This window comes from Bos indicus x Bos taurus, chromosome 2, assembly GCF_003369695.1.
Source record: "Bos indicus x Bos taurus breed Angus x Brahman F1 hybrid chromosome 2, Bos_hybrid_MaternalHap_v2.0, whole genome shotgun sequence".
NCBI classification, from domain to species: domain Eukaryota; kingdom Metazoa; phylum Chordata; class Mammalia; order Artiodactyla; family Bovidae; genus Bos; species Bos indicus x Bos taurus.
The window spans coordinates 88,391,686-88,535,864 of NC_040077.1; the positions used below are offsets into that span (position 1 = coordinate 88,391,686).

General features: G+C 40.1%; 3 protein-coding genes and 1 long non-coding RNA gene across 8 annotated transcripts; 2 read left to right on the forward strand and 2 right to left on the reverse strand.

Moving 5' to 3' along the window:
- The first annotated feature begins 4,879 nt into the window (after positions 1-4,879).
- On the forward strand, positions 4,880-18,809 carry C2H2orf69 (chromosome 2 C2orf69 homolog). Its single transcript, XM_027563904.1, has 2 exons — positions 4,880-5,360; positions 15,818-18,809. The coding sequence occupies exons 1-2, from the start codon at positions 5,016-5,018 to the stop codon at positions 16,643-16,645; spliced, it is 1,173 nt and encodes a 390-aa protein (XP_027419705.1). The 5' UTR covers positions 4,880-5,015; the 3' UTR covers positions 16,646-18,809.
- A 1,162-nt stretch (positions 18,810-19,971) lies between these two features.
- TYW5 (tRNA-yW synthesizing protein 5) lies at positions 19,972-43,605 on the reverse strand. 4 transcript variants are annotated; one of them, XR_003514760.1, is made up of 8 exons: positions 43,409-43,527; positions 37,858-37,950; positions 33,308-33,377; positions 30,540-30,584; positions 29,808-29,945; positions 26,487-26,574; positions 25,974-26,090; positions 19,972-23,978 (listed from the first exon to the last, which is right to left on the reverse strand). XR_003514760.1 is itself a non-coding variant. In XM_027563914.1 (8 exons), the coding sequence occupies exons 1-8, from the start codon at positions 43,484-43,486 to the stop codon at positions 23,722-23,724; spliced, it is 948 nt and encodes a 315-aa protein (XP_027419715.1). In that variant the 5' UTR covers positions 43,487-43,605; the 3' UTR covers positions 22,088-23,721. The 4 variants fall into 4 exon arrangements, 3 of the variants coding, with proteins under 3 accessions (XP_027419715.1, XP_027419725.1, XP_027419735.1); XM_027563914.1 differs by having other exon boundaries at positions 22,088-23,978; positions 37,796-37,950; positions 43,409-43,605; XM_027563924.1 differs by lacking the exon at positions 33,308-33,377 and having other exon boundaries at positions 23,568-23,978; positions 43,409-43,605.
- A 3-nt stretch (positions 43,606-43,608) lies between these two features.
- MAIP1 (matrix AAA peptidase interacting protein 1) lies at positions 43,609-57,196 on the forward strand. Of its 2 annotated transcripts, XM_027563960.1 has the most exons (6): positions 43,609-44,249; positions 50,986-51,057; positions 51,474-51,600; positions 53,116-53,263; positions 54,061-54,113; positions 55,003-57,196. In XM_027563960.1, the coding sequence occupies exons 1-5, from the start codon at positions 43,800-43,802 to the stop codon at positions 54,107-54,109; spliced, it is 846 nt and encodes a 281-aa protein (XP_027419761.1). In that variant the 5' UTR covers positions 43,609-43,799; the 3' UTR covers positions 54,110-54,113; positions 55,003-57,196. The 2 variants fall into 2 exon arrangements, with proteins under 2 accessions (XP_027419761.1, XP_027419751.1); XM_027563950.1 differs by lacking the exon at positions 54,061-54,113.
- Positions 57,197-113,865: 56,669 nt separating this feature from the next.
- Positions 113,866-120,717, reverse strand: LOC113905949. The gene is made up of 2 exons (XR_003514761.1): positions 120,307-120,717; positions 113,866-116,767 (listed from the first exon to the last, which is right to left on the reverse strand). It is a non-coding gene; the product is annotated as an uncharacterized LOC113905949 (long non-coding RNA).
- Between the last annotated feature and the right edge of the window lie 23,462 nt (positions 120,718-144,179).

Consider the following 144,179-nt stretch of genomic DNA (forward strand, 5'->3'; position numbering starts at 1 on the left):
CCCATCCCTATCAAGAGTGACAAGACAATTAAAAGGTCAATCTAAAAATAAGAGCAAAAAAGTCAAAATTTGCATTTGGAGAACATGAACATGTTTGGGCTTTTGGATTATATTTCAGTACCTTCTACCTAACAAGAGATAGTAACGTGATTCACAGAATAGGATAGATGCTGATGGCCAAAATATGGTTCAGTTCAGTTCAGTTCAGTCGCTCAGTCGTGTCCGACTCTTTGCGACCCCATGAATCACAGCACGCCAGACCTCCCTGTCCATCACCAACTCCCCAAGTTGACTCAGACTCATGTCCAATGAGTCAGTGATGCCATCCAGCCATCTCATCTTCTGTCGTCCCCTTCTCCTGCTCCAAATCCCTCCCAGCATCAGAGTCTTTTCCAATGAGTCAACTCTTCGCATGAGGTGGCCAAAGTATTGCAGTTTCAGCTTTAGCCTCAGTCTGTTCAAGAACACCCAGGACTGATCTCCTTTAGAATGGACTAGTTGGATCTCCTTGCAGTCCAAGGGACTCTCAAGAGTCTTCTCCAACACCACAGTTCAAAAGCATCAATTCTTCAATGCTCAACTTTCTTCACAGTCCAACTCTCACATCCATACATGACCACTGGAAAAACCATAGCCTTGACTAGATGGACCTTTGTTGGCAAAGTAATGTCTCTGCTTTTGAATATGCTATCTAGGTTGGTCATAATTTCCCTTCCAAGGAGTAAGCGTCTTTTAATTTCATGGCTGCAGTCACCATCTGCAGTGATTTTGGAGCCCCCCAAAATAAAGTCTGACACTGTTTCCACTGTTTCCCTATCTAATTCCCATGAAGTGATAGGACCAGATGCCATGATCTTCGTTTTCTGAATGTTGAGTTTTAAGCCAACTTTTTCATTCTGCTCTTTCACCTTCATCAAGAGGCTTTTTAGTTCCTCTTCACTTTCTGCCATAAGGGTGGTGTCATCTGCATATCTGAGGTTATTGATATTTCTCCCGGCATTCTTGATTCCAGCTTGTGCTTCTTCCAGTCCAGCGTTTCTCATGATGTACTCTGCATAGAAGTTAAATAAGCAGGGTGACAATATACAGCCTTGACGTACTCCTTTTCCTATTTGGAACCAGTCTGTTGTTCCATGTCCAGTTCTAACTGTTGCTTCCTGACCTGCATATAGGTTTCTCAAGAAGCAGGTCAGGTGCTCTGGTATTCCCATCTTTTGAAGAATTTTCCACAGTTTATTGTGATCCACACAGTCAAAGGCTTTGACATAGTCAATAAAGCAGAAATGGATGTTTTTCTGGAACTCTCTTGCTTTTTCCATGATCCAGTGGATGTTGGCAATTTGATCTCTGGTTCCTCTGCCTTTTCTAAAACCAGCTTGAAATATGGTTGTATACTCATTATTATATAATTAGCCTCTGCTTCATTTTAGCAAGCAATAGATAGATTTATTTAGTAATAATAAATACTTTTGATTGGTCACACTATTATGATGTCTTGTGGAACTCAATAATTTAGAGTAGGCTAGCATATTACACTGCTATGAAGTTACTTACATGTGGAAGTATATATGAAAATTACATTTTATCATTTGCTCATTTGTGCTATTTCAAGGCTTTTAATACTTGATATATAGAGTAAAGAAAACAGTATGTGTGCTCAAGCATACACATATATAGACTCAGAACAGTTAATATATGAAATGACTAGTTCAATCCCTGGTCTATAGTATGCCTCAATAAGTGTTGGCTGTAATATTTTAAATTCTCACTAATATTCTCTCCCACAAGATTTTTTAGAGTTCCTTGCCTCACAAGCACTTGAGTTTAGAATACTGGACTCTCCCTTCCCTTCTCTGTCTTTAGCATACATTTGGCCAAACCTTATTCATACATAGAGCTTTCCTGGTGGCTCAGTAGTAAAGAATCCACCTGCCAACGCAAGAGACTCCGGTTCGATCCCTGAGTCAGGAAGATCACCTGAAGAAGAAAATGGCAAACAACCCCAGGATTCTTGTCTGGAAAATCCCATGGGCAGAGGAGGCTGGTAGGTTACAGTCAGTGGTGTCCCAAAGAGTTGGACACAACTTAGTGACTAAACAACAATAGCAATTTATTTATACACAACTGGCCACAGATTAATATATCCCCATGGAAAAGAAATGCAAAAAAGCAAAATGGCTGTCTGAGGAGGCCTTACAAATAGCTGTAAAAAGAAGAGAAGTGAAAAGCAAAGGAGAAAAGAAAAGATAGAAGCATCTGAATGCAGAGTTAAAAAGAATAGCAAGAAGAGATAACAAAGCCTTCCTCAGCGATCAATGCAAAGAAATAGAGGAAAACAACAGAATGGGAAAGACTAGAGATCTCTTCAAGAAAATTAGAGATACCAAGGGAACATTTCATGCAAAAATGGGCTCAATAAAGGACAGAAATGGTATGGACCTAACAGAAGCAGAAGATATTAAGAAGAGGTGGCAAGAATACACAGAAGAACTGTACAAAAAAGATCTTCACGACCCAGATAATCAGGATGGTGTGATCACTCATCTAGACCCAGACATCCTGGAATGTGAAGTCAAGTGGGCCTTAGAAAGCATCACTACGAACAAAGCTAGTGGAGGTGATGGAATTCCAGTTGAGCTATTTCAACTCCTGAAAGATGATGCTGTGAAAGTGCTGCACTCAATATGCCAGCAAATTTGGAAAACTCAGAGTGGCCACAGGACTGGAAAAGGTCAGTTTTCATTCCAATCCCAAAGAAAGGCAATGCCAAAGAATGCTCAAACTACTGCACAATTGCACTCATCTCACACACTACTAAGTAATGCTCAAAATTCTCCAAGCCAGGCTTCAGCAATATGTGAACCGTGAACTTCCAGATGTTCAAGCTGATTTTAGAAAAGGCAGAGGAACCAGAGACCAAATTGCCAACATCCACTGGATCATGGAAAAAGCAAGAGAGTTCCAGAAAAACATCCATTTCTGCTTTATTGACTATGTCAAAGCCTTTGACTGTGTGGATCACAATAAACTGTGGAAAATTCTTCAAAAGATGGGAATACCAGAGCACCTGACCTGCTTCTTGAGAAACCTATATGCAGGTCAGGAAGCAACAGTTAGAACTGGACATGGAACAACAGACTGGTTCCAAATAGGAAAAGGAGTACGTCAAGGCTGTATATTGTCACCCTGCTTATTTAACTTCTATGCAGAGTACATCATGAGAAATGCTGGGCTGGATGAAGCACAAGCTGGAATCAAGAATGCCGGGAGAAATATCAATAACCTCAGATATGCAGATGACACCACCCTTATGGCAGAAAGTGAAAAGGAACTAAAAAGCCTCTTGATGAAGGTGAAAGAGCAGAATGAAAAAGTTGGCTTAAAACTCAACATTCAGAAAACGAAGATCATGGCATCTGGTCCTATCACTTCATGGGAATTAGATAGGGAAACAGTGGAAACAGTGTCAGACTTTATTTTGGGGGGCTCCAAAATCACTGCAGATGGTGACTGCAGCCATGAAATTAAAAGACGCTTACTCCTTGGAAGGAAAGTTATGACCAACCTAGATAGCATATTCAAAAGCAGAGACATTACTTTGCCAACAAAGGTCCATCTAATCAAGGCTATGGTTTTTTCAGTAGTCATGTATGGATGTGAGAGTTGGACTGTGAAGAAAGTTGAGCATTGAAGAATTGATGCTTTTGAACTGTGGTGTTGGAGAAGACTCTTGAGAATCCCTTGGACTGCAAGGAGATCCAACTAGTCCATCCTAAAGATCAGTCCTGGGTGTTCTTTGGAAGGAATGATGCTAAAGCTGAAACTCAAGTACTTTGGCCACCTCATGCGAAGAGTTGACTCATTGGAAAAGACTCTGATGCTGGGAGGGATTGGGGGCAGGAGAAGGGGATGACAGAGGATGAGATGCCTGGATGGCATCATTGACTCGATGGATATTGAGTCTGAGTCAACTTGGGGAGTTGGTGATGGACAGGGAGGCCTGGCGTGCTGCGATTCATAGGGTCACAAAGAGTCGGACACGACTGAGTGACTGAACTGAACTGAACTGGCCACAGATTGTTGTTGGACATCTACCGCATTCCTATTGTTCAAGCTGGTTTTTGAAAATCCTAAAAAGCAAATCTCGTTGGTGGCAAACACCATTGACAGGAAATATGTAACAACTAACGCTTTTTCTGTGTCCTGCTGCCTGATGCCAATCAGAGATGCATTAGACTTCATATCTAAATTCCCAAGAACCTAGAAATCTTTGTGTACCTACAAAAAAACTCAAGGGTGTGAGAAAAGGGCATGTAGAAGGGGATGACAGAAGATGAGCTGATTGGATGGCATCACCAACTCAATCAACATGAGTTTGAGCAAACTCCAGCCGATGGTGAAGGATGGGAAAACCTGGAGTGCTGCAGTCCATGGGGTCACAAAGAGTGGACACGACTGAGCGACTGAACAACAACAACAAGACTTCCCACAGATTTCTCTAAGAGGACAGAATTACTCTAATATCTTTGGGGTTGTGTCTCTTTTAAGGCTTCAAGGACTAGAAAAACCTCACCTGAAAGTTGAGCCTAGAGAAAGGGAAGCATGGTTAACTCCAAACTCTACCCCATTACTGGACGCGACCCTCTGCTGCAGCGCTGGTATCACAACTGTTACCCTTTTTGCCGGGGATTCTGGGCTCATTCCCTCTCCTTTCCTCTTCTCAGGGCTCTCCCCAGACTTCCGTTCAAACGTCCCGGCCAGAACAGAATCCACCAATCACAAACGTCCTTCCTCGGACCACGCCCCCTCATGGCCCCCTCAGGGAACCCGAGTCATATTTCGCGCACACCCCTCCTTCCCTTACGCACGCAGCGCGCGGACGTCGGCTTCTGACGCAGTCGTTGCCCCTGGGCCGGCTGCCGCCCAGGCCGCTCCCGCCGACCGTTGGCGCCAGGCTGAAGTTCCTCCCTCAGGCCCACCCTCCACCCTCCGAACCGCTACGGCGGCGGCGACCCATGTTGGGGTTCAGGCTCCTGCGGTCGCCGCCGCTGCTTCTTCTGCTGCCGCAGCTCGGAATCGGAATCGCCACGTCCAGCTCTCACGCCGGAACCATGAACCTGGGCAGCAACAGCAGCGGCGGCGCGCCCTGCTCCCCCTCGGCCGAGCGGCGCCGGCAGCAGTGCGTGCAGCTGTCCACGGTGCCGGGAGCCGACCCTCAGCGAAGCAACGAATTGCTTCTGCTGGCGGCGGCGACGGCCCGGGAGGGACCAGGACGGCGGGACCTCTCTGAGGACCCGGCGAAGGAGGAGGTGCAACCGCCGCCCCAGCATCACGTTCTCTACTTCCCCGGGGATGTGCAGGTAACCCGCGGCCTGCCTGGGCACCTGTTCCTTCCTCTTGTGCATATGCGAATTCTCTAGATTCTTCTCTCCTACCTGGTGCCCGGTTCCTTGCCTCGCCTGAACACACCCACACATATGCTTCGCGATCTGGCTCCGCGCAATCCAAAACCGCCTCTTCCACGCCCCGACCCCCTCCTCAAAGAGCCCTAGAGGGTAGGTGTCCTTGGAGGGCCGCGACCTCGGAAGAGCCAGCTGTCAGTCCAGGTTTCGAGGGAGTGGTATTCAAGACATAGATATGAGACAGTGTATTTATTCTAAAACCTCGTTTCTCAGAGGGGTGTTGGGGGAGCAGGAGACAGAGAAATGGCTTTTAAATTAGTATGTAGTGTTCAAAAAACGCTGGCAGTTCTTAAAAAGCAAACAGAAAAACTAGTACTATGGTGTGACACTCTTGGTAACACTAAGAAAGGGAGAGTGGGTGGCAGAAAAGGGACAGTAATTGCTAAGCATGGCAATACTTTGATGCTCACCTAAATTCTGTGCTTTTGTTTTTGTGTGAGATTCTGTTTTTATTATTAATTTTGCAGCTGCAGGTAAATATTCATGGATAGGTTGTGTCTTAATCTAGATCTTTATCTAGAACTGCTTTGTCTTGAGTGGGTAGCCATTATATGTAACTGACTATATGCACTTCAAGATTTCTAATTTGAACAACTCAGCAGGAAGAGCTTCCATTAGTTGAGAGACAAGATGATGAAGACTACAGGAAGAGCAAGTTTAGTGGCAAAGATCCAGAGATTTTAGATTTGCGGTATCTATTAAATGTTCAAAAGGAAATGCATATGTGTAACTAGCAAGTATAAAGTTGCAGGAATAAGTCTAGGCTAGAACCCAAATGTTGAAGGTTGTCAGAATATAGGTAGTATGTGAAGCCAAGAGACCAAGAAAGAGATCACAAAGGGAGTAAAGGTAGTCAGGAAAGGTCTAAGAACTGAGTGCTACAGTATTCCCCAGTCATTAAATTTATCAGAAAGATAAGAAAGGAGTGTAACTCATTGGGTATTCACATATTTAATCCTCATTGATATTATACAGCATTATTCCCATTTTGTAGTTGAGCTGGCTGCAATACAGATTTAACAACTGGCCAGATATTTCATAGCTAAAATGTGCAGAATCAGGGATTAAACCTAGGCGATCTGGCCTCAGAGCTTTTGATGCATTATTCTCTATTTCTTCCTTAAGATACCTGCGTTTTTGGAGGACTTCATACTCTGCATAAATCAACAGTATATCACTGTCCAAAAAGCTAATGGCATCTCAGGCTATGTAAAGAAATGGATGAGGTCAAAATGAAAGGAGGTATTAGACTAACTATATTTAGCACTTTATAGACTTCATCTGAAGATATGTGCTATATTCTGATTGGCACTCTTTAAAAACGTTTAGTGGGCATGCAGTGAAGGTTAGTTACCATTATTATCATCGTCATTATTATAGATGCACGCTGCAGCTGGCCCACAAAACTCTGGAAGTCCGCAGTGCCATGCTGATTTGCCAAACTGAGCAAAAGGGCATCAACTGAGTAAATTAAGTTCCTTCTCTTAAACTGAAATACTCGATTTTTTTCATAGTTTTGATTAGCAGCCAACTAGACCAGTCAGTTATTTGGAGGGCAAGAGAAAAAACTACATACACCTTCATCATTATCTGACTCCGGGAATAGTTTGTTAGCATATGTTTTAAAGCATTAATTTCAAAAACAATAAACTAATTGTTGCACGGTTTAAGAAACACATCCAACTTTATTTTAGCTTTACCTGTGTATACTAGCACTACCCAAGAGAACTTTCTGTGATGGTGGGAATGTTCCATGGAAATGCTCTGTATTTGCACCATGACAGCATGCAAAAACCTTAGGGGCTACTGAGGACTTGAAGTGCAGCTACTGCAATTCAAAAACTGGACTTTTTAATTCTAAATTTAATAATAGCCACATATAGTTATCCTTTTGTCCACTCGATACATCAGCATATAAAGTGTCTTTACCTTCTAAATGTATCTAGAAGTGACAATAATTATTTAGAAATCTTAAGTCAAATCATACCACACCTCTACTGAAAACTCTCCACAGCTTCCCATGGCACTTAGAGTAAAAACCAGAGTCCTCTTGATGGCCTGCAAGGTACTTCACTATATTTACCTTTCCCACCCTGTAGCTTCTGTTTTTTTAGGCGCCTCACTTAGGCATGCAAGATCTAAGTTCCTTGACCAGAGCTCCAACCTGTGGGTCCCCTGCAGTGGAAACGTGAAGTCCTAACCACTGAACTGCCAGGGGATTCCCATCCCTTGGCTTTTTTGACTGTCTCCCCAGAAGGCTCAGCCACCCTGACCTTATTGCTCATGTTAGGCACACTTGACCCCAAATGCTTTGCCCATACTGCCTGGAACACTCTTTCTGCAGATGTCTGGAAGGATTCATTACTTCCCCTTTCAGTTGCTCAAAAGCTGCCTTCACAGTGAGGCCTTTTCTGACCATCCTATTTAATAATCATACATGTGCACAGGATCTCTGTGAACTTTCTCTTTTTTGTTTTTATCCATTTCATTTACTATATTAGTTATTCATCTTGTTTTTCGTCTGTCTTCCACTAGTATGATGAAAGCTTCATGTATGTTTTCTTTACTGTTACATCTGTGATGCTTAGAGAGTGTTATGAAGTAGGTGTTCAGTAGATAGCTTCCTGAATGAATAAATGTATATAAGTTCCTTTGAGCAATGCCTTAAATGCTACTTGGTTGTTATTATATGAAGTGCTTTTAGGTTCAGATTTCCTTATCTGTGCACTTGATTCTTTTAAGTCTAATGTTTATCCTTATGAAATTTACCCTGTTCATACAGCTCATCTTTTTAGTGTATGGATCCTTTCAGAACTCTTATTTCCATTTATATCATATATAAAGTAAGCATTCTTTCTATGTCTTTATTTTTAATTTGGATAAATATTGAACGGATTAGGGCCAACAGAACTTTGTAGGATACCTTTAGAAGTTTTGCCTTATCTTAACACAAGATTCATAATTTGGTGTTAATTGGATCTGGTTGACAGTGTAATTTTAAATCCTAATTACCATTACCTTTTTGATGTTCTTGTAGTCATCTTTTATTGTATATCCTTTTTTATGCCACACTTGTCCTTTTATCATTTGAATTACAGGAAAGTTGAGGCCACAGTAATTAACTTTTCTTTAGGTACTTCTTGATGTGTTTCTTATGATTTTGGAGGGGGATCAGAATTTTTTAAGTAGGTATTTTCCAATTTTCTTGTGTTTCTTGCTTTTTAAATCCTCAGGATATAGAATTGTACTACCTCTTTTTTTAAGTTTACAATTTGATGAATTTTGACAAGTACAATTATGTAACCATCAAAACAAACATATAACCCAACATCTCCATTACCCCTAAAGAGAGAGACCCCTGTACCCTACTCCAGTCAGTTTTCTCAGCCACAGGCAATCACTGATCTGCTTTCTTTCACTATAGTTTTGCCTTTCTAGATCTTCATTAGTTAGGAATCATGTAGTATGTAGTCTTGTCTTTCTGGCTTCTTTCACTTAGTAGTCTGGCCTCTTTCACTTAGTCTAATGCTTCTGAAGTTCATTCTCTGTGGTCTCTATCAGGAGATTATTTCTTTTTAATGCCAAGTAGTTTTCTGTGTGTGGGTATATGATATAGTTACCCATTCGGTAGTTCATAAACATTTGGGTCATTTCCAATGTTAGCTTTTAAAAACTTGTGCTTTCCTAAACAGTAGGATATATAGATGAGCATGTCCTAAGTGTATGTCTTGGTGAGTGGGAAAAGACTCACTTCTCCTGTGTGACTCTCCTTTACTTCTTACACTGTTACCACACTCAGGACATTTCTAACAATAGACCCCCCACACCAAACAATTCTCTACACCACCAGTTAGGTATCCTATAATTCAGTTCAATTCTAGAGTTATCCAGTCTCCACTGTCTACCTGCAGTTAATGTCAGATTCCACATCTTAAGGCTTCAGTCCCACAGGTCTGTTCCCCTCCCTACTTCATATGCCAGTCACAAGTCTCAGGTTGTCACCTGAACTCATGACTGACCAGCTATAGATTGGGGTTTAAACAGTCCCCTCCTTGGGTTCAATTAGTTGCTAGAATGGCTCACAGAACTTTGGAAAACAATTTACACTGTTTACCTATTTATTCTAGAAGGATATGATAAAGGATACAGGTGAACATTCAGGTGCAAGAGATGCATAGGGAAAGGTACGTGAGAAGAGGTGCAGAGCTTCCGTGCTCTCTCTGAGTGCACCGCTCTCCCAGCACCTTCACGTGTCACCAGCCTGGAAGCTTCCCGAACCTGTACTTTGGAGATTTTTATGGAGGCTTCACTGCATATGTATGACCAGTCATTAACTTTTATTTCCAGCCCCTCTTGGGAGAATGGAAAGTGGAGCTGAAAGTTTCAAACTTCTAATCATGTCTTGGTCTTTCTGGTGACCATCCTCTGTCACGCATGAAGTTTCAAGGGTTTTAGGAGCTCTGTGCCAGGAACCATGGGCAGACACACATACGCATGCATTCTACTATTTCTCATCTGATTGATGAGAAACCCTGGGGTTTCATGTGCTTGTCAAGCAGCCTTCTCAGGCTGGTTCCTGTTAACGGTCCTTCTAGCTTGCTTGAACACGGGATGTCCGCTTTATGCTCAGTGAAGATAACCCCTTGACCCATCTTTTTATGTAAGTACAGCTTGTAGCTTATATAGCTTTCCTCACGCTGGTATAAGAGTGGTCCACCTAATTAAGTCTTTATCATGGAGATACATGTCAAGTTTTCCTGAAAATCCTTGGAACCAGTACTTCAGTACCAGTATGGGGTGGGCCTTTACATTTTTGCAGGTCAGCCAGCATCATTCTTTGGAGTAAGCACCAGGTAGTCTCTCCTCCAGGAGATTCTCTGGCCACCCGCCTCACTGGGGATGAAGAGAATCAAGCCGCCTACCCTTTAACCCCTACAAGGAGAGTAAGTGCATTCTATTCCCAACTGGGATGAAAGCTCTCTCAGAAGAATCTTCCTGCATTCTTCCACCTCTTCTGTAGACTGGCCTTGAGTAGTAGCCTGGGTTGCAGAACTGGTTTTGACAACCTGTTAGCAAGTCCTTAGGGGCTGTCTGGTCTCTCTTTTTAGAAGTGCTTATCCATTGTTCTTCTGGGCTTATTAGATACAAGAGTAACGATTTTATTTTTACATTTTAATACACACAGTTACGAAGTATGAGCATTTTCCTCCTCTGATCATGTAATGTGGGGTGATCAAAGAAAACACGAAGTTTTTAGGTTTACCATCTCCTGTGTGGTAGAGACTAAACAAAGTCATAGAATCTTGTTCATTTTAGCTCATTTACTAAACAACTATATGTAATAAAAACAGCTGTGTGGTTGGTAGGGCCTCATTTTCCTTAGCTGTAAAAAGAGTTTAGGTATTTGTGCTTTCTTTTGTATTTGACATTTATATCTAATTATGAATCCATAGAATAATTCAGTGTTGGCTCTGTTCTTCCCAACTAATATTTGGGTATCTTTATGAAGACTTGACTAATATTCCTCCTACTTCAGACATAATAGGAATTCCACTTCATAATTCTGGAATTTCTAACTAATACTGCAAAACTAAACTCAGATATTTATGGAGCTTTCCCTAATTTCCCAGAACATGGGTTAGAGTCTCCCTTCCTCTGTGTCCTCCCACAGATATCCCTGTTTTACAGCAATAACCATATTACCTTGTAATTGTTTATCTGTCTCTCCCACTGGACTTTGTTCTTGAGGGACTATGCCTTTCTTATCTTTGCATTCCCAGAACTGTGCTTAGTGCCCCCCAAATGTCAGTTGATGAATATATGAAGAAATGGAAATCAAAGTTTAATAGGCAAAGTTTTTAGTTTGTATTGGAAACATGTTGCTTCCCTTTCTGATGATACCCATGTGTGTACATGCATGCCCACCTACACTCCTCCCCGAGGGATATTTCCTTTCATGTCCATCCCTCTCTTCTTTACATTGGTGCCTGAATTGCAGATTGTTTAATTATTTGCAAGATAGGGTTCTGTATAGAAAAAGAGGGTAGATTTCTTATAGGTAGGGACAAGGAAAGGGCCCAAATTTGCTTTCTCACTGAAATAAGTATTTATCCAAAAAACAGGATTTAGATGAGCCCTTTCAGATCTAAGCTCCTATGATAATTTTATATCTCACAAATCTGGATGTGCAGAAGGCAGTAGCAGAATCCATAAAAAAATGATAGCCTTCTGGGAATAGATATTTTTTTAACATATATGACAAGCTTAATATTAATGAGATACAAACTGTTAAGAAGAACTTGAGCATCCTGTTGGGAAAGTTACTAAAGAATATGAACAGAGAATTAACAAAAAAATGAAAATTGCCAGCAAGCATAGAAAAATATTCAACCTAATTAGGAATGAAAATATGCAAATTAAATCAAAAGACAGACATCATTTTATCTTAGTAGCAGAGATTTTTTTAAAAAAATTAATGCTAATAGCCAGTGTAGGTAAGGATATGAGAAAATAAGCTCTTGTATACTTCTAGGGGAGTAGAAATTGGTATTAATCTTCCTGACAGGAAGTCTAGAAATTATACAAATGTATACTTATTGATGAGGAATTGTGCCTATAACATTTTAAAGTGAAAACTCTATAATTTTGTTGAGGGAAGAAATAAACATAAACATTCTTGTATATGTGTATGTATACTAAAGAACACTGGAATTCTAGACACCAAAATTGTAATAGTGATTGTTTCTAATGAAGGTTTTATGGATCGGTGGTTTTTCTATTTTCCTTATACTTTTATATATAGACTTTATAAATTTTTGTAGTATTACTTTTATTAGACTTAATTTTTTAAGAGAAAAATGTGCGTATTGCTAAAAATTCAGTTTATTCAAGATCATACATTGAAAAGTCAGTCTCCTTTTCATCCCTTTGAATGACTGAAGGCAGTTTCTGATTTTCCATTCCTGTGGCTAACCATTGTTGGGGAATTCCCTGGTGGTCCATTGGTTAGGACTGTATGCTTTCACAGCCAGGGGCCTTTGTTCTATATCTGGTCATGGAACTAAGATCCCACAAGACTTCCCAGGTGGCGCTAGTGGTAAAGAACCTGCCTGCCAATGCAGGAGATATAAGAGACTTGGATTTGATCCCTCGGTTGGAAAGATCCCCTGGAGAAGGAAATGGCAGTCTACTCCAGTAATTCTTGCCTGGAGAATCCCATGGACAGAGGAACCTGGCAGACTACAGTCCATGGGGTCACAAAGAGCCAGCCATACATGACTGAAGTGACTTAGCACACATGGAGGGCTGACTATTGTTACTGATTTATATGTCCTTCCAGAGACAGTCTATGCTGATGCAAACTTTTTTTCTTTAAACACAAATGATAGCTTATCAGTACAGGGGGTTTTTAGCCTTTATATTACAAAACATATGAGTACTTATAGAGCTGCCTCATTCTTCTAGAGCAGGAATAAATGTCCTTATACATATTTATTTATGCATATGTGCAAGTATAGCCCTGAGATAAATTCCTAGAATGAGAATAACTAGGTCAAAAGAGAAGTGCATTTAAAAATGTTTGGTGTATGATTGATTATTATAAATAAGGAAAAGTTACAGTTCTTTTTCTCTTTTTTATACCCCCATATCCAGTCCATTAGCAAATGCTGTTGCTGACTTGAAAAAAGGCACATGAGTTGCAAGTTAAGTTTTATTAGGGGCAAAATGAGGACTACAGCCCAGGAAACAGCATTTCAGATAGCTCTGAGGCACTGCTCCAAAGAGGTAGAGGGAAGGTCAGTATAAATGTGGTTTTAGTGAAAGGGAAGTACATGCAATCAATCACATATTTTCTGCAGAAGGTTTCTGCTAGTCACTAGGATCAGTCATCACCATGAAGGGTTTTAGTGCTTTTGTAGATATGAGGAGATGCAAGAATTGGGCTCATAAAATCAGCTCCTAAAAATACCTAACTATCTGAAGATCCATTCTGCCAGTTTTTCCCAAAGCACAGAGTGTCTCATTTCCGCTTTCCATCCTGAACTCTTTCCAGGGAATGTTAAAGTCAGCAGCTGCAGTGGCACCTGAGTTAATCCTTATAGAGGCAGATGACAAGTGCCAATTTGTAGTTGACACTGTGATTCTGCCTTCAATATATATTCAGAATCTGACTGGTTCTTGCCACCTTTTACTTCTAATACCACTCTGGTTCAAGCCACATTCTCTAATTGGGCTTATACTTCAGTAGCCACCCACTGCTCTCCTGATTCAGACTGTTGCCCCTTCGCACATAGGAGTCAGATTATTCCTTGCAAGGCAGATTATATCAGCCATTTACCTCACACCCTATCAGACTAAAGACCTCAGGGTATCTTACAAGGCATGATTAGCACCTCCCCTCTTCCCCACCAGGGGCTTTCCTGATAGCTTAGTTGGTAAAGAATCCACCTGCAATGCAGGAGACTGCAGTTCAATTCATGGGTCAGGAAGATCTGCTGGAGAAGGGATAGGCTACCCACCCCAGTATTTGGGGGCTGCCCTTGTGCCTCATCTGGTAAAGAATCTGCCTGCAATGCAGGAGACCTGGGTTCGATCCCTGGGTTGGGAAGATCCCTTGGAGAAGGGAAAGGTTACCCACTCCAGTATTCTGGCCTGGAGAATCCCATGGTCCATATAGTCCATTGGGTCACAAAGAGTCAGACACGACTGAGCGACTTTCTCTTCTTCCCCAACAATCTCTGTGACCCTCGTGATCACTTTTGCACCTTCACTTCACTGGTGGAACACTGGTCTCATTGCTGTATCTTAGTTATGTCAACCATGGTTCCACTTCAGGTCATTAGGTCCTTTTGCAGTTCCTTATGCCTGAAATAATCATGACTCACTCCCTCAGCTCCTTCAGGTCCTTCTCAACTGTTGCCTTAGTGGAGACTACCCTGTGTTTTAAATAATAATCTTTCACCCTCTCCAAAACTCTGCAGTCCTTTTCCTCTACTTTTGTTACATTCCATTGCACTTAACCACCTTAAAATATCTTGTGCTGTCTAGCTAGTAACTACTTGTAGCTGTTGTCCATTTGAAATTTACTCTAATCAAAGAAATATATTTTACATTGCATTTAACTTTAAATCTAAAAACTGTTACTCAGTTCAGTTCCTAGAAAACTTTTTTAAGTGTATTTGAGCAACTTGGGTATGTGAATCTACTTTTGCAGCTGTAAATCTTATGAAATCTAAATTCAGATCAAGTATTTCCGATGAAAATTTAGCACCCAAATTGAGATGTGTTATAAGTGTAAAATATACACTAGATTTCAGAAACTTAGAAAAAGAAATGTAGTAATTTCAGTACTTTTTATGTTGGTTACATGTGGAAATAATATGTTACACGTGGATGTATGGGGCTCGATAAAATATATTATTTAAAAATAATTTGGGATTTTCCTAGCAGTCCAGAGGTTAAGACTCCATGCTTCCACTGCAGGGAGTATGGATTTGATCCCTGGCTAGAAACTAAGATCCCGCATGCCGGAGGGCACAGCCCCCCCAAAAAGAAAAAAATTCATCTGTTAATGTCTTACTTTTTAATGTAGCTACTAGAAAATTTTACGTGTGGCTCACTGTATTTCCGTTGGAGGGTGCTGTTCTGTTGACTTACAGAGTTGTTTATTACGTAGCTCTATATTAGAATGTGCACTCTCTGTGGGCAGGGGTTTTATCTGTTCTGATCCATGACTGTCCAGGAGGTATCCAGTACATTTTATAGAATAAATGAATTTGAATGAATTTCCCTTTTTTAAGGATATTATGAATAAAAGTTAAAAGGAAAACCAAATTTACATACATGTCCTAGAATGTATAGGACATTATTAATATATCAAGTACTTATAAATAAATAGGATGCAAATTTAAAAAGGCAAAACAGGCACAGTAGAAATCTAGATAACTAATAAATATATGAACAAAATTCATTTAAATTTTTAATAAATTCAAATTAGAATAAGTTATCCTGTGCCAATGAAATTTAACAAAGATAAAAGAAAAACTATACATACTTCTTTGGAAGACAGTATTGTAGTCTATATAACCATCTTAAACTACGAATATTCTTGAACCTAGTTTTTCCACATCTAGGAATTTATTTTTAAGGATGTAATCACAGTAATGTTCACTGTAGCTCTGTAATACTAAAATCTTACAACCAGGAAGTAATAAATAGATTTATAGTTTTCATTTTGAGTACATTAACCATAGGTCATTATAATGTACCAACTTCCTCCACAATAAAAATGGGAAACTAATTTTGTGGAAATAATTTTATATAAATGTGTAATGTTTATCATTTTTACTTTTCAGAATTACCATGAAATTATGACTCGTCATCCTGAGAATTATCAGTGGGAAAACTGGAGTCTAGAAAATGTTGCCACCATCTTAGCCCATCGGTTCCCCAATAGTTATATTTGGGTGATAAAGTGTTCCCGAATGCATTTGCACAAATTCAGCTGCTATGACAATTTTGTGAAAAGCAATATGTTTGGTGCTCCAGAACACAGTACTGACTTTGGAGCTTTTAAGCACCTTTACATGTTATTAGTTAATGCTTTTAACTTAAGTCAGAAGAGTTTGCTATCAAAGAAGAATGTGAAAGATTCGAATAAGGACTCCAAAGCATCTAATTGTCGATCCACTTCTTCTCATACTACCAATGGTTGCCAGGGAGAAAAAGAGAGGACCTGTGAAAAATCTGATGAGTCTGCTGTGAGTTTTTTTCCACCATCATTAAATGGTGCTTCTTTTACTTTGATTGGATTCAGTAAAGGTTGTGTTGTTTTGAATCAGTTGCTTTTTGAATTGAAAGAAGCCAAGAAAGACAAGAACGTCGATGCTTTTATCAAAAACATAAAAACAATGTACTGGTTGGATGGTGGTCATTCTGGAGGAAGCAACACTTGGATTACTTATCCAGAAGTCTTGAAAGAATTTGCACAAACAGGGATAATTGTTCACACCCATGTAACACCTTACCAAGTACATGATCCAATGAGATCTTGGATTGGAAAGGAGCACAAGAAATTTGTTCAGATACTTGGAGATTTTGGTATGCAGGTGACTAGCCAAATTCATTTTGCAAACGATGCTCCTTCCATAGAGAATCACTTCAGGGTTCATGAAGTATTTTAGACTATAATATTATTAATGTAGAAGAGCAGAAGCACTTTCAGAAAGTGTTATGAATTCAGATAATGAGGATGTAAATTCATAGATGCAGTGTCAATTTTTTTTCCTGGGCATGGGGGAAGGAAGCACACATTCCTAAAATATGGGTGTAATGTGCAATAATGTTCCTTGTTTGTAAATGTATTTAATTGGGACTGGGTTGGAATTACTTCATTTGAAATTTAAAAGGTGATTTGTGATAATCCTACAAGGAGATATAAGACGCTTAAAAATGAAAAGTTACAATACAGTCCTTATAAAAGGCAGTGAAGATTGTTATTGTTGGAAATAGTTTATTTTCTGAGTAATGTTTGAAACTAATTTTGGTGATACTTTAACAGTAAATAGCTCTTTCGGACTCAAAACTTTTGAGTGGAAATACTCTCTCTTCAAACAAAATGAAGGCACACTGATGTTTTCCATCATTTTGCAATAACTATACCCTCTTATGTTTATAAACTCATGAAGTTATTCTTCAATGTGCCATCAATTGTTTTTTCTTAAGAGTCAAAATGTATTTGTTTCCACATATCCAAGAATGTGCAGTAGTAAAGAGTTGGTTTTAAAAATATTACACTTAAGCACTGTGGCTTACTTTTTAATTGACAGCTTTTGGATAAGACATTTTGGAGTTTCTTAAAATTTGGCAACAGTTCTTTTAGAAAATTGTTTCAGATTGAACATAATTGTGTATATTGGGTAAAAATACAGATTTAAAATCATTTCATCCTATCAGTCTTTTGAAAGAGATCAGCTTAGGTAAAATGTAATCCTCTACTTTGGTACAGCTCTATTAAAAAGGAGACAGATTCTATAGATTGAAGTCACTGTTTCTCCTGCAGCATGATTTTGTCTGCCAAAAGAAAGCAGTTCTCCTTGGCCAAAATGCAAAATTATATTGCTAAAAGAAAAGTTAAAAGGGAAAGTTTGAAGATACAAATGATTTTATTTTGGCTGAAAAACTAAATTTGCTTAACACTGCTACATAAATTGGGTGAGGTTTCCTTCTGCCCATTTTTCTTTACCTAGATAAATATATTTTGAGAAACCAGGATCTAACAAATGTCAACCAACATTGAAACATAGCTGTGTGATTACAATAAAAAGTTAATGGTCTTTTAAAAATTGTTTATTAATAATTAGCTTTTATGGGTCGTGAAATAATTAAGCAGGGAAGTAACATGCTGTTTTCAGATTGAAAAAACAGACTGAAGCTTAATATCTTAATAAGCCAGAGGGTCTCAATATATAAAACAATAATTAAAATGTTAATTTCTTGGTTTCTTCCCAGAATTATATTTTAATAACTTGGTAAGTACATTCCAAATATTCAGACTTATAAGAAAGGATTTTTACTTAACAGATACTTAAAATTAATATCCCCTAATTCTATGAATTGCAGAATAGTATCTTTCAATGGTTTTCTAAACGGATAAAGTACAATAGTTTTATGTTGCTTTGGTTTCTTTTAAATACCTGCTGTTTCTTTTGAGACCAAAAATTCCCAGCAAGGAAACAAGTCAGTCTGATTCTAGCATTTTATTTATTACCTTGTCTTAAAACACCATTATTGATTGGATAGCTCCTTTCAATATGTTTTAATAATCCTTGGTTAAATTTATGTATATCTAATGTAAATAGCTAAGTTACTAAGTATTTTAATGCAGGAGGAAGGAAAGGCATTTCTTTTTACGAATTAACTAAAATGGAAAAGTATGACTTTCAGCAGAAGGAAGGATTCATTTAAAAATCTGAGGTATTTAAAGATCTGGTCCTTGTAGCTATCTCATCTTAACTATAATTGTTATATGTTGAATGGATATTAAGAATTACTCTCTGGGACACCTGGAATTGCCATTGCATCAAAATGAGACAGTGTTGAAAGGTAGAATTATTTTCTTGAATGAAAATATATTCAAGTTGATCTATACTCAAATATTTTAATACTTAAAAATTTGTTCTTTTTCCACATTTGTTTAAAACTGTTACAAATGTTAGTGTTTCCTTTTGGATTGTGCTTTTGTGTTTGTGTCATGAGTCAATTGAGAAAAGTAGTCAAATAATGTTAAAGTTGTTACCACCACAGCATGAATGTACAATTGTATTAAATTTAATCCACAGAAGTGTATTTGGATGTGTGCTGTATGTTAACTAGATTTGTTTATAACTTTAGATTGTTACTTAGAAAGCAGCTATTTCTCTCCACTTTGCCAGTTTGGATTTGTTAATGTTTTCATTAATGTCCCTAAGTTTTCGTACAAGCAACTTTGAAACCTTTCCTATATAAATACATCTTTCCTTTAAATTGCTCTACAAAAATTAGCATTATTTCCTTCTGTTGGATTTCCTAGAGAACAAAATCTCTCAAAAATAAGTACTTCCTTTTTTGAGCTAATCACCCAAGGTCTGTATTTCTTTAGCTGTCATCAAGGGACCTGGTTAAAATAAGGTGTGATCTGTTTTTCATTTCATTCGTGCAATATCTAAGCCCCATCGAGGGTAAAGAAGGTTTAGGCACAGGATACAGTGTAGACAAAACAGTCCCAGCATGTGAGTATGGAAATGTATAACATATTAAGATTGAAGAGTAATGTATGAAACAAAAGATACTATTCTTAAAAGAGCTATTATTCTGTTACACATCATTTAAGGGCTTTTAAGAGAAACCTGCTTTAGAGGATAAGACCTCTGTGAATCCAGGTTGCTCTTTATAAAAGCATAGAGGCCAAGGATCTCTTAGTGGTAGAGACAGCCAGAGTCACTTAGGATGCCATTTTAGTATTCCATTTAATGGAACTTGAAAAAATAGAATATAACTTCGGTGTATTTAAGACACCCAAGTAACCGTGGCCTGTATGTGTCAAGAAAGACTTAGGTAACCCCGGCAGAGACATGTATGAGTGCCAATCTGTGTTACTTCCTCCTGACTATCTGTTTTTCAGCACGGGGCAGGAGTCAGAACAGCACAGTTCCAACTCCATCTAGACGTGAATCCCTGCTTTCTGCATTTTGGGGGGTGGTCAGCTTATAAAAGATTCAACCTTGATGTCTCTTGGTAAATTTAGATCGGTGAGGAAAGCCTCATTACTAAGGTTCTTTTCAAATGTTCACATAGCTGCGGTTCAGAAGGAAGGAAAGATAGGGAAAAAGCCGTGTTGACCTATAGTTTCCCTTGTTCTGATATTTCATCAGTGACAAGTTTGAAGTTACTGAATAATTAGAATTCAGATGTAATTATGTGCCAAGACAAATACTATTGTTTGTGAAAAGATGATAATTACAATCTTCACCGGGGGCATTTTTAAATTTTATTTTGAAATAGTAATATACACCAGGGCAACAACAAAAAAATCAGATAATAGGTAACTGCAAATTTCAGTCTGCCCATCTGCTTGTATAACCTCAGAGGTGAGCACTAGTTTCCTATGTATCCTTGCACACTTGGGGCCTCCCAGGTGGCTCAGCGGTAAAGAACCTGTCTGCTAGTGCAAGAGACACAGGTTCCACCCCCGCCCCCCCGCCCCCAGAGAAGGAAATAGCAACCCAACTCCAGTATTCTTGCCTGGGAAATCCCATGAACAGAGGAGCCTGGCTGTTACAGTCCATGGGGTTGAAAAAGAGTTGGACTTGATTTAGCAACTAAATATACACAGTGTTTACTTACAGCACGTTTCTTTTATACAAATGCTAGCATACTGTACCCATCACTTCAAACTTTTTTTCTCATTTAATTACCTTGGGAAAATACCTTGCCAGTACATACATACAGTGTCATTCTTTGACTGCACAGTATTTCTTTGACTGCATACTTAGTCTTTCTTTGTATTCCTTGCCTAGGTAGCAAGCAATGCAGTGAGAAGTTTTGCTAGCAGAGGAAAAAATTCCTATGTGCCCCATGAACTGTAACCAAAGAATAACTATATAATGTATTCCTAAGTATTTGAGATGAGCTGCACCTAAGGGAGAAAGAATGGAGAATTACTAATCTGGTCACAACTATAATTTCAGTTTCTATCACCCAGCTGTGTGAGCCAGAAAATGATTTAAGCAATCTGCATCGACTAGATGATTTCTAAGATCCCTTTCAGCAACAAAATTCTGAGATTTGGAATTCTTGAGAAGTTGTAATATACCGTGTAATAGTTTACATATTAAAAACATCTCATTTGGTCCCAACCAGGTAGGCAAGAAAGATTAAAATACTTTGCATTTAAAATAAAAGACATTAAAAATTATGACCAGGAAAATAATTTTAAAGCATCCTAAAGGATTCATCTCTAGATATTACAATTTAATGCTACAATAGGAACCACCTCAATTCTCTAAGCAAAGGAATATAATTAAATGGGAGCCAGCACCAGCCATCAACTATGTGCCTGCCCTTGAGCTATCCCCTTTATTTTTGTAGCAACCCTATAAAGTTCAAGTTTTACTTTAAAGATGAGGAAAGCTTCTTAAAGGATTATATAATTTGCCTAAGGTCATCCAGTTTACTTTCCAAGTAAAGTGAATTAAAATGATTATTCATTAGGCAAATTGTAATCTCACATTTACTTCCTAGTGTTCTACATGATTCTGGACATAGGTATTTTGTTGATTCTCTTATTGGCTAACAAAAACGGGGGGGGGAGGTGGTTATTAAAGAGTGGACATAAATACTGTTCAAACTAAATCGTTTTTTTTTTTTTTTTTCCCTCCTCAGGGAAAAGAGTTCTTTGCTTATCCTAAGAAATAACCAAAGATCAAAATCTAGTAATTAGCTATAAAACAATTTCTTTTCTGACACACTAACTCTGTTGACCTGAGTAACTTCCATCTTTCTTCCCAAAGATGCCTAGGAAGTTTAGAATAATTTTCTTTGTATTTTTCCTATTTGTCATGCTGCTGCTGCTGCTGCTAAGTCGCTTCAGTCGTGTCCGACTATGTGCGACCCCATAGATGGCAGCCCACTAGGTTCCTCTGTCCCTGGGATTCTCCAGGCAAGAACACTGGAGTCGGTTGCCATTTCCTTCTCCAATGCATGAAAGTGAAAAGTGAAAGTAAAGTGGCTCAGTCGTGTCCGACTCTTAGCGACCCCATGGACTGCAGCCCACCAGGCTGCTCTGTCCGTGGGATTTTCCAGGCAAGAGTACTGGAGTGGGCTGCCATATAATTTACTGTTTATAGGCTTCCCTGGTGGCTCAGACAGTAAAGAATTGGCCTCCAATGCAGGAGACCTGGGTTCAATCCCTGGGTCTGGAAGATTCCCTGAAAAAGGGAATGGCTACTCCAGTAGTCTTGCCGGGAGAACTCCACGGACAGAGGAACCTGACAGACTATATAGCCCATGGGATCACAGAGTCGGACACAACTGAGTGACTAACTTTCACTTTTTAAAGCTGAAATTAATCCATTCCAAATACAGGGTATGAGTGAATGTATAATTTTTATTAGAGAAAATTTTCTCCATATTTGAAATGCACTAAATCGATGTAATCAGATTGCTTTGTATCAGCACATTTGTGTTCAGTAAATACATGTGGTCTCTCTTCAATGAGATTGCAATATAATTACTAGGTGCAAAACAAAGAATGGCATAGATCCACATACAAACGCTCATTGTCTTCAGTGATGACAACATTATTGAGATCTCTCATATATTCGTTCTTTTTAGTTTTGTTTTTCTTTTTTTTAAAGAAACTTTCTTTAAAAAGGGGATACGCAGAAAACATCTCATGGGGAAAACTTAAAGTTTAGCCATAAGTATAAATTAAAACAGATTTGAGTATTCAAAAACTGAAAAAAAAGGGCAGGCATGACTTTTACTGGGTACCAAGAAAACCACGATCAGGACCACAATCAGATTAAACAGTTGCTTTAGACAAATCACAAAACTAAGTCCAAATTACTATTATGTAATCCAGGTGTTCTCGATCCTAATGACGCATCAAAAAAGAAACCCACAAATCTTTTAGATACCTATGCCAAACTCCCAAAGTACTGCTCTACAAAGATGAGGCCTATGTATCTGTATGTTATAAAAAGCTGAAAAGATTAATGTAGTACACATATTGTTGGTTGCCCACGTTTTTTTCCTTATCTAAACATATTCTAAAAATGACCCATTCTGCCCTCATAAATACCTCCTGTGTCTCAGAGGAAACAAATTCCACTTCCAGCTACAGTAGACCCAACTGACCTAAGAGTTATTCCATATCCTTTACCAGTGACTGGCCTGCGGGTGGACAGGTCTAAGCCACTTCAGATCAGTGAGACCCAAGCATCTGGTGGCAAATTCTGGGAAAGCTTTTGCATGTAAGAGAGGGCCCCTGAAATCCTCCCCGATTCCTGCACTGCATGTAGATGAAGATGCACACAGTCCCAACTGCTACTGGCAAACATCCCGTGACCACAAGGGTAGCCAGCACTAGATGATGCCAATGCTGCAGTTGAAAACAGCGGGGAGAAAAAAAGCCCAGAGGTGACCCTCCTAGGAATCACTGGAATAGAAATACTGAAGCCCTTTTCATCAGCTAACTTCATGTATAATGATTCAATAGATTTTCTAATTGTTTAGGTCATTTTAAGTTGGATTTTTTAGTTATTTGCATCTGAAAACTAAAGGGTTATCCCACTGCAGCACCTTTTCAACCATGTGTGCTGTGCTTAGTCACTCAGCCGTGTCTAACTCTTTGTGACCCCATGGACTGTAGCCCGCCAGGCTCTTCTATCAATGGAGGTTCTCCAGGCAAGAATACTGGAGTGGGTTGCCATGCCCTCCTCCAGGGGATCTTTCCAACCCAAGAATCAAACCCAGGTATTCTGGATTGCAGGCAGATTCTTTACCATGTGAGCCAGCAGGGAAGCCATAACAATCTGTATTAAGCAGAAACCACACAAACATGCCTTCATACTAAATCTGTAAATCCGAGATTGATTTATCTTTCCTATTGTAACAAAGATTAAATCTTTAAAAAACTAATTTACATCTTGTTACACTTTTCCAATATTTGGGCTGAACTGTATTTAAAAGTTTATGCTCACTGCATTCATTTCATTATTCATTCAAAGTTTTTGCTATAGGCTTTGTCTTGAATGTGCAAGACCATTCGCCGTGCATAGAAGTCCCTGTATTCCTCTGGTAATTCACCTAGTGTTTTTAAGGCTCTGTCCAAAATTTGTACAGCTCTTGATGCTGCTGTCAGATCTTTGTTTCCATAGGTATCCGTTTTATCATAGCATTCAGATGGAAGGTGCTTCCAAAAGACATTCACTCCCACTCCAAACTCTTCAGAAATTACATTATGGAACCATAAAGCTGAAGAAGTATTTAAAAAAAAAAGAGTTAAAAATAAAAGCTACAGTTAAAAAAAAAAAACAAAATGTCAGTGAAATATCACAAATTGCATATAGCCAATTCAAGAAATAAATCTTATAACTAGATCCCTTCGTTAGCACACTCCTAGCTTTTAACAGAATCATTTTAACTTTTATGAATTGCCAACCAATTTAAAGTGTCAATAGCACAACCCTACTTTAAAACTTCTGAAAGTAGCAATTTTCCCTTTTAACTTGAAAGACACAATAAAGTTCTATTTGTTTTTTAGTTCTGTAATTTGGGGCTGTGTTTTGTATTACTTGTTTACACTTCCTGAGTCACACACCACATCAAAAGTGTTCATTTTTTATACACAGAACATTTCAATTATTTGAGGGGTATCTGACCTTTTCTGACTTAGTACAGTACTTTTGTTCTCAAAGACTTCCTGGTTAAGCTGCCTTTGGTTCTCTAACTTGCTTAAAATCTGCATTTATTGTAGCCTCCCCAGTTTTTATATTTCTAATGCACTTACAATCATCCTATGTTAACGCTCCTTTATAATATATATATATATAAAAGTAAAGCAAATATTTTGGTTGTGGAAAAGATAAGTAAACTTCGTATAGCTAATTAATATTTTACTTCCACTAAAAATTTACTTCTTTGTTTTCAATTGAGAATAAATATTTTCAAAGCATAGGTGCTAAAGAAACACTAAACCAATACTAAACAAAGATGAGATCCTAGTCACATCCAAAAAGTGTTTAATCTTGTGACAGAAAGGAAGATTTATAAGATGCTAAATTTTAGAAATAAACTCCTTCTAAGAGTGCTCTAGGAAAAAAAAAAGCTTAAAATATTTTGATTTACAAAACCAGGTTCCAAACATGGTTTTAATCTTAACTACTCCTTCTTTCAGAACCTTTTTTTCCTTATTCAGTGTTAACGGAAAAAAAGCTAACCATCCTGTTAAATTTAAATCCAGAGATGGGACTTCTGCTCCTATTTCAAAATATCTGCAAACGTTCAGTATTTTTTCTCTTTTAAAGTTGTATACAGAATAAGGCAGAACTGCATCACCCTTAACCATGCTCTCAAGATATAAAACCCCCAAATTTAAGTAACGGCAATGGATTTAAAACACTGTGCTGTGACTGTTTTCAGTGAGGATTGAGAAGTCAAGGTATTGAACTTTTATACACAATTATGTAAAGTTAACTAAACAGGACAACACAAAGATTAACAAACTATGGTTCTCTGTCCTCAAGGAATTTATAATCTAGTCCCAAATAAGATATTATTATTAATACTTTTAACTAAATTTTATCACTCAAGAGGTATTATTATAAACATATTAACATATATGAAAAGTAAAACTATAAGCCAAATTTGTTAATGCACCCCTTAATATTTTGATTTTTATAATTTTCTGGTATTCAGTTTTGTATAATTACAGATGTTAACTGTATCACTGGTTACTAACAACTAATGCCTATATACTGTTCAAAGAAATTAAGTGACACTAATTCAGACTGTAGAAAAATAGTGCCCAATAGTGTACATCATAGGTATTGCATTATAACATTTGATATTTAATAAAATATTCTGTTTGGCTTTGAAATGTATTTATAATTTCTTCATAATTACTTAAGTGACAGTTCTAAAACATGTAAATATTTTAGAAACAAAATGATTTTAAAAGTACCATGAAGTATAATTTTTTTGCAGATATAAAGTATCTTGCTTAGTATCCTTTAATAAGAGAACTTAAGAGTATAATAATATATTTATAGGTTGTCTTTGAAAAATAAGACAATACTGTAAGAACCTGTCTTAGCATACTTTAAACACACACACATTTGTATATAAAAATTCATCTTGTATAGGATAGGATACAGTTAACAAACTTTTGTATTAAAAAAAAAAATCACATAATGGTCAAGTGAGTATAAATAGTATAAAAAGCAAGTTACTGAAGTCTAGAAATCTTACCAGGAATGAATAACACATCTCCAGCTTTAAGGGAACATTCATACCTTCTAGCCTTGGAAAACAGTGGATATTTAGCTAAGTCTGGGTTATCTATGTTCAGTACTTCTGATTTAGAACCTGAAAAGTTACAAAACAGGATGATATAGATTGAACAGTTAGCATTTTTTTTAAATAACCACAAATATAAATTTGAAATTTTGTTTTTTCTTAACAACTACTTTACTGTATCACACTGTGAGAACAATTACTGTTCTCCTGAAGACAATTTTCAGTGACCTACCCTTTATTTATAACCACTGACATTCATGTAACATAATCAAGATAATCTAAAAATTTCATTCTTCATATAACCTATCATCTCATGTATACACGTACACAATGAAGAACACAATACAAGACACAAATACAACACAAGAATCATAATTAGGAAGAAGCCCTACAAAGTTTTTCTATGAGAATGAAGACATTAAAAAAAAAAACTTGAGAAATTTATTCTTTAAAAAAAAATAGTACCTGATAAATATAAATATTGGGCATCTCGAGGACTGAACAGAACAACACGCTTTTTTCCTGTCACTTGTATTAAGAAGTTATCCATTACCTGAAGGCAAATAAGAACTTATGAAAAAGCATAAAATTCTAATATACAGAATCAATGGTATTCCAGTTAACCATAAATCCTGTCTTTTAATAAAGCTTGACTCAGATTACCTAAAACTCTTATAGTAATATTCTAATTTAACAGTGAAAACAGATGTGTTACACAACTGTGTCACTATTTCTCCAACACTGCCTTAAAATGGGAAGGACTGGCAGGCCATTAGAAAATCTGCTCAGAACACTGTTTGCCTTTGCTTCATCATTATGACACCAAGTGCAGTTACATCTATTTGAGGCTCCCTTTGGTAAGTATGACCAACTCCCCTGGGGGCTCAGATGGTAAAGTGTCTGCCTACAATGTGGGAGATCTGGGTTCAATCCCTGTATCAGGAAGATCCCCTGGAGAAGGGAATGGCAAGCCACTCCAGTACCCTTGCCTGGAAAATCCCAGGGACAGAGGAGCCTGGTAGGCTACACAGTCCATGGGGTCACAAACAGTCAGACACAACTGAGCGACTTCACTTTCACTTTTCACTTTCCTTTGCTAAGTATGGGTTTCCCAGATGGTACCAGTGGTAAAGAACCTGCCTGCCAGAACAGGACATGTAAGAAATGCTGGTTCTATCCATGGGTCGGGAAGATCCCCTGGAGGAGGGCATGAAGCCCACTTTAGTATTCTTGCCTGGAGAATCCCATAGCCAGAGGAGCCTGGAGGGCTACAGTCCATAGGGTCGCAAAGAGCTGGACCCAACTGAAGCGACTTAGCACACACACGTGCACGTTGGTAAGTATCTATTTTACTTATCTATCCAGGAATACTGTAAGGCCAACATTAGATGATAGGATGAGAGCACTTAGAAAACCAGGTGCTGAGGAAACACAAGGGAGTGCTGCAACCACGGACAGGCTCTTACGAGATGGCCAACCAGAATTTGGTTACAGGAAAATATACTGATTTCCAAAGTATTTCGATAGGACCGTACTTGGCAAATAATTTTGACGAACTTAGTAATAATGGAGCAGTGTTGACTTTTATCGTGTTTGTAAGGGTACACTGCATTAGTACAAATTTTGAAAAATCCTAAAAGCAGAGCTACAAGGACTTCCCTGGCAATCCAGTTATCAAGACTACGTGTTTCCAATGCAGGGGGTGTGGGTTCAATCCCTGGTTGGGGAACTAAGATCCCAAATGCCTCACAGTGCAGCCAAAAATAGAAAAAGGAAAAAAAAAAAAGGCAGAGCTACATTAATTCCCAGCTAAGGAATTAAAATATATACTAAGCAAGACATGTTCATGATTATTTACATATCACTTCAACCTAAGCATTTCTCCCTTAACAATGACTTATGTAAGCTGTAACTACATAACTAGCATTCCTTTGACTTATTTTTAAGAAAAACTTCATATTTAAGATAAAATGGATACTACACAAAATTTGTGAATACAGTTAAAAGTATGAGTTATCATTTTCTCATCATACTATTCATGTAACTAAAACCTTAAACTGTGGTGTTGGAGAAGACTCTTGAGAGTCCCTTGGACTGCAAGGAGATCCAACCAGTCCATTCTAAAGGAGATCAGTTCTGGGTGTTCATTGGAAGGACTGATGCTAAAGCTGAAACTCCAGTACTTTGGCCACCTCATTCGAAGAGTTGACTCATTGGAAAAGACCCTGATGCTGGGAGGGATTGGGGACAGGAGGAGAACGGGACAACAGAGGATGAGATGGCTGGATGGCATCACCAAGTCAATGGACATGAGTTTGAGTAAACTCCGGGAGTTGGTGATGGACAGGGAGGCCTTGGCATACTGCGATTCATGGGGTCGCAAAGAGTCAGACATGACTGAGCAACTGAACTGAACTGAAAACCTTAAAACATGTTAAGATCTTATATCTATCTCATTATACTATATCAAAATCCTCCCAAGAGGTCCTCCGCTATAAAACACTATAAAGTATACTTCTAAAACTTTATTATAAAGTTTTATATATTTAGAACTTTTCAAAATATTCTATCTTTGGAAACCTATCAAGAGGTCACAGAGTCAGACACAACTGTGCAACTAATGTACACACAAGATATTGCTTTAAATTTTCTAAATTTCTCTATCCAACATCAAACTAAATACAAACCTAGACTTTTAATGTTTTTTAGCTATTTATTTGCATGTGTTTGCATGTGCGTGTGCATGCTCAGTTGTGTCCGACTCTGTGACCCCACGGACTGTAGCCCACCAGGCTCCACTGCATATGGAATATTCCAGGCAAGAATCCTGGAGTGGGTTGCCATCTCCTACTCCAGGAGATCCTCCCAGGGATTGAGTCCACATCATTTGTGTCTCCTGCATTAGCAGGTGGATTATTTACCGCTGCGACACCTGGGAAGCCCATGCATATGTTTAAGCAAGTAAAATTGTAACACCATAGAATAAATGGTCAAGATCAATATCTGCGCATCTTACTGCTCAATAAATACAGGAGACACTTGACATTCTCAAGGGGTATATACCCTAAGACCTCCAGGTATCTCCAAATTTTTACAGTTGGAAATGACTCTCCACAAACTTCTGCCTTTCTCCCAAACAACGGTTCCATCTAGTCACATATATAACTTCAACATTTTTTCCACTTTCAGTTTCCCCCACCTCATCTGGTGTCCATTTTCCACATGTTAAAAAAACAAAAAACACTTGAAAAAACTCAGTATATATATTTATAATGATGAAAAGAGAAATGCAAATGTAAGAAACTGCCTAGGCTCTGCTGCTGCTGCTAAGTCGCTTCAGTCATGTCCGATTCTATGTGACCCCATAGATGGCAGCCCACCAGGCTCCCCTGTCCCTGGGATTCTCCAGGCAAGAACACTGGAGTATGGTGCCATTTCCTTCTCCAATGCATGAAAGTGAAAAGTGAAAGTGAAGTCGCTCAGTCGTGTCCGACTCTTAGCGACCCCATGGACTGCAGCCACCAGGCTCCTCCGTCCATGGGATTTTCCAGGCAAGAGTACTGGAGTGGGGTGCCATTGCCTTCTCCAAACTAGGCTCTCGCATTAACTAAATAATTTACTCCATTACCATTGCCTGGCAGAGCACCTGTTTTTAAACCTCATGTTTCAGCAAATTACATGTCAGAGAACTTCAGGGTAGCCTCCCAAAAGTTAATACTGTGAATGTTCAGTCTATAAATTCTAAAGGCTACTGTAGTTTTAGATTTCGCATTTTATGTAGCATACATCATAGTGTGTCCAAAGTTGTAACCCTGGTGAGCTGATTCGAAAAACACTGGAAAAGAACTGCTCTTCTTTGAAGAATTTTGGAAACTTAATATCTCCTTCCAATAAAGGAAACTGCTTTCTGATATCTGCAACATCCTGCATTGAGAGAAATACAATAAGAATTTTATTTCACAGTATTGGAGTAATGCTTATTTTATCTAAGGCTGCCATCAAAGCCCATGATATCATGGAGGAATGGTGCAAAATTCTGCTCACTGTTTTAAAATACTAGGATGTGACCATAGCCAACACATGACCTTTTAAGTGAAAGAACGACAGACTGTAATAATACATTCAATGATACTACTGTTAACCTTTATATACTTCATTAATAGGAAAGTTCATCTTACTCTAAGCAAGAATCATACAACCTACTTAAATGTAAGAGTCATTAACTTGAATGTTATCAACTATGTAAAACCTGGGGCTTCTCCTAAGAGAGAAAACTAAAAGAAGGTGAAGAAATAACGTGCCATAAAGAGAAAAGACAGAATCTGACTTGATCATTTTAGGGACTGCTCCTTAACTGTGTGCATATTAATTTGATCCTAAATACATATATATGAATTATCCAGGTTTTTTATATCATTTTAGATTATATTTTATTAACTGAATGGCCGTCTGCAAAATAAGTAGAATAGATTCCTTAATTGTGGAAAGATTAGATAACTTCACATTCAGAATTCTTACCTTTCTAGGGTCTTCTCCAAGTGATCGGAGGTAGTACTTCTCATCCTTAAACAAGCCAAAGAAAAACAACATCAGTATTCACTTAAAAATATCAGAAAGTAAAGACAAAAGGGAATAAATGTGAAAATCTAACCCCATTAAGTCATTTTTAAAAAAAGTTCCATTTTCTTCCCTTTCTACTAATGCTCTCTGGTGGCCATATGAAGAAATGTCTCTCTACGTGCTTGTAACAATGACAGGATCCACAAAACATCAGGTAAAATAAACTCTTTATAAAGGCAACACATGCATATCACATCTAAAGCTTAATTTAGACTTTATATTCTAAATTATTTACAATCTTAATTAGCATCTTCAGACTTTACAGAAATCCCATTTTTATAACACATGATCTCAGAGTATCATTGAAGGCCAACAACAAACTTTATTAATATAATGCAAATATAGAAGATAATATAGAATACTTTATACTTTTAAAACTAATTTTTTTAAAAATCTGAAACATTGTATTTTACAAAGCTAAGCTTATCCTTAATCATAATTCTCAACCCAAATCATCAAGAGTCAGCTCAGGTATGAATTAGAACTATGTCAGCTTATAGTAATAAACTTAAGTTGATGCTTTAAAAAACTGTCAACTATAACTTTATTAAGTAGCTCTGCTGCTGCTGCTGCTAAGTCGCTTCAGTCGTGTCTGACTCTGTGTGACCCCATAGATGGCAGCCCACCAGGCTCCCCTGTCCCTAGGATTCTCTAGGCAAGAATACTGGAGTGGGTTGCCATTTCCTTCTCCATTAAGTAGCTCTAATAGGGAATTATTTGAATTATGAAGTATACATCGCCTGTATTTTCTGTAATAACTAGTAAACTGAGCCACATCAGGTCAAACACAGGGGCAACACAACACAAGAATTCTGCCTTTTATACTTAAATTGACCATTATAGCACAAACTTCAAAATATATCTCATTTATCATAACAATATATTATACATCTGTGTTCACAAATTTTACTTAAATCCAAGATTTACTGATTTTAAAATTTTAACTAGTACGATATCAGATAAGTTTCATAAATTTATTACTAGCTAAACAGGTTCAGGGCTTGCCTGCTGGCTCAGACAGCAAAGAATCTGCCTGCAATTTGGATATCCACGTTCGATCCCTGGGTTGGGAAGATCCTCTGAAGAAGGGAATGGCAACCCACTTCAGTATTCTTGCTTGGAGAATTCCATGGACAGAGGCTAAGTCCATGGGGTTGCAAAGAGTGGGACAAGACTAAGTTACTAACACTTTCACTTTCACAGGTTTCAAAGTCTGTTCTTCAAAATTCTAAGAGTTTTCTACCAGTTCTAATGTTTCAGGATTTAAAATATATATTTATGTGGCAGATACAGAGATACACCATACAACCCTCTTCAAGAAAATATTCATTAATTGCAAGGAGTGTGATAAACATACAGCTGCCAGCTGTTAACTCCTTCAGGTCCGCCTCACCCTTTGAACTGTCGTGCTCTTTCTAGGGTAGCCTCAACCAATGACTAAGCAAGATGGTAAAAGGCCTAGACACTGCCACCCTGGACAGGATTCCTCTAGGAAGTAGTCTTTGCTCAGGAGTTCCACATGGAGCTGGCAGAGAGTTTGTCAGCTCTGGATCATTGCCTGATGGCACCCTCTACCCAAATCTTCTCCTTTTCTTTCACAGGTATTTTCCCCAATAAGTCTTTTGTAGTCCTAATTTCATCGCAGAATGTGTCTCCCAGAGAACTGAACTGACAGTCCAATTCATCTTACACATCGCCCTAACTTAGGCTTTACCATTACCTTGTCCCTATTTCCTTTATTTCACTTGACATTTCATGGCTATTTAAATCTGTGCCACTCATTACCCTTGGACAGGAAAGTACCAAAGTGCAGCTGAACATACATGTTAAAGCATGACTGTAAAGCTAAAACACATTTTTCAGATATAGCTAATGAAATCAGTTTTGCAGATATTCTAGTCATACAATTAGAATCAGACATCTGGGATTTCTGTAGGGATAAAACATCATGTGATGAAAGAACAGAGAAAATGTAATACCTTTTACCACCAAACTGACCATCACCCAGCTGGCTCAGATGCAGACAACAGCTTTCTTCAAAGCTTAAAAAGCAGTTTATTTTTCAAATGTGCTTTTGAGATAACACAATAAACTTTTTTTTAATGTATTTATAAATGCCTCAATGTCTCATCTCAAGATATTTAAATTCTATTTTGCATTATTTTAAGCTGGATTATTATGTAAATAAGTAGAATTCTTCTGCATATAATCCTGAACAAATGTTATAGCAAATACACACAACAGAAATCACATTAATAACAATAAAAAATATAGAAATAGTCTTTTGTCTTTGTTAACAGAGTTAACAAAGTTCTCCTTTTTATCATCTGAACTTGGCATATCAGACCAAAGCATTTTCAGAGGAGATAGTATTAATAACTAACATTTAGTAATTCCTACCTATCAGGCACTGTGCTGAGTACAGATTTTATAGAGCTAACTGTCACAAAAAACTTATGAAATAAGTACTATTACTGTTCCTATTTTACAGATGAGAATACCAAAGCACAGAAAGGTAATGAGGACAAGGTTTGAGATCTAATAAATAGCACAGCTAGGATATATGGAAAGCTATAGTTCTCATATATCTAACATTCTTTTATAAGAAAATAATTTAGTGATTACATATTAATGTTTTCTTAAGAAATTGTGTTAAAAACAATTACCTCTGAAATAAAGAATTCTGTATGCTTTTCTTCAGCTGCCCTTAGTACCAACTTGTCAAAAGGTAAAGTTCTGAAATAAACACAAAAGAATCCTTGGACTTAGTAAAAATAAACTAGTAATACTCTAGCCACTATACACACACATACTGTTTGCTGGAGTTTGATATAATCTTCTGTTTTACAACACAGTATCCATAATTTTTATTATAACCTATTATGTGGAATTCTAAGCTTTCAAACTTCATTTAGAGTTGAGCTTATTTGACTTAGGTTGTCTGAAATTTTGCTTTCAAAAATTAAAGATTTTTAGATCTACAGTACAGATGGATCCTTCTCATATGTCAATATACTCCTATTCCAAGTTTTTGTTAGAAAAATGTTTCTGGTTTTATGGTATATATGGAAATATACAAACTTGCAAGCTTTTAGTGCTACTAATTTTCAAGTTCCGTGGCAAAACAAGTCTCGGGATGAACAAGGCAAACTACCAGTGCTACTGCAGAAGAGAAAACAAGCAAACAGCCCATGAAGACAAAGCCCCTCCCCTTCTCACCAACCTACCTGCCTGCCTTCTGGCACAACCAAACAAAACTGCTCTCCCCTTCTACACCACATTCTATCACTTCAGGCTTCTGAGTAATAGCTCAAGGATTCCAGTGAAATGATCAAATTTTATTCTTAAATATTTCTTCCCAAAGGCCCATCTCCTTCCATCCTGGTAAACAGAATTGAACACTGTAGAAGCAAGGTTTGTTTCCTTTACCTCACTCTTTTGAGTCTGAGGATTACCTTTTCTGAGTCATATCCTATCTGTTCAATCTTCTAGAATCAAAAGTACTACCCACTACCTGAAGATGATACCTTATCAGAAACATCAAACAGAAAATGACATCATCAAAGGCATCTGGGTCACTACACTCTAGCCTCCACACCTCTCATTAGGAGTTGTAATCTTTCGCTCTTACTAACAAATATTTCTCCACTTGAACTCTGTAACAGGGAGGTAAGATTTCCTTGTAAGAAGATGACCATGCAATGTTTTCCAAGAAACATAGTGGGTTAACATAAATGTGGAATGTCAGCTATTAGAACAGATAACACCGTTTACTGAAAAGAAAAAGACCCTCTGGGAATTCCCTGGAGGTCTAGTGGTTCAGACTGTGCTCCCAATGCAGGGGGCATAGGTTTGATCCTTGGTTAGGGAACTAAGATTCCACATGCCACGCATCTCGGCAAAGTGAAAGTGAGTCGCTCAGTCGTGTCCAACTCTTTGTGACTCCATGGACTATATATAGCCCATGGAATTCTCCAGGCCAGAATACTAGAGTGGGTAGGCTTTCCCTTCTCCAGGGGATCTTCCCAACCGGGTTCAGGGACTGAACCCATGTCTCCCACATTGCAGGCAGATTCTTTACCAGCTGAGCCACAAGGGAAGCAAATCTCAGCAAAAAAACAATTATTTATTATGTCTCGACTAGAAGGATGGTGACTGAACTCTTAAATTGTTGGGAAGCAGAGGATGTGGCTTCCCTGTGTGCAGTATAACTCAGTAACTGAGCATGTCCCTTGGAGGAACTGAGAAACTAAGATCATAGTCATCTTATGCTACAGGTTTCTGTGGACTATGTAGCTTAACTAAACTAGGGTATCTCTGTATCTACCTCTAGTCTTGTTCCCTTACAAGGAAGTTATCACTTAGTGAGCCAAAAATGGCTTTTGGATTGGTATAAGGACTCTACTGATACTATCCTGCTAGGATGCTGTTTCCTGCCTTGTACCCCTTTGCAAAGCGAAGCGAATCTGATGCCAGATTCTGGACTAGCAGGTGTCAATCTGAATTTGAGGACACTACTGATAATTATGTACAGTGGACACTGCAGGAGAGAAGAAAGAGGGCTGTCATCTACTCAGACCAATCTACTACTATAGTTTCTGGCTAATAATATCAACAAATTTATTTGTTCAATGTTTTCCATCTCTGATCTCACTGGACACCCTTCATTTCTACCAAAGCACCTTTTGAAGAGTTTGGAAATAATACAGAAGCCTCTGCAGGCCAGAGCTACCTCTGTAATTGGTGCAGTTGCTAAGGTCTTAAAGAGAACCTAAGACTTTTACAAGAACAGGCCAGGTAGAGTAGTTCAGTCCAAAGCAGAACTTGGGTGGCCTCAGCAACCTTCTCCTTTAGTAGTACCATCCAAGCTTCTACAGAAGCAAAGCTGAGAGAGGGGGGAAACAGGCATATCAACTGGGAAGTTCCTTGGCCTTCAGGTCTATCCTACACACGTTTCAGTAAGAAGAGCACCTGCTATACGATGCTCCACTTGTCTGGACTGACGTAGACCAGCAAGTGAGGTAGTATCCAAGAGGAATTAGAACTGTTAGGACTCTGTGGAGTCAGGCAAATTTGGGAATAAGTCTTGGTTCCATCATTTCAAGCTATATTTACAATCTTGAGTAAATTTTTTAACATTTTTAAGCTTCCATTTTCTCATCTGTATAATTATCGGTTAAAAAATCTACCTCATAGACATTTAAATGAGTAATATAATCTAGGATGCACAGTACCTGATATATAAGAAATGTTCGATAAAAGATAGATGGTGGGGTTAACAATAATGGCAACATAGCAGCAAGCAGTTAACAACATTCAGAAAAAGAAAAAAAAAATCCTTACTGTTCTGTTCCCCATTTTGGAAAGGTTTCTTTCCAAGATCAGGAATGAGGAAAGTGTAACAAACAATAAGAGCAGGATGGCAGGAGTTAGACGATGTGGATGTGATGGGCAGAAGCAGCAAAGCAAAGCTCATGTAAGACTCAGACTTGGAAAAAAAAAACCTATGGAGAGAATACCAACAGTATCCTTTCAAGACTCTTCATTTTTATGTATATGGATTCTGGAAGAACAGTAAGAGCTACCATGAGGAAAGAAGTAAAAGCCAAGACTTGGGAATATATTTATCTTCAAGTGTTTAAAAAGCAGAAATGAAACCTTAATCTAAAGTGTTAATAATGAGATACGTGTGTAGGTTCTCTTACTTTCCAGCCTCTCTCTGTGGCCTAGATGCCTCCCTTCTTTCCTGTTCCCCAATAACTGCAAAAATGACTATATCTGTTTTCCTTCTGTCTCTAAGCAAATAACCTTGCAACTCTTTAGCAGCTCTAGTGAAAGGCTTAGAAGAGCTGGAATAGGAACTATTACATAATATACGTGCTTCAAAAACATGTTTTGAAAAGTTTATAGGACATGACATAACATTAAGGCAATTCAAGATGAAGTTTCAATACCCATTTGTTACAGCACTGGGCTTCCCTGGAAAATAAACATCATTAACTGCAGGCTGAGAAACACTCATCATTCCAGCACTTTCTTCCACTTTCTTGTTTAATAAAAAATGAAAAGTTCTTACACTTGGAAAAATTTATGGCAATTAAATTCAATTCATGGCCTATTAAAAACCAAAACTGTAACAGCAAATATTCAAAGAATCAAATACCAAGAAACGGTTTGGCAAGCTACTATACGAACTTGGAAAACTCTAATGAGAAAAGTATGACCCTGGACACTGGAAGCTCTGTTTAGCTCATCTCTAAACTCTGGAAGGAACAGTGAGAGCCACCTTTCTTTAAAAAATCAGTCTTTTGTGAACATGGTTTTTCAATAGACTGGATTTACTGGAAACTACACGTGCTCAGAATTTGAAAATCGTTTTTAAATTTAACATTTTTAGTAAAACTCAAGGGAATAAACTCATGGGAATAAAACAGCATAGTAAAACTATAAGATTACAGCATTTAAAGCTTTCAAGTTCAGACATACCACAGCTTTCAACTATCTTTTAAGACATCCCAAAACATAAAACGACAACCATGAGGGAAATTTAAAATATTTAAGATTATTTTGTCAAAAAAGAAAATTAAGTCATATTTATCCAAGTTGACAAAAGATTATACCAAACATAGCAACCACCTGTCTTATATTTCTGGAGAGGGCAGAAAGAAAAAAAAAAAACAGGAGCTTATACTTAACTAAAAACAATCTGGAAGTAGAAAATCTTCCAAAAATAGGGCATTTAAAATTAAAACAGGTTATGAAGGAAAAGTTTAGAATTTACAACTCTAGATAACAATTACTGATGTGGGAAGATCAACTAATCAATGAAGCACTAAATGAATATTGCACATCCAGCTTTAGATGTAATCTAACTCTAGTTACAGAAATTCTCTGCTCTTTCCATAACTCCAGAGGGTATTGGGTATACACTCTATTTTTAAAATAGTCTTTGGAAATGTCTTTGTATAATTATGTAAGCTGAGAATTCTTGTCTTTTAAAAGCCATTCTTTAAAAATTAGTAAGCTAGTCTATAATTATATCAAACAAGCCAAGAGAGAAAATGCCATATGGTCTTTGTATAACAATGCAAAATTACTTTACAGGTTTAAAAAAAGTTACGTGTATCCCCAGAGTAAACCTCAGAAGAAAATACCTATATACAAAGTTTTTACTAATGAAGTCCATCTGGGCAACTGCAGCAACATGAATTTTCACCTCTTTCCTCCCTCCGACTTGGCTGAGGTAATCCACTGTCCATTTGCTTGTACATGCTCCCAAATCAATTCCTTCTAGCACTAGAGGTTTTCTCTGTGTGGGAAAAATCAACAAAAATTATGGAAAACCAACAATATATCAGGAGTTATATTGGGTAATAAAGGGCTAAAAACAAATAAAAAATGACTATTGATCCCAAGATGCTCAAAATCAGATCTTCTGACAATTCATGCTGTAACTAAAGCAGGAAGAGGAAACTATGTAATATACTTAGAACACAATTTTAGCATTAGGAAAACAAAACCAAACCAAACAGCAATACTATCATAAGCTTAGAAACAAGAGAAGTCCGAATATTATTTAAAACATTTTTATGAGTGTTATATATAACAAAAAATACACCTGATTAAAATTTGTACTTTATAGTCAAATATTGTTTGCAACTTTTTACTTTGATAACCATTCTAAACTTATGGAAAAGTTACAACAACATTACAAAGAACTCCCATATACCATTTACTCTGAGTCACGAGTTGCTAATTTAACACTTTGCCCCACTTACTTTACCATCTGCTCTCACTCTTGCAATGTGTGTATGGAGACATATTAAAAATAATTTAATTTTTTCTAAACTATTTCAGAGTAGTTTTCCAAACTGTCTCTATCATGCTCCTTTATCTCTAAAACTTGAGCATATTTTCTGAGAACAAAGACATTCTTTTGTATAACCACAGAATAATTATCAAAATTATATTTAATAGCTACAATACTTTTATCTAATCCAGCTTGTATCCAAATTTTGCTAATTGTCTCTGTATTTTTTCCCAACTTCTGAGATTCCACACTGCATTTAATTCCTGCTGCTAAGTCGCTTCAGTCGTGTCCAACTCTGTGCGACCCCATAGACGACAGCCCACCAGGCTCCCCGGTCCCTGGGATTCTCCAAGCAAGAACACTAGAGTGGGTTGCCATTTCCTTCTCCAATGCATGAAAGTGAAAAGTGAAAGTGAAGTCGCTCAGTCGTGTCCGACTCTGTGCGACCCCATGGACTGCAGCCTACCAGGCTCCTCCACCCATGGGATTTTCCAGGCAAGAGTACTGGAGTGGGCTGCCATTGCCTCCTCCGACACCTCTTTTAATCTGGAACAGTTTCTCAGACTTGTTCTTCTATGACCTGGACATTTTTTGAAGAGCACAGGCTAGTTATCTTACAGAATGTCCTTCAATAGGAATTTACATGATGCTTCTCCATGATTAGATTCAGCTTATGCGTTTCTGCAAAGAATGTACCACTCAGTATTGCTGAGTGCAGAAACCGTGATTAAAAAAAAAATCACCTTCTACACGTACTAGTTATTATTCTAATGTAAGAATTAGCTCTAACTTCTCCATTCATTCTTTTTTTTTCCATTGAGTTATAATCCACTGATATAATTTTGAAGCTCAAGTTATCCCAGAGTTGGCCAGTAAGAATACCTTCAAGCTGACTCTTATGACTTTCTGCCTGAGCATGTCTTACTTTATAATCTAGTATTCTTTTGCTCTCTGTCCCAGCCCTACAGTTATTTCTTCAAGTAGCTCTGGTTTCTTCTAGTGGGGAATGCTGTTTAGAAACAATGATCTGGGTGCTAAATGTGTTCATGACTATTGATGTGTCATTACATATAGGCCTTCTCAGGGACCAGAGCTAGGAAACACATGAAGGTGTGTATATACTCACTCCCTCCACCCCCTCCCCCCAATATACACCTCCTCCCACACACTACATATGCATATGGTTATATTTCTCTCTCTCAATATGTACTATACACACACACACACACACACACACACACACACAGTCTTAATGGATATATGATGAATCATACTTCCAATATGGTTACCTAATTCCAAACTTATACCACAACATTTATTTCAAAATTTCTTGTTCATATATTTGTAAACTACCTGCTGTCTTCCTGAGAAACCTGGTTCCAATCATCTTCAATGTTTAATCAGTTGCACAATCCCAGAATTCACACTAAGTACCTCTACAACTGCTAAGTTATACCACTGTAAAAAAGTATACAAACTAGAATTCAGCATTGTTTATAGTTCTTTTTGTTTTTAGACTGCCATACAATCAAAGTATGGGCTTCCCTGGTGGCTCAGATGGTAAAGTGTCTACCTGCAATGCAAGAGACCCATGTTTGATCCCTGGGTCAGGAAGATCCCCTGGAGAAGGAAATGGCAATGCACTCCAGTATTCTTGCCTGGGAAATTCCAAAGAGGAGCCTGGCAGGCTCCAGTCCCTGGGGTTGCAGAGTTGGACATGACTGAGCAACTAACACATTCCAAATTCATAATCAAAGTACTGTGTTCAAAAGTGACTTAGGTTACTTCTCCTCTCTCCCTTAATTAGGTTCACTTGTTATTTTTAATATTCTATACTAGAGTTTGGCTTTTTTAAAAATTATTCCTTATCCATGTTAATTTTATTATTACTATTATTTCAGAATATAAAACATTAACGTGATCTCCAAAGTCAAAATTATATAAAAAAGGTCACTGCATCTATACTCACCCATGTTGTAATCACTCAACCCCTATAGATAACCAGTCTCATTAACATCTGGCTTATCATCCCCATGTTTCTTTTTTGCAAAGTGATCAAAAACCATATAAATTTCCTTACTTTTTTATACAAAATTATTTATAAATTGTCTTTTGTAATTTTTTCTTTTTAATTTAAAATTATATCCTGAAAATCACTGCTATCAGTTTAGATTTTCTCTCATTGTTCTTTTACAACTTAGCACACTATAGTGTAAATGGAAAATTTAATCTGTCTCCTATAGTAGGTTTTTTAGGTTATTTGTAATCATTCTCAAACATAATAAATACTAGATATTTTCATTCTGTTGAAGTACATCCCCAAAGTAAACTCCTGAAGAGGAACTCAGTTCAGTTCAGTTCAGTCGCTCAGTCATGTCCGACTCTTCTCGACCCCATGAATCGCAGCACGCCAGGCCTCCCTGTCCATCACCAACTCCCGGAGTTCACTCAGACTCACGTCCATCAAGTCAGTGATGCCATCCAGCCATCTCATCCTCTGTCGTCCCCTTCTCCTCCTGCCCTCAATCCTTCCCAGCATCAGTCTTTTCGAATGAGTCAACTCTTCGCATGAGGTGGCCAAAATACCAGAGTTTCAGCTTTAGCATCATTCCCTCCAAAGAAATCCCAGGGCTGATCTCCTTCAGAATGGACTGGCTGGATATCCTTGCAGTCCAAGGGACTCTCAAGAGTCTTCTCCAACACCACAGTTCAAAAAGTAAACATATCAACAACTTTGTTAGATATGCCAAATTCCCCTCCATTAGGCTTGTACTGCTGCTACTGCTGCTAAGTCCCTTTAGTCGTGTCCGACTCTGTGCGACCCCATAGACGGCAGCCCATCAGGCTCCACCACCCCTGGGATTCTCCAGGCAAGAACACTGGAGTGGGTTGCCATTTCCTTCTCCAATGCATGAAAGGACTTGGCATAAAATGTGAGTGCCAGTTTCCTCACAGACTCACAAAGAGTGTATTATTAAAGCCTTTTGATTTTTGCCAATATGATACATAAATGGTATCTATTTTTTAAATTCTCTTATGAGTAAAGCTGAATGTCTTTTCATGTGTTTAGAGGCCATTTTTATCTTTCTGTCAACTGTTCACTTTTTAATCAGATTTTTGCCTGCTTCCTCATTAATTTTTAAAAGTTCTTTACATACATGTGCTTTCGCTGACATTTAATAAAATATATATTGTAATATTTCCCTCCCAGTTTGAATTTGATGTACTCAAATTTTAATGTTCTTTTACTACACTTGAGTCATAAGGAAACCCTTCCATAGACCTAGATTACAAAGAAATTTATCCATGCTTTCCTCTAGTATTTATGTAATTTCTTTTTTTATTTAGATCTCTGATCCTTTTGGAGATTACTTTTGTGTATGGTGTCAGATATAAATCTAATTTTATCATCTTATAAATGACTGTGACTATCCAGTTGTCCAAGCACCATTTATTTAAAAGTTCATCTTTGCCCTAGTGATTTAATGTCATGTTCATCACACGCTGAATTTCTATATGAATGAAAATTTATCCAGACTCTGGAGATACATATATAAAGTCACTCAGACTTTCTTCTCTATTCATCTGGTCTGTCTATCCATGCAACTGTACCACACTGTTGGTTATTAAAACATTTTTAAAAATTTGATAGGACTATATCCCTTAACAGCTTTTCTTAGGAGTTTCTTAATTAGAAAAGTCTTGTTTTGCAAATTAGTTATTGATTTCTAGTTTTATTACACCGTGATCAGTGTTATTTGCAATTTTCCACTTTACAATGTTTAGTGATGCTTTCTTTGTAACAGTATGTCTTGTCTAGGAAGGCTAAATTACAAAACACTTTTTGCTAGCTAGCCATCTTACAAAGCATTTCCACATTCATATATTATTTGATGGTCACAATTCTGTCCTGAAGGCATCTATACACTAATGTGTTCCGTGGTGGGGAAAGACAACCACCCATCGAGCCTACTGCTGCTGCAGACTTGAATCCTCCCCATAGGTTTCTAATTCCTAAATGACAACTTCATCCCTGACTTTTTTAACACTCAGAACTGTAACTCTATAACCATCCTCAGAGATATAAATATCAAGTAAAATTACTGGGGGAGGGGGTTCTTTATCATGAGCAGGCTAATTGTAATCTTATGGGTTTTTTTTTTTTTTTTTAAATATCTGTTCCTCTCTTTATTCTCAGTTTTTCTGATGCCTAGATTCCCTTGCAAAAGCACTGCAAGTAAAAACAGTTTCTCCCCCATTAACATTTTTCTGAGTTTTGTTTTAAAGAACTAAGGTTCGAATTACAGATACAAAACAATCGAACGTCTGATCTACAACCCATGTTAGTTAGAATCCAGTGGAAGTTTCTCGTGGGATTCCCATTGCTTCCCTTTTTGGATCAGTGCAGTGAAAAACTGCTCCTTCAAATCCAGTAATTCGTGAAGAATAACTGGCGCCATTCAAGCTACTGGGGGGTGGGGGTCGGAGATGGGGCGCGAAACTGCCCCTAGACTATAAGAAATTCGACGAAAGACTTGAAGACCTGGGGGAGGCGGGGGAGGGGAGTGGGAGGCGGGGGAGGGGAGTGGGAGGCGGGGGAGGAGAGTGGGGGGCGGGGGAGTATTTCCCTAGGGTGCCATGGTAATGGTATTAGACTCCTTGATCGAACTCCCCCAAGGCAGCTAGCTGAGCTTATTAAGCAAAATATTTCTCGTAGTCAGCGCTCTGACGTCCAACTGCTTCCCAGAAACGTGGAAGGGTACTCGCCGAAAAATTTAATAGGTGAGACCGTCAACATCCCCCACGTGCTCCCTTGGCCGCAGGGCCAACCAGCCACTTTCAACTGACAACCTTCTCGCCACAACCTGGATCCCAAGAAACCAGTTCGGAGCCGCTCGACTGGTAGGAACGGGTATCCACCGACACCCCGTGGTTCCGCCCCGCGAGAGGGCCTCACCTGCGGATACAGGTGCTCTATGAACTGCTCCTGCGAAACGCCCTCGAATCGGGGTACTGGGAAGCCGTGCCCGGCCATGGTTGTTCAAGCCAATCCTCTTCTAAGTCCCGGGACCCTCTGCACTAACACGTTCCTCAGCGCGCGATTCGCCCGGAAACAGGACCCGGAGAGAAAAGGTCCGGGAGGCAGGCTGAGTCGCGAGAACTGCCAGTTCCTAGTGTGGGGCTCGGGGCCAACAGGTGTATGATGGAGAGCAGAGAAGGGGCGAATTCACTAGAGGTGGCAGCAACAGGCCAACTCGACTCTCCAGTCTCCTTCTCCGAACCTCGCTGAGGTGGTTTCACACCGACTTACTTTCCATGATGCACAGGCAAGCACAAAGGTCACAAAAATGGCGCTGGCCGTCCGTCTTTTACCGCGCTTGCTACTTTCTCGGCCTCTACCGGGCTGGGCCGCCCGGCTCCGGACTCTCAGTTCGGCCGAGGTGAAGCGCCCATTGTCTGGACTTTGCTACTTATGCCGCCGCCGCCTCGGCTCGGGAGCAGCCCCATTTCCTCGAGTCTCTTGGGCCTCCGCGGCCTTGGCCCTGTCTGCTCGGGGTCCTCAGCGTCCCTTGCTCAGCCCCCTGGAAGTCGCCTCAACCCTCCCCACTTTCCCTTCTTGCCCCCGGCGAACCTACAGCACCGAGGAGCAACCGCAGCAGCGTCAGAAAACCAAAATGATCATTCTGGGGTTCTCCAACCCCATCAACTGGGTTCGGACTCGAATTTACTCCTTCCTTATCTGGGCCTATTTCGACCAAGAGTTCAGCATCACAGAGTTCTCAGAAGGAGCGAAGCAGGTTGGTTTATTTCTCTAGGAGTAACCTCTCCACCTCTCATGAATTCAGCAGTTAAGATTCGCAAAAGTGTTTAGCGATGAGGTTTCAACTGGGTCTCAAATGATCAAATGTGGGTAGTGACTCAAATACAGAGCCCTCTGGCCACTTGCTGTAAATTAAGCTGCTGCTTCTGTTTGCACGGTCTCCGAGGAATAGGGGATTGATGGAGACACCAATTTGAATCCCTTAATTACTTTTTCTGTCCTCCGCAGGTTTTGAATCAGATAGAAATGGATTCAAAGCCTATTTCGGTCACTTAAAAGCTCCATGGCTTTATTTCTTCTGAAATGTGATTTTTCTGAATGAAAAAAGAATGAAAAAGCCAATACTGATTATATGCTGACACTGATATATTTACTTCTAGTTTTTTTAGTTTTTTTCTATAAACACAGCCATTTATACTTATTTATGTGATCTGTCAGTTATAAATTGAATGTTTTCAACTTTATATAATCAGTGTCAATATTGACTCGTGCTTTTTGCTTCCCTGAGTCAATTCTTGACTAATCTGTGTTTTTACAAGAAAATTTAAAAGCAAAGAGCAAGCATAGTTAATAGCATTATAAGGGATAAACCTCAGTTCCTGTCAGTTCTCAAAATCTTTTGTTTGTGCAGAGGAAATGAGCATGATGCTACTGTCCTTCAGGATTCCTGCAGATGACTTGTGAGCTTGTCTACCTCCTGCTCATTTATGTGTCAATAAGGAATGGAAGTCATCCTCCCATGGGCAGGACAGCAATCAAGCCTAACTCCCTACTTCCTTTGACCACAAAGGAGCATGGAACACTTTTTAGTCACTCTTTGATCCTAAAGGTCCTCCAGCTGTGAGCTCTTTTAGCCCCCATCCTTGCTATTAAGTAGTATTTGCACCCATTCATCAGCCAGTCTGTATGCATCTTGCCTCATCTAAGTCAATTTTTGTGCATTTAGCCATTCTGATTTCCAAAAAGAATGTTAGGTCATCCATGGCAAATATTTAGAGATTCCATTAAACCAGTGGTTGCTTAACATGACCTTTCAGATCAAGCAAACCAGTTTTTTAACACCTAGAGTTTAAAACGACGTGGCTGAAAAGTCTTCCTACCTAGATCTCATAAGGCAACTCTTCCTTCTTTTGCATAGATGTAATTTTAGGGCTTGGGAATAATCTGGTGCATAAACATTGGCTAGATTATCTACTCTCATGGGCTCAACTTGCCCTTTAAACTAACCTCCCAACTCTAGAATATTATCTTCGGATGTGAGTATCAAGCTGTAAGTTAGATCATGCTGCTCTTGCTGCTGCTAAGTCGCTTCAGTCGTGTCCAACTCTGTGCAATCCCAGAGACTGCAGCCCACCAGGCTCCCCCGTCCCTGGAATTCTCCAGGCAAGAACACTGGAGTGGGTTGCCATTTCCTTCTCCAATGCATGAAAGTAAAAAGTGAAAGTGAAGTCGCTCAGTCATGTCCAACTCCTAGCGACCCCATGGACTGCAGCCTACCAGGCTCCTCCGTCCATGGGATTTTCCAGGCAAGAGTACTGGAGTGGGGTGCCATTGCCTTCTCCGATTCATTAACATGTTTCTTTTTCAGTCATGGAACATGAAAGACACCTTCATGCTCATTATTCTAGTCTAATTCCCTTTTACAGATGATAAAAATCAAGTCTAGAAAGGTCAAATGATTAACTCAAGAATGCATAGCTAGCAACTGCTGAGGTGCATTGTTCTGTGACTCATTCTACAAGCATTCTTCGTTCTCCAGAGTTACTAGAAATTGACATAGTTAAGTATAACCTAGGCAAGCTTTCTAAAAACATTTTATAATTTAAAATTTTTTTCTCTAAGTATAATTGTAATATTGTTACAGATATACAGTGTAACAGATATACAATGTAGTGATTCACAAGTTTTAAAGATTACACTCCATTTATAGTTAAAAATATTGGCTATATTCCCTGTGTTATACAGTATAGCCTGTAGCTTATTTTAAACCAATCTAGGCAAGCTTTTATTCATCATGTGAGCCAGAGGAATAGGTGGTCCATTGATAGACAGTCCTTGCTTCTACTGCTGCTGCTAAGTCACTTCAGTCGTGTCTGACTCTGTGTGACCCCATAGATGGCAGCCCACCAGGCTCCCCTGTCCCTGGGATTCTCCAGGCAAGAACACTGGAGTGGGTTGCCATTTCCTTCTCCAATGCGTGGAAGTGAGAAGGGAAAGTGAAGTCGCTCAGTCGTGTCCAACTCTTAGAGACCCCATGGACTGCAGCCCACCAGGCTCCTCCGTCCATGGGATTTTCCAGGCAAGAGTACTGGAGTGGGGTACCATCACCTTCTCCTTAAACAGCTTTATTAGCCCCACAAACTTTACTTCCATTGATAAGTACATATGATATTATCCCTGTTACTGCCATCAAACCACATTAACCATTTACTGTTTGTTTTCCAATATCTTTACATATTTTGGCCTTTACTATGAAAGAAAAAGCTATTTCCCAGAAGCCTGTTTAGGTTGCGTGTCTGCGTGCTAAGTCACTTCAGTCGTGTGTGACTCTTTGTGACCCATGAACTGTAACTCACCAGGCTTCTCTGTCCATGGGGATTCTACAGGCAAGATTACTGGAGTGGGTTGCCATGCCCTACTCCAGGAATCTTCCTGACCCAGGGATCAAACCCATACCTCTTATGGCTCCTGCATTACAGGTGGATTCTTTACCACTAAGCCAGCAGGGAAGCCCCTTGTTAGGTTAAGAAATCTTATATCATCAAAGCTTTATCAGGGAAGCCTCTTAATGGGACATTATTACCTTACAGGATAATTTGCTCAGGTTTGATTATTGGCCACAGAAACTAGAGTATCGTGGCTGGATTTCAACATGATTGTGATGTCTGTTCAGTTCAGTTCAGTTTATTCGCTTGGCCGTGTCCGACTCTTTGCGACCCCATGAATTGCAGCACACCAGGCCTCCCTGTCCATCACCAACTCCCGGAGTTCACTCAAACTCATGTCCATCAAGTCGGTGATGCCATCCAGCCATCTCATCCTCTGTTGTCCTCTTCTCCTCCTGCCCCCAATCCCTCCCAGCATCAGAGTCTCTTCCAGTGAGTCAACTCTTCGCATGAGGTGGCCAAAGTATTGGAGTTTCAGCTTCAGCATCAGTTCTTCCAATGAACACCCAGGACTGATGTCCTTTAGGATGGACTGGTTGGATCTCCTTGCAGTCCAAGGGACTCTCAAGAGTCTTCTCCAACACCACACTTCAAAAGCATCAATTCTTCAGCCCTCATCTCTCTTCACAGTTCAACTGTCACATCCATACATGACCACTGGAAAAACCATATTCTTGACTAGACAGACCTTTGTTGGCAAAGTAATGTCTCTGCTTTTGAATATGCTATCTAGGTTGGTCATAACTTTCCTTCCAAGGAATAAATGTCTTTTAATTTCATGGCTGCAGTCACCATCTGCAGTGATTTTGGAGCCCCAAAAAATAAAGTCTGACACTGTTTCCACTGTTTCCCCATCTATTTCCCATGAAGTGATGGGACCGGATGCCATGATCTTAGTTTTCTGAATGTTGAGTTTTAAGCCAACTTTTTCACTCTCCTCCTTCACTTCCATCAAGAGGCTTTTTAGTTCCTCTTCACTTTCTGCCATAAGGGTGGTGTCATCTGCATATCTGAGGTTATTGATATTTCTCCCGGCAATCTTGATTCCAGCTTGTGCTTCATCCAGCCCAGCATATCTCATGATATACTCTGCATATAAGTTAGATAAGCAGGATGACATTATACAGCCTTGCTACTACTACTACTACTACTACTACTACTAAGTCGCCTCAGTCGTGTCCGACTCTGTGAACCCATAGACGGCAGCCCACCAGGCTCCCCCGTCCCTGGGATTCTTCATGCAAGAACGCTGGAGTGAGTTGCCATTTCCTTCTCCAGTGCATGAAAGTGAAAAGGGAAAGTGAAGTCGCTCGGTCGTGTCCAACTCTCAGCGACCCCATGGACTGGAGCCTACCAGGCCCCTCCTTCCATGGGATTTTCCAGGCAAGAGTACTGCAGTAGGGTGCCATATACAGCCTTGACATACTCCTTTTCCGTGATGTCTGTTACTTCTAACCAAATTTCACCCATCTTCCACACACAAAAGCTTACTATAATACATAGGTTGTTTCTAAACCCTGAGAGCATCTAAAATGTTTGCAAGGGATCATTGAGTCCATTTGGAAGTGTGCTTTTTCTCAAAATTCAACTCCATTATTATTCAGTTCAGTTCAGTCGCTCCGACTCTTTGTGACCCTGTGGACTGTAGCATGCCAGGCCTCCCTGTCCATCACCAACTCCTGGAGTTTATTCAAACTCATGTTCATTGAGTCGGTGATGCCATCCAACCGTCTCATTGTCTGTCGTCCCCTTCTCCTCCTGCCTTCAGTCTTTCCCAGCATCAAAGTTTTTTCCATTGAGTCAGTTCTTCATATCAGGTGGCCAAAGTATTGGAGTTTCAGCTTCAGCATCAGTCCTTCCAGTGAATATTCAGGACTTATTTCCTGTAGAATGGACTGATTGAATCTCCTTGCAGTCAAAGGGACCCCCAAGAGTCTTCTCCAACACCACAGTTCAAAAGCATCAATTCTTTGGTGCTCAGCTTTCTTTATAGTCCAACTCTCACATCCATACATGACTAGTGGAAAAACCATAGCTTTGACTAGATGGACCTTTGTTAGTAAAGGAATGTCTCTGCTTTTTAATACGCTGTCTAGGTTGGTCATAACTTTACTTCTGAGGAGCAAGCCTTTTAATTTCACGGCTGCAGTCACCATCTGCAGTGATTTTGGAGCAAAATAAAGGCCTCACTGTTTTCATTGTTTCCCCATCTATTTGCCATGAAGTGATGGGACCAGTTGCCATGATCTTAGTTTTCTGAATGTTGAATTTTAAGTCAACTTTTTCACTCTCCTCTTTCACTTTCGTCCAGAGGCTCTTTAGTTCTTCACTTTCTGCTATAAGGGTAGTGTCATCTCCATATCTGAGGTTATTGAAATTTCTCCAGGCAATCTTAACTCCAGCTTGTGCTTCATCCAGCCCAGCATTTCACATGATGTACTCTGCATATAAGTTGAATAAGCAGGGTGACAATATACAGCCTTGACGTATTCCTTTTCCTATTTGGAAACAGTCTGTTGTTCCCTCCAGTTCTAACTGTTGCTTCCTGACCATTGTTGTTAGGGCTTCCATAACAAAATACGTCAGTGTGGGTTGCTTAAACCATACTTCATTTTGTTGCATTTCTGGAAGCTGGAAGTCCGAGAACAAGGTGTTGGCAAGTTTGGTTTCTTCTGTGGCCTCTGTCCTTTGCTTGTAGATGATCATTTTATTTCTGTGTCCTCACATGTTTTTTTTTCCCTCTGTGCTCATGTGTCCCTGGTATCTCCATGTGTGTCCACTATTCCTCTTGTAAGCGCACCAGTCAAATTGGACTAGGGCCCACCCTCATTTGACGTCATCACCTCTAAAAGCCCTGTCTCCAAATGTAGTTACCTTCTGAGGTACTGGGAGTTAGGGCTTCAATTTGGAAAACCCAATCCAGCCCATAACAATTATGAGAGTTGTCTGTCTGACACACCTTTGCATCCTCTTTCTCTCATTAGTTCTTCAAATTTCTTCTTAGATGGTTCTTCCTTTAGGAAGCCCCCTTATTGTCCACCCAGATAGTGTAAGTTCTCACCTGTATTCTCCGAAAATCATCTTGTTCTTATTCCTGTCATAATTCTTGGATTTGTCCATTTTCTTGGCTCTCTCCTCAAGTAGACAGGAAGCTCCTTGAAAACAGGTAGAGTCTTAATGCACAGCTCCATTCCTCATTGCTAGTAGTGTGGAGGATTGCAGTTGACTGTCTCCCACTTCAAAGTGGGATCTTGTACTTCAAAGTTGAGTTCTACTGCATTAGACTGTGCAAACTCATTATCTTTTCTCCCACTTTACCAATGCCATATCTGTTTTAGACCTGTCTGAAGAGTTAGCTCAGACTATAAAGAATCTGCCCGCAATGCGGGAGACCCGCATTCAGACCCTGAGTCAGGTGATCCCCTGGAGAAGGGAATGGCAGTCCACTCCAGTATTCTTGCCTAGAGAATTCTACAGACAGAGGAGCCTGGCAGCCTACAGTCCATGAAAGCACAGAGTTGGATAGGACTGAGTGGTTAACACTTTCTCTATCTATCTTAATGAGGGTCAGCTGCAGTCCAGATCTCCAGACTCACAGTACTTAGATTGTACTGCTTAGTACTTAGTACAGACTTAGGTTGTGCTGCTATGTATTCAGGATTCAGAGGGGGATCATATGACAGTCAGGATGGCTGATTACTTCATCGTTATTTAAAAGGAACTATATAGAAGATGTTTTTATTGAGAACCTAGTATGTACACCACACACTATCTTTTCTTGGGTCCTTGGAGTGGATACATCATTAGCAATCTGCCCACTTACTACTGTGCATGTGGAAAGGCCGCATAAGAAAAGTCAACCAACTTTGAAGGAGTCATGCCTAACCATCGATATCTTAGTGTTGACCATGTTTATTGCCTTTATCATAAAACAGTCTTTGTTATACTTAGCCATTGAAGTATAAGCATTGTACATTGTATGGTATTTCACGTGGTATCTTAAAATAATAGTCACCACCCTTCCCCCACTTTTCTTTTGTTTTCAAGGCTTTTGCTCATGTGTCCAAATTGCTGTCACAGTGTAAGTTTGATCTATTGGAAGAACTTGTGGCCAAAGAGGTAAAGTATACTTTAATTTTCCTTTAAAAATAATGATTAATGTGTATTATTTTCTTTCGTTAGAATGATATGCATTGTCCTTATTTACGCTTTAAAGTAACATGTATGCCATCACCCAAAGTAGAGTCCCTCTGTCTTGCCTTTGGAGTACTCGGGGTCTTAAAAAGCGTAGAATCACTTGCTACTTAAGGCATGAGTGAATATGATGTCTTTCAATTCTTACATAGAATGTTCTATTAGGAGTTATCTAACTGAAGAATCAGATGCCTCTCAGCCTTGCTTTTGAAAGTGAATACATATGGCTGTAAATTTAAAAATAGTTTTACAAAATACATTCCATGAAGAATTCACTCTACTTTTTGAAAAGCTTTTGACAGTTCAACAAGTGAACTCTGATTTGCTTTTTCCATACTTAGACTCTACGTGTATTGAAAGAAAAGGTTACTTCACTACCTGACAACCATAAAAATGCTCTTGCTGCTGACATAGATGAAATTGTGTACACATCAACAGGAGACATCTCCATTTACTATGATGAGAAAGGTAATCCTGGAGCATAGTCAATTTTAAATGGCCCACAGTTGTCCAGATAAGCTAAACTAGTGAAAGATCCTGGGATAGTGGCATTTTGTTGGTACAAGTGGATATTTATAGAACTACAGAGAAAATAATTTATTCATTCTTTAAAAAGTCTCTGGAAGACTTGGGGTATGGTAATTGTTTTGAATGCCTTTCTGTCTAGAAGTTTGGGATGGTCATGTACACATTGCTGTTTTTAAAATGGGATAACCAACAAGGTCCTAGTGTATAGCACCTGGAACTCTACTCAGTGTTATGTGGCAGCCTGGATGGGAGGAGGGTTTGGGGGAGAATGAATACATGTATAGGCGTGGGTGAGTCCCTTTGCTGTTCACCTGAAACTGTCACAACATTGTTTGTCAATCAGCTATACCCCATTACAAAGTAAAAAGATTAATTTTAAAAAAAGAACTTTTCCCTAATGCTGTTTAATTCATAGAAGAGAACATTGTCACTTAAGTTAATGAAAATTGCCCAAGACAAGCTGCTCCTACGTCAAAATGAAAATATTTGTGTTTCAGATTTCCTAACTTAAAGGAAACAATTCAGTATTTTAAGTGTCCAGCTGTATGTTCAGTAGAAGTAAAAAGTAAAAGAAAAAGTAAATACTGTTAGCTAAAGACTGTTTTAAGAGTAACATTAACTCAGAACTCCCAATTGGATTTATTTGGAGACAGTGAAAATAACTGAAAGGAACTTTGGCGTTTATCTTGTTCTTTTCCTTGTCCTGAACAATAGCATTCCTGAAAACTCAGTGACTTACTTATTCCTTCTACAAATATACACATATGTATTATGTGCTAGGCACATAGGAAATCTAGCCTTTGCTCACACACTTGCCAAGGCAGTTCTGATTGAGAACTCTTTAACAGTGAAAATATTTTCACATACATGTTAATTTGAAACATTCAGAAAGGTACTTTTAATGATAAATATTTTCTTCTCCCTAGTATTTCAAATTGCATCTTAGCATCATGGTCACTGCCTGGTTTTTGCACAGGACATTCTCATAATCACTGGGCATATAAAGTGAATTAGAGTAGAAGAGAAGTGTTTTTTCTTTCTGGCAGTTGGGGTTAAGTTAGCACCAAAAATGTGTTTTTCCCCCTACTGTTTTTTGGCTTGACAATAGATACCTGTTATCATAATTTTATTTGTTTTTTTTTTTTTTTTGTTATCATAATTTTAGAAAATCCCACAAATGGAAAAGAATCCACATAGTACGGTTGGGCAATAAGTACCTGCTCAGTAAATAGTAGCTCTTATACTGTGTTACAGAGAGGGAGGCAAATACGTCGTAAACCCCAAGAGAATTTTCTAAAAATAAAAGGTGTCAATACAGGTACCTTAAGTTAGAATGAGCACAAAATTTGATGTGTAACAACTGTATAATTACTGCCAATTGCTGATTTCATTTTGGATATAAGGATGATAGATTATTGTCATTGTATCTGTATGTGTGTATGTTTTTTCTCTAAGGAAGGAAGTTTGTTAACATCCTGATGTGCTTTTGGTATCTAACCAGTGCCAACATCCCCAGTGAAGCCATAAGTGGAGCCCGTGTGTTCCAGGTTAAGTTGGGGGATCAGAACGTGGAAACTAAACAACTTCTTAGTGCAAGCTATGAGTAAGTCTAATCACATTTATTGTTTCCTTTCTTTAGGAAATGGAAGGTAGTATGCAGACATGAAAACTAAAGGGAGCTTTAGGAAGAAAAAATAGAAATTTGACAAGTATCTATGAAGAGAGATAGTTATAAAGACATACTGGCCACAAAATAGGAGCGTTCAGAAATTAGGAAGCGATAATATTGCTGAACTTAAACAGTGTTTCAGCTGTCTATTGCTACATTACAAACCATTCCAAAACTCGGTGACAACAAACAGCCATTCATTTTGCTTGCTTTTCTACTGCTCTGGAATTTTGGAAAGGCTCAGCTGTGGGGTTTCCTCTGCTTTACCTGGCATCAACTGGGATGGTAGGAGCCAGGGATTCATTTCCACAATGGGCTTCCTCACTCATAGGGCAGCACCAGGATGCTCCTTGGCTTCTCCACATAATGTCTCATTCCCCAAGGCCTCTCTTTATAGCTTGGGCTTGTGGAGGTGTTAAGATAGTCACGTGTTTTACATGGTGGTTGGCTTCCAAAAGACAGAAGATGCTAGACGTAGCCCTCCAGTAAAGGGCTATGCCCAGGATTGGAACAGCATCACTTCTGCATGGTTTGCTGGTCCAAAGAGTCACAGGATCTGCACAGTGAAGGACATGGAGATACTCCACATCTTCATGGGGCAGCAGCAAGGTCACATTGCAGAAGAGTATGTGAAATGTAGTTATGACCATCTTTGGAAAATAAAATATGCTGTAATTGGCACATGGACCATCCACTCACTAGATAATTATTGACCATCTCCTCTTTACCAGGTACTCTGGTGGGAGTTCAGACACAGAATTGAAGGGTTCCTGCCCTTAAGGAGGTACTGTCTAATGGGAGGTTAGCAACTTATTCAAATGAGACACTGTAGTGTATTATTGTGTGAATAAAATTTGGAACAGTGAACAATTCAAGAGAGTCAGTGGAGATATACTTCAATATCTGTTTAAAAGAATACTTTTACGTCATCAAAGTTATACAAATTTGCTTTAAAACAATGAACAAAACCCCAAAATGACCTAAGAAAGAAAATGTATCCTGTTTCACTAAGGTAAAGAGAATTATATCTTCATTTTTTTCACTTCTTGGAGGAAATGTGCTTTTTTTTTTTTTTTCGTTTCTTTTTTCCTGTGTGGAATTTTGCTTTATTTGTAATTGCCCAAAATATTCTATATATTTAAGTACTTATTTAATTTAAATCTACTGAATTGTCTCTTTTTAAAGACATCATTTAGAACACTATAATCAACACTACCTTTGGTTGTTCTGATAGTCACTACTAAGATCACAGGCAGGTCCTAAAGACTGCTATTTTCAAGAATGAACTTAGTGCCAGCTGTGAGTAAATCTAATCACATAACCAACCTCCATGGAAGTGCTGTTTTATCACCATAGTCCAGTTTTTTTCTCCTCATATTAGGCATATATTATAGCTAGTACTTAGCAGAAAAACACGTTTCTCTCACGGACTGGCAGATATTGCAGTGTATATAGATCTGTCTATTAAAAATACTCAGTTGAGAATGCACTTCTCATTTTTGTGGGGATATTTTTTGTGATCAAATTAGTAGGTTAAACTTTTGATTTTTATTTACCATTATCTGTTAGCTTTTTGCTAAAAACTGCCTCAGCTATGTACTTGCAAATTACATAGTGATCCAGGAAATTTTTGAACTGATACAGGATACACATTGTTTATAATGTTTCCTTAGATTTCAGAGAGAGTTTACACAAGGAGTAAAGCCTGACTGGACCATTGCACGGATTGAACACCCAAAGTTATTAGAATAATTGTTCTTGGAAAAAGCAGCTTATTGAACTTTTGGCAATTACTGTGAAAGACTAAGGAAGAAAAAATTTTCAGATCAATTGATCTTCACTTTAATCAAGTTTGTGGATTACTTTTGTATTATTATAAAATGTTTCTTGTAGTAAATAAGCATGATACAATAAAGCATTTTCCATAGATTGTCATCACTTTCTGTAAAAGTCAAAGTAAAAAAAATTACAACAGCCCGTCACTGGTGTCGTATTCAGTGTCATTTCTCATGTTACATGTATATGTATATATACACAAACTAATTTTACAGTCAGTAAAGAAAATTTACTTTTCTAAATTCATAGTCCTGAAATATTTTATTTGTGGTTAATACACTTATACCAATAATTCAAGTATGAGAAAGATTTACTTTTAAAAAGTCACTGCTGCTATTTGATTACTTCTTTGTTCACTAGCTAGGTGAGAAAGAACAGATGAAATTACAGCAGATGGGTCACTGCAGAACTAAAAATCAGTGAACCGGACTAAAGCACAAAGAGAAAAAGAAAATACAACAGTGCCTTAGTCCCCTATGAAATAACATCAAGTCTTTCTAACATACTTGTATTTAGACTCCTAGAAGATGGGATAAGGGAGACAAAAACAATGTAAAAACAATGTCTGAAAGTTTTCCTAATTATGAAAATTATAAACCCAGAGATCCAAGAAATTCAACCATCAGGGACACACATAAAGAAAACTAAAGTACATCATAATCAAAGTGTTGAAAACTAGAGAAAATTAGAAAAGCAGTTGGAGAAGAAAAAACAACCACATTCCATACAGAGAGTGACTATATTTCTTTTCTTAAACTCTGCAAGTTAGAGGCCTTGGCATGGTATCTTTGAAAGAAAGAAATATACCTGTTGACCTGGAATTCCATATTCAGGAAATATGTCCTTCAGAAAAGGTGAGAAGAGACTTTCAGACAAGGAAAAGATCATAGAATTTGTTGCCGGAAGACCTGTTTTATAAGAAATGTTAGGGGCCAGCAGACAGAATAGTTTGAAAATGGACCCATGCATATTACACAATTGATTTTGACAAAGGTGCCATGGTTATTTAATGAGAAAAGTCTTAACATAGAATAACTATATATTCACATAGTAAATAACCTCATCTTTTGCCTTACACGATACATAATTTTAGTACAAAATTTAGATTGTGAAATGGATCATAGATTTAACAAAAGCTAATACTCTAGAAATTCTGGAAAGAAATAGAAATTACTGTCTTGGGATAGAGAAAGATTTTCTAGACAGTGAATTGTGAAAAAATTATTAATTGGAATTAAAATTAATACTTCTGCTCTTTGAAAGAGAGCAGCAAGGAAATGAAAAGTCAGGTCACAGGTTGGGGAAAACTATTTGTAATACATATTATCTGACAGAGGGCCTATATTTGGAATATATAAATAATGCTTATAGCTCAATAATGGAAAATTAGCTTTATACAGCTATCATGACTCATCAAACTGTGGACTTAAAATGGGTACATTTTATTATATGTAAATTATATTTTTTAATGCAAATTATACCTAAACAAAGCTTGCTAAAATATTTAGCAAGAAGAGTAATTTGCAGAAAAATAAATGCTTAAATTTTTATATAATATAAAGCAGCTTATAGAAAATAAGATCAATAAGGCACATAATTGGCAGCCTGGATGGGAGAGGAGTTTGTGGGAGAATGGATACATGTGTTTGTATGACTAAGTCCCTTTGCCATTCACCTGAAACAATTATAACATTATTAATCAGCTATATCCCAATGCAAAATAAAAAAATTTTTAAAGGCACATATTACTAAAAAAGAAAAATGCAACCAGTTACACTGTTCACTTTCCAGTTACACTATCTGTTATAAGATACATCTCCAATGGTTTTAAAAATAGATGGGGAATGTTTGACTTAGAATCAATGAAATAGTGTTATTTATTGTTTGTGAAAATATAAATTGTAAAACTTCTAAAATGCAAGAGATGAATAAGGCACTAAATGCATGATAGTGGCAACTATCTGGGGAGGAAGGGAGTGGAAGGTGACTGTAATGTTTGATTTCTTCAAAAAAAAAATCTTGATACTTAAACTGTGGTCTTTGTGTATGTTTTCTCAATAAAAGGAGCCGGGCGTTGGGGGCAATTCCAGTTCTATACAGAAGACAAGAGTATCCTGAAACATATTCTTAGGGCAGAATGCAAGGACATTCTCAAAGCTGACTGAAGTAATGCTAAAAGTTATTTATTACCATTTAACAAACCCAAAATTGAGTCACTTAAAAATAACAACAGTTACTTTCTTTACTCATACACTTGGGCGGGGTTTGGCTTGGTTTGTCTGCTCCATGTAGTGTTGACTGAAGTCAGTTGGGGATATTTAGCTGAAGGCCAAGTTGATACAACATTGCTTTACTTGTGTGTCTGGCTTCTTGGAGATGTTTGGAAGGCTGGATGCACTGGGTCACTTTTGGTCTGAGCAATCTTTAAATTTTTCGTTACAAATTATGTTAGATACAGATGAAGTAAATTGGCAGATCTGCTATCCCAGTAAATTCTGTTGGTGTTACTGAATATAGCTGATCTATACCTATTGTGTTGGGTTGTTTAATCGAAGATTTTGGTCATTTAAGGTTGTATGGTAGGGATTCTAGGTTTTTGTCTTAATCTCACTAGCTTTTATCCTTACGGATGCTACAATCCAGTTCCCGGTGAGCTCAACGTGTTTTTGGGGGTGGAGAGCGGGATGGGTGTGATGGAATTCTACATATCACTGATACCAGGAAGTATTTGTCTTTCTTTGGCTTATTTCACATAGCATAATATTCATTCAGGTTGTAGCACATGACAGGATTTCCTTCTTTTTTTAAAGGCTGAACAATATTCCATTATATAAATATACTACACACACACATATATATATACACACCATATCTTCATTCATCTGTTAACAGACATTTAATTCATTTCCATATTTTGATTACTGTGAATAATGCTGCAATGAACATGGAAGTACAGATATCATTTTGAATAATGATTTCATTTTCATCTTCCTTGGATATATGTATCCAGAGGTGGATTGCTCCATCATATGTTAGTTCTATTTTTAATTTCTTGAGGAACCTCTATTCTGTTTTCCGTAATGGCTGTACCCCAATTTATATTCCCACCAGCAGTGCACAAGAGTTCTCTTTTCTTCACATTCTCGCCAGTTTGTTTACCTTTTGACTTTCTGATAAACATCCTCACAAGTGTTAGGCTTTTATTTTTGAGTTTACCTGATGATTAGTGATACTGAGCACTTTTTCTAGTACATGTTGGCCATTTATGTATCTTTTCTTGAAAAAATGTCTATTCAGATCCTTTGCCCAGTTTTAAATTGAGTTATTTGGGTTTGTTTTGTTTTTGCTGTTGAGCTGGTATGGATTCTGTATATCTTGAATATTAAACCCCTATCAGATGTGTGGTTGACAAATATCTTCTCCTATTCCACAAGTTGCACTTTGGCGATTGTTTCCTTTACTGCGCAGAAGCATTTTTGTTGTAGTCCCACTTAATTTTTGCTTTTGATGCCTTTGCTTTAGTGTCAAATCCAAAAAAAAACTTTCCCAACACCAATGTCAAGGAGATTACCCCCTATGATTCCTCTAGGAGTTTATGATGCACAACTATATACTTTTGCCTTAGATTCATCAAACATTAACATTTTGTCATCTTTTTTTCCTTTTCTCTTTTTTACACACACACATACATAGTTTTTATCTAAACCATTTGAAAGTAAGCTTCAGACTTCAAATACTTTTTCAACATGCATTCCCCCCAAATAAGAACATTAGCAATAATTCCATATCATCCAATATTTAAAACAAAATTTAAAATTCTACCAATTGTCTTAAAATTATCCTTTTGAACTGAGAGTCAATCAAGATTCACACATTGTATTTGGTTATTATGTCTTTTAAGTCTTTTTAAAATTTTTAGGAATCACCCTTTTTATGACATTTCAATTTTGAAGAGTCTAGGATAGTAGACATATACCATATGCCATATCCTGAATGTGTTTGATTAACTTATAGTGTCATTTCTATAACTTGGAATTAGGGCTAAAGACTTAATTAGATTCTTATGTTTATAAGTGATCACATATTTATAAGTGGTTGTACTTCATAATATAACACATATATAATATATATATTGGAAAACTCAGCAGTGCCCACAGGACTGGAAAAGGTCAGCTTTCATTCCAATCCCAAAGAAAAGCAATGCCAAAGAATGTTCAAAGTACTGCACAATTGCACTCATCTCACACTCTAGCAAAGTAATGCTCAAAATTCTCCAAGCCAGGCTTCAACAGTACGTGAACTGTGAACTTCCAGGTGTTCAATCTGGTTTTAGAAAAGGCAGAGGAACCAGAGATTAAATTGCCAACATCCGTTGGATCATCAAAAAAGCAAGAGAGTTCTAGAAAAACATTTGCTTTATTGACTATGCCAAAGCCTTTGACTGTGTGGATCACAACAAACTGGAAAATTCTGAAAGAGATGGGACTGCCAGACCACCTGACCTGCCTCCTGAGAAACCTATATGCAGGTCAGGAAGCAACAGAACTGGACATGAAACAACAGACTGGTTCCAAATAGGAAAAGGAGTACGTCAAGGCTGTATATTGTCACCCTGCTTATTTAACTTATATGCAGAGTACATCATGAGAAACACTGGGCTGGATGAAGCACAAGCTGGAATCAAGATTGTCAGGACAAATATCAATAACCTCAGATATGCAGATGACACCATTCTTATAGCAGAAAGCGAAGAACTAAAGAGCCTCTTGATGCAAGTGAAAGAAGAGAGTGAAAAAGTTGGCTTAAAATTCAACATTCAGAAAACTTAAGATCATGGCATTTGGTCCCATCCCTTCATGGTAAATAGTTGGGGAAACAATGAAAACAGTGAGAGACTTTTATTTTGGGGGGCTCCAAAATCACTGCAGATGGTGACTGCAGCCATGAAATTAAAAGACAGTTGCTCCTTGGAAGAAAAGCTATGACCAACCTAGATAGCATATTCAAAAGCAGAGACATTACTTTGCCAACAAAGGTCCATCTAATCAAAGCTATGGTTTTTCCAGTAGTCATGTATGGATGTGAGAGTTGGGCTATAAAGAAATCTGAGCACTGAAGAATTAATGCTTTTGAACTGTGGTGTTGGAGAAGACTCTTGAGAATCCCTTGGACTGTAAAGAGATCCAACCAGTCAATCCCAAAGGAAATCCGTCCTGAATATTCATTGCAAGGACTGATGCTAAAGCTGAAACTCCAATACTTCAGCCACCTAATGCGAAGAACTGACTCACTGGAAAAGACACTGATGCTGGGAAAGGTTGAAGATGGACGGAGAAGGGGACGACAGAGGATGAGATGGTTGTATGGTATCACTGAGTCAATGGACATGAGTTTGAGTAAGCTCTGGGAGTTGGTGATGGATAGGCAAGCCTGGCGTGCTGCAGTCCATGAGGTCACAAAGAGTCAGACACGACTGAGTGACTGAAATGATCTAAATGAACTTTGGGAGAGCTAAATGTGAATTGTTTGTCTTTATTTCTGTCAACCTTATTTAAAGGAACCCCTCAGCATCACTTTATATGCCCTAACTCATATTTATTTTGGTTTATAGCTCTTATCACATCCAACATTGTGGTAAATATTACTTTGTTGACTTGTTCCATTGTCTGCCTTTCCAACTAAGGCAGTAACTTCTATCTTGTCCACCGCTATATCTCCAGAGCCCATAATAAATTATGGTACATAGTAGAGCTCAGTAAATATTATTTACATAATTGAATAACAAATGATCAAGCCTCACTCCCTACTGCTGCATTTCCTGTTTCACGTGACAGAAACATTTTTCCCCTTACTTTTGACTTAATGCCCTAGTAAGCTGGATGTAATTTTTTTTATCATGTGCAGTCCCCACTCAAGGCATATATGGTATTATTGGATATGTGACCTTGCTTTTACAAACCTATCATGTTATTTCTTCTGAATACCACATGGTGGAGCCAGTTATGTGGGGAATGTAAATGCAGAACTTGCAGTAAGTTTGATAGGGCCTGAAAAGAAAGTGAAGTCTTTCATTCGTGTCCGACTCTGCGTCGCCATGGACTCTAGCCTACCAGGCTTCTCCGTCCATGGGATTCTCCAGGCAAGAATACTGGAGTGGATTACTATTTCCTTCTCCAGGAGATCTTCCCGACCCAAGGATCAAACCCTGGTCTCCTGCATTGGAGGCAGACGCTTTAACCTCTGAGCCACCAGGTGATAGGGCCTGAAGTCACTGAAAAATAGGATTGCTTGGTTTCAGTTCAGTTCAGTTCAGTCGCTCAGTTGTGTCTGACTCTTTTCGATTCCATGGACTGCAGCATGCCAGGCTTCCCTGTCCATCACCAACTCCTGGAGTCTACCCAAACTCGTGTCCATTGAGTCGGTGATGCCATCCAACCATCTCATCTTTTGTCGTCCCCTTCTCCTACCTTCATTCTTTCCCAGCATCAGGGTTTTTTCAAATGAGTCAGCTTTTCACATTAGGTGGCCAAAGTATTGGAGTTTGAGCTTCAGCATCAGTCCTTCCAAAGAACACCCAGGACTGATCTCCTTTAGAATGGACTGGCTGGATCTCCTTGAAGTCCAAGGGACTCTCAAGAGTCTTCTCCAACACCACAGTTCAAAAGCATCAGTTCTTTGGCGCTCAACTTCCTTCACAGTCCAATTCTCACATCCATACATGACTACTGGAAAAAACCATAGCCTTGACTAGATGGACCTTTGCTGGCAAAGTAATGTCTCTACTTTTCAATATGCTATCTAGTTTGGTCATAACTTTCCTTCCAAAGAGTAAGCGTCTTTTAATTTCATGGCTGCAGTTACCATCTGCAGTGATTTTGGAGCCCCCAAAAATAAAGTCTGACACTGTTTCCACTGTTTCCCCATCTATTTCCCATGAAGTGATGGGACCGGATGCCATGATCTTCATTTTCTGAATGTTGAGCTTTAAGCCAACTTTTTCACTCTCCTCTTTCACCTTCATCAAGAGGCTTTTTAGCTCCTCTTCACTTTCTGCCATAAGGGTGGTGTCATCTGCATATCTGAGGTTATTGATATTTCTCCCGGCAATCTTGAGTTCAGCTTGTGCTTCATCCAGCCCAGTGTTTCTCATGATGTACTCTGCATATAAGTTAAATAAGCAGGGTGACAATATACAGCCTTGACGTACTCCTTTTCCTATTTGGAACCAGTCTGTTGTTTCATGTCCAGTTCTAACTGTTGCTTCCTGACCTGCATACAGGTTTCTCAAGAGGCAGGTCAGGTGGTCTGATATTCCCATCTCTTCCAGAATTTTCCACATTTATTGTGATCCACACAGTCAAAGGCTTTGGCATAGTCAATAAAGCAGAAATAGATGTTTTTCTGGAACTCTCTTGCTTTTTCAGTGATCCAGCAAATGTTGGCAATTTGATCTCTGGTTCCTCTGCCTTTTCTAAAACCAGCTTGAACCTCTGGAAGTTCACGGTTCACGCACTGTTGAAGCCTGCCTTGGAGAATTTTGAGCATTACTTTACTAGTGTGTGAGATGAGTGCAGTTGTGCAGTAGTTTGAGCATTCTTTGGCACTGCCTTTCTTTGGGATTGCTTGGTTTTGATGGATTTTTGTAGCTAGATATGTTAAGGCAACTTCTCAACAAAAAAGTTTTTTGAACTTGTTGATGTTAAAAGGGTTAAATGTATGAGTCAACTCAGAGGGAACTGTTGCTCAAATGTCTTCTCTGATGGCTGGAACCATAGATAATTTCATTCAATTCCTCTGTGATTACTACCATCCTCAGAATCTTTTTCTGGATGGTGTAATGCACTAAATAGAATATAGATTATGCTCCAGAAACAGTCCAGATCTCAATGGATTGAAACACAAAAGGGTATATTTCTTGTTCAAACTACATGTGCAACAAGAGAGCCTTTGGGGACACTGCTCAGCAGTTGGCATTGCCTGCCCTCCTGGACACAGCTGATGGGCAGCCACTAGTTGATACTATGGCAAGTGAAAAATACAACTGTGAAGAGTCTCACATGAGCAATATATGCCAAACTTGGAAGTGATACAATTCATTGGCGGGAACTCAGACATACTCAACCACAGAGAGCTAGGAAGTACATCTGTATCACATGGCTGGAAGGCAGAGTGTGAGATGTATTTGGTGAGCAGCAATAACAATTACAATTGGCTTTGAGGAACTACTCTTGTTTTAGCCCCAGAGAGGGCTACTGTAAAGCCTTCAGCACATACTGTTACATCAGAGAGATCAGGAGGCTTAAGAGATAGAGAGACATCCCAGATGTTTTGATGATACTAACTGAGAATCAGTGATATGCTGCTATAGGACCCATAAGGTGAGGTACTCTCTCTGTTACTGTGCACCAATGATTTCAGATGTCTTAGACCAGTTTTAAATGAAAAAAAGCCACCAACACCTGGATTCCATTCTCTTCATTTGATGAGATCTGCCAAGGTGCATTAAAGTACCCCTTAGATTAAATCTAAATTGGTTAGCTAAAACTTTATATAATGTTGATCTCATTATATATTGCTTATTGTTTCAAAATGATAATTTTAAGATGCTTAGATAAAATACATCTTTATGAAAGTATTAATCTTGTTCATTCAGTCTCACAATGTGGGTACATTATGCAAATATTGTTGGGCCATCTAGGATTAATTCTGACTGCATTAAATGAAAACTTTAAAGTCCTATAAAAAATAAGTAATATAGAAGCAGCTTTCTCTTACACATAACAGAAGTCCAGAGACAGGATATTTTGGGCTAGTATGCCAACCCCACAAAGTCCTTGGAGATCTAGACTCTTTCTAGTCACCATGGTTTCCTTAGAGTATGACTCTGTCCTCATAGCACACAATGGCTGGTAGAGCTCCAGCCATCATATCCACTTTCCAGGTGGCAGAATGAGGGGAAAGAATGATCAAAGTGTATACATCACCTGTATTTTAAGATGCTTTCCAAGAGGTTACACAAAACACTGCCACTTCATTTCATTGGCTAGGAGTTAGTCATATGGCCATACAGAAGTCATATGACTTCTGGGAAATACATAGTCTTTTAGCTGGGTATCATTTATTGCCCTGAATAAGACTAGGGGTCCTAAGATTAAGGAAGAGGAAAAGACAATCAGCAATTTGTCCGAATTGGGTTACTTGAGTCGTAAACCAGTGCTGACTCTGGTAATTAGCTGACTGGCTTGCTTTGCCAGCTTCACTGAGAACCAGCTTTAAGAGCCCATGTGCTTTCTAACTGGGGTCTGGTAAAAAATCCTAAACATGGCCAGCAAGTTTGAAACTAAATGTAACAGAGCACAGGAAAAGACTTGTGAGTCCAGAGCTGTTTAAGGATGCTCCAAACAATAAGTCCAGACCTTGGGGGGCTCAATCCCTGCGATTTACACCAAACACAAACATTCCTGCCCTGAGGATCCCGGGTATAGTTTATCCCATCTTCAAAAATAGAAGCCTCCTCTTGCCTACTCCTCCCCCTTCCTTTTTATAAACCAATCAGTCTATTAGACATTCTATCAAAATTTACTTCCTTTACTTGCTTAATAAACTACAACTGTGGCTTAGCAATACATGAGAAATCCACCAGAAACAGAGGACAAATTAGATAATTGACTCCTTTTACAGGCCTTTCCTTAGACTCTGATGTTGTGAGGACAGAAGAGCTATGGACAAGGCTAGCAAGATGACTAGCACTTCTCCCTGCCTCCTCTCCTGGCCTTGTTGATTCTCAAACTATGCTTTGCAGTATTGCATTCTGCTCGGGCCCACTGACAGGCTCCAAGGGAGCAGAATGGAACTGTGTCCTGGTCTCCCTCCTCTGAAACTTCCTCTTAAGACACTGCATCTAAACAAGCTCCAAGTGACAGAGAACAGGAAGACACAACATGGTTTCTCTCAAACCGGAAGTAACCGAATCCGATAACTGACCTTGTTAACTACTTTGTTGCTAGGGAAAAGACTCCCCGTTATTGCTTCCTAAAAGAAAGAACAACAGTTTAAAAACCAACTTAAAATTTATATCCCATAGCAAATCACATATTTTAGTTATTGTCACATACTTGGAGGCAATATTTTTTCCTAGGGAGTAAGCATATCAGGAAGTAGGACTATCCAAAGGAAATCATCTGTGGTCTCTTACTGGAATTTTATTTGACTCTCTACTTCTCTCCCCACCACTACTCTCTAACTTCCCATTCTTTCTGTCCTCAGTCACATCACAGTTGTCGCTGCCTTGATAACTTTGCAAGAACTTTCCCTTTGCCAGCCAGGCTCTTTGCTTAGATCTTTGATGTCTGGTCACTTCCTGTCATTCAAGTCCAGTTTAAATGCCACCTCATCTAAGAAAACATTTTCTCATCCACTTTTAGGAGCTCAACCCCATCACTCTCTGCCACTGTCTTACTTCTATCACAACATTTATTGTCATCTAATAGTTTCCTGTTTATGTACTTGGTTATTGCCTGGCCCTCCTCCAGTAGGATGGGGGCTTCCAGTTTCCACCTAGCATCTCATCATATCTGGTAAACTATTCTTCACCTCACTGGTGTTCAGAGTAGGGCAGATTTTCTCAGCCTTGACAATATTAACATCTGAGGCCACTTGATTTTTTGTTGAGGGACCTGTCCTGTGCATTTTGGGATGTTTAACAATATTGCCGGCCTCTATCTATTCAGTTCAGTTCAGTCACTCAGTCGTGTCCGACTCTTTGCGACCCCTCGAATGGAAGCATGCCAGGCCTCCCTGTCCATCACCAACTCCCGGAGTTCACTCAGACTCACGTCCATCGAGTCAGTGATGCCATCCAGCCATCTCATCCTCTGTCGTCCCCTTCTCCTCCTGCCCCCAATCCCTCCCAACATCAGAGTCTTTTCCAATGAGTCAACTCTTTGCATGAGGTGGCCAAAGTACTGGAGTTTCAGCTTTAGCATCATTCCCTCCAAAGAAATCCCAGGGCTGATCTCCTTCAAAATGGACTGGTTGGATCTCCTTGCAGTCCAAGGGACCCTCAACAGTCTTCTCCAACACCACAGTTCAAAAGCATCAATTCTTCGGCGCTCAGCTTTCTTCATAGTCCAACTCTCACATCCATACATGACCACAGGAAAAACCATAGCCTTGACTAGACGAACCTTTGTTGGCAAAGTAATGTCTCTGCTTTTGAATATGCTATCTAGGTTGGTCATAACTTTTCTTCCAAGGAGTAAGCGTCTTTTAATTTCATGGCTGCAGTCACCATCTGCAGTGATTTTGGAGCCCCCAAAAATAAAGTCTGACACTGTTTCCACTGTTTCCCCATCTATTTCCCATGAAGTGATGGGACCAGATGCCATGATCTTCATTTTCTGAATGTTGAGCTTTAAGCCAACTTTTTCACTCTCCTCTTTCACCTTCATCAAGAGGCTTTTTAGTTCCTCTTCACTTTCTGCCATAAGGGTGGTGTCATCTGCATATCTGAGGTTATTGATATTTCTCCCGGAAATCTTGAGTCCAGCTTGTGCTTCTTCCAGCCCAACATTTCTCATGATGTACTCTGCATATAAGTTAAATAAGCAGGGTGACAATATACAGCCTTGACGTACTCCTTTTCCTATTTGGAACCAATCTGTTGTTCCATGTCCAGTTCTAACTGTTGCTTCCTGACCTGCATACAGGTTTCTCAAGAGGCAGGTCAGGTGGTCTGGTATTCCCATCTCTTCCAGAATTTTCCACATTTATTGTGATCCACACAGTCAAAGGCTTTGGCATAGTCAATAAAGCAGAAATAGATGTTTTTCTGGAACTCTCTTGCTTTTTCCATGATCCAGTGGATGTTGGCAATTTGGTCTCTGGTTCCTCTGCCTTTTCTAAAACCAGCTTGAACAACTGGAAGTTCACGGTTCACGTATTGCTGAAACCTGGCTTGGAGAATTTTGAGCATTACTTTACTAGCGTGTGAGATGAGTACAATTGTGTGGTAGTTTGAGCATTCTTTGGCATTGCCTTTCTTTGGGATTGGAATGAAAACTGACCTTTTCCAGTTCTGTGGCCACTGCTGAGTTTTCCAAATTTGCTGGCATATTGAGTGCAGCACTTTCACAGCATCATCTTTCAGGATTTGAAATAGCTCAACTGGAATTCCATCACCTCCACTAGCTTTGTTCGTAGTGATGCTCTCTAAGGCCCACTTGACTTCACATTCCAGGATGTCTGGCTCTAGGTCAGTGATCACACCATCGTGATTATCTGGGTCATGAAGATCTTTTTTGTGTAGTTCTTCTGTGTATTCTTGCCACCTCTTCTTAATATCTTCTGCTTCTGTTAGGTCCATACCATTTCTGTCCTTTATCGAGCCCATCTTTGCATGAAATGTTCCCTTGGTATCTCTGATTTTCTTGAAGAGATCTCTAGTCTTTCCCATTCTGTTGTTTTCCTCTATTTATTTGCATTGATCGCTGAGGAAGGCTTTCTTATCTCTTCTTGCTATTCTTTGGAACTCTGCATTCAGATGCTTATATCTTTCCTTTTCTCCTTTGCTTTTCGCTTCTCTTCTTTTCACAGCTGTTTTTAAGGCCTCCCCAGACAGCCATTTTGCTTTTTTGCATTTCTTTTCCGTGGGGATGGTCTTGATCCCTGTCTCCTGTACAATAGATGGTCCCTAGTTGTGAGAACCAAAATGTGTCCAGACTTGGCCAAAACTTCTGGGGAACAAAATTGCCTTTAATTGAGGAATGATGGTTTAGGCTGCTGGCTGTGTTGTTGCTTTAGTATTCAGGAGGCAACATTTTCTCAGAGTGATAATCGCTGTCATTTATTGAATATCTACAGATATCGGGCACTGTTCTGTGGGTTTACATTTGATCTTTACAACAACTCTTGTAATAGGTACTGTTACTATCCTCCTTTCCCAGATAGGGAAAATGAGGCACAGATGATTGATAAACTGGTCTAAGTTCATGCTGTTAGTGTGAAGTCCAGGACTCAAACCTAACACCAGGCTCCAGAACTCTGTGCTAACTGTAGTGGGTACCCCGGGGTGGGACTCTCCTTGCCTCAGGCTGCAGAAACTGGGCGTCAGATGGGCTACGCATCCCCCCAAAACCACATAGCCATTCATTCAGAGTGACCATGAGTAAGTGACAGCTTTCCTCTCCAAGCCTCTGTAAATAATAATAGTAACTTCATGCAGGATTGCTTTAGGAATTGACAGAATAGCACTCGTGAAAATTCTTATCCTGGTTTCTGGTACATCCTAAGTCCTGCATTCCTATCTCCTCTCCTTCCTTTGCCCTTGGCTCCAAGCACTGAAACCAGGCTTTAAATACTCTGGTCAGACAAGCCCCTGGGGAAATCTAGCCTTTAAGCAATCTGCAGGGTTTGTTGTTGACCGGGAGAGGAGAAAGACCCCGCCTTAGAAACAGCGGTCCAGGCCGGCATCTCCACTTCGGCTAATGACCAACAGCATAAACCATCAGCACTTTCCCATTAAGCCAGATGGGACTTTTAAATCTGTACTGATTAGATACCCCGGGGCCTGGCTGACAAGTAGTCTTCCGCGCTCCATTTCTTGATGTGAGTTAGTGAATTAATTGCCTGACCTATTGTTTTCTAACACGGCCAATTGAGTTTTCGGATGGATGGCAGCCGCGTTTTGGCCAGCAGGGGGCCTCCTTTGCTAACGTAACTGAATTGGTGCTGGCGCTTGCTGGCAGAGCCCCACCACAATTTGGGTACCTTTGAAGTTTGCTCAGAATAGAGGTTCGAAAAATGGGGTCCACCAACTCCTAGGAAGAGAATTCTGTGAACTTGGATAAGAAAAAAAAAAAAAAAACTATGTGTGTATTTCCACTTAACCCCAACTGAAAGTTAGCATTTCTTCTTCAATTATGAACGTAGACAATAAACCACTGAAATTTGTCAAACTCTCTATAGTTGCTGCAGAGATCTTGAAATATTGGTTAAATTCCTCCTAACTTCAAAAAATTATAGTAGCTATAAGACCTGTTTCTAGAACTTGTGATTAACACATTGAGAAAAAAGCACACTTCATAAACTGATTGTTTTGTTGGTATTTTAATAACTGTCTTTTGATATCATTGTTTGCTTTGTACTTTTTTGTTATTTTATTTAAAACGTTATTCTGAGAAGTAGCCCATGGACTCAGACCATCAAAGTGTTCATGCTACAAAAAAGCAAACAATGGCTGACAGTCTACGAGGCTCGTCTCTGGAGGGAAGAAGTTAGTCTTCAAGAGAATCTTTATACTTAATAATTTTGTGGTCATGACTCACCTTCGATCTCTTCCAGTGACATAAACATGTACCACAGTTCTAGCAAAACCATTAGCTACAATGCTTGGTGGTGGTTTAGTCGCTCAGTCGTGTCCAACTTTTGCAACCCCATGGACTGTAGCCCGCCAAGCTCCTCTGTTCATGGGATTCTCCAGGCAAGAATACTGGAGTTGGTTGCCATTTCCTTCTTCAGGGGATCTTCCTGACCCAGGAATCTGACCCAAGCTACAGTACTTGGCGGTGTATAATTTATATCAGGGTGAAACTTTGGTGTCTTCAGAATTGCATTGACTAAATTTTAGAGCTTCCAGGATGCCCATCATTCTGGCCTTGGGGAGGAAGGGGCCTAGCTTTTCCAGCTGCCTTTGACTTCATGTGTTTGTTATGCTTGGTTCATTTCCAGGGCTCAGGAGTCTTCTGAAATAACAGGAGTTTCTCTCCACACTTAGCATTGAGATCCACTTACTTTTCAGGGAGGAGGCCTCTACATTCTGTGATTCTTGCTTCCAGAATCAGTTCTTCTACTCCCATTGGAAAAATTCTGAAGTACCTGCACCAGAGGGGCTTCCCAGGGGGCTCAGTGGTAAAGAATAATCTGCCTGCCAATGCAGGAGACACAGGAGATGAGGGTTCATTCCTTGGGTCAGGAAGATCCCCTGGAGTAGGAAATGGCAAACCTGCTCCAGTATTCTTGCCTAGAAAATTCCATGGACAGAGGAGCCTGGTGGGCTATAGTCCATGGGTTCACAAGAGTCAGACATGTCTGAACAAGCAGGCATCTGTACCAGAAGGACAAGAAGAAGTGAGCATGTAGAGAATTTTCCCCCCAGATTCTTCAGTTTCTTTTCCCTCAGGGCAGTGAGACCACAATGGGGAGATGGCCAGGCTGGGTCAGGCCCAGGTATCCAGTTTTCCTGCCTCACGCCCAGTGTATCCGGGCCCTGGCCTTAGAGTGAGTGAGTGAAAGTCGCTGAGTAGTATCTGATTCTTTGTGACCCCATGGACTATACAGACCATAGAATTCTCCAGGCCAGAATACTGGAGTGGGTAGCCTTTCCCTTCTCCAGGGAATCTTCCCAACCCAGGGATCAAACCTAGGTCTCCCGCATTGCAGGTGGATTCTTTACCAGCTGAGCTACAAGGGAAGCCCTTGTGGGCACTGGAACAACCCAGGTAATGAGTGTCCCCTCAGCACTTTCTCCTTCCGCTTTCCAAACCTCCTACTTTTTCTCCGCTGCCCCTTTCCTTGGTACTCCTCAGACCTGTCCTTTCATTCTCAAATCAATCCTTTTTCCTTATTGCCTAGAAGGCAATGATGAGACCAGCTGCAGCCGTAATAACAAAAAATAAAAATTGTCCCTGTGTTTATTAAAGACCTATAACATGCAGGTATTAAATGAGGTGCTTTAACTGCATCCTTCTCATTCAATCCCCTAAACAGTTATCATCTGTTGGTAGTGCCCCCTCAAGAATTTATGTCCATCTGGCCTTCAGAATTTGATCTTATTTGGTAATAGGGTCTTTTGTGGATGTAATTAGTTAAGGATCAAGATGAGATCATCCCAGGTTAGCCTTGACCCTAAATCTAATGACTCATGTCCTTATAAGAAGAGGGGAGAACACAGACACAGAGAGATGTGAAGAGATGGCAGGGGTTGGAGTGATCCTGCCATCACCAAGAAATGTCAGGGGCTGAGGCAAGGAAGGATTCTTCCCTAGACTCTTCAGAGAGAACTTAGCCTCTTTGATATCTTGATTTCAGTCTCCTGGCCTCCAGAACTATAAGAGAAAAAGTGTCTGTTATTGTGAGCCCCCTAGTTTGTGGTACTTGTTACGAAAGCCATTGAAAACTGACACACCAGCCAGTGAAATGGGTATTATGACCCTGATTTATCAAATGAACAAACTTAGGCTCAAAAATGCTTGCAAAGATTTGCAGTCAGTGGAGGACCTGGGATTTGAACCCCAGGTAACAAAGCGCCGAAGCCTCCCAACCTCCCTCCAGTAGCATTGGATTCGATCAGCTGTTGACCTTGATGGTTGATTGGTCATTCATTTTCAGTTTGGAGGCAGCCCTGGGGCACCAGTTGTGGGGGGTGTGCTGTAACTGGGAGTAGAGGATTCCCAGGGGACTTCTGCCCCATCTGGGGAGGGAAGGTGAGAAGCAGGAGCAGCTCTCCATCCTCTTTTTGCTTAACTATTCTTGGAGTAAACCACATGAAACCTGCATTCCAGGACCATCCCTCACAGAGGTTTTCTCTCCTCGCATCATTTTCGTTTCTATCTAAACTATTTTAGAGGGTTCTACAGATGTTCAAATAAGGAATCAAATCTCTCTCTGAGGCAGACCTCTTGTTACAGCAGGAAACCCTCATTTCCCAGAAGATTAGGGTCCAAAAGACTATTAGGAATTTTTTTTTTTTTTAATATTAAAAGTGGCACCATACAAGGGTTGGCTAAAGTCATCTGTTGGTGAGCAGAGGGGGCTTGGTTTTGCCCACATGCACAACTTTTTTCATAGGAACATTTCTAAGAAGATAGGTATCTTCCCTTATTAAAAAAATCACTGAATTCCTGAGGTTCTTAAAGATCTTGCCATATTCTGCACACCAGGCTCTGTAGTGTGGTGTGAAGTTCCTAGGGACATTAGATACCTGTGGACCCTGGATGGTGTCAGCATGGTCCGTGGCTGGTCTGTGACTTGCTACAGTGATGCTGACAGGGATTCACTGAAGTCAGGTCACTCAGCTGACTCAGCTGGGAGTTTATCAATGTCCATCCCTTGGCTTGTCAAGAGTTACAAGGTTATATACACTGACAGGAAAGTTTTTATTTTAAAAAAAGTAGGATTTTGAAGACAAGGTTGATTTCAGTCTTAACAGTCCTGATACTGTCACTTTAGGTAAAACTCATCACAAGTTCAAATCCCAGTTCAGTTCTAACCAGGTGGGTGTCCTCAGGCAAGCTTCCCTGGGTTCTGAACCTTTCTGCTGTGAAAATACTAACCTTTCTCAAAGGCTTGTGGTGGACTGAAAGTCTAAAAGTCAAACAGAATATTAAAAAATGAGGAAAAGAAAAGTAATAAAAAGTGTGTGTCATCCCTTTCCCAGTTTAACACAGTTAGATGTGGATATGATCTTGGAGCTAATTGCTGAAAGCAAGCAATGTGTTATCCTAAATGATTTTTGATTCCCTTCCTTTTATTTCCCATCTAATTCCTAGAGAATAGATGATGGAGAATAATAAGCTGCATTGAGTTGGCAGTTTTTGTACTTGTGTACATGAGTGTGCTATTATTAAACTTGTGAGATCAGGGGGTCTGCAAATGTGTAAAATGAGGTTTTCTAGTTGGGTTTTAGCCAGAACCCTTGAGCTCATTAATTACAGAATCCCAGTGTCTGCAGAAACTGAGATCAATGTCAGCTGATCCAACCTACCCATTTGACAGACAGAGAAATGGAGGCCAGAGAGCCCCCTGGATTCATTATTCTCATATGTAAATTGAGGGTGACAGTCCTTACTTCAGAAGATTTTTCTCTATTTTAAGAATGTAGAATTGTGTCTGGCATGTAATATAAATGTTTGAGAGGCAGCAATGCTTGTTAATAGAGAGAAAATTTGTATATCAGGCTGCTGGGTTCAATCTCTGGTCTTTTCCTCACTATTTTGTGACCTTGGGTGAAGTAACTAAAGTCGCTTTTCTCACAGAACTGTTGCAAGGATTAAATTAATTAATATACATAAAACACTTAGTGCCTGACACATGGTGAGCACCATTCAGGAATTAATTTTTATTATTGTTATTTTTAAAGAGATTATGTGGTTTATATAAGACTGCCCACTCAGTAGCAGAGCCAAAAAAAGAATTTAAAAAATGTTGGCTCCTAGCTGTGTGTGCTCTACCAAACTAATGTTCCTCTCCAAGGAAACTAGTTTTGTGTAAGCAGAGGGTCCATTTATAACCTCTTTGAGGCCATTTCTGACTCCCATGATTATGATAGAGCTGAATTGTTTATTTCATCCCCCAGGATCAGAGTTTGCAGCACAGCTTAATCGATAAACTGTAAATAGGTTCATTAATAAGCTAGGCACATGCCCGAGACTGAGAAAGAATCTCTGCCACTTGTCTCCATGAGGGGGCGCCAAAGGGAGACAGAAAGGTGGAAGGAAGAGGAAGAACTAGCTGCTTCCTGTTTGCCTCCTGTTCCTGCGGGTGTTGCCCAGCAGTGGCCCTTCACCGGAACCCCTCCGCAGAGGCAGTTGATTCCAGTTTGCACTTTTCCCAGTCTTTGCAGATACCCACTTGTCAGAGATCTGACTCTGTCTTCTGTGGTCCTGAGGCAGTAGCACCAGCTAAACTCCCTTCCAAACTCCTAAAACCTAACAATCCCAACCTCCTCTCCGTTCCCCAGCCCTAGGTGCTGGCTGCTTTGTACAACTATTACTCCTGTGATATTTCAGGGTCCCCCTTTTACTTTTTCCATTCTTTAATACCTAGTTTAAATTCTCACTGTTAGGATATTTGGGGTGATTTAGTTCTGACTGAGACTCTGGCTGATACACACATGAATATGCACATTCATATTTATGAATATGAATATAAAAATAATCCACAAATAGAGTCAATTCAAACGTCCTTAAACATCTCCTCTCTTTCTCTTTTCACACCCCATTCTGGATGTGGTGACATAAATTAGATCTACTTCAGGTTTACTCAATCACTTAGTTACTTCATTCCCTAGAGGAAAATACAATTATTAACAGGTGTCTGTGGCTCTAGAACTTTAAAAAATGCATTTACGTGTATGTATATATATATATACATACACATACACACACACTCATCTATTGTAGAGTACGATCACTTAATGAAAGCATAATGAAATAATATAGCATAAATATAACCATATATTAACATTTAAAAGTCCTTTATTTTCTAAGAAAATTGATCTCTTCCATTTTAAAATCTTTATTAGGATTAGATCCCAATTCTCTAATTTTAATCTGTTCATGCTTCTTTTCATCACTCAAAATTACATACTCACCTTTCAGTTCTTTCATTTTTTTCTTTGACATAACTTATGTCAAGTATATAGTAATGGGACAGTAGATGAATGTGAAAGACATGGTGGAAGAGTTCAGAACAGGAAAAAATCACTTTAAATGAAGAAGCCAGCAAAGGCTTTCCAGAGAAGATGGAATTTGGGCTGAATCTTGGCAGAGCACTTGGACTTGAAATAACAGAAGCAAAAAGCCAGAAAGGACATTGAGAGGTCTGAGCTATGTGACCCAGATTCTCTATTACAGGTAAACAAGTTGCTTTCTGTATCGTAGAGCAGGATTATACAAAATTCACTTATGAGGTAGGTCCATGAGGGGAAGTTTAAAACTAAGGGTGGACTCAAGGAGAAAAATGTTTGTTTCTCTAGTTTATACTGTCATTTACAAGATACTGTAAAATTCATGCTCTTCTTTCTTTATCCTTTCCACAGCTCTGACATTTTCTCTTTCCCATTCAATATTCCTCAAGACTCCTCTACCCTCCTCAAAAACCCCAAACCCGCCCCCAACAAACAAACAAGAAAAATATTTTTAATTTCTTTTTTTTATTGACCTGAATTTGCAGACCCTGGTCTTACATTCAAAGTTAAACAGCCCTGTTGCATTATTATTGGTAATCCCTTTAGATTTTCCCTTAACATCTCAATGAAATTCTCTCATAAATCCCCTTCTTTGCTGACCAAGTGCTGTGCAGTTGCTGATTTTGCAAGATACGTGCTAATGTAAAGAATGCCTCCTTTGAGTCTCTTTATCATTTGGTTGCTCCCTGCTCCACCTTCTCCATATTTATGTCCTTATCAGAGCTGCACACAGTATTTCAATGAGCCTCAGTGTTCTTCCTGCCATGCCAAAATATTGACTGTAATCCGATAGTTGATTTCAAAATTGGTTTGGGAGCTTCTTTTTCTCCTTGTGGTCAAAATAGCTTGCCTTGTAAATGCCAGAATATATTTTTTGCAGATTAGGATTTTTTTTTCTTAAACAAGGAACGACGTCGAATGCTTTCCGGAAAGGTGTTTGAATTCTTTGGATAGCCTGCTTCAGCCATTAACATTTTCCTTTGCAGTTTAACCTCACAGATTTGCAGGACAGTTTCCCTGCTGAAAATTTCTGCTGATTTCTTTGTAATTAAACATAACTTTCTTAGCAATTCTTACATTCAAGCTATGGCTTAGAGCTTCAAAACACTTTTCCCTCGCTGTTGAAATCATGAAGTCTGTGGTCTCCCACATCTTTTCTAAAAGCCTCTCTTAACAGAGAAGAAGCCTTCACAGCTTCTATCCTATTCAGCTGTTGCCACTGATAATTTCAAAGACATATTCACAGACTCGGCTCTGCATCAGGCAGCTGTTATGTGGTTACTGCGTGTTTGTGTGAGAACTGGTGGCTCCGTATCTCCTTTCAAGTTTCCACTTGCATGTAGAATTGTCTGTTTGAGAAAGGGTTTCTGCTTTCTCTCCAGCACAGCATGTTTCCTGTTTTCCTTGGGAGGGCTCTGTATTGTAATCATTTTTCCATTCTAGCTCCTTCTAGGCTGATTTACTTAACTGTTTTGCTGCCTTCTCTGTGTCAAAATTTGCATTTCTGCAGTAAGACTTGGGGTGTTTATTTCAAGTAAGTATAGCATGTTTCACTTCTGTCTCATTCCTATCATTTCTCTGTACTCCATTTATCTCTACACATGTCACATCATTCCAGACCTACGACCTGAAATCTTAGTTCTGCTTTTCTAAGTGCTCGGATTGACATCAAGATGATTTATAAAGCGCTTTCATCCGAGTACCACAGGCCAGTGATACCATCAGGTTGGCAGCTTCTGAACTGTTTACCTGGACTTGCCTATTGATGAAGGCCACTGTCCAATGCTGCTCATTCCCTGTGTGCCATCCAGGAAGCTCTGGTTTATAAGCCAGTCATTTACGATGAGCATCATTTCAGTCATCATTGCATGATGTGCCTTTGGCACATTTTGGATTCACGTTCATAGACTGCAGTCACCCGTAATTAAATCCTACCTCTGTTGCATGAATTATTTTATCTAGTCATATTTAATTCACCTCCTTCTTCTTTTGGAAATCTCTGGTGAGCTTCAGGCTTCATCCTGTGGATCTTTTGTCTGTTTCTGAAGCTGAAGCTAGATTGATTACACATTGTAGCCTTTGAATACTTTGTGCTAGTCCTCACACCAGAAATAAAAAGCAAACTACTACCAGTCTACTCTTCTAGTTTCTTTCTTTTGTGGTACCCAAGATTTGATGGTAATTCTCTTGAAGATGGCTAACTGTTCCTCTAGACTGGTTGTTCTCAACCAGGATGATTTTATTCCCTGGGGACATTTAGCAATTTCTGGAGACATTTTTTTATCGTTTATCACTGATGATGGGGTGATATTGACGTCTAATGTGTGGAAGCCACAAATGCTACTAAATGTCCAACAAAGCACATGACAGCTCCTCATGACAATGGCTGTTCAGCCCCAAATTTCAATAGTATGGAGGCTGAGAAACACTGCACTAGACCTTATGATTCTAGATGTACTTAAAATGTGGTGGTGATGTATCTTGACACGTCCCTTCCTAAACCCCTGATGCCTGTTCTCTGGGTTCAGGCACCATCAGGCTCTCCTTTGATAACACGTGTATGTGTTCAACTCCAGATAAAATTTGGATTATGCACCTGAATGATTGAGGTTACATGTGCAGAGCCCAGATTTGCTATTAATCATTGCTACTTTCTTAATTTAGGTACATATGATTCTTTTAATGGGAAGAGAAATGATGCAGTCAGCCAGTGTAAATTTCATTCACTCATCCCCAAATATTTCTGGGGTGACTATGATGACAAGCACTGTGCGAGGTGCTGGGAATAGCAATGAACAACAGTTGCAGCAAGCAGAATCTTTGTTACCGCGTGTGGGATCTTTTTTTTTAAGTTGCTGTATCTAACAACTATTAGTTGTTGTTGTTGTGCAGCCGCTAAGTCTACTTTGTGGCTCCATGGACTGCAGTATGCCAGGCTTCTCTGTCCTTCACTATCTCCCAGAGTTTACTCAGACTCATGTCCGTTGATGCCATCCAATCGTCTCATCCTCTGTCACCCTCTTCTTTCATCTTCAGTCTTTCCCAGCAGATTGGGAAAGGGTCTAATCTAATGAGCCAGCTTTTCACATCAGGTGGCCAGAGTATTGAAGCTTCAGCTTCAGCATCAGTCCTTCCAATGAATACTGTTAGCTGTGGCGTGTGGGATCTAGTTCCCTGCCCAGAAACTGGACCTGGGCTCCCTGCATTGGGAGCACCGACGGACTGGACCACCAGGGAAGTTCCTGGGAGCTGGCCTGACAAGGGAGGCCGGAGAAGACCTCTCCAATGAGGTGACATGCTGGCTTTGGAGGAGCCAGTCCTGCTGAGCAGAGGTGGAGGGGAGGACCTGTGGGAAAGACAGGACAGGGTTAGAGCTAGCTGGATTTGTGGGAAAGACTTTCAAGCAGAGGGACAATGGGACCACCTGAGGGCAGAAAGAAAGAAAAGAGCTATCCCATGCAAGCCCTTGAATGCCACTGAATAGAGTGGATTTTATTCAGAGTGGTTTGGCAAACCTCCCCCCCCTCCCCTCCCCCCCCCCCGCCCCCGCCGCCCCAAACCATGCCTGGTAATCTCCATCAACCCTTCCTGCCCTCATTCTTTAATTGCTGTTTCCACAATACTAGTTAAATGACATACAACCTATAATAGACATTCTGAAGCTGCCTTCACACTGGAGACCTTTAGAAGGGCAGTGATATCATCCAACCAGCATTTTAAAACATCATTCCAGCTGGTGTGTGGAGAACAGGAAGAGAAGAGAATAAGGTAAAGGAAGAGCATGAAACTAGCTGATGCAGAAGTCTAGGTCTGGGCAAGGCTGATGGCAGTTGAGGTGGAAGGAAGGAGCAGGTTTTGAGCCATGTACTGACAAGTCTACAAATTTGTTGGGTTGAATTTGGAGGGAGTTGAGGAAAGGGAGGAGCCATAGCAATGCTGGGACCACAGAACTACTCAGTAAAGGGGATACAAGGACTCTGGGTCCTCTATTGGCCACAAACATTGGCCAAAAAGACCCCTCCCCCTCATCCTCACTCTGAGTTATGCCTGAAGGTGAGAAGAACAGGAGCAGTTCATTCAGTCAGTCATTAGCCCTGACTCACCTGGCCTAGCAAGGTGGTGCTAGAGAAGGCCAGAGGCAGAGAAGAGGGAGAAGGACAGTGGGCAGGAGAAGTCATTGGGAGAGCAAGAGTGTGGTACATGGGGGAGGTGCTATGTCTGGTCCCTACACGTGGGCCATAGCTTCCTTCAAAGACAAAGACTCCATTTCTGTGTCTCTTGCTTTTTCAGACAATTGCCAAAGGGGATAGGTTGGGGAAAGACAGTGACTGGGGGTGAGGACTGGCCCGATCTGCCCTCCTTGGGGAAGAAGAGAGCATGGAATAGGAACAACAGAACTACCGCTCTTTCTCCCCCTTGCTGGGGATGGTGGGACAGTCCTACTTCCATCCTCTTTAGACTATTTGGCACGTATGTCACTCAGTAACCCACACAAAAATGAATGCAAATCATTTCATTTATGGCCCCATTCCCCATAGTTTACTTCCCTGGTGGCTCAGATGGTAAACAGTCTGCTTTCTATGCGGGAGACCCAGGTTTGACCCCTGGGTCGGGAAGATCCCCTGGAGAAGGAAGTGGCAACCCAATCCAGTACTCTTGCCTGAAGAATCCCATGGACAGAGGAGCCCGGTGGGCAGTAGTGTATGGGGTCAAGAAGAGTCAGACACAACTGAGCGACTAACACTTTCACTTTCTCCTTAATTTAAGGAAGCTAGCAGTGGGTCAGAGGTATCCCTCAAAGTATAAATTATTCTGTATTTAGAGACCAAGTTTGAGGGGCCTGAATGGTTTAGAATATATCAACTTGAACTTAGAACAAAAGGTAATGTACTTCAATCACAGGCTGAAGTCTGAGAGTATCCTTGACTCTGGCTCTGGGGAGTCAGCTATCATGTTTCTTGGGTAATCTACACATGACCTTTTCAGTTGTTTTCATCTAGAGAAAATGGTTTCAATCTCTTTCACCAGAGGAACATAGTCTTTTTATTATTTTCTTTATTGTTTCTGAGATGTGTGAGATTTCCTATGTGCTCAGAGTGGTTCTTTGGAAATCAAGTGAGACCATTCCCATCAATGTTCCACACTTTACATCCAAATGAGGATTTTACTCTTCCTCAGCCCTGATCGTAACTGGAGCCTTTCCCCAGACTACTCTACCAGCTCAGTTACTTTGTCAACCTGAGTCAAGGTGTAACGGGTATCAGTGTGAAGGGATGGAGGTGAGATAACTATAGGTCCAGTCAAGGGGAATCATTGCCCAGATTCCAAAACCATGACTGTTAGAGAGTCGAGTTCACTGAATTCTGGCTTGTCTACAAGAATTCTTTGGAAAACAACCCAAAAAATTGCCCCAAATCTCTCTCGCTGTGTCTGTCTCTCTCTCTCTGTTTCTGTCCCTGTCTCTCTCTATATATGCGTGCGTGTGTGCTGTCTCTTTAGTTGTGTCCGACTCTTTGTGACCCTGTGGACCATAGCCCACCAGGCTCCTCTGTCCATGGGATTCTCTGGGCAAGAATACTGGAGTGGGTTGCATGTCCTCCTTCAGGAGACCTTCCCGACCTAGGGATCAAACTCAAGTCTCTTGCATTTCCTGCATTGGCAGGCAGGGTCTTTACCACTAGTGCCACCTGGGAAGGCCCCCTGTCTCCATATGTATACCTATTATATCACTATTATATCTATCAATCTATATATCACTATTAAGGTAGGCACATATGGCAATAAATATGCTTCTCTTAGTGCACAGAATGTGTAGGTAAAGTAGTTTGGTTTTTTTTTTTTTTTTTTTTTTTAAGGTGCTTTTTAAAACTACAGTTACCTAAAGCCAATGTTTATAAGAGACTGAACAATTTCTCTGAAGTAGATTGCCCTCTGTTTATCTGAAAGACAAGTGTCCCTTTTCTCTTCCCATCCTGCCCCCTTTCACCTCTGGTCTGAAAGAACAGGAAAAGAGCATGAAGCTACTTTCCAAAAGAAATGAGGTGAAGAGCAAAGGCGAGAAGAGGGACTGAGAAATGGCCCAAGTGAAAAATCAGCGATGTCAGCGTGGCGGCAGTGGTGGTGACGCTGGTATGGTTGTGCTGAGGACAGAAGGACTCTTAAGGGAGGAAAATTTAACACTGAAATGTAAAGCCTTTTGTTTTCTAGTGCTGTAGGGGAAACACTCCGTTGCTTTTCTGGCTGCCTCTTTTCCATCCTGACCTGAGCTCCAACAAATCAACAAAGTCTGCTCTGTCCTCAGATGCCTGGTTATGTGGTGTTTGAGGCCAAGAGGACGAGGAAGCTGAGTTTCTCATATGGGTCACGTTGGAGCAGAAAGCTAAGAACAGCTGCATGGGACTGAGAATTTATAGGAGCAGAAAATTTAAAGCAGAAGTGCTCTTAAGAACCTAAGACATCAGGAATTCAGAAAAATCCTGACAAGGGCATTGGACTTGTGCAGGAAAGGGAGTTCCTCTTAACTATATATACATCTGAAAGAATGGGTCCTTCAGCGGATATCTGAGTTACTTAACATTCAAATGAGTGTGAAGGTAGAACCAGCTATCTCAGGAATGCACATGTAACTTGAGAGGTAAAGCACATCGGAGTCGTGTATTCATTATTCAATAAATGTAGGAGTAAATGCTACAAACCAGACCCAGTGGCATATGATGGAAACAGGTCAGACACAGTCCCTAACTTTACAGAGTTTCCTTTAGTGAGGGATGAGTAAAAGAAAACATAGGGAGAGATGATAAACATTTAACCCAATGAATGGTTCAAATAATGATAGGTTCTATTCAATGTTAATAATGAAAGTGAAAGTCGTTCAGTCATATCCAATTCTTTGCAACCCCATGGACTGTACAGTCAATGTAATTCTCCAGGCCAAAATACTGGAGTGGGTAGCCTTTCCCTTCTCCAGGGGATCTTCCTAACCCAGGGATCGAACCTAGGTCTTCCTCATTGCAGGCAGATTCTTTACCAGCTGAGCCACAAGGGAAGCCCAGTGTTAATAATGGGAGTACTGTGATAAAAAATGCCAAGGTGGGATATTTTGGGTGGGGTAGTCAATGAGGTCTCCTCAGGAAGTAATATTTAAGCTGAAACCTAAAGGCTGAGAAACAGCCCTCCATACAGCGAGCAATGGGAAAAATACTCTAGGAAAAGAAGCAGCAAGTGTCTGAGGTGGAAAGAGATCAGAAATTTCCAGGAATTCATAGAAGACCAATGACCAAAATTAATGAGAAAATTTGAAACAGTTGTGCAATGAAGTTGAAGAATTAGACTATGATCATTCAAAGCTTTGTAGGCCAAATAATGGAGTTCATATTTCCTTTTAAGCCCAATGGGAAGTCCCTGAAGGATTTTAAGGGACTGATATGATATCATCTGATGCTGTAAAGAGAACAGATTGACAAAGAGCAAAAATGGAAACAGCAAGACCAAAAAAAAAAAAAGGCTATTTCAGACATCTAAATAGGAGATGAGCAGAATGGTGGGCATACGATGAAGATGTGAGGGTGGTGGGGGATATAGTTTGGAAGTAGTATAATTAATCAGACTTGATGGATTGGATGTGAAGCATGAGAAAAACTGAGGGAATCGCTCGTTCAACAATAAGTGCTGAGTCAATATGTGTCCATCACTTCTCTCTTTGTTTGGGACCATCAACCATGAAAAAATAGACAAAGATCCTTTCCCTTGTGGAGTTTACATTTAACCAGGATCACTGGCTTGAGCAACTAACTGGATAGAGTTGTTATGTCTTTTCCTTGGTCGAGGAAGGCTGAGGAAGAAAGAGGAGTTTCCGGTAATTAAAAGTTCTTTTTTGGCCATTTTGAAAATATCTGTGAGACACCCAATGAAGAATTCCAGCAGTGAGTGGAGTCTGGATTTTAGAAGAGAGTTCGGAGGAATACTTGTGGATTGAGGAGTAATCAGCATATAAATGGCATTTAGAGAGCTCTAAACCCGTGAGAATGGATGTTGCCCTTGAAGACAGGCTGTAAAAAAGGAGAAAATAAGGCCGTGGCTGAGAAGTGAGCAACTCCAGCATTTAATGCTTGGCTAGAAGAGGGTGTGCCACAAAGGAGCCAAAGAGACTGTGATTAGTGAGTAAAGAGGAAAACCAGGAGACAGTTGGGATTAGGGATCAAGAGAGGAGGGCTTCCATGGTGGCTCAGGATTGCTGTGAAGCTGAAGTAAGGTAATTCACATAAACTCCTAGATCAGTTCTGGTCCATTCAGTGACACAAGTTATAATTTCTTTCTACCTTTTGTCCTCCCCTACTGGAAACAGTGAGGCACATGTGGAAACCACCCTGGAAAACTTGCTGTGTCTAATAATCCTTGCCCCCCACCTCTGCCCCCAGCAACAAATCCCCCACCTTGCTCTCCCTGTCGGGTTGGGCCCTCCTCCGATCTGGTTCTTGGCTCACCTGCAATGTAGGAGACGCCGATTTGATCCCTGGGTTGGGAAGATCCCCTGGAGGAGGGCATGGCAACCCATTCTAGTACTCTTGCCTGGAGAATCTCCATGAACAGAGGAGCCTGGGGGTGTTGCAAAAAGTCAGACTTGACTGAAGTGATTGAGCACATCAAGAGAGAAAAAGGCCCATTTCACTGAAAACTGATGCTCAGTCAAGGGAAATGAAGAAAAAAAGTGTTCCTCTGGGTTTGTCAACACGGAGATGGTTGGAGGTCTTTTTCTTGATAACTACAGAGACAGCAGAGAGGAGGTTGAATTGTGTTCTGCAGGGAACAGGCATGAGGCAGGGAGACAACTCTCCTAAGAGGATCTAGGAAGTGGGAGAACGCTTGCCGGGTGATGGAGGGTGAGGAGAAGTCTTTTGTTTTGTTTGCTTATTAAAGGAGAGATGACCAAATCTGATTGTATGGTGAGGGGAGTGAGTCCATCCAGAGGGCAGCATTGACAGTGCAGGGGAAAGGATGACCGAGGGTGATGGCATGAAGGGCGGGGACCCGTGCCCCAGCAGAGGGCTGGCTGAGGGGCTCCCTGCATTATGAGGAGGGGGAAACAGATGAGGCATGTACAGGTCTCATGGGATGTGTCTCACTGAGGAAGCAAGTGGTTCAGGAGGGAGTTCTCTTATTCCTACCGCTCTAAGGCCTCCAATGCTAACTGACTCCAATGAGGCCAGGCAGGCAGAGGAGAAGGAGAGAATAAGAGGTTTGAATTGCAAATGGCACACCAGCCAAGAAGGAAGATTCTGGGGTTCCAGTCTCCATTTAGACCTGCATCTTGCTCTGATCCAAGAGAAGATTTCAGCCACCGTGGGGGGTTCCAGAGGGCCCTGGGCATCAGGGGACTTTCAGCCACTGGGACTGCATGTTTTCACAGCTGTGGATTTCCTGACACCATGGACCGGCCAGGCCCCCGTCATCTGGGCTGACGTATGGCTTAGCTAACAAGCAGTTTTTGTGGTCAGAGAAATTAAAGACTTCCTCCCTAAGCCTCTCTGGGGCAGAGAGAACTTGATGGGGCCAGGCAGCTGTTGAAAAAGGACAGTCCATGACCAGTGAGCCAAGAACCGGATCGGAGGAGGGCCCAACCCGACAGGGAGAGCAAGGTGGGGGATTTGTTGCTGAGCGCAGAGGTGGGGGGCAAGGATTATTAGACACAGCAAGTTTTCCAGGGTGGTCTCCACATGTGCCTCAATGTTTCCAGTGGGGGAGGAGAAAAGGTGGAAGGAAATTATAACTTGGGTCACCGAATGGACCAGAAGTGATCTAGGAGTTTATGCGAATTACCTTACTTCAGCTTCACAGCAATCCTGTGAGGATGTCCTCTCCCCATCATTTTACAGGTAGGCAAATTGAGGCTTAAGGTAGCCACACTTAAGACTATGTAACTATTAATAGTAAACAGCAGAACTGGAATTTTAATCTGTGGCGCCAAACCCCATGGATTTGCCAGAATGGTGCCCCCTGTCCTGCCCTTCAGTGAGTGGCAACTGGTAGGAAAGTGAAAGTGTTAGTCATTCAGTCATTTCTGACTCTTTGTGACCCCATGGTCTGCAGCCCACCAGGCTCTTCTGTCCATGGAATTCTCCAGGCAAGAATACTGGAGTGGGTAGCCATTCCCTTCTCAGGGAATCTTCCTGACCCATGAATCAAACCCGGGTCTTGTGCATTGCAAGCAGATTCTTTACCATCTGAAAGCCTACTGGTGAGAAGGACAGATCAATGAGAGCTGTTCTGGGAAAAGTGTTACCAGGCGAGGCCCATGAATGCTAAGATTCAGCCTGAGTGGCAAATTTGCTTGTACTCCAAGGAATCAGTCGTGCCATCCTTCTTCCCCTAGACTGCTGTGTGACCAAGTCTTTTCCCAATGGGCTCCCCAGGAAGTCCTTGGCTTTAAGGGACTCATCAGGAAGGAAGACAACAGACTATCATAGGAAAAACTCATCCTTAGAATATAAATCCATGCTCCTTATTTTCCCCCTTAGCCCCCTTTCAACACCCCCTCCCCTTCCCCAACTTTGCTGATAGGATTTAGAGCCGCCCCTCTCTCCTTTAATCCGTGGACTGAGCTAAAGCCCTCTGAGGATGCATTTAGCCAAACCAAACTTCGTGGGAGTTACCCATGCAGAGCACATCCTCAGTGTTTACATGTTGAATAGTTTATGATTTGCTCTACATCTGATCAGGCAGAGTCAACTACCAAAACTGCTGATCCGTGGAAACTTCACAGCCTTTCTGGGCATAATAACGGCTACAGCTACAGCTCATTCAAAGAGAGAAATAGCCTTTGATGAGCAGAGCAAGGACAAATTAAGACGTGACTCTGGCCCAGTATCTAGATAGTAGCCTGATGCAGGAGGCTTTATTTGAAAAGAAATGGAGCGAGGAGCTGGGGAGGCTTCTGCTACACCCTCCTAAACAGTAGGAGAGGGACCAGGACATGAAGCAGGGCATACTCCCAGGACTTTGGTGGCTCAGATGGTAAAGAATCTACCAGCAGTGTGGGAGACCAGAGTTCAATCCCTGGGTTTGGAAGATCGCCTGGAGAAGGGATTGGCTATGCACTTCAGTATTCTTGACTGGAGAATCCCATGGACAGAGGAGCCTGGTGGGCTACAGTCCATAGGGTTACAAAGAGTCAGACATGACTGAGTGACTAATACTTTTCACTTCTTTCAGTGTATCAGAAACAAAAAGAGGCTATTGCTAAAGTAATTCTTTCTGTTATCTCTTTTCCAACCTGTGGCAGAGTCAGCTAAACTGTCTCTAAGTTTCCATTATCTATTTCTTCTTTAGTAATGGAAGCCCTAATTTTTAGGAGGGAGAGATCTTGGCTCACTGAAATAAACTGTGTATTTCCCAAATCTCTTGTAGTTGGATGTGATCATGTGTCTAAGTTCTGGTAAAGAACTACTCTACTCTTCTTTCCCGCTGACTGGAATGTGGACATGGTGACTGGAGCTTGAGCAGCAATCTTAAACCATGAGGTGGAAACTATTATTCAGGATGCAGACAAAAGAAGCTTGGAAATCTGAAGATTGTGGCACAAGATTGCAGCCTGGACAGCTACTGTGTAGGTAATTGATATTTTTTGGCACTTGTAGTCCAAACTCATTTATCTCAGGATAATTTCAGCTGCCCCTAATGGTCACTGGACAATCCCATATCTCACTGAAACAGCCTTTGCAAGAGATGGAGAGACAACCACCTCTGTGCTGTTAGGAGCAATGATTTCAGGGTCATCGCAAGCCTCTGCTGACAACTTTCTACCATCTCTCAGCTTGTGTGGGAAATCCCACTTCATTTCCTTTCTTAATATTCAAGTTTATTTATTTGTTCTTTGATCAAACTTTACATCCACATTTCTAATGGTCTGTAGGACATCTACATGTGGATTTCTCATCAGCTTCTCAAACTTGACTCATCTTCAAGCTTTAAGGGGCCTCATTCCCACCTTCACCAGCTGTGCCAGTCCCTGGGTCAGAGAGATGTCCCCCTAAACCCACCCTTCTTTGTCAACAACATCCACTTGGGTATCTAGGGCCTCAGAACTCCATCCAGAGAGCCCAGGTCTGCTTCCTGCTTCCAAAGCGCATTCAGGCATCTTGACTGAATGAACATAATTTTGTAGTGTTTTTTGTCGCTACCAGTGGCCAACACAATCCCTTCGTGGCTTGTGGCTTGCTTTTGAAGTTGGAGGGTAGAAGGTTGTGAACCTGAGAGTTGACAACCTCCAGGATTTTAGTAAGTAAAGCTTGAGGAGTCTGCAGGCCCAAGGGAACACAGCTTCTAGAGCCCACGGGTCCCCTCCTAGACCACACCCGCGTGTCCAGGACCCTGGAAATCCCTGCTCAAGTGGCCCCTAGCCCATTTTCAGGGGCTGTGCAGACCTTGACCCCAGCCTGCCCTTCTGAGTGTGGACTGTGCTTCCCCAGTGCACACCTCGGGTCTACCAGTGGCCCAAAATGTTGACATTTGTGAGGAGTGTGAGTGGAGCTTGGACACAGGGATTGCAGTGTCCACATGTGTGATCACTAGGTCCCTCAGAATGCAGGATGGAAGAGAAAGGGTGGGGGTTGGGGGGAGGTGGCCCACCATGTCGTAGGAAGGAAATCTGAAAAGTCTAAGTTTGAATTTAGGGGAAATTTACATTTGAAACTAACTTTCAAGGTTAAAATGTAAAGATATATTTGTCAGGATATGAGAATGTATTTTATTTAACCCCTTTATTAGCTTCCTTGATACTCGAAACATTTCTCAGGATGTATCAATTTCCATTTATCCCACAAATGTTAGGGGCTGTGCGTAAAATGCGTGTGGAAACTTTTTTGGTAGAATTGAATCCTGCAGGTATAAAAATGGTCTAATGATCTAATCTAATAAATCAATGCAATACACACTACAGAGACCTTCTATAGCAGGTGAGAGGGCAGTTCTGAAAAGAAGGTGGAGATTACTCCCAGGAGGGGCCAAGTCCACCTTCCCAGCAATCAGTGCGACAAGGCTTGGGATGCTTCAAAGAGGTGGTGCTTCAGATGGTCTGTTCTGTTCGGTAAGAGCTGCAGTTACTGCTTCACTGACACCTTCCTGTTACAAGCTAAACTGTATCATGAGAGGAAACATTGCAAAGCAAGGGCTCTGTGGGACAGAAAGTAACAGCACCTGTTACCACTGACCTATGCTACTGTGTAGACCATCTCACAGTTTCCAAAATCCCTTTCAAAGCATCCTCGTGTTTAATCCTCCCACGTAGGCAGGCAGGGCAGGTAGGATAGGTTTTATCATTCCCAGCAGCAGATGGGAAAAACTGAGGCTTAGTGAGATTAAATAACTCCGAGAGTTTATAACAAACAGAGGGAAGGGTCTAAAGGGGAAGCCAGGCTTTGTAACTCCTAGGTTAGTACCCTTTTCACCTCACACAGTCCTAATCAAATTCAGAAACAGAAACGCCAAAAAAAAACTCCAGCATTTCTTTTCTGAAAGAGCCTATGGACTATATTTGGTGAAAGGTTGGTGTGTCTATTTATGAAACTTCTTTAGTTCTGTTTGGTTAATGATATTTAATCATATGTACCTTGCAGTAAGCTGGGACAATGGGGAGAGATGCATGGGGTCAAATAACAACTAGTAATTTGATAAAATCCCAAAGTTTTTAAGGAGCACAACTGATCCATTAAATAAAATTTCATAAGCCAAAGGTAAAATTAAAGTTAGAGGAACTGCCTAGAAATGTCAGGAGGGTGTACTGGACCCCGAAGTTTCTTTTTCTCAGGCAGTTTCAGGATCTGATAACTTAGCAAGATTGAAAACTTTGTGTGTGGAAGTTGAATATATAAAACAAGTCAGTAATCAGAGAGGCCAGTGTCCCTTTTGATAAGCGGGTATCTTACATGTTTCCAGTGAGCCAGATAATGAAGTCTTCTGAAGTAGTAGCCAGGGAACACAAGCTGTTCATGATGCTGAGGTTCTCGTCATTAGGTGCTGTAGAGTTACTGTACCAGTTAATCTGTGCTGCATAACAAATCATCCCCACAACTTTGTACATTGAAACAATGATCATTGATTAGCTCATGATTCTATCAGTTGGCCTCTTGGGCTGGACTCACATAGGCAGTTCTGCTGGTCTGACTCAGCCTTACTCATGTGGTTGTGGTCAGCTCGTGAATGGGTAGAGGGACTGGGGCCTATTTCCACTTGCTTCATCTTTTGGGAGGCTAGCTCAAGTTTGCCTACATAATTTTCAAGCAAATATTTCAAACCCAGCATGCAAGAACAATTTCAAGCTTCTCTTTGCTCTCTGTTTGCTAAGGTCCCATTGGTGAAGGTGAGTTATAGGACCAAGTGTTAATGGGAGGAAATTCAAAGAAATTATTACTTTTTTTTTCTTTCCAAATCTACTGAAGTGTTTACATGCTTTTCAAAATGTCATGCTATTATGGCATTAAACTTGAAGTCTAGGATTTCAAGATTGAAATCAGGTCCAACTGCTGACAAGGTGCTTCAGATATACTACTCTAGGACAGTGATTCTTGGTATCTGGAGACTCATGAACTAAAAACACAAGTTATCTCCATCCCCTCCCTCACTCACACACACCCTACTTCACTGGTGAGACAGGGAAAGGATACAGCAAACACTCTCATTTATAAAGGGGGAGAATGGAAGTTACAGTCACTGGTCATAGCAATTCTGAAATTGCAGTGAAATCCAGCTGGGCTCATGCTGCCAGACCCCTTTTGCTGGAGACTGTAAATGTTCTTGATTAGCACCTCTCTGGGAGCTGTTCTTCCCATTTCTCCCTGGAATTGTTCACCAGTCTGTCATTTTGTACCAGTTCTTGTGAGGAAACACAAGAAACAATAGAAAAGATTCCTGCCCTCAAAGTGCTTAACATTTCAATTATGCAAAAGTCACAGATGGTTGACATCACATGTTTAAGCTGCAGATGCAAAGTATCTAAAAGGTCAGAAGCATAGGACAGATTAGGGATCCAATGCCCTGTTAGTGATCTTGAAGTTAGATGAGGACCCAAAAATGGGTGAAGACTTTCCATTCTGGCCTTTTGATTAAAACTTGGGAGGTTTGACCTGTAGAGGTTGGTACATGATTTTGGTTTTCAACAATAATATTTTTTTGGATCAAATGTCTCATTTTTAGAGTATTCTTATTTGCTCTCTAGTTAAGTGATATGAGGGATCTTCAAGTGGTCCTTTGTCTCCTTATTCCTAGATTCCAGTCTTGTTGCTTGAAATTTTCACTCATCAAAAGCATGACGATAACACAAGGGGCCAATTCATTGATCCTTATATTTTAAATGGTTTTTCATACTGAGATGCCCTAATGTAGTGGCTCTCAGGGACGCCTTCCCCTAAGGACCATTTGGAAACATGGAGGAAATGTTCTACCATCACAGTGAATGGCACTGGGTACGTGTCAGGGATTCTGTGCATTGTGCAATATACATTGTGCAATATACAGGACAGTCTTGCATAGTGAACAACGGATGCATGAGCGGCACAGTTTTTAAATGTCCCAGAAGACATCAATGTAGGAGAAAAATCTGTTTCTAATGATCCAAGCCTGAAGCCTAACTCTATTTTTATATATAAACAGACTATTTTGGATACAGTTTAAATATATACTGAATTTTCCATGAGTACAACAACCATTCAAATGGGGGAATAATGACACTTTACTTTCTTGGGAACGAAACAAAAGTTGTTGGCCACTTCAGAAAACTGATACACTGGAGTTGCCAGTGTGGCACCTGTATCAGCTGGCAGTTGGCATTTTTAGCTGTGGAAACCATAATATTTCTACATACAGGTGCAAACATCTGGCTTTTTCATTCCGTCTTCTAAAACAGTCATTTCTGAACTTTTTTTACATATTGAAATATGTGTTATCCTATGAAAAATTACTTTCCTTTTATTTCTTCTTAAAATTACAACTATGACTTTATATAGTTTTTTTGAAAATTATGTGTGAAGGTAAGATATATTATCTGTGATTATAATCTCAAGATAGGAAATAAGATGCTATAAAATATTTTCTCTAAAAGGAGACACGTTGGATCTGATAGGGTTTAGAAACACTACCCCAGTAAAAAATTATCAGGATAGAATATCTCTCAGAGGGCTCAATGGCACCATTTAAATACAAGAAAGGCCAATCATTCTATGAAATCATACGCAGGGTCATGGGTAAACAGAAAGATAAATTTCACACTGGAAATACTTAGAAACTAGATGAGACTCTGCCAGGTTTCCTTAGCACACTAGTAAAGAATTTGATTTTCTTTTTTATAGGTTTAGAAAGATATTTTTTTATTAATTTTTATTTCAGTATGTTCCAGAATTTAGTCATATATTTGTGACCTTCTCAGAGTTTTTTCAATTGATGGCCTTGGTTCAGCATATATGGAAGCATCTGTCCTGCACTCAGGTCCTTGTCCTCCTCCTTCTGACCCAGACTTGGTTGTAAGAGTTGATGTAGCTCTTGCCCCAGGCCAGGAGGACCTCCAGTTCCTACCCAGCCATTTGCTTCTCACATTGTTCAGAGAGAGGATGAATCAATCTGATGCTTGGACAAGGCATCTCTAACTCTGAAACTGGCTTGCCTCCAATGCTGGCCAACATTTTATTTTCTGGGTTTGACCCATATTTTGGCCCTACCAGCTCTATTGATGCCAACCTTCACCAAGTTTCAGCTTCTTTCTGGACCTTTTGGTATCTCCTACTCCTGAAAGGTCCATACAGTCAAAACTATGGTTTTTCTAGTAGTTATGTCCAGATGTGAGAGTTGGACCATAAAGAAGTCTGAGTGCCAAAGAATTGATGCTTTCGAACTTTGGTGCTGGAGAAGACTCTAGAGAGTCCATTGAACCGAAAGGAAATCAAACAAGTCAATCCTAAAGAAAATCAAACCTGAATATTCATTGAAAGGACTGATGTTGAAGCTGAAGCTCCAATACTTTGGCCACCTGGTGGGAAGAGCTGACTCATTGGAAAAGACCCTGATGCTGGGAAAGATTGAGGGCAGGAGGAGAAGGAAGTGACATAGGATGAGATGGGTTGGATAGCATCACCAACTCAATGGACATGAGATTGAGCAAATTCCAGGAGATGGTGAAGGTCAGGGAAGCCTGGCATGCTGCAGTCCATGGAGTCACAGGAAGTCAGATACAATGAGTGAATGAACACTAGCAACTCCCAAGAGGGAGACCTGAGAAAATCTTCAGAGGAGACTGATGGCCTTCATTTAGATAAGAACTAGATATTCTTCATTTAGATAAGAACTAGAAATGTGGTTATTCTTTTAGTTCCAGACTCCTTTGTTTGTCTCAATTTGCGAAAATAAATACTAATTCATCTGGATTCCCAAACACCTTCCTAAAGTGACCAGACAGGATCCTCATGGATGGCAGTTTCTCCCCACAGTGGAGAGAAGTTGGTTGATCAGTTCACCTAACCCCTTTTCATCAGTGTGGACCCAACAGGAACATTTTACTCTGCCCTACTTCTAGGCTTGCCGTGGCCTGGCAAAGCTGTTCATCTTTTATAGATAGTAAATCAGCTTTTTCTTTTTTACACCTTCCTTTTCCATCTCTGCAGCACTGATAGAGGCTGTAAACTAACTGGCTGGCATTTTAAAAGCACCCTCCTTTCTTCTATCCTAAATTATGCCTTTGGGGAGGTGGATGTATCTTATTTGGCTATAGAAGTTTTTTTTTTTTTTTTTAATTTGGTCTGGTCGCACTCAGTAGGTACAGTATTATCAGCTGCTAGTTTTGCACTCTCCACACCACACCAGAGTGAGCCAAATGATGTTCTCAAAGCCTTGGAAACATATGAAGGTAAGAATGTGTCATTCTTTGAGGAGGAAGAGACCATACTTGGATCGAATGTTGGAAGTATCATGCAAAGTACTGAAGAAATGCTTGGTTCTATTCAAAGCAATAAACAAAAGCTTCCTGCCTTCAGTGCCTCTGGCTATCACCTCTCAGTTTACTACCTTTTTCCCTTACCTGGAGGGAAACTGTTTTGGATAGACAAGTTGTAGACAAGCTTTCTCCTCTGGCTAGAACTGATGGATACAGCAATGGACAATCAACCTAAGCTAAGCAAATCAGATTCTCTCTGGAATCTCCAGAGTTGCATGACAACATGCAGGGATGCATCACTTGAAACTGATGCCCGTCGGTGGCAGCACTATGGGGGAAAGGTTCTCTGCTGCCGAGGTTTCCATCAGACTTGGCTGTTTTCATCATCCTCGGTTTGGAGAGCCGCCTCCGCATCCTTTCAATACATTGCATCTTTTTACTTAACTTAGCCAGAAACTGTTTCTCTCACTGGCAATCAAAGGAATGTTAACTAACATACAGACTATGGCAGAGAATACCAATACAGAAAAATGTCTGCCCCACTTAATGACAAGGAATGAAGACAGACAGTGGTCACGACATGGTGCAGTGTTTCATCCTAGGCATACTGGTGACCTTGATTTCCAAACTAAAAAATAGGAAGCATGATCTGACTGGTACGAGTATGCATTAGGGAAAAGAACATAATCTATTTGAAAGCTGAGTTATCTAGAAATATGTAAGACATTTGATTCCTTGATGTCTAAATATACATATAAGACAAAGAAAAACAATGGACCATAGAGAGGAAGAGAATAATTTAGGATTTGGCAAGTCACTCTGAAATTTAAAAAAAAAAAAACAACCCTCTTTGCTTCACCCTGGGATGGCCCAGCTTTCTTGTGGTAACCCCAAATTCAACTTCCTCTCAGGAGGAAAGCAGGACCAGCATATTAATGAGAGTTCAACTTTACACTTCTATGATCAGTGAGAACCGCCTAATAGTCTCTTAATCACCTTGGGTCACCTTCCTGTGCTGTTTGTTTTAAATGCAAAAGAAAAGCTGCTTTGTCTACAGCTCTGGAGGTCACCGACTCCAGCAGAGAAAGGACAGGGAGTCTGAAGGAGACTCTTTGTCATATATTTCTTGGAAGGGTGTCTTTTCAGATGTGAAGGGCAGTTTGATTTCCTCAACCTGATTCTTTGGGGTTATCTCTAGGAGAGCCCAGCTGCCCTGCTCCTGGTGCCCTGAAAGAGTTAACATTCCTCCCAAGTCCTGACTCAAGCCATTAGAGTTCCGATATGGAGATGACATGGCCGTATTTATGATTTGCCAGGGGCTCCATTTGGCTTTGTAAGTTTAATGTGTTCAGTTCAATAGGTGATAACTCTGATTGGACTTATGCATCCAATAATCAACTGGGAAATATTTCTGATTCAATAAGATACATTATATGGCTGTATCCATTTCAGTAAGTAATGTCTCTGGATTCCTGTACCAAGTAGGGGATTTTTTTTTTTTTTCAAGAGAGCTATATCAGATTGTTAGGACTGTGTATTTATCTCAGAACAAGACAAACTATTGCTGGTAATATAAGTTGGCTAAATTAATCTAGTTTATAGTAACATAGTCATTTTGAGGTCAAATTCATGCACACCATAGGTAAAATCTGAAGTGAAATGAATATGTTCGTAGCTTTTGATCAAATGAAGGGGGACCCAATAAGAGGGGATGCACTGTTCAACATTCCACGATATCCTGACTAGTTACAGTTTATGTAATTTGGAGTAAACAGGCAGACATAGCTACAGCCTCAGTTAGTAGGATGTTGACTTTTGATAATGTAACAGTCTTTGATGTGGGAAAAAATGTTTTTAATCCCCAAAGCTCCTTTACCACCAGACTTTGGTAGGCAACATGGTGAAATCTTGACTAGAATTCATAGCCTCGCTATTCCCTGCAAACAGCTGTATCAAGTTCAGAACTGCCTCTTCTCTGAACGGAAACATTCACTGCTGGATGCCCACAAAAGTGCCAATGACATTTTCAGAGAAATACACAGGCAGATAAAAATTTTCAAAGGCCTTTTTATCTTTTTCTACTTAGATATGTTAAAACTTGCCCAGTAGTCAGTCCATGCCTGAGAATCCACTTTAGAGTTCTTGCTTCCTTTTCTAAGAAAGATATGTAAGAGTCTAACATTTATCAAGCACTTCTTATATGCCAAAAACTTTTGAAGAGCTTTGCATGTGTGAGTCATCAAATCCTTATAGTGGTCCCACCAAATGGCTGCTATTATCATCGTCATTTTACAGCTGAGAGGTTAACTTGTCTGCTGCTACTGCTGTTAAGTCGCTTCAGTCGTGTCCGACTCTGTGCGACCCCTTAGATTGCAGAGTACCAGGCACCCCCGTCCCTGGGATTCTCCAGGCAAGAATACTGGAGTGGGTTGCCATTTCCTTCTCCAATGCATAAAAGTGAAAAGTGAAAGTGAAGTCACTCAGTCGTGTCCGACTCTTAGCGACCCCATGGACTGCAGCCTACCAGGCTCCTCCATCCATGGGATTTTCCAGGCAAGAGTACTGGAGTGGGTTGCCATTATAGTAACAGAGCTGGGGATCTCCTGCCAATACAGGAGATGCAAAAGATGCAGGTTTGATCCCTGGGTTGGGAAGATCCCCTACAGAAGGAAATGGCAACCTAGTATTCTTGCCTAGAAAATTCCATGGACAGAGGAGCCTGGTGGACTACAATCCATGGTGTAGCATAGAGTCAGAACCCTGCATTTGGGAGCTGGGGACTGTACTCCTTTGCTGCATGTCATGTCCTCAAAAGTATTACTGCCGATACACATGAAAATTTTCTGACTTTTCATGTATGCTTGAATTTCATGGTATCTATTATCAAGGCCTCCGGGGGAAGCAGACATGCCAGGAACTTGAAGCTCAACAATAAGCCAGAGGCTGTTTCCTTGGAAGGTGTTCCCATCTGTGCTCCTGCTTTACTTGCTCTTAACAGCTTTTTGTCCTCTTATATTTCTTTTGGTCTGGGGCTTCCCTGATAGCCCAGTTGGTAAAGAGTCTGCCTGCAATGCAGGAAATCCTGGTTTGATTCCTGCATCAGGAAGATCACTGGGGAAGGGATAGGCTACCCACTCCAGTATTCTTGGGCTTCCCTTATGGCTCAGCTGGTAAAGAATCCACCTGCAATGTGGGACACCTGGGTTTGATCCCTGGGTTGGGAAGAGAAGGGAAGGGGAAGATCCCCGTAGAAGGGAAAGGCTACCCACTGCAATATAAATAATATCTTTACTTTCCCCTCACAGTAACACTCCCCTGGTGAATCAGCTGGTAAAGAACCCGCCTGCCAATACAGGAGATGCAAAAGATGCAGGTTTGATCCCTGGGTTGGGAAGATCCCCTACAGAAGGAAATGGCAACCTGTTCTAGTATTCTTGCCTAGAAAATTCCATGGACAGAGGAACCTGGTGGACTACAATCCATGGTGTAGCATAGAGTCAGATATAAGTCAAGTATTTTCCCAAAGTGATTATATCGTTAACTATTCTATCAACCATGTATGAAAGATCCAATTGCTCCACATAATCCCTATACTTGGAATTACCACCACTTATAGGAAGATAATTTAAAAAAATTGGCCACTTCTTACAGTATCCCTAGTGTTATAATCATGCTTCTAATTTGGGTAAGTTGACTATGGACCATATAAAAATAAGGTTCACCCACTGGTTCCCTAAACTGATATGAGATACAAACCAAGAGTAAAGCAATGGTATTTCTGATATCAGATTGCTTGCTTCTCTCTGAAATTCTGGCAGAACAATGTAAGCTATTGCCATCTTTAGAAGTCTTGAAAATCAACACGGTTTCTTATGCGTGGTTAGCAAGAAGAAATTCACTTAAGCTGGGCTAATTAAAGAAAGATTTATTGTAAGGATACAAACACATCTCAAGGTGCCCAATTTAGCAAGTCTATCGAATTTCACAGAACCAGAGAGAGATCAGTAAGATTCTGTCTTTTGTTCTCGCTTTCTTATGAATGTCCCTAGAACAGTAGCTTCCATCTCTGATTACTAATGGCATTCTAACCTGCACTTCTATGACCAGTAGAGAGACCTGGATGGGCTCAGCTTTAGGGAGATTTCAACCTTAGTCCAATCAGCTCACATGGTCTGACAGGCAAGGACACATTGATTTAATGTCCCTTCCAGTCACAACCAGGCATCCTCTCTAAGAAAGAGAAGTGAAGAGTAAGAAAAGGAGAGGTAAATAGAATGACAGTCGTCTCCAATGTAAGGTTTTACAAACAGGTATCCATCTAATTTCTCAGTTGCTATTACCAAGTATCAATAGCCATCTTACCTTTAGCCTTATACTTTGGGATAGATTCACCAAAGAATAAGCTTCCCTGGTGGCTCAGATGGTAAAAGAATCTACTTGCAATGCAGGAGACTCGTGTTCCATCCCTGGGTCAGGAAGATGCCCTGGAGAAGGGAATAGCTACCCATTACAGGATTCTTGCCTGGGAAATCCCATCGACAGAGGAGACTGGCAGGCTAGGGTCCAAGGGGTCACAATGAGTCAGACACAATTGAGTGACTCCACTTTCACTTTTTTTCAGCTTCACCAAAGAACAGACTACCCACCTATTCCCACCTGCCAAGCAAATGTTATTGTGTATGCATTTTGATTATACTGATTTCTTCTAATTTATTATATTTATACATGCTATGGGAAAATATAGAAATAGCTTATATCCTTCAGTAATAATTGCATATGTCTTAATAATTGTTCTTGGTAGCTCACAAAGGTACTTGGTGAAGCCAGAAAGATACTAAATTATGTTTATTTTTGTTGACAATGCTAATGTGAGACTTTGATAAAAACCCTGGAAATGATCATTCTTGATAAAATCAGTTAAGAAAAGATGCCTCATATTTAGTAAATATCTTCTCTTTTTGGCATGTGACATTACAATCATTTACTTAAAGATTACCATTAAACATTTTCCTTTAAAAATAAAACCCTCACATTTTCAAAGCTAGAAAGTAGCTACAGAGATACTTCAATTCCTAAAAGCAGGACCTCAGTAGTTGCCTTTTAGTGTTAAAGGATTACCATAACATTACCATAAACTCCTTCGTTTCTCTCACACACACACAGAATCACAGATGTCATAGAAATTTTACTGTTGGCACATAACAAATATATATATTTAAGAATTCAAGGGAGTTCCCTGGTGGCCTAATGGTTAATATTTCAGGTTTTCAGTGCTGGGGTCTGAGTTCAATCCCTGTTCGGGAACTGAGATTTATGAGCTGTGTGGTGTGGTCAAAAGGGAAAAAAAAGAGCTCTCAAATTTCTGGTTGTGAATTACTCATTTGTAATTATCTGTGCATTCATCTCAGTTGTGTCCTCTTTGTAGCTCCATGGACTGTAGCCCACCAGGCTCCTCCGTCCGTGGGATTCTCCAGGCAAGAATAGTTGAGTGGGTTGCCATTTCCTCAGATCTTCCAACCCAGGGATTGAACCCATGTCTCTCCTGCATTGCAGGCGGATTCTTTTCTGCCGAGCCATTGGGGAAGCCCATAATTATCTGTGGCAACTGGCTAATCCTAGGCTCATGTACCACTGCCAACCAGCATATCTTGGCCATTCTTCCCTTTATAAATTAGTGTGTGGTCAGGGATAGCAAATGACTTTGAACATTAACCTAGGTAATATGCAATTAGAAAGAGCTAGCTGCAGAAAGAGAAAGCAATTGGTTGTGCTCCCGAACTAAAGAGTAGTGTGTTTTGAACCATCTACTGTTGGGATTATCTCCATTTTGTCTTGTCTCCACTGATGCAGGTGATTGAAGGGGAGAGCATCCATGGCAACAGCTCCTAAAACCAGGCAAATCCATCTTCCATGGCCTGCTTCTCCACATATCCTATGCACTATAGAATCAGGACTTATATTTCCTTAAAAATGTAGGTATTAACATCTTAAATTTATAAAACTGATTTATTACTCTAAAAAAAGAAAATTTCTCTCACAGAAGAAAATGTTCTCATAGTTGGCAGTTCCCAGATCTTAACTCTTCCTGGGGTAGGGTGGGATACCATGCACAGAAAGAAAGGAGAGGAGAAGAGATATGCTAGCAAAGGCTCTGCAATTGCACGGACTCTGGCTTTTCTTGGATTCTCGGTAAAAAAGAATTCACTTTGATCCAGTTCTTCAAAGCTTCCAATTACCTACAGGATAAGGATCGTGGAGACCAATTTACACTGATCATAATTTAGAGACTCTAAGTATTTAAACATAATACTATAGAATGAATGAGAATAATTAATATTAATATTACACATTTATAGCCCCTCAATATTCAGTATGCTTTCATATCCCTTACTGAATTCAATTCCCAAGCATTTCTTTGTGATCGTCTAGGAACATAAAGATAACAGGAGAGTGTTGTACTGATTCATCAAAAGTAAGCAGTCACTTGGACCTGCTTTGCAAACACTCCATTTCTTCTTCAGCCAGCCCTGCACACTGTAGCCTGCCTCATCTTCCTAAAAGATCACCGTTCATCACTTCTGTCTTCTGCTCCTTTTTGCCTTGCCTGGAGGTTAAAACTAGACTTCTTTACCTGGCATTCAACCTGCTCTATCTTTCTAGTCTGCCTTCTGCCTCTCCTTCTGCCTCCTCCAGTGACCCTCGGTTTTAGTGGAGGTGCTGTTGCTATTGCTTAACTATAACTACCGCTGGGTGATTCCTTTTTACCAAAGCCTCTCCCTCCCTTTTCAACCCCCTGAATCAATTCAAATCCTGGGATTCCTAATTGTTTTGGATTAATATGTTTTGATATTATTCTGAGGCTCATAAGTGGATATTTCCAAGGCCTTTAATAGTTGATAGCTCTTACCATCTTAAGATAATTCTTTTTCTTTTATTTATTACTTTTCAAATTTAATAATAATATTGCCATTTCCCCTTTGTTTGTCTGTCTTGTTTTGGTAGAATTTTCCTAGATTCTTATCTCCACAACTTTAACTAATTTTGTTTAAGGTATTGTTTCCTCTCTTGCTTTCATCTTCTCCACGCTTGCCTCCTTGCCTTAACACAACTTAAGGCACAAGAATCTCTTTTAATGAAGGAATTTAATCCATTCATATTTATGGAGATAACTGAATGCTTGATTGTTTGACTATCAATTAATACTTGTAAACAACTTAGAGCAGACTCTAGGATAAAGCAAGTGCTTCTTGTGCTTGTTCAGGCAATCAATCTATCCTATTCTCGCCTTCTTGGGTTGTATTTTCTATTTGAAAGACTTTCTTGTCTTTGGTTTTGCTTATTTTATGTTTTTGTTTTGTTTTTGCCTGTGTTGTTTTAGGTCCTTGTTTTTCACTTTTACTAATAAGGTTTTCTTTTTTTCCTGCTATGGTATTTGAAAGTTCTAAGTCAGCCATGAAATTAAAAGACGCTTACTCCTTGGAAGGACAGTTATGACCAACCTAGATAGCATATTCAAAAGCAGAGACATTACTTTGCCAACAAAGGTCCGTCTAGTCAAGGCTATGGTTTTTCCTGTGGTCATGTATGGATGTGAGAGCTGGACTGTGAAGAAAGCTGAGCACCGAAGAATTGATGCTTTTGAACTGTGGTGTTGGAGAAGACTCTTGAGAGTCCCTTGGACTGCAAGGAGATCCAACCAGTCCATTCTGAAGGAGATCAGCCCTGGGATTTCTTGGGAGGGAATGATGCTAAAGCTGAAACTCCAATACTTTGGCCACCTGATGCGAAGAGTTGACTTATTGGAAAAGACCCTGATGCTGGGAGGGATTGGGGGCAGGAGGAGAAGGGGACGACAGAGGATGAGATGGCTGGATGGCATCACCAAGTCAATGGACATGAGTTTGGGTGAACTCCGGGAGTTGGTGATGGACAGGGAGGCCTAGCGTGCTGCAATTCATGGGGTCGCAAAGAGTCGGACATGACTGAGCGACTGAACTGAACTGAACTGAAGTCTTATTTTTATTGTCTCAGTATTCTTAGATTTTTAATAACTATGTTTAAACTTACATTCTCTCTTGAAATTGATATTTAATCTATATCTAAACTCTCACTTTCCTCAAAACAAGGCAAATCTTTTCACTTAATTTCTGTATCTCTTTCCCTTGCCTAGGTTTTATTCAAATTACTCCGAATTTTAAATTCTAATTATTATGAATCATTTTACATTATGCTTATCTTTTCTTAAAAATTGTAGTGTGTATTTTTTGTAGTGTGTTTTAGAGCCATCTATCAACAACTACTTATTTTTAAATTAAACTCTTATTAGCATGTCTTTTTTCCTTGAACTGCACTTCTTTTTTAAAATCAGTTTTTTCATTTGCCTTATCTCCCAATAATTGTTCTAGAAAGTATTCTTAAGTTGTAAACTGAGACATTAAATATCTAAACTTACCCTCCCTTGTGGATATGTGAATGATGTTCTGATGAAGAAAGAATTCTAGGCTCAAAATAATTTCTTTTAAAACTTTGAAGGCATCACTCCATTGTTTTCTATTAATAGCACCTTGTACTTTAGAGAATATGCAATTATGATTCCTGATCTTTTGTAGGTAATTTGGTTTTTCTTTCTTGTGGTTTTTTACGATTGTCTTTTAATCTTAGAGTTCAGAAAATTGATCATGGTGTGTCTAGGTCTATTTTAAAATTATTTCTGCTTAGCACTCAATGAATTATTTAAGAAATTTTGCATAATTTTTTCTTTTTAAAATGTCTAAATTATTTATTTAAATGCAAACACAATATGTAATATATTTGTTTTCCTTTCTTTTTTTATTGTGTTAAAATGTATATAACATAAAATATACCTTTTAAACTATTTTTAAAATGCACAATCCAGAGGTCTTAAGTACCTTCACATTATGGTGTAACCATCACTACTATCCATCTCCAGACCTTTCTCATCATCCCAAAATGAAACTCTGGAACCATTCAACAATATCTTTTTATTCCCTGCTTCCTCTAGCCCCTGGTAACTACCATTTTACTTTCTGGCTCTATGAATTTGACTACTATAATACCTCATATAAGTGGAATCATACCGTATTTGTCCTTTTGTTTCTGGCTTGTTTCATTTAAGCATGTTTACAAGGGTTTTCCATGTTGTAGATGTATCAGGATTTTATTCCTTTGTAAGGCTGAGTAATATTGTATTATGTGAATATACCACATTTAGTTTATCCATTCATCCACTGATGGATATTTGGATTGTTTCCACCTTTTAGGCTATTGTAATGCTGCTATGAATATTGGTATATATCTGTTAGAGTTCTTGCCTTCAATTCTTTTGGATATATATCTAAAAGAGGAATTTCTTGATCATATAATTCTATGTTTAACTTTTTTGAGGAGCCACCATACTGTTTTCCATAGCAGCTGTATCATTTACATTTCTACTAGCAATGCATGAGGGTTCCAATTTCTCCACATCCTCGCCAACATTTGTTGTTTCTGTTTTGTTTTGTGTTTTTAATAATAGCCATCCTAATTGATGTGAAGTGGTATCTCACTGTGGTTTTGATTTGCATTTCTCTAATGGTTAGTGATGTTGAGTGTTTTTTCATGTGCTTCTATAATTGCTTATTTGGTTATTCTTTCTTGGTCTTTCTTCCCTTTTAGAACTCCAATTAGATGAATGTTGCATCTCCTGTAACTCTCTTTCCTGTCTTAATTTTGTACCTATTTTCATCTTATTTTTTACTACACACTCAGAGATTTCATTGGCCAGATATTTTCATTTACTAACTCTGTCTTTGGCTATGTAAATTCCGTTATTTGGGCCATCTGTTGTTTATTATGGTGATCATATTTTTAATTTCCAAGGATTCTGATAGATTCTTTTTCACAGCCATCTGCTCTTCTTTTGGGTATGACATGCTCCTAACTCTCTTTTGTTTCTTCTATTAACTCTGCTTCTTTAGGAATTAGTTCTTCCACTCTCTGAGCTTGCTCTCTCTCTTTCATAGTATTCATTTCCTTCAAATGATTGGTGGTTGTTGGCTGTATATTCATATTTATGAATGACCTGGATTGGTAGCTGGAGTGCATTTCCCCAGCCTGAATGAAAATCCCTGTTTCTCTGGCAGTGATAGGTTCTAAATAGAACCCCCTTTCCTTTGATAACTCATAAAGGAAGCAGAGGGAAAGATGTGCAAGGTGTTACTTTTCCCAAGGGAATTGCACAGTGATCGTATATTACCTAGAGGGCTTCCTGCTTTTCTGGTCCCAACAACCACCTTGGAAAAGCTCTGTATCAGATTTTTCATTTATTTGGCCAGTGGAAGACTATATCCCAGGTCAAACAACAGAGCCTGCAACTCTGAGAGTAGGAGACTGGTGCAGCTGTTCTGTAAGTCTTTAATTATTCACCTAGCCTACCACCCCATTGCCAGTTTCTTCCTTTACTTCTTACTGTCTTTGATCTTAGAATTTCAAGATTCTTCTGGAAAATCTACTTTTTCTTCTTCTTTTCCTCTTAAAAAAATTGTTTTTTCTCCTTTTTTTCTCATGGGGGGCATTCCTTTCTTTCAAATACTTGGGGTTGCAGGTTCTTCACCTTTGGGGGCATTTTCTGTTTGCTTGTTTTAAAATTTCTTTTAATTTTTTTTTTAACTTGACATTTTATTCAGTTTAAGAAATTTTCTTTTTCTTTTTTTTTGGCCATGTGGCATGTGGGATCTCAGATCCCCAACGAGGGATCAAAACCTTACTTCCTGCAATGAAAGCACAGTCTTAACCACTGGACTGTCAGGGAAGTCCATTCACTTCATATCTTCTAGAAGTTCTTTACTTACCTGAAGGTACCACTCTTGGTTTTTCCTCACTGCGGGAGGTTTGTTCTTCTTTTGATATTACTTATGACAAGTAGATGGGACTTGGAAAGAGAGATAATATATGACTTCCCTGGTGGCTCAGATGGTAAAGCGCCTGCCTACAATGCGGGAGACCTGGGTTCAGTCCCTGGGTTGGGAAGATCTTCTGGAGAAGGAAATGGCAACCCTCTCCAGTATTCTTGCCTGGAAAATCCCATGGACGGAGGAACCTGGTAGGCTACAGTCCATGGGGTTGCAAAGAGCCGGCCACAGCTGAGTGACTTAACTTTAAGAAAAATTTAATATGAAGTTTTCAGTTTAAACTTCATTGCTGCATTTTTAAGTCATAGTCATGAGTTCAATTCTTAGTCTTTCCTTCAAAACCCTTCCTTACCACTTGGGCCCCTTCCTTACCACTTGGGCTCTCAAACGTCTCTCACTTGTGGGCCTTCATAGAGTAATTGTAACAGAAAGAAAAATGTTATTTAAAGTCCAAACTAATTATAACCATTTCTGCTCCCACTACCAACTCTCAAGGATGGGTTGCAAGATTAATATCCCTGGAGAAAAAATATTTCTTCTGGTCTATTTCTCTTGTATATTCCAGTGAAGAAGTAGATGAGCCATTGTCTAACAGCTTGGGATGTGTCAACTGAGGACTGGGGCTGAATTAAGGAGAGCTGAATTGCTTGGCATAGTAACATGAGACAAATTACTGACAAAGAATGAGAGAAGGAGAGAGCTAAAATACACAACAGGCTGCTGGGGCTCTTAATTATTGGAAGAGTCCCAAGGACTATTAAAAATATAGAAATAGAATACTTTTTAACCTATTAGCTCTTTTGTGATATGTCTTCTTTTCTCCAAAGTTTGAGTGAAATTTGCGATACTCAAATATGCCCTTTTTTATAGTGAAGAATGGGGACAGGGAAGCCTGGCATGCTGCAGTTCATGGTGTCACAAAGGGTTGGACACAACTTAGTGACTGAACAAGTTTCTGATTTGGTACAGAACAGAGAAAGGAACCAATTGTAGGGCAGAAATAAAAGTGAAAATAAGATTCCAGGGGTGGCAGACACTGAGATTCAAAAGTGACCTTGAGTACACAAGCCTCTGGGATTCTTCAGGAAACTTTAGAGGAAAGGAATGTGGAATTTCCGCTGACATCTGGGCTACATATTTGTTATTTGAACTTTCACTAAATTGCCTGTGCATAAGCTCATTGTAAACTCCTTAGGTATAGGCAGTTCTCCTTTTTGTTGTGTGTATCTTTTTACTGCCCAGGAATCTAGCACTGCAGTAATACACTTTGCACATAATATACTTTCATTAGGGATTTTCCTGGTGGTCCAGTGGTTAAGATTCCATGCTTCCACTGCAGAGAGTGTGGATTTGATCCCTGATCTGGGAACTAAGGTCCTGGATGCTGCATGGTAGAACTGAAAAAAGAGAAAAAATGCTTTCATTAAGTAGTTTTTAGATCACTCAACACACTGAGTTTTCACTAGTCCATTCTTATACCTACTTCCTTGTGAAAAAAGTAAAAAAGACCCATTCTTGCAGTTGGAGTAATAGGTAAGGCTTAAAGGCAGATTGACCCATTTGAATTCAATGCATAACAAGTCTATTCTACAACTGGCTATTGAAGCATTGAAAATGCTTCATTTTGGTAAAATGAGAAAGTATATACACAAGCAGAAATGATAAAACACAAAGAACCATAAATGAGTTAAAGTATGATTTACCTCTTTCATTTGATAATCATTGATTTTCTAATTCATATAAGATAATAAAATATCTCTAGAAATGAATATCTGTTTTTGTTTCATTGTGCTTGCTCAGAATTCCTTTTCCTACCTTAGGGTGAAAAGTCATTTGATTTTCTTTTGAGAAATTTTCCCTAAATGTTGCAAATTGGGTAGAGTGTTTAGTCAATGTGTCCCCTTCCCTTAGCCAAGTCTTAAGATGTGCCAGACAGACTCTTCCTGGAATATGAATATTATGCCAGTGACTGCAGTCACTGAACTCCAGTTCAGTTCAGTTGCTCAGTTGTGTCCACCTCTTTGCGACCCCATGGACTGTAGCACTCCAGGCTTCCCTGTCCATCAACAACTCCCAGAGTGCTCAAACTCATGTCCATCAAGGCGGTGATGCCATCCAACTATCTCATCCTCTGTTGTCCCCTTCTCCTCCTGCCTTCAATCTTTCCAAGCATCAGAGTCTTTGCCAATGAGTCAGTTCTTCTCATCAGGTGACCAAAGTGTTGGAGTTTGATCTTCAGTATCACTCATTCCAATGAATATTCAGGACCGATTTCTTTTAGAATTGACTGGTTTGATCTCCTTGTGGTCCAAGGGACTCTCAAGAATCTTCTCCAACACCACAGTTCAAAAGCATCAGTTCTCTGGCACTCAGCTTTCTTTATGGTCCAACTCTCACATCCACACATGACTACTGGAAAAACCATGGCTTTGACTAGATGGACATTTGTCAGCAATGTCTCTGCTTTTTAATATGTTGTCTAGGTTGGTCGGAGAAGGCAATGGCAACCCACTCCAGTACTCTTGCCTGGAAAATCCCATGGACGGAGGGGCCTGGTGGGCTGCAGCCCATGGGGTCGCTAGGAGTCAGACACAACTGAGCGACTTCACTTTCACTTTTCACTTTCATGCATTGGAGAAGGAAATGGCAACCCACTCCAGTGTTCTTGCCTGGAGAATCCCAGGGACGGGGGAGCCTGGTGGGCTGCCATCTATGGGGTTGCACAGAGTCGGACACGACTGAAGTGACTTAGCAGCAGCAGCAGCAGCTAGGTTGGTCATGGCTGTTTTTTGAAGGAGCAAGTGTCTTTTAATTTTATGGTTGCAGTCACCATCTGCAGTGATTTTGGAGCCCAAGAAAATATGGTCTCTCACTGTTTCCATTGTTTCCCCATCTATTTGCCATGAAGTAATGGGACAAGTTGCCGTGATCTTAGTTTTCTGAATGTTGAGCTTTAAGCCAGCTTTTCCACTCTCCTCTTTCACTTTCATCAAGAGGCTCTTTAGTTCTTCTTCACTTTCTGACATAAAGGTGGTGTCATCTGTGTATCTGACGTTATTGATATCTCTGCCAGAGATCTTGACTCAAGCTTGTGCTTCATCCAGCCTGGCATTTTGCCTGATGTACTCTGCATATAGGTTAAATAGCAAGGTGATAATATACAGACTTGACGTACTCCTTTTGGAGTACGAGTTTGGAACGAGTTTGTTGTTCCATGTCCAGTTCTAACTGTTGCTTCTTGAGCTGCCTACAGATTTCTCAGGATACAGGTGAGGTGGTCTGGTATTCCCATCTCTTGAAGATTTTTCCACAGTTTGTTGTGATCCACACAAAGTCTTTGTCATAGTCAATAAAGCAGAAGTAGATATTTTTTTGGAACTCTCTTGCTTTTTCAATGATTCAATGGATGTTGGCAATTTAATCTCTGGTTCCTCTGCCTTTTCTAAATCCAGCTTGAACATCATAGTTCATGTACTATTGAAGCCTGGCTTGGAGAATTTTGAGCATGACTTGGTTGGCATGTGAGATCAGTGCAATTGTGCAGTAGTTTGAACATCCTCTGGCATTGCCGTTCTTTGGAATTGGAATGAAAACTGGCCTTTTCCAGTCCTGTGGCCACTACTGTTTTCCAAATTTGCTGGCATATTGAGTGCAGTTCACTTTCACAGCATCAGCTTTTAGGATTTGAAATAGCTCAGCAGGAATTCCATCACCTCCACTAGCTCTGTTCTTAATGATGCTTCCTAAGGTCCACTTGACCTCGCAGTCCAGGATGTCTGGCTCTAGGGGAGTGATCACACCATTGTGATTATCTGGGTCATGAAGATCTTTTTTGTATAGTTCTTTTGTGTATTCTTGCCACCTCTTCTTAATATCTTCTGCTTCTGTTAGGTCCATACAGTTTCAGTCCTTTATTGTGCCCATCTTTGCATGAAATGTTCCTTTGGTATCTCTAATTTTCTTGAAGAGATCTCTAATCTTTCCCATTCTATTGTTTTCCTCTATTTCTTTGTATTGATCACTGAGGAAGCCTTTCTTATCTCTCCATGCTATTCTTTGGAACTCTACATTCAAATGGGTATATCTTTCTTTTGCTCCTTTGCCTTTCACTTCTCTTCTTTTCTCAGCTATTGTAAGGCTTCCTCAGACAACCATTTTGCCTTTTTGCATTTCTTTTTCTTGGGGATGGTCTTGATCCCTGCCTCCTGTATAGTATCACAAACCTCCATCCATAGTTCTTCAGGCACTCTGTCTATCAAATCAAATCCCTTGAATCTATTTCTCACTTCCACTGTATAATTGTAAGGGATTTGATTTAGTCATACCTGAATGATCTAGTGGTTTTCCCTACTTTCTTCAATTTAAGTCTGAATTTGGCAATAAGGAGTTCATAAACTGAGCCACAGTCAGCTCCTGGTCTTGTTTTTGCCAATTGTATAGAGCTTCTCCATCTTTGGCTGCAAAGAATATAATCAATCTGATTTCAGTTATTGACCATCTGGTGATGTCCATGTGTAGAGTCTTCTCTTATGTTGTTGGAAGAGGGTGTTTGCTATGACCAGTGCATTCTCTTGGCAAAACCCTGTTAGCCTTTGCCCTGCTTCATTCTGTACTCCAAGGCCAAACTTGCCTGCTACTCCAGGTATCTCTTGACTTCCTACTTTTGCATTCCAGTCCCCTATGATGAAAAGGCCATCTGTTTTTTTAATTTTATTTTGGTGTTAGTTCTAAAAGGTCTTGTAGGTCAGCATAGAACTTCAGCTTCTTCAGCATTACTGGTTGGGGCATAGACTTGGATTCCTGATATTGAATAGCTTCCTTGGAGATGAGCAGAGGTCATTCTGTCTTTTTTGAGATTGCAGTACTACATTTCAGACACTTTTGTTGACTATGAGAGCTATTCCATTTCTTCTAAGAGATTCTTGCCAACAGTAATAGATACAATGGTCATCTGAATTAAATTTATCCATTCCGGTCCATTTTAGTTCACTGATTCCTAAAATATGGATGTTCACTCTTGCCATCTCCTGTATGACTAGTTCCAATTTACCTTGATTGGAGGTTCCTATGCAGTATTGCTCTTTACAACATTGAACTTTACTTCCATCACCAGTCACATCCAAAGTGTTGTTTCTGCTTTGGCTCAGTTTCTTTTTTCTTTCTGGAGTTATTTCTCAACTCTTCTCCAGTAGCACATTGTGCACCTACTGATCTAGGATGTTCATCTTTCAGTATCATATCTTTTTGTGTTTTCATACTGTTCATGGGGTTTTCAAGGCAAGAATACTGAAGTAGTTTTGCCATTTCCTTCTCCATGAACCATGTTTTGTCAGAACTGTCCACCTTACCCCGTCTTGGGTGGCCCTACATGGTATGGTTCATAGTTACATTGAGTTACACAAGGCTGTGATCCATGTGATCAGTTTGGTTAGTTTTCTGTGATTGGATAGGTAGGATAAAGATAAGGGACTAGAAGGTCACAAGCTCATCTTCTCCTGTGAGAACTCCAAAATTGCAACTCAATGCTGAACAACCATTGACAGGAGAATGTTGCATCTCACCAAAAAAAGATACCCCATGTCTGAGGGCAAAGGAGAAGTCCCAACAAGATGGTAGGAGGGACAAAATCACGTTTAGAATCAAACCCCCTCCCACCAGAGATGTTTGGAGGGCTCGAAAAAAACCCTGTGTGCACCAGGACCCAGAGGCCCCACAGAGAACGAGCCTCAGTAACTGGATTCCTGATCAGTGTTATTGTTTGAAGAGGTGTTTTTATTTGAATAAATTTTGGTGTCCAAGTTTTTTTTTTTTTTAATTAATTTACCAAATAGGTCTCTACTTAGAGTTTCTATAACTATTTGGTAAATCAATAAAAACTTGGACACCAACATTTGATCAAATAAAAACACTTTTTCAAACAATAACACTGATCAGATGTCCAGTTACTGAGGTGTTCCATCAAAAATGACAAACTGTTTTCCAGTGCTTCATGGAGGGGAAAAAATGGGGAGGGACAGGTATGTACTTTACTTCAAGGGCATGTGAATTGAATAAGGAAGGACATACACAAACCAAAACTTGTATAGCCCTTCTCTGTTTTTGTTTATTCCATTAAGAACGTGTCCTATTGTGATATAAGGCCTGACAGATGCATCTTGACATCCAAGGGAAACAAAGAGAGCCTCTAAGGGGCTGACCACAAGTTCCCTCCCCAGTTCTCTTCCGATGGATAAGGTCTTCTAGCCTTATCATGGGAAAGAGGCACAGAGGCACTCATCCCTGAGAAGCGAGTTGTAGTTCCCTTCCTGCCTATGAAATTATTCAAATAAGCCAATAACATGCTCCGATGGAAATCAGGGGGCCTGTCACTCTTTTAATACTATTAAAGCAGCTTCCCATACCCCCAGATCATTCACTCTGTCCCCATATGACCATATGTGGTGTGTGGTGTCCTCCTCTCCTAGGCTGGGAGTATATCAGTTCAGTTCAGCTGCTCAGTCATGTCTGACTCTTCGAGACCCCACAGACTGCAGCATGCCAGGGTTCCCTGTCCATCACCAATTCCTGGAGCTTACTCAAATCCATGTCCATCAAGTCGGTGATGCCATCCAACCATCTCATCCCATCATCCCCTTCTCTTCCCTCCTTCAATCATTCCCAGCATCAGGGTCTTTTCCAATGAGTCAGTTCTTCACATTAGGTGGCCAAAGTATTGGAGTTTCATCTTCAGCATCAGTCTTTCCAATGAATATTCAGGACTGATTTCCTTTAGAACTGACTGGTTGGATCTCCTTGCAGTCCAAGGGAGTATATATGACTGATAAAATGCTGTGTGGTGTTAGGTAAAGGAAAGTTACATGGCTCAAAATAGCCTGGAGTTAAAACTCCCCTCCAGGTCCTCCCCACCATTCTATGCAAAACAAAGAACTCTCTCACCCAAAGAAAAAAATGGACATTAAAGCTGATTACGCCCAGCTCCCAGCCAGTCCAGCCTCTGGCCGATCTCCAAAATTCCTTGCCGCAGCTGTTTAAGAGATAACTACTCTGAACAACCTTGGAGAAGTACAGGCCCCCTTAAGACAGTAGCTTTCCACATATATGCCTATATATACTTACTCTTTTCTTGGGTTAGTGCTGCTGCTGCTAAGTCACTTCAATTGTGTCCGATTCTGTGCTACCCCATAGACAGCAGCCCACCAGGCTCTGCCGTCCCTGGGATTCTCCAGGCAACAACATTGGAGTCGGTTGCCATTTCCTTCTCCAATGCATGAAAGTGAAAAGTGAAAGTGAAGTCACTCAGTCATGTCCGACTCTTCCTGACCCCGTGGAGAGCCTACCAGGCTCCTCCTTCCATGGGATTTTCCAGGCAAGAGTACTGGAGTGGGTTGCCATTGCCTTCTCCGTGGCTTAGTGCAGCAGCTCACTAATCTGACTGCTGCCCCTTCTTGCCTCGTTAAAGGTGATCTGTTCCTGTAAAGTGCCGGTCTCCTTCTTTTTCTGAACTTCGCCCTCCCTAACTCCCTCACCCTACATTAGGTGTCATGCATTTGACCATCTCCAAAGTCCATGATACAAATCCCTTTTTCACCCATAGGGTTAACAAGGAATGATTAAACACTTACCTGAAGAGAAGAACAAAGCTTTCTTTCTCAAGCCAAGAGATATGCACTTGGGAATAAGACAAGGACATAATTTGTCTGCTTTCTTGTACATCTTTTCCTTCATTTAGAAAGTAATGCTAAGGACTAAAGGGAAAACTCCAAGGAGAGATGTGAAATCTACAAACTCTCACTTTTGGCAGACAGCCAGGAAAGACTGGTTTGTAACAGGCAATGGGAAGGCCTAAGACTATCTCCTGCTTGGTTTTTATTATAAGGTCAACTGGGAGCCAGGCTCATGGTGGCCTATCCCCCCTCACCAAGAGAACACATTGGGCTTTGGGGCCCCAACCATCATAGTAATAAGACATATAACTTTATTTAGAATGTAGCCTGCACATGTCCACCTCTCAGGTAAGGATTTGAGGATTTAAAATCCAGGCCATCTTTCTGTTAGTTGGTCATGACTAGCATGTGCTATTTTCAACCACACCAGTCAAGTGACTCTCAAGGCATTTGGTTGGCTGATTTTTCTTTAACATCACTTTCGCTACCTTTCCCTGCTCAAGGCCAATCCAATCTTCTTTAATGTCCTGACTATAAGAACCACATGAGGTACCATCTCCCTTTCTGCTGTCCTTTGAATATTGTTTTAATTTTAATATGGGATTCATTTCAAAGATATTTATTTTATAGTTCATTTGCTTTATCTTGTAGTGACTGAAAAATGGAAATTGGAGTCTAGAAGATCTGTGCTTGGTCTCTTACTAAACTGGGTAGTCTCTGGTTGTTGGTTTAGAACTTGAACTTTGGTAAAGATTTGAATCCTAGATTCATCACTTAATAGCTATGAAATCGTAAGCAAGTCACTTGTACTCTCTTAAGTCTCAGTTTCCTAAGCTATCAAATAGGATAACAATATCTACCTTCCCAGGTGGTGATAGTAGTAAAGAATATGCCAATGCAGGAGACACAAGAGACGCAGTTTCAATCCTTGAATGGGGAAGAGCCCCTGGAGTAGAAAATGACAACCCACTCCAGTATTTTTGCCTGGAAAAGTTCCATGGACAGAGGAGCCTGGCAGGCTACAGTCCATGGAGTCGCAAAGAGTTGGACACGATTGAACCCTTGTCAGCAGTCAGAAGCATAGGATTATCTTGAAGATACAAGGAAATAATCCCTGTGATGCTAACCCTATGCTAGCACCTAATCAGTATTAGGTATTATTGTCTTTTTTTTTTATTATTACATGAAATCCCATCTCCCTGGGAAGGATTAACTTTTTTATTTATAATTTTATTTTGGTTGTGTTGGATCTTCGTTGCTATGTGAGATTTTCTCTAGTCGCAGTGAGTAGGGGCTACTCCTCCTTACAGTGGTTGGGCTTCTCTTGTTGTGTAGCATAGGCTCTAGGGCATGTGGGCTTCAGTAGTTGCGGCGTCCAGGCTCTAGAGCACAGGCCCAATAGTTGCGGCTCATGGACTTGGTTGCTCCTAAGCATGTGGGATCTTCCCAGACCAGGAAATGAACCTGCATCTCTGGCATTGGCAGGCGGATTCTTAACCACTGGGCCACCAGGGAAGCCCAGCAAGCATCAATTCTGTTCATATGTAAGTCCAACCCAGAATCTAGAAAAGGTGGATGTTGATATAATTCACTTAACCTGAATTAGTTGTTGAAAGTGGGATATTCAGGTCATTTGGACCCCTGCCCACTCTGAGCTGAATCCATGACTCTCACAACAGAGCCACGGCACTTTTTGTCTTTTCCAGGCAGACTGTAGAAGCTTCATGTTTCACTGCTGATGAGTTTAATTCTAAGATAAAATAATTTACCTGTTTAGCATACTGTTAAATTAGACCAGCTCCCTATCTTCTGAAATGCACATTTTGGGATTGATGGATTTAAAATTCTTTCTTTTTGGTTTTGTTGACTGAAGGTTCAAATCTTTGTCTTTTCGTCTTCCTACATGGAAAAACATGGACAAAAATTCAGTCAGTGAGTGGCCCGTTTAAATGAAATGAAGCGGTCAAAGGGAGCTATAATGAAGCTTAGGGTTTGATGGTTCTTGGTTTCCAGTTTTGCTTTTTCAACCTGGAGCCAGTTGGAGGTTGGGGGTGCTAAATCTGTGCTTTGTGAATGTACAGACAAATGACCTGGCCTTCCATTCGGCCAGGCCTTGATCTTTTGAGTTAAAGAAAAGAGTGTAAGTAATTCCTTCTTTGGAGCGACAATTTTCAGGGACAGCTGTTTTCCAGCTTATGGGGAAGAGGAATTTCTGGCTGCTAGCTAGCTTCTGCTGACGGGTTTACAGACTTCCTGCTCTTCCCCAGTTGGTGGTAATGCATTCCTCATTGTCTGAGATGGTTAGACTGCTCTCGTCATTAAGAGAAAGGGATAGGGATCCATTTTCAAAATCAGAGACATCCAAATGTGTGCAGAAATCGTGTATTTTAAATGTAAGTACCTAAACTAAGATGAAAAATCTCAGAGGTAACAGAAGAATATCACGTTTCAAGTATGGAGAAATCTTGCCTTACGAAAAGGGCTGCCTTAAAGAACAAACAAGGCCTTAATGAGGAAGAATTCAAACTTCAAAGTTTACATTCAGAGTAGTCTGGTGGATCATTTTGATACTTTCAGTTTCTCTGCCTCTAACATGATAATCAATCATCCAGAGCAGACTCGCAGACTAGCTGTGAGAACTATGAGACACATGATTCCACCCTATTATGTTTGCGTGTGGTATGAGAGATTGAAAGAAAGTTCTGGGCATGTATCCCAGAGAAATTAAAACTCAATATTTACACAAAATATATACATAAATCATAGTAGCTTTATTTGTAATAGTCAAACACTAGAAATAATCCAAAGATCCTTCAATGAGTGAAAAGATAAACTGTGGTACATCCATACCATGTAACACTACTCAGTAATAAGGAGTTGATACATGCAACAGCTTGAATGGATCCTGAATGAATTATACAGAGTTTGAAAAGCCAAATCAAAAAAGTACTCTATGATTCTTCCATTTATATGACACTCTTGAAATGACCAAAGTTTAGAGATGGAGGACACATCAGTGGTTTCCAGGAGATAATGATGGGTGGGCAGGATGGTGCCTGTGGTCCTAAAAGGGCAGTAGAGGGATCCTTCTGGTGATGGGCCTCCTCTCTATTTGGACAATGGAAGTGATTACTTGAATCTATACATGTAATATCAAATTGCATCTTATTAAATATACACACAAATAGCTGCATGTAGAACTCATGAAATATGGTTAAGATTGCTAGATTATAGTAATGTCAATGGTCTGATTGTGATACTGCACTACAGTTATGAAGGTTTTGTCTGGGGAACTGAGTAAAGGGTATGTAAGCTCTCACTCTATTATTTCTTACAGCAGCACATAAATCTACAATCATCTCAAATTTTAAAACATAATTTTTTTTTTTTTTTAGTTTGTAGCTTTTGACTGCCTTCATCCAATTCTCTCTCCCTCTACCCTCTGCCTCTGGTAACCACGGATTTGATCTTTAGATGAGTTTGTTTACTTGTTTTTAAAGTATAATTGGCCTGCAACACTATGTTAGTTCCTGTTACACAACAGAGTAATTCAATATTTCTATACATTTCAAAATGATCACTATGCTAAGTCTAGGTACAATATGTTACCATACAAAGATATCATACATTTACTGACTATATTCCCCACACTGTGCATTTTATACATGTCTCATTTACATTGCACCTGGAAGTTTATACTTCTTAATCTCCCTCACCTATTTTCCCCCCAACCCCTCACTATTTTTTTTAAAATACAGAGAAGTTTTAAAAATCTCTCTTCTTTGACTGGACCAGAAAGATATTACTCTCACCTTTTAGGTCAGCTGAGTTTCTTGGTAGTCTTTTTTCTGTATCTCTGTATTTTATCCATGTGTTTATCCATGTATGTGTTTGGAGCAGAGTGAGGGTCCAAAGCTGAGTTCACACTGTCATATGAACCCAGCAGAGTTTGCTTTAATGAACTGCAGAGGCACTAAAAGGGTTCACTCAGTCGGGCTGGGCAGCAACTCCATCCAGATAGTCCCCTGATGGGGTTAACGTCATCATGGTCATCTGAAGTGTTCACGGTATTCCTCACTTCTTTACAACAGTTTTATTGTTATACAAGTAATTTATCTTCTCAATGAAAACATTAAAAATTCAAATAAGCAAAAGAAAATATAAAAATAAAACAGCCCACCTAATTTTTAATCTGATTTTGGAAAGTAAACTTGTCACCTGAGAATAAACCCCAGAACCATTTTCTATTAAAAGAGACATTTAGCAGAAAGTTTATCAAGCCAGAATACAGCTTTTATTAAATAGGTCTCAAGTTATAATCAGCAATCATGGCTCTTCCCTTTTCTTCCTGTTCCCCACCTCTGGAAAGTGACCAAGTCAGAATTTCATACCTCCAAATGAAAATTTGAGTCCACTGGTATGGGATAACCAGAGGAACAGCAGAGTTCAACATAAGCAATAAGAGAAAACCTCATAACTTGGGGCTTACTGTTTTGAAAAGTGTAAAATAAATCAAATAATTCAACTGATGAACTATTCAGAGAAGTAGTGCTTGAATGTTCTGGGCCTCAGTGGTAAAGGACAGCTGTTGGACTTAATGAACATATTCGTATGATGATAGTTCTATGAGGGAGTTGCATGCTTATATCCATAAAAGAGGTGGAAGGTAATTAAAGATTCAAATGAGGTCATTGTCCCTCAATAAGTTCTTCTAAGGCCATAACATTAGGCCATTAGAAAAGAATTTGATGAGCAACTGTCAGGTTTCCAAAATAGTTACTAGTGTTTGTATTAGAAGCAATCAAGCGTGTGTCCAAAGCCCACTGCTGCTACATGAGTGTGAGGCATGGAAATGGCACACAGGCTTGGCTGAAGAACAGTCCTCCTACGATAATGAAGTTGGGTTGATGTTCATGCTGGATATAATTGGAAATTTAAGCAGGTCTTTGGGAAAGGCTTATCTCTGGTCAGATGTTGGTCTTCAAGGAAAGCAAAGAGGTGCCTGGGCTCCCTGTTACCGAATGGCTAGTAGAGATACTTCAGTTGGTTCTGAAGGCAAAAATGCCTCAGACTTATTACTGACTATTTAATCTGTGATTTGCTACAATCATTAATCATAAAAGCCATACAAGCCTTTACATTTCCCTATTGATTACTTTAGATTTTTAGACACACAAGTTATCCTTCTCTCTTTTGATTATCTCAGGCTTACATTAAAATTAATTTCCACAACCTCAGTACACAATAATTGATTTGAAACTTGGGTTTTCACCATTTGATCCTTAAGACAAGTTGTTCAGCCTCACTTGGGTTAAGATTTTTTTCATTTGTAAAATGAGGTCTTTGGTTTTATGATGTAAGTAAATGCTTTGATATGCATATAAGAGAATCTCACACTAAAAGGAGAAAGAGACATTTCTTCCCACTTCAACAGCCGCCTGGAAGTCAAGCTCCCCTTGAATCAACACTGGAATCCTTCAATTTGCTGGAGGAGGCAGCCAAACCTGTTGGATGGATGAGTGGTCTTGCCAAAGTGGTGGTGGTGTCCAGTGAAGGCAGTGGCATCCTGAAGAGAAGATGGAAACAGTAGAGTTGTGGGGAAGCCTTGGCAGGTCCAGCAGGTTCAGGAGAGACTGATGAACATAGCAGCACCTGAGGGAGAGAGGATGGAGCAAGAAGAGAGAACAAAAATACCAGAAATCAATAATGGGTCACCTCTGAGAACTCCCAGAAATACCTGGTGGAGATTTTGTTGGGACTGGAGAGTCAGAGTCTGCAAACTCATATTGCCCATGCATAATAGCATTGGAGTGGGAAGTTAGACAGGAAAATACTTAATTGCTATAGAAATCTGCAAAGGATCTCCCAAAGGGCCCTTTCAATTCTGTATTTGGCTCAGCCAAAAACAATTGGCTTGACTCCCTTGGAAGAACAGAAGGTGCCTGGTAGAGCTAAGTTTTCATGGATGCATCTGGTTCCCAGCAGGGCACAGAGCTAATGCAGCTGAAAAAGCATACAGCTGTGACTCCAGGCATCTTGTGAATGACCAGGCCTGGCTTGGGCTTCCTGCCTAAGTTCAAAGCATGGGTTTTCATCTGGGAGTCAGGTTGCGGTGGGAGGTGGGAGGAAATAAGTGAATGGCTCGGAGGATCTCTTCAAACCACACATTCCTCAGGCCCTACTCTGGATCTATTGAATCAGAATTTCTGGTACTGGGATTGAGAATGAGTGCGGGAGTCCAGTGTGTCTTTTGAATTAGGAGGTAATTGGAGAATTGAGGAGTTTTAGGGGAGAGGTGAGGAATGTTTGCTTGTGAGACTAAGGAGTGGATAGAGAGGTACAGACCAGAGATATAGAGACTGGGGGTCAAGAGGTGAGAGGGACAAAGGCAGGAGCAAGGTGGCTTTAAAGGGAACCAGAGGAGACACCCTCCATTCCCTGGAAGAAAAAAGGCATGAAAAGATATGGATGTAAATGAGCCTGAAGCTGGAGGGAGTGCAGAAAGCCTGAGGTTGGGACTGAGGATTGCCATTTTCTCTCTGGAGTGGACTGTAAGGCATGGTTGGCTGCAGAGAGAGGAGAGGGAGGTTCCGAGAGGCAAAGTAATTTCTTGGAGCTTCTACAAGGGTGAGTGGCTAATCTGGGCTGCAAACTGAGGTCTATCTCAGTCCGAAGCCCCTATTCTTTCTCTGATTCACTATTTTCTTTGTGCAGTACTGTCTAACCAAACCCTGATATGATGCCTTTCTGTTAAGTATCCTCCTTGAAAAGTAATTTTTGTCACAATTAATTTGATGGATGCTCGAGACACAACAGCTTTTTACATTAAACTAAATTGTTTCCACTTCTCCACAGCCATCTCTTTGCCTCCAAAACACACTCCCTCAAGTCCCTGGTTAGTTTAGATCTGTAATCTTTGTCACCTAACATGAAATTTAATTTGGGAGGAATCCCTCACTTTCTTAGTAACTATGTACAATTGCCCTACACTTTGGATCTGCTCTCCCTCCCCCTCAATTATTTTTCTAAAAAGACCTCTCATTTCCCACCCTCTCTGGGATTTTTGGCTGCTGCATGATTCTGAAAGAGCACAATAGGAGAAACAGATTTTCTATTCCTACCAACCTGAGCCTTCTCTAAACAGACTGCAGAACACAGCCTCCTTTCCTCGGAAGTGTGTATACTCATATTCCCAGAGAATCCACTGGACACTGAATGCTGAGCCTTGTTGACCATGTGAAATCTCTCACCACATGCCATCCGTGCAACAGTAACCATGGTCTCCCTGCTACAATCTCATCGTAGAAACTCCATCCAAACACCCTAAAGAAAGAGCTCACAGATGTTCAGAAAAATACACAATAATCCTTGGCTGATTAATTTAATATCCTTTGGAGACATTCTATAGATCACTAGGCTGCTGTTTTATTCTGGAAGCCATAACCTCCCCATTCTCACGCCTATAATGTTTCATTTTGATTCATCTCAGGGAAAGGCAGATGATACCCAAACGTATGAACCAAGGGGCTGAAACATAGATCATTGCTTCCCTGATAAGACTATCAGTGCCTGGGAAAGAAGCCTTCAGTAGCAATGCTGAAATGACACATGGAAGGCCAGATGATGTGGGGAATTTGTTAAACATTTCACATCCTGCCAAATGACTTTGTGTATTTGTGACTTTTTTAAGATAACAATTTTTAAATTTTTATGTTATGTGTTTGCTGTGCTCTTTGTCTAGAATATAAACCTTATTTTAGCTTCCCCTAAAGTAAACAAAACAGAGATACAGATCTAAAACCTGACCCAAAAAATGCCGATTTTGTATATTTGTTTTGTTACCCCATCTAGTTAGTGTGTCTGTAGGGGAGGTTGGCAAAGTTTTTGGGTAAAGGACCAAAGAATAAATATTTGGGGCTTTTCAGGTAGTACAGTTTCTGTTGCAACTAGTCAGTTCTGCTATTGTAACATGAAAGCAGACTTTAGAAAATATGTAAATAGATGAACATGGCTGTGTTCCAATAAAACTTTATTTACAATATAGGCAGTGGGCCAGATTTACTCTAGAGGCTGTAGATTGCTGACCCCTAGAAGGTAAGCTACATGAGGACAAGTGAGTCCTACAACATAAAAAGTTTGCCAATGACTGATAGGGACAAATAGCTAACATTACTGAGAACTAATTATGTCTAGACACTGTGCCATGGATACATTATTGTTGTTGTTCAGTTGCTAAGCTCTATCCAACTCTCTGTGACCCCATGGGTCACCCCATGTAGCCCACCAGCCTCCTATGTCCATGGGGATTTCTAGGCAAGAATACTGAAGTGGGTTGCCATTTCCTTCCCCAGGGGATCTTCCCGGACTAGGGATCAAACTCATGTGTCCTATGCAACAGTAAGGATATATAAGATATATAAACATTGTTTAATGAGGTGGATATTACTGCCCTTTTTTGTAGATTGAGAAATGAAGGTCAAAAAGCTTAAGCAACTTACCTGAGATCACATGACTAAGTAGTGGAGTCCTATGGCCTGCCTTCTGTTGGTGAGGGTATGAGTGGGTGCAGTGTGTGCCCCAGGGCACTAAGCTGGGACTTATGTCCCACCACTTATCAGATACTTAGGCTCAAGATCCCAGGAACCATACCCTCAATTTCATATAAAAGCTGGGACACTAAGCAGTCTTGGGGTTAGAACTGTAACTGTGGTTATCTGTGTCTTCCCCCAAGCTGCCCAGTAAAGGGGCTAGGTATGTGTATGCTCTGGGGTCTGAGTGCCTGGGTTCAGATCAAAGTCCTCCTCTTCATTGCTATGACTGGCCAGATTGGTTTATATCCTTGTGCTTCCATGTCCTTGTCTGCTAAATAAGGATAGTGGTACTACTATCCAGGAGGGAGGTTGTGTGGATTAAAGGAGTCAATACATGTGAAATGCTTAATGAGTGCATGCACAAAGAGTCTCCTTATATATGTGACTGGCTGACAAGACTTGTGATCTGTGGGCCAGCAAAGGAGGGAAGGAAGAAAATGAAGAATGATATGAAAGATGAGCAAGGAAGACAGTGTAGTAGAAATACAAATGATATGACAGTGGCAAGGAATGAGGTTTTAAAAATTACATTTCATTCATGTAATGATAGTATCAGGTGGACTGAAGGAAAAAAATGAATATACCCACAACCCCACTTACCTCTAGGTATTATATATATTTGGGATATCCTCCTCTAGGAGTTTACATCTGTGTCATGTATTCTAGAGATACTCCATATGTTCCACCGACACATCTGGTTGTTGCTCTCCTTCGCTCCTGCTCTGGACTGGCAGCAGCTCTGTGCTTCTGTCTCCACATCCCTGGTGAGTGCTTTGTTAGGCTTCTTCTGCCCGCTTATGCCTGCTTTGCTACAAAGTGTGGGGACCAGCCCCTCCTATTATTCCCTATAGCCCAGCCAACACAAGGCAGTCGTGTTTAACAGACTTTAAATGTCTTGAGGATTCCATCAGGGAACTTCATTGTGGGAAAGGAAACTGACAGCTGAGTATTGCTGTGTCCAGCATCCATTAGCCACACATATCCCACTGGACATCTTTTTCCCAAATCCCTGACTTGCTGCTACTACTGAGAAAAAAATATCAGGAGACAGCAAAATGATGCTGACTGCTCAGACTGTAAGCTCTGCGAGGGCAGGAACTGTCTCTGTTGCTTAACATTGCCTTCCCTTCACCAAGCATAGTGCTTTGGCACATAGTGGGGGCTCCATAAATACTTGTTATTTGAATGTGTGGAGGAGCCCACAGCCCTTAGAGAAGGTAGGCTTCGGTAATATTAAACAGAATATTTTTTGCAAGTGGATTTGGATTACTCTGCTGGTTCACAATTTCCCCAAGGACAGTGGCTTAGGCACTTCCCCTCTAACATCCCAATCCCTAACTAATACATATTTCAGCTTCTATCCAGAAATTTAGAAATGGATGAATTTTTTTAAATAACACTATTTCTTCTCTAATATGTGTTGGGTGTATTATTTTGCATAGTTAAGATCATGATGTATCCATTGTTCTGTATCCTGTTTTCACTCCCCCTCTGCCCTCTGCCTTTGAACATGATTTTCTCAACATGATTCTTAATGACTGCATAATGTCTCATAGAATGTGGTAGATGTACCTAATTTGCTTAATCATTCTTTTTTCATTTCAATTTAGCTATTATAAATAGTGTTACAAGGAACACTCTTATATGTAAATCTTTGTCCATAGTTTATACTATTTCCTTGAGATAGATGTCTGGGAATGAAATGATAGTATCAAAATATATGAATGTTTTTATGGCCCTTGTATCTCTTGCCAAATTGCTGTCTGGAAAGATTATCTCAATTTATATTCTCACCATAAGATATAAAAGTGCTTATTTCATCAAATCCACCTTCATATTATAATCATTTAAGAATCTCTATTAATCTGATAGATGAAAAATAGATGGTTAGTGTTATTTCACATTATGTTTCTTTGATTATGAGTAAGTTGAAAGAAATGTTTAGAAGCCAGGTTTGCATTTATAGTTTCTAGCAATAATACATGCTACAACTATTAATATGTATAAGCTTTCTGTATATAGTTTCCTTTCAGACCAATACCCTCATTGCTGAACAGAAGGCTATGATGGGTTATGCAGCCCAGTCTCTGCCATATGCTTGGTGCTTATTATTAAGCCCAACTACAGAGCAAAGAAAGACATAATTAGCCTTTTTGGGAATTATTTTAAGCCTTCAGCAGTAAAAGGCCTAAAGTTGATTTATTTCCCAGAATCTATTTGTATCCGATGCCTTTTTAAGTCAAGTCAGACTAAATGACCAGGCATGGTTTCAACCTTCTGCGAAGGAGTTTCTCGAGTTCTAGGAGGTAGCCAAAAATAATCGCCTTTGTGCCTTTGCACACCCCTAAGATACCATTTAGAGACAAAAGTCGAGTCATTTGAAAAGAGATAGAACCACTGGGGACACTAACAGAGGCAGAAGTTGAATTTTTCTCAAGTTACTAGTGGTGGAGGTTGAGGCACTGTGCTCTGGATTGAGAGAGCCTTGAGTTCAGTTGAGGGGCTTTCAGTCTTTGCTTCTGAGGTGGGGGTTAGGAGAAGGCACTGTCTGTTATACAGACACATGTTCTTTCAGGGGACTGACTTCATCAAGAAAGCTGCTTCTGCCAGTGATTATCCTAGGCTAGACTTGAATCTGTGCTTCCAAAACAAAAGCAAGTTGTCTGATTCTAAAGCCAGCCTACACATTATTGTGCTTCCAAAGACTGTATTGTTTTGTAATGATAGCAACGGATTTTTACCCCCAGAGCACTTGGAAACGCATTGTAATTCCCAGCCTCACTCTCCACCCAAATTGTTGTCTGAATGATTGTGCTCATTTGGGCCGTTATTCATCGATGGCACATTTGGAAACAAAATCTTGAGGTTGTCACGGGTCTGCGCGTATTGACGGAGTTCTCAAACACCAAGATGGTAAACACGGTGCAGATGTTCCCTGGGACAGTAACCCAGCCTGCCTTTGGCACTTGCGCACACAAATGACTAAACACATCAGTTCTGGAAATAAATGCTGCAGCACGAGTTCACTGACTTTTCTTGTTATAAAAAAATTTCGGGGCCAAGATTAATTAAAACCAGGAGCTGGTTACTTTCAAAGATACCATAATGATAACCATTCCAAAATGCTTCTTGCAATTGGAACCTGTTGTGGGGAGCCAGGAAGTGAGAATATAAAAATGCTTGGAGGGAATTCTGTAGTCAGAGGCCATGTCTATTGGCATACCCATGCCAATATTCTTGGGAAGATATGGTATTTTTGAATGCATAACAGAATGAGTGAACAAATGATTGGGTGATTGGAATAACATTGAAGATGCACCATGTCATCAATAGCAGTGCTAGCCCCTGGGTATTGAGGATTTACATAGAGTCTTGACCCTCTGTAGAGTGCTTCCTTCACCTCTTCTTCTTATGGATTCCTCACAATGACACTGTGTGCTTGGTTGCTCAGTTGTGTCCGCGTTGCTTGCTGTTACTCTTTGTGACCTCATGGACTGTACCCTGCCAGGCTCCTCCATCCATGAGATTCTCCAGGCAAGAATACTGGAGTGGGTTGCCATTTCTTCCTCTGGGGGATCTTCCCAATACAGGGATCGAACCTGCACCTCCTTCATGGGCCAGCAGGTTCTTTACCACTGGGCCACCTGGAAAGGCCCCATAATAACAACAGAGCAGGTATTTCTTTTTCTGTCTCAGAAAAGTGGGAACTAAGGAAGATATGAGATGTTAGGACCAGAATTTAAACCCAGGTTCTAGATTCCAAGACCTACATTCTTAATCCACATGTGAGAGTGCTGCTTACTTAGAAAGAGGTCACATTCAGCAAAAAGTCATCATCTTTTCATGGTCTCAGTTATTATTTCCTTGGCTACTGAATCTGATGTTACTAGATTTGGAAGTCTGCTGAGGGACCACTTGGCCTAAGAGCCTCCCGCTGTAGGTGGAGAATCAGAGGTTCTGCCGCATCTTGTGACTGTTTGGCTGACCTGTGCCAGTGAGAGGCAGGTCTGGAAGAGGTCAGCTAACAACTGACCTGACAGTTTTCTACCTCATCTCTTTGGAGGTAAGGTCAAAATGGGAATCATGTAACCTAGAATAATGAATGTGGATTATGCATTTTTTTTTTTAAATCACTTAAACTGACACCAAGGTAGAATCATCTTGTGCATACAACTCCCTTAGTAAAAATAAACATTAAGAGGACAGATATATGAGAAGTGCTTTCCCTTAAAAACATCATTAAAACGGTGAGAACATGACGAACTTGCAGATTACACAATATCTTCAGTGAATATTGAATGCGGTCTTTTACAAAGTCGATGTGTGTGCTGCTTGTAGGTTCTTGACAGTGGGAGAAACTGACCATATGTCATTGGTTAAAGCTAAAAGCAGGAGTGAATTTAAATATGGAAAATACCAGCCACTAATTGCCGCTGATTTTTCACTCTGAGCTGTGTAAACAGGTATCCTCTACCCTCTGTTCTTTCCATGTCTGCTTCCACTACTCTAACCAAACCACTCAATGAGACCAATGAAACTGCTCCCCATCAGGTTACTTCAGTCTGGTCCTTCCATTCACAGTCTGCAAACCATGTGTTGTTTGTCTAAAACACAGCCTGACTTTTTCTGCTCCTCTGTGGGAGATGGTTGCTGGCTCTTCAATAATCAAAGCTCTTTTGCATTGCTTCCCAAATCTTCTCCTTCTTCCCTTCTCCTCCTCTTCCTTCTCCTTCCTCCTCCTCCTTCTCCTTTATGTCCCAGAAACATAGTTGGTAAAGACTCTTTGTTTAGAAATGACCATTCAGTAAATTCTTGGGTAGTTCACCAAGTTATCCAAAGTTACAAATCGAGAGAGGATTGCAAAAGGATCGGCCAGGACCTCTGGGTCTTGGATCAAATGCACAGTTCACAGTCACCAAGATGCTTCTGGAAGAGTCACTTTAGCTTTAAGAAAAGCCAAGAAAGAATTTTTCAAGGAGGATTCAATAATTTATCAAAGGCCCTCCCCACTTTGCGGTGAGCCAAATTCCTGAAATGACAGCCGTTGTCTGTCTACTCGCAAATCTGCCTACTGGTATGATCAAAATGGCAAGGGACACAAGGCGAAGTTCTTAAGGAAACAGTGGAGTAAGCTCTGGTGATTATTAATTTTGCCTCTTTAGAAAACTCTCCCACCTAAGGTTGCCAGATTCAATATAGGATGTCTTTTTATTTGCAAAGTCTGGCAACCCTCCTTCCTATTCACCCCATTTTTCGGTTAATAGTTGCCTTCTCTCTGGCTACAGGAATAAATATGTGCCCAATTCCCATTCCAACAGAGGCTGGCCCAAATTGTGTACACATAACCCTGTTAGCACCAGAGTCGTTTCTTGGGATGGAAAGACACCCTTTGGCTACGGCTGCTAACCTGAGGTTTCTGGCAGCCATTACAAAATAATGTGAGTAAAAATGCAAAGAGAAGCAGAGATAAGCAGTAAACAAAATAGACCCAGAACATTGGTAGTGTTGAGTTCCAGTGTTACAGTTTCTGAGCTCTTGGTTGTCGCAGCTTTTCCTTGGGTGCTGTGCCATCCCCATTGCAGTTATAAGGACTGGCAAACCGCCCCCCCCCCCTTTTTTAACTCCATTAACCTAATTTGATTTGGATATTTATTACTTGTTCCTAAAAGAGCTTCTGATTCATATACAGAGAATTCTGATTCTGAGCTCTAACTTTTCCTTAAGTAACACATACAGATTAGAGAAGGGTGTACAGGATAGAGGTAGATGATGCCCTGAGCTGAGATTACCTCTTATTATGCATTTGTAGATTTAGGAATCATTTGTGGCAAATATTGAATCTCAAATGCCTTTCTCTTCCTTCCTTTTCTCTACATCATAAAACCAAAGACCTCATTTTACAGATGAAAAAATCTTCAACTAGGTGAGGTTAAACAACTTGTCTTAAGGATCAAATAGTGAAAACTCAAGTTTCAAATCAATTATTGTGTATTGAGGTTCTGGAAATTAATTTTAATATAAGCCTAATATTTGGCCACCTGATGAGAAGAAGTGACTCATTTGAAAAGACCCTGATGCTGGGAAAGATTGAAGGTGGGAGGAGAAGGGGACAACAGAGGATGAGATGGTTGGATGGCATCACCGACTCAATGGACATGAGTTTGGGTAAACTCCAGGATTTGGCGATGGACAGGGAGGCCTGGCATGCTGCAGTCCATGGGGTCGCAAAGAGTCAGACACGACTGAGTGACTGACCTGAACTGAAGACAGAAAAGAAAAAGACAACTTGTCTTAAAATCTACTGTAATGAATAGAGAGATGTAAATGCTTGTATTGTAGCAAATCACAAATTGGAGGGACAGATTGTTAGTGATCTCTTGGCAATTATGTTTGTGATCACCCTCATTCTTCTACTACCAGATCCTACTGCTTTGGCCACTGGGCTGGGAACATGACCCAGATCTGCTCAGTCAAAATGTAGAACTCACTCCTCCTGGCCACAGGGATGACTCTGGTGATGGGTCATTGCCTGGGAAAGAAATAACCAGTGTCTAAAGGATGGAATAATCACACTCCTATCCTGAGATGTGGTTTTTATTAGAGCTGATGGGAAACAGATTTCCCTCTCTGGTTGTTGAACGGGGGGAATGTGTGTCTGGAATGCTTTGCACCCATTTCTCCTACCATATGGGAAAAACCTGTCTGCCATTGGAGGAAAAAAACCAAAACAGCACAAAGGGAGCAGCAGAAATGACTGGCAGACTTGATCTTTATGACTTTTAAACCCCCAGATCCACCCATTCCAGAGGACAGATTCATCCCAGGCTTTTCTTGCTTTATAAAAGCCAAAAAAACAAAAAAGTTCTGTTTTACCAAAGTTACTTTGATGGAAATTTCTGACACTTGAAACTAAAAGAATAGTTTTATTTCATTTGTGACACTACTTTTCTTTGTTGGCATGGATTATTAATAGCTGTATGCTTAGAATTTTCCAAGTTAATAATGATCTGGTAAAAGCTAACAGAAAATCTAAGGGTAGGTTTAAATTCAATGTGCATTTTCAGGGAAAATATTATACCAACCGCATCCAATACTTAAAAATAAGTTTTAGCTTTAGACTTTGTTGTGAAAAAAAACACCTTAAGATGAAAGAAAATATATAAAACATATGAGAAGTTTTAGAATATGTCTGTGCGGAGAAGGCCTTCACAAGCAAATCGAAAACCCCAAAACTGTAAAGGAAAGTATTGACAGATCTGACTGGGGAAATAGTTAAACTGTTGAAATATAAAAGTTGCTATTAACAAAATTAAAAGTCGAGTGACAGAATGGAAGAATATGTTTGCCAAATATATAATTTATAATAACTTAAGGTTCATAATATGTAAAAAGTTCCTACAGGTCAAAAGTGAACATAATCTGAGAAGAGAATGGATTAAAGTTACAAATGGACAGTTCCTTGGAGAAAAAAGAGAAATGGATGCCTTCAGCCTTTTAGAGCAAGGAACACAGACAGGACATAGAAAATAAAATTGAAAAAAATTATAAGCCACATCCTTTCCTTTAGGAAAGCCCCTTTTGGCTCAACGCCCTTTCCTCCTTTGCTGGTCTGGAAACTCATTTGTATTTTCCCCAACTCTGGTCCAAGGAGAATCCATCAAGCTCTCCCTTGTGCCTCCGGTATATCTCGTGCACGCATCTCTCATGACCACGTTCATTTTGTGCTTACTTGTTTGCTTTCTCGCATTGCCCAAGAGCTGCATCCATCACTTTGTCTTAGTGATGAAGATAATCTCTCTGAATTCCTGATACCTTACTTAATATGTATCCATAGAACAGACAATCCATTAATGTTTGGTAAGTGAATAAACAAATAAATGTTGGATCTTTGTGGACACTGTTAGAATCAATACTTACATTTGATAGGAAAGTATCTAACTTTCTATTTCATTTTGACTCTAGGTATTTACACATCTTATTTTACTCATATGAGAAAGGGGAAAAGGTAACAGAGAAAATTCTGTATTTAATCAATTCTAATTTACCAATTTTGGGTGTCATTGCTGTGTATATATACCAACTGGATTGTTATTTCTGATGGTGTGACAACACGAAGGCAATTCCTTGATGTTTTAGTCAACAAGCAATTCAATTGTCATTTGAGAAAGAACTATTCATTCTGGCTGATGAATGAAAACCTCCTCTTCTTGTCATTCAGTGAGATCCAAGAAGCACCAGCATGAAAACTTGTAGAAAAAGTGTCAGTGGCTTGAAAAATGATCCAGCATCTGAGCACCTTTGATGCTCTGAGGATACTGTGTGGGAAAAACATGGCCATCAGCACTTATGAGTCAAAAAAAGATTCAGGGAGTCAGACCCAGAATGTGAAGAAACTTAGAAATAATCATTTTTAAACTCATATCTCCCTTTTTATACATGCATAAGTGTTCTTATAATAAACCTATGTCTCCATCTAAAAAGACTATCTCAATAAATGTAAAATAAAAATTCTAAGTAATAAAAAAGCACCACATCATAATTTTATAGTTGAACTGATAGTGTTTTTATTTCTTTCATAGTGGTATACTCCATATTGGTGCATCTTGCAGTCACTGACATATTAGATTTGATGAGCTATGGTAATAATAACACCTAACCTGATTGGAAAAGATACTGATGCTGGTAAAGATTGAAGGCAGGAGGAGACGGGGAAGACAGAGGATGAGATGGTTGGACATGAGTTTGAGCAAGTTTCAGGAGTTGATGATGGACAGGGAAGCCTGGTGTGCTGCAGTCCGTGGGGTTGCAAAGAGTCTGACACGACTGAGCAACTGAACTGAACCAAACACCTACCCTGTATTGAGCCCTATTTTTCCAAGGCGCTATCCAAGGCACTTTATGTGCCCAATCTCATGTAATTCTTAAAAAAAAACTCTGTAGGCTGACTGTGATTATCCTCATTTTACAGCTAATGAAACTGAGGTTTAAGAGAGGTTAATTACTAGCAGAACTAAAATGTTTGAGTGAATCAGAACCTAAGATGTTAACACTTCATAAAAGAAGAAGCAACAGTAATTTCTTGGGACAGGGATGTTTTTGTCACACCTCAGATTTGGGGAAATTTTTCCCAGGTACATAGTAATACATTTTAGTGCTTGTCTTGTTAAAATTATGAGAAAGTCAAATTAAGCAAGTGTGAGCATGTATCCATGCTTATAAATAATAAATATGAATGCCTATTGCAAACATGACCTGTCAAATGCCAGTATTTTTTGTATGATGAGAGATATCTTTGTAGAAGTGTATGTATACTAATCAGTACAAGTGGGACAGAGCACCCTCTGAGGTGACAGATTCTGTTGTCTTGTTCCCTTGAGGGCGGAGCAGAGAGTAACCTTCTATCCCCATCAGAACGCCTAAACACCAGCTTCCATCTTACTTTTCGATGGCAGTTCTACTGTATTTTAAAATCCATACTTTCAGTAGTAGCTCACAGAATCAATTGAGTGGTAAATAAACTGACTTAAAAGTGTCTCATAATAAGTATAAAGTCAAGTTAAAAAGTGCTGCAAATGGGAATTAGATGCTAAACTTGTATACATATAAACCATCTAGAAGGAATCAACAACCTCAGCTAAAAGTGAATTAACTCTTAAGACTTCTCTCTACCCTTCTAGGAGACTTGCCCTTATTAGAAAATCATTTGGAAAACCACTTTATTAGCCACAGAATATCTTCCCCGATGGTAAAAGTCCAATACAGAAACAAGTTTAAGACTTTTCATAGATACTGGGAATAGCTGTTTGCTTAAACTCTTGCTTACCTAGTTTCCTATTTATGAACATCTTTGTCTCTTGATATTAGAATGACAACTTTGATCGTTAATTAGCTTGGGAGTGAACACATGTTTATGTAAAGGTATTATCCATCATGTTTTAAAGAATATTGCTTACTTCTCATTTTATCCAGTCTGTGTCTCCTCCAGTACCGTCCATTTTAAGGTGGAAATGTGTGTTAGTATTTTTTCTCTTCACATAATTTTCCTGCTGGTGGGTTTCTAGCATCAGTTGCCATTGTCCTCACACTCAGAAGGTGCAGTAAGATTAGTAGTTGCAACCTGGAGGCAGAGTTTTTAGCGCTTTCTATTTCAAATTCTGTCATGCTTAACCACTGGTGTCACCTGGAGGTGGATATTTATTGTTTCTGCACTTCAAGGAGATATGTTAGATCTTGGCCATGGGCCTCTGGAAACAAGGGCGGGGGAAGACGGTTTGTATCAAGAGGGACATTTCTCTGTGTGCTTTCCTGGTGCATTTGAACTTTGCCAGCAGCACCCTGGTGTTGAGATTTCTATTTCTTAGCACTTGTTCCCCTCCCCACCCCTTTATTTTTGAGGAAAGTGGGTGGGCCAAGATAGTCTGTTCTCTCTGTTCTATCAAGAGGGAATTTTTATCATCTCTTTTTTCGTAAATACAAATCTGGGCTAGTTACTACAGTGTCAAACAGTCAGAGAATTTAATCTATAACAGGTTTAGGTATAATCCTATTAAATGGTCTTCTGTGTCCTTTGAAATTTTGATTAGCTGGGGAACTGCCCCTTGAAAGAGTACAGTCTTGAATGAAAGGAATTAGGCTCCTAGCTACAGTTGGCCAATAGGATCATGTTTTTTATTGTTGGGTTTTATTTATTTATTTGAGCCTTACCCAAGATCATTTCTCTTCACCCACTGCTCTCTATTTAAGAGTTTTTAAAACTGTGAAAAGTGAAAAATCTTCATGAGTAAACATGAGAATAAATCAACCAGTTGTGTATCAGACTAAAAAAGCTCATTGGTTTTCAGAGTAGGAAATACTTCATAGTCAGGGACTTTGTCTGTCTTGTTGATGACTAAATCTCTACTTCTTCGAGTAGCAGCTGGCACATTGCAGGCATTTAATAAATATTTGCTGAATGAATAAATGAACCAATGACAGTTATTTGGCTAAACTTAAGACATGAACTGTAATGTGCTAAGGATAATTGCCTAATTTCTCTATTATGATAGTGTGTGAGCAGGACAGGGTAACATAAATTTGTCTTTCAAACCATCAAAGTGCTAAAATGACATTTCACTATCATAAACAAACAGTTTCCTCTCTGTGGGAATACTATACCCCAGATTTGGTAAAGCCAAGCTACATGATACAGGCAAATAATCCACAAACAAATCCATCTTTGTGGTTCCCCCAAAGGATGTTTGCTTTGTCACACTACTCAGCTATTTTATTAATTCCGAGGGGAGGCATCAAGACTTCTTTGTTTTCTACAGGTGCCTGAGGGGTCATTATCATGCCCACTGCTCCCAGTTACAGCTGATGTTCATGGTACACCCTCTTCACTGTGACTTAAAAATGAATAATAATGAGTCAGGCAGCATTTGATTATGTGCTGGTTACTACTGGCCTTCCCAACAATGAAGAGGCTTCAGAAGAGGACAGTAAACCCCTCACTGCCGTCTGCAAGATGAACCATGACCTGTCTCACTGCTGTCCAAAGTGTACACCTGCTCCGCTCACCATGCAGTCATCCTATCTTTACCTCTCTCGTTTTATACCCTAAAAGGAGATGTGTTCCTGCAGCTCAAAGATTAGTTTTCTTCTCTATAAGGTCAGTTCTTTCTAGGATATTCAGGAAAGAAATAAGCTTTGTCTGCCCTCTGCTTTGGAGTCATCCACTTCCTTCCCCTCCAGCCCTGGGGTGTTTCTTTTATAGCGCCTGCCTCGCTGCACTTACCCCTGGAAGCAGGGCTGTGCGAAGTTGTCTCCACGTGCTGCTGGGTCTCATGTGACATCCTCAGCGGAGGGCTGTGAGTGCATGGAATCATTACAGGCCAGCTTTTGGTCATGGAATCACTGCGTAGGAGGAAATCGATGTGGTGTGACATGAAGGCACGTACACACACACATACACACACACACCCTTTCCCAAAGACAAATACTGATTCTCAGGGAAAGGACAACCTAAATCAATGTTTTCAAACTGTCATCAATGAACCTATTCTCAAGTGTCCATGACAACATTTTTTGCCTTCAAAAACAAAAGACAGAAGTTCAAAAACCCTGGGTGTGATCACTCACCCAAAGCCAGACATCCTGAAATGCAAAGTCAAGTGGGCCTTAGGAAGCATCACTACAAAGCCTAGTGGAGGTGATGGAATTCCAGTTGAGCTATTTCAAATCCTAAAAGTTGATACTGTTAAAGTGCTGCACTCCATATGCCAGCAAATTTGGAAAACTCAGTGGCGGCCACAGGACTGGAAAAGCTCAGTTTTCATTCCAATCCCAAAGAAAGGCAATGCCAAAGAATGTTCAAACTACTGCACAATTGCACTCATCTCACATGCTAGCAAAGTCAGGCTCAAAATTCTCCAAGCCAGGCTTCAACAGTATGTGAACTGTGAACCTCCAGATGTTCAGTCTGGATTTAGAAAAGGCAGAAGAACCAGAGATCAAACTGCCAACAACCACTGGATCATCAAAAAAGCAAGAGATCCAGAAAAACATCTATTTCTGCTTTATTGATTATGCCAAAACCTTTGTGTGAATCATAACAAACTGTGGACAATTCTCCAAGAGATGGGAATACCAGACCACCTCACCTGGATCCTGAGAAATCTGTATGCAGCTCAAAAAGCAACAGTTAGAACTGGACATGAAGCAACAGACTGGTTCCAAATCGGGAAAGGAGTACATCAAGGCTGTATATTGTCACCCTGCTTATTTAACTTATATGCAGAGTGAAAGTGAAGTCACTCAGTCGTGTCCGACTCTTTGTGACCCCATGGACTATAGCCCACCAGGCTTCTCCATCCATGGGATTTTCCAGGCAAGAATACTGGAGTGGGTTGCCATTTCCTTCTCCAGGAGACCTTTCCGACCCAGGGATTGAACCCGAGTCTCCCTCATTGTAGGCAGACGCTTTACTGTCTGAGCCACAAGGGAAGTCCATGCGAAATGCCAGGCTGGATGAAGCACAAGCTGGAATCAAGATTGCTGGGAGAAATATCAATAACCTCAGAGATGCAGATAACACCACCTTTATGGCAGAAAGTGAAGAAGAACTAAAAAGCCTCTTGACGAAAGTTAAAGAGGAGAGTGAAAAAGTTGGCTTAAAACTCAACATTCAGAAAACTAAGATCATGGCATCCGGTCCCATCACTTCATGGCAAATAAATGGGGCAACAATGGAAACAGTGAGAGACTTTATTTTGGGGGCTCTGAAATCACTGCAGATGAAATTAAAAGATTCCTGTTCCTTGGAAGAAAAGCTGTGACCAACCTAGACAACACATTACAAAGTAGAGACACTACTTTGCCAACAAAGGTCCGTCTACTCAAAGCTATGGTTTTCCCATAGTCATGTATGGATGTGAGAGTTGGACCAAAAAGAAAGCTGAGCTCTGAAGAATTGTTGCTTTTGAACTGTGAGGTTGGAGAAGACTCTTCAGAGTCCCTTAGACTCTAAGGAGATCAAACCAGTCAATCCTAAAGGAAGTCAGTCCTGAATATTAATTGGAAGGACTGATGCTGAAGCTGAAACTCCAATACTTTGGCCACATGATTTGAAGAAGTGACTCATTTGAAAAGACCCTGATGCTGGGAAAGGTTGAAGGCAGGGGGAGAAGGGGATGACAGAGGATGAGATGGTTGGATGACATCACTGACTAGATGGCAATGGGTTTGAGTAAGCTCTGGGAGTAAGTGATGGACAGTGAAGCCTGGTGTGCTGCAGTCCATGGGGTCACAAAGAGTTGGACATGACTGAGAAACTGAACTGAACTGAAACCCACAGGATGAAATAGAACTCTTTATCTAATTGCCCTGTCATTTCCAAACCTGCCTGTCCCACAATAGAGTTATTTAATAGGTGTCACAGCCTCATTCCCTAAGCACTGCCCCACTTCGTAATCCATGTGGACATGCATCTCCCAATGACTGCTTGCCTGGCCACCCTGCAATCCTGGAAGGAATTGCTTAACTTCCCAGACTTGAAGCCAAACTCTTCTCTTTCTCTCTTTTTTGAAACTTGAACCTGCCTGACAGAAGGGTTGGCTGCCTGGGGTACTCCCCCACTGCAGCTATGCTCTGGGGTCCTGCTATCTTGGGAGCCCACTGGCACATGGCAGCCCCTTTCTTGTCTGGGGTTGATGTTGACTGAAGCACTCATGGGTTCTTGTGGAATGAAACTGGAATAAAGGGAAGCATTCTCTTTCACTGGGCTTCCCTGGTGGCTCAGACAGTAAAGAATCTGCCTGCAATGCAGGAGACCTGGGCTCACTGCCTGGGTGTGGAAGATCCCCTGGAGAAATGAATGGCTACCTCTTCCAGTGTTCTTGCCTGGAGAATCCTATGGACAGAGGAGCCCAGTGGGCTACAGCCCATGGGGTTGCAAAGAGTCAGACATGACTAACACTTTCACTTTTCTTTTCCGTAGTATCTTACTTGAGAGGTGCTTGTAGATATTTTTCCAAATTCCAGAAGAAAATCATCTTTTCAAATTTGTGATGTAGAGAGAAATACAAGATTGATATTCTGGAGACTGGGCCATGTACCTTCCTTCTCAGCCTCGAGCCCCTTAACTATAAAAAGAACTAAAATCCCTCAGAGTGCTGAAAAGACTGTGTTGTTTTTAAATATATTGTACATGATTTATTTTATGTTTTTTCATACTACTTATTTTTTAAAATTTATATTCTAGCTCGTCTCAGAATGGATTTAAGGGGCTTTGAAAGGATACATAAAAAATAGCGAGATAGCATAAATTAGAAATATGCGAAGAACAAAAGGAGGAAACAAAGAAAGGACATAAAATGAGCCAGACCAAGGCTACTCCATCCAGGCGTCCCTTGAAGACTTGTACTCTTGCTTCAGGAAAATGTTGCAGTTGTGTGTCAACCCAGATAAGGCGTATGAAAGAAAATTCCATAACTCTCCCTGTAAGCAAGGCAACCAGTAAGTGTGTCTGTAACAACTGTGGAAAATCTTCTTGCTTCTTGGACCACTGATCTTCAAAAATTTAATCAAAGACATTAAGTCACAACTACATTTTTTTGAGAGTGATAGATACAATGGTTGTATATATTTATAAGTTACGAGCAGCCACCTTACAAAAAAATTTGATAAATTAGCACATGTCGGAAACTACCTATGCCAGTTCTGTAGTAGTCAGTTAGAAAGGGAGCAGAGGGACTTCCCTGGTGGTCCAGTGGCTAAGACTCTGTACTCCCAATGCAGGGGGACTGGGGATCGATCCCACATGCTGCAAGTAAGACCCAGGGCAGTTAAATAATTTTTTTTTTTTTAAAGGGAGCAGAATTCAAGAGGGTGAGGCCTGCAAGGGGCTGGAACACACTGCCACAGAGAGAAGGGACACAGAACTACAGCTCTCAGTTGCTAGGAAGCTCAAGATTTTAGATTCAAATGAGTGAGTGGGTGATCTGATTTTAAAGTCTGATGTTTTAAAACAAAGGCTAACAGGAGCCCGTAAATGTTCCCTGACAAGGCTTTTGCTTTTTGAAGCCTTTTTGAAGTTGTAACGTTTCATTTGTCCACTGAGTAGGGGTGCTGTGGGGTGGGAAAATTTATTAATTTCTGGATAAAGAACTAAAATCACAGTCATTACCAGATTCGTACCAATAAGGTTTTCTCTAGCTTGGCGTTTTGCCAGGCCCCCAGACACACCTTCAAACATATACTCATGCATATGCACACACTCATGAATATACACACTCATGTACACACACACACACATACTACTCACTATGCTCACACACACTGAACTTCTGGAGACTGCAGAAGGGGCCGTGTTCTCTCTCATGTCCAGTTTCAAGCACTAGCTGGACTCCCCTCCCCGCCTCATAAAGTGCCCCTGTTTTCCATCCCCATTGCCCTCACTTTTGCCAGCGAACCTCACTGGTCCCTATGATCCAATTTAAAATCCCCCTTTCTCCCAGCAGCTTTCTCTCCAAATCCTGGACTAGTACCTTCCCTTAAACAACATCTTTCACAACTTTGCTCAACACAGTACAAAAGAGATGCATTGCCCTAACATTGAACAAAAGAGATTTGAAAGGTCTACTGTGTCAGGGGAAATGGGCCAGGGTGCTCTAGGCATATCTTCAACCCCCAGACATGCCAGTACACAGTGTGAAAAGGACACAGAGAAAGCACAGGAGATTGGAGAACTTGGATGGATGGCAACAGATGGGGTATTTATTTATTTTAAATGCATTTTGCTGGGACAGTCACATGAGATGTCTATCTTATTTCCAGAGAACACTCAAGGGAAACAGCTGTCATGAGGTTTCATTCCAGAACTCTTTAGTACAGTACAAACAATATTGTGGAGGACAGACAGCCCAAATAGCAGACCACCACAATCAGGGCTGTCCCAATTGCAGTTCATTTTACCCAGTAGCTTCTTCTTAATACCAAGTGAAATGTTCCCTCCAATAAAACAGTGAGGTGACCTTTGGGTATTAAATCAGGTTTCAAGCTTCAGGACGGTGGTCAAAATATTCTTGTGCTATTTTTTTTTTTTTTTTCTCTTCCAAATGAACCAGAGGGCTTTAAGGAAATTTACTGAATCCTTGAAAAACTAATCATCCCTTTACAGCCTCGGGTGAGTTACTGCAAAATTTAATTTCTGCTAAGCTACCTGAGATTGCAAACAGCAAAATGAATGCATGGTATTTACCTGTCTGCTGAGTTTCTGTTTTTCTCTCTGACCCACACTTCAGAGTGTGTCATGCTCTTGCAAAGCACTTTGGGATGCCCAGCATCTTACAGTGACCCTAGGTATCTGTGACATTGATTTTTGTCCCTCCCAGCCCATGGGTAGAGAGAGTAATGGTTCACCCTTTATAAGCCCATTCATCTTGTTACAAAGTTCATTCAATAAGTTTTTTTTTTTTTTCTTTTCTTAATCATTTGAAAATTAACTTGACTTAGAGAGTTTCTTCTTTGGAAACAAAAGAATAGATACCCAGGATTATATACACAGTGTTTTTAAAGTGCTATGTATCTGTACATTTAATCATTTATGATGTGTTGTTTATTTATATTTTTTGGCTATCTAGAATCACTTTCCTCCTTTGTGGATAACAGCAGCCTGATGTCCTTTTGGTGAAATACCCTTCCTCCTTCTGTGGGCCCCTGGTAAGACCATCAATCAAGACAGGTCGCTGTCTCCAAGCAAGAGTACAGGCTCATGAGCTAGGTTAGACCAATTTTGAGTTAGCTGATTGGAAAATAAAATGCTTGGCACTGATCCATTCCCAGACTGGGCTCCTGGTGAGTTAAGCTCTAATTAGCGGCTACAGATGAATCCCTGCCACCACAGCCTCCAGACCTACCTTGATTGCTGTGCCCTTCTCAGTCTGTTTTTTTCCCATTCTGGTTTTGCAGCCTTCCTTTCAATTCTGTGAGTTACTACCACCCTTCTAACTTTTTTTTTTTTTTTCCTGCTTAATAAACCAGAATGGGCTTCTGGTGATTGCAATCAAAGAATCCTTATTATGAAAGAATTTATGACCAGATGAGATATAAAGGAAGATATGGATAAGGAAGGTTACAAAAAAGGGGGAGGGATAAGGCCATAATTCAGTGTACTAGGGAGAAACACTGAAAGGATAGCCAGCTAGAATCATGGCCAAAATCCTGCCAGAGACTCAGCCTAGGGAGAGGACACCACTGCTGCCGCCACTTGTCACCAAGTGCTCAGCAGGTTCTGGGCTCTGGATGCTGCCATTTGGTGTCTCTGAAGAGTGGGCGTGGTTGCTGCCCCCTCCACCCAATCAGAATTCTTCACTGTCCAAAGTTAGAGAGCAGTGGGTGCACATACCTGATTGAGTCAAGTTCACAGGGGCATGCCTCTGCTGACCAGGAGAGGAAAGCAGGTATCTGCCTTTTCAGTTGCAATAGTAAAAGGGTGAGTTCTACAGTGCAGAACTCCACATATTTGGTTGGGGAGTTCTGCTACTGGGCACCTTGTATCTACAATTTTCAGAAAAATTATTTGGGTGGAGTGAAAAAATGAATCAAAAGTAAGGATTATGAGAAAGATGAAAGCAATCTGATTGATGGTAGAATTGCAAGTTAATTAACTTGACTGCACAATTCGAACTAGACATGTATGGAATATATAGAATATAAAGCAGAATGATTGATTGATTAGTATTCTTTTAATAAAATCAAGAATCATAAATTTCTTTCCGTATTAGAAGCCCTGAGACAGAGGCATCCAGCTAAGCTACACTTGCATTCCCAACACACAGAACTGTGAGATGATAAATGTTTGCTGTTTTAACAGGCTTAGTTTAACAGCATTGTGTTACATGTCAGTTGGTTACTAATACACACTCCAATTAAAAGGCAGAGATGTTCAAATTGGGTAGAAAAGCAAGACTCAGCTATATGCTGCCTGTAAGACACATACTTTGATAGAAACACAGTTAAAAGTAAAAGTATGGAAAAGATATATCATGCTCACTATAATCAAAAGACAGCTGAGGGTCTCTATTAATAACAGATAAAATAGATTTCAGAGAGAAAATATTACCAGGGAAAAAAGAGGAATCATCTTATAAGGAAGAAATTGTCACTTTATCAGGAAGACCTATCAAAATCCTAAGTGTTTATGTACCTAATAATAGAGCTTCAAAATATATGAAGCAAAAACTGATATAACTGCAAGGAGAACTAGAAACATCAAAATTATACTGGAGACCCCACAGACTTCCTCTTTCATCTCATTGTCCACAACTGAGTTATAATTTCCACTCCTGGGATAGCAGCTGGGGCCACCTTCCTTGAGATAAAAGAACCTCTGCCATACCCCTGAACAAAATGGGGACTTTGTTAGCAGGAAAGCTAGAGGACTGACTCTGTTACCAACATCTGCCACACCCACATGGACAACCACGGAAATGCCTGGATTCAAACTGTCTTATGACTTCAATGCCACTTTACTTGCCACTACATAAAACCAGCTAACATGGTGGTGCTGTGCTAGCACTGGGACACAAGGATGAGTGTCCTCATCCTCTGAGAAGGTGAAAGGCAGTTTTAAGAACAAGCAAATAAAACACCATTTGAAATCTACCACAATGGCCATCTATATTCATATCTATATCTATCTATATCTCATGTATATAATGTTGGATACACAGAGGAAGTCAGACTGGAGCAGTTAAGTGACCCAGAGGGTTGAAATGAGCATTTGCCAGGAACTCTTGACCAACAGGGTAAACACAGGTTGAAAGGCAGGGAGGAGCAAACAAGCATGGCATTTTCAGAGTTTAGTTTTGCTTTATAAATTAGAAGCTTAAAATGCAAGAAATGAGTCATAGGACTCCCAAAGTTGAGGCTAAGCAGTTAAGCTGTACATGTTCTAGGGGATGGGAAACAACAATAAAGAAGCCTATTTGATAGGGGAAAGTTATGATCAGATTTGTGAATGATAACTGGAAAGATCATGGTGTGGTTTTTAATCAAAAGATAAATCTCCTTTTATTTCTGCATAAAGTGAGATGACAGCCCGAGTCACCCTACCCTTTGAAAATTAAATGAGTTCAGTTTCATCCTCAGGTTGTTCATGTGCTATGGAAAGTTCAATGCCTACCCCGAGATTCTGGCAAGTTTCCAAGAGCTGTATTAATTTTCCAAGGGCTGAGGTAACAAAGTTCCAACTAACTGGGTGGCTTAAAACATCAGAAATTTATCTCTCACGGTTCTAGAGCCCAGAAGTCTGAAATCAAGGTGTCGGCAGAGCTGTGCTCCCTCTGAAGGCTCCAGGGAAGAAGCCGTTCTTGCCTCTCCAATTTTCCCTGGCCCCAGGCATCCCTGGGTTTATAGGGCATAACTCCAATCTCAGCCTCCATCTTTATGTCACTTTCTTTTTTCTGTGCCTCTCTGTCCTCTCTTCTTATCAAGATGCCAGTCACTGGATTTAGGGCCCACCCTAAACCTAGGAGGATTTTATCTGGAAATTCCTAATTACATTCTACAAAGACCCTGTTTCCAAATTATGCTACATTCTGAGATTTCTAATGGACATGAATTTATCGGGGGGACAAGGGTGGGGGACCAAACCATAGTCTCATGATTTGCTCTGGCTCTGAATTTCTGCTCATCCTAAAATCTTAATCTTACATCTCATTATCTATGGGTATATTGTTTTCTTTGCTACACATTAGCCTGGATGTGGAGCTCGGTCCCTTCCCTCTGCCCTTAATCCATTCACTCAAGGTATTTATAGGCATAGAAGACTTTATTGAAGTTTTGGAGTAATGGATGGTGCTCATCTTTCAGCAGTACACACATAAGCTTAGACTATTAGGAGTTCAAGTTTTTAAACATCGTTTGTTTAACCCCACCCCTGGAAATTTCTCATTCATGACTTTTTATCAGAACCCAGAATTCTGCTTGTTGCCTGTTCCCCTTTCTCCTTTTTTCTGCTTGCTTGCTAGCTTTTCCTCTCCAAATTCCTCTCCTCTGCTCCTCCCTCCCATTCTTCTTCTTCTTTTTTTTTTTTAAAGAAACTTTTGTAAGAAACTTTTAATTTCTTACAAAGTTTGTTTGGATGGTGTGTTTCACTATCCTTTCAAGCTCTACCCCCAGAGAGGTCATTTTCTATGCACATCAAGGAATTTTGCTGAAAACAAACAGGTCTGTCTAAAAGGAGTTCAGAGGGTCATCTGTTAAAATATTTTCACCCTATTACAGGGAAAAAAAGAATTATAAACAGCACAAAATCTGAAAACCTCTGTACACAGATTCTAAAATCTCCTGCTCTTTGAAGGTGTTGAATATTTTTATTTCAAAGAAGTTCCACTCTGATACACTTGGGAGTCTCATTTAAGTAGTTCCTTAATGAGCTAAGGCACTGATTGAGATAGATGTGTTTATTCCTGCCTCACTAATAAGAAACAAACAGTAAATTTTATATTTATAAGTGCACATGTGTGTATGACATACATATGATATATATATATATCTCATATATATTTATATATACCTATGCATGTGAGAAATTCTGAAAGAGATGGGAATACCAGACCACCTGACCTGCCTCTTGAGAAATCTGTATACAGTTCAGGAAGCAACAGTTAGAACTGGACATGGAACAACAGACTGGTTCCAAATAGGAAAAGGAGTACATCAAGGCTGTATATTGTCACCCTGCTTATTTAACTTCTATGCAGAGTACATCATGAGAAACACTGGACTGGAAGAAACACAAGCTGGAATCAAGATTGCCGGGAGAAATATCAATAACCTCAGATATGCAGATGACACCACCCTTATGGCAGAAAGTGAAGAGGAACTAAAAAGCCTCTTGATGAAAGTGAAAGAGGAGAGTGAAAAAGTTGGCTTAAAGCTCAACATTCAGAAAATGAAGATCATGGCATCCGGTCCCATCACTTCATGGGAAATAGATGGGGAAACAGTGGAAACAGTGTCAGACTTTATTTTTGGGGCTCCAAAATCACTGCAGATGGTGTCTGCAGCCATGAAATTAAAAGACGCTTACTCCTTGGAAGGAAAGTTATGACCAACCTAGATAGCATATTCAAAAGCAGAGACATTACTTTGCCAACAAAGGTTCGTCTAGTCAAGGCTATGGTTTTTCCTGTGGTCATGCATGGATGTGAGAGTTGAACTGTGAAGAAGGCTGAGCACCGAAGAATTGATGCTTTTGAACTATGGTGTTGGAGAAGACTCTTGAGAGTCCCTTGGACTGCAAGGAGATCCAACCAGTCCATTCTGAAGGAGATCAGCCCTGAGATTTCTTTGGAAGGAATGATGCTGAAGCTGAAACTCAGTACTTTGGCCACCTCATGCAAAGAGTTGACTCATTGGAAAAGACTCTGATGCTGGGAGGGATTGGGGGCAGGAGGAGAAGGGGACGACAGAGGATGAGATGGCTGGATGGCATCACTGACTCGACGGACATGAGTCTCAGTGAACTCCGGGAGTTGGTGATGGACAGGGAGGCCTGGTGTGCTGCGATTCATGGAGTCGCAGAGTTGGACACGACTGAGCGACTGAACTGAACTGATGCATGTGTGTGGGCTTTCCAGGTGGTTCGATGGTAAAGAATCTGCCTGACAATGCAGAAGACGTGAGTTCGATCCCTGGACTGGGAAGATCCTCTGGAGCAGAAAATGGCAACCCACTCCAGTACTCTTGCCCAGGAGATTCCATGGACAGAGGAACCTGGCGGGCTACAGTCCATGGGGTCACAAAAGAGTCAGACACAACCTAACTACTAAAACAACAACAGTGCATGTGTGTATAGTGCATTAAGCACTCTGTCAAAGGATGTACACTGAGTATCTCATTTAATCTTCATAGCTGTTGTGTTGTTCAGTCAAGAAGTTGTGTCCGACTCTTTGTGACCCCACAGACTGCAACACACCAGGCTTCCCTGTCCTTCACCATCTCCTGGAGCTTGCTCAAAATCAGCTTGCTCACTGATGTCCATTGAGTTGGTGATGTCATCCACCCATCGCATACTCTGTCATCTTTATCCTCCTGCCTTCAATCTTTCCCAGCACAGGGTCTTTTCAAATGAGTAGGCTCTTTGCATTAGGTAGCCAATGTATTGGAGCTTCAGCTTCAGCATCAGTCCTTCCAATGAATATTCAGGGTTTATTTCCTTTAGGATTGACTGGTTGGATCTCCTTGCAGTCCAAGGGACTCTTAAGAGTCTTTTCCAGCACCATAGTTCGAAAGCATCAATTCTTTGGTGCTCAGTCTTCTTTGTGGTCCAACTCTCACATCCATACATGACTACTGGAAATACATAGCTTTGACTATACAGAGCTTTGTTGGCGAAAGTGATGTCTCTGCTTTTTAATATGCTGTCTAGGTTTGTCATAGCTTTTCTTCCAAGGAGCAAGTGTGTTTTAATTTCCTGGCTGCAGTCACTGTCCAACATGATTTTGGAGCTCATGAAAATAAAATCTGTCACTGTTTCCATTTTTTCCCCATCTATTTGCCATGAAGTGATGGGACCAGATGCCATGATCTTAGTTTTTTGAGTGTTGAGTTTTCAGCCAGCTTTTCCCTCCATTTTACAGATGAGGAATTGAGGCTTGGAGATTTGAGATGCCTTCCCAACATTAAATCATTAGAGACAGAACTTATCTCCAGTAGCCTCCTTGCTCTAACCTAATGATCTATCACCAAATAAGGACACACGCTAAAATGCCGTGTGTGCTCTCAGTCTTGTCTGACTCTTTGTGACCCCGTGGACTGTAGCCCACCAGGCTCCTCTGTCCATGAGTGCTAGTGGAGGATATAGTTGGGGGGAGCATAACAGCCAATTTAAATGTACTTTTATGGATTTGCTTAATTTCCTACAGTTGACATATAATATATCTGTAATGGGAAGCCTGCTCCCCTAACACCAATGAATGTTATAAAGAGACAACCACACCAGTTTCTCAACTGAAATGCAGTACTGTTATGAAAAAAGTCGACATTAAACTAGAATAATATAATATTAATACTTAATTTTTTGTGATGCTTTAAAAATAAAAATTATGTTCACATACATTATCTTATATAATCCTTGCATAAGTCTGTGCATTGTAAAGGTGAATATGATGAAATATTATTATCCCCTGCTTTTGTTTGCCAAATTAAGATCAGAAAATAAATAGACTCTTTACTCTCATAGAGTCATGGAAAGGAGTAGATGGACCACAGTTTGCTGAGGACAAGGGCTATATCTGAAATGTCCACGTGGTCATATCTCTAGCCCCTGCAGTATGATACCTAGGACATGTCACAGAGTAGGTGCTGAACAGACACTGGTTGACATATAAATGAAATGCAGTACCTTGTTCTTGGCCATGTCTTCTGTCCATTGAACTCTATCTCTGGTCACCTGAGATGTAATCTTTTTATTGCAATGCCCAGTCAGGATTTTGGAAGTCTATCATTTTAAACACCATGCTTAAAGGGAGTTGCAAGTAAAAATGTAAGGTCCTCAGAGAACTGCTTAAGCATTTTGTGTGTGTGTGTTAAAATATGCATAACATAACATTCCTCATTTTGATCATTAAGTGGCATTTAGTATGTTCATACTGTTATGCAATCAACACCACCATCCAATTCTACAACAGTTTGATCACCTCAAAGAAAATTCATACTCCATTAAGCAGTCCTGCCCATTCCCCCTTGCCTCCAGCCCTTGTCTCAATGGGTTTACATGTTCTGGGTATTTTACATAAGTAGATTCATGTAATATATACCCTTTAGTGGCTTTTTTCACCTAGCATAGTTTCATCAGCACTTTATTCCTTTTTATGGCTGAATAATAGTCCATTGTTTGGCTATGCCATTTAAACATTCTTTAAAGGTAGAAAGTAAGTCTAGTAGGATAAGAAATTGACTAGAGAAGAGCAAGCTAAAGCAGGACTTCA

What these genes read in the sequence shown, in the direction of transcription:
- TYW5 (XM_027563914.1), bottom strand. Translation starts at nt 43,486, where the DNA reads ATGGCCGGGCACGGCTTCCCAGTACCCCGATTCGAGGGCGTTTCGCAG. An exon ending in CAGAATTCTTTATTTCAGAG is followed by an intron (nt 30,585 to 33,307) that starts GTAATTGTTTTT and finishes GGCTTGTTTAAG; the next exon opens with GATGAGAAGTACTACCTCCG. An exon ending in CCAATATTTATATTTATCAG is followed by an intron (nt 26,091 to 26,486) that starts GTACTATTTTTT and finishes GTAACTTTTCAG; the next exon opens with GTTCTAAATCAGAAGTACTG.
- MAIP1 (XM_027563950.1), top strand. Translation starts at nt 43,800, where the DNA reads ATGGCGCTGGCCGTCCGTCTTTTACCGCGCTTGCTACTTTCTCGGCCT. An exon ending in AAGAACTTGTGGCCAAAGAG is followed by an intron (nt 51,058 to 51,473) that starts GTAAAGTATACT and finishes TTCCATACTTAG; the next exon opens with ACTCTACGTGTATTGAAAGA. An exon ending in CTTCTTAGTGCAAGCTATGA is followed by an intron (nt 53,264 to 55,002) that starts GTAAGTCTAATC and finishes ATGTTTCCTTAG; the next exon opens with ATTTCAGAGAGAGTTTACAC.
- C2H2orf69 (XM_027563904.1), top strand. Translation starts at nt 5,016, where the DNA reads ATGTTGGGGTTCAGGCTCCTGCGGTCGCCGCCGCTGCTTCTTCTGCTG. An exon ending in ACTTCCCCGGGGATGTGCAG is followed by an intron (nt 5,361 to 15,817) that starts GTAACCCGCGGC and finishes TTTACTTTTCAG; the next exon opens with AATTACCATGAAATTATGAC.